General features: G+C 39.2%; 7 protein-coding genes across 8 annotated transcripts; 6 read left to right on the top strand and 1 right to left on the bottom strand.

Annotated features, from left to right (window-relative positions):
• Window positions 1-5,974: 5,974 nt before the first annotated feature.
• mterf1 (mitochondrial transcription termination factor 1) lies at window positions 5,975-7,980 on the top strand. Of its 2 annotated transcripts, none has more exons than XM_074613844.1 (2): window positions 5,975-6,126; window positions 6,672-7,980. In XM_074613844.1, the coding sequence occupies exon 2, from the start codon at window positions 6,721-6,723 to the stop codon at window positions 7,879-7,881; it is 1,161 nt and encodes a 386-aa protein (XP_074469945.1). In that variant the 5' UTR covers window positions 5,975-6,126; window positions 6,672-6,720; the 3' UTR covers window positions 7,882-7,980. The 2 variants fall into 2 exon arrangements, with proteins under 2 accessions (XP_074469945.1, XP_074469944.1); XM_074613843.1 differs by having other exon boundaries at window positions 5,986-6,140.
• A 457-nt stretch (window positions 7,981-8,437) lies between these two features.
• On the top strand, window positions 8,438-16,437 carry dus3l (dihydrouridine synthase 3-like (S. cerevisiae)). The gene is made up of 16 exons (XM_074613663.1): window positions 8,438-8,691; window positions 9,821-9,927; window positions 11,190-11,463; window positions 11,564-11,915; window positions 12,354-12,430; window positions 12,526-12,615; window positions 12,734-12,775; window positions 13,502-13,654; window positions 13,822-13,938; window positions 14,400-14,465; window positions 14,668-14,778; window positions 14,952-15,048; window positions 15,226-15,301; window positions 15,633-15,821; window positions 15,931-16,059; window positions 16,162-16,437. Exons 2-16 carry the CDS (start codon window positions 9,830-9,832, stop codon window positions 16,232-16,234), a joined length of 1,944 nt encoding a protein of 647 aa, XP_074469764.1. The 5' UTR covers window positions 8,438-8,691; window positions 9,821-9,829; the 3' UTR covers window positions 16,235-16,437.
• A 1,057-nt stretch (window positions 16,438-17,494) lies between these two features.
• On the top strand, window positions 17,495-22,097 carry LOC141755014 (zona pellucida sperm-binding protein 4-like). Its single transcript, XM_074614556.1, has 12 exons — window positions 17,495-17,702; window positions 18,595-18,963; window positions 19,047-19,156; window positions 19,283-19,451; window positions 19,624-19,746; window positions 19,832-20,004; window positions 20,891-20,988; window positions 21,081-21,229; window positions 21,373-21,550; window positions 21,632-21,767; window positions 21,867-21,941; window positions 22,021-22,097. The coding sequence occupies exons 1-12, from the start codon at window positions 17,528-17,530 to the stop codon at window positions 22,027-22,029; spliced, it is 1,764 nt and encodes a 587-aa protein (XP_074470657.1). The 5' UTR covers window positions 17,495-17,527; the 3' UTR covers window positions 22,030-22,097.
• A 2,250-nt stretch (window positions 22,098-24,347) lies between these two features.
• On the top strand, window positions 24,348-32,270 carry cndp2 (carnosine dipeptidase 2). The gene is made up of 12 exons (XM_074614557.1): window positions 24,348-24,517; window positions 25,651-25,728; window positions 26,341-26,484; window positions 26,660-26,822; window positions 28,217-28,305; window positions 29,539-29,739; window positions 29,897-29,981; window positions 30,131-30,291; window positions 30,411-30,575; window positions 30,912-31,056; window positions 31,511-31,658; window positions 32,058-32,270. Exons 2-12 carry the CDS (start codon window positions 25,669-25,671, stop codon window positions 32,122-32,124), a joined length of 1,428 nt encoding a protein of 475 aa, XP_074470658.1. The 5' UTR covers window positions 24,348-24,517; window positions 25,651-25,668; the 3' UTR covers window positions 32,125-32,270.
• Window positions 32,271-32,420: 150 nt separating this feature from the next.
• Window positions 32,421-49,187, top strand: recql4 (RecQ helicase-like 4). The gene is made up of 28 exons (XM_074614558.1): window positions 32,421-34,718; window positions 35,290-35,323; window positions 35,724-35,839; window positions 36,547-36,693; window positions 36,834-36,991; window positions 37,718-38,831; window positions 38,903-38,994; window positions 39,084-39,183; window positions 39,350-39,533; window positions 39,848-39,951; window positions 40,611-40,797; window positions 40,887-40,979; window positions 41,074-41,210; window positions 41,331-41,414; window positions 41,715-41,903; window positions 42,254-42,436; window positions 42,599-42,794; window positions 43,020-43,213; window positions 43,583-43,666; window positions 44,232-44,378; window positions 44,511-44,630; window positions 44,834-45,101; window positions 45,255-45,384; window positions 45,565-45,725; window positions 45,960-46,137; window positions 47,048-47,201; window positions 47,286-47,394; window positions 48,847-49,187. Exons 1-28 carry the CDS (start codon window positions 34,635-34,637, stop codon window positions 48,966-48,968), a joined length of 4,869 nt encoding a protein of 1,622 aa, XP_074470659.1. The 5' UTR covers window positions 32,421-34,634; the 3' UTR covers window positions 48,969-49,187.
• Window positions 49,188-53,228: 4,041 nt separating this feature from the next.
• slc39a4 (solute carrier family 39 member 4) lies at window positions 53,229-61,601 on the bottom strand. The gene is made up of 12 exons (XM_074612622.1): window positions 61,246-61,601; window positions 59,698-60,048; window positions 57,823-58,027; window positions 57,522-57,691; window positions 57,163-57,331; window positions 56,331-56,503; window positions 55,987-56,160; window positions 55,720-55,824; window positions 55,522-55,576; window positions 55,201-55,353; window positions 54,911-55,098; window positions 53,229-54,816 (listed from the first exon to the last, which is right to left on the bottom strand). Exons 1-12 carry the CDS (start codon window positions 61,444-61,446, stop codon window positions 54,688-54,690), a joined length of 2,073 nt encoding a protein of 690 aa, XP_074468723.1. The 5' UTR covers window positions 61,447-61,601; the 3' UTR covers window positions 53,229-54,687.
• A 17,496-nt stretch (window positions 61,602-79,097) lies between these two features.
• LOC141754685 (CD59 glycoprotein-like) lies at window positions 79,098-81,051 on the top strand. Its single transcript, XM_074613930.1, has 3 exons — window positions 79,098-79,258; window positions 80,041-80,148; window positions 80,766-81,051. The coding sequence occupies exons 1-3, from the start codon at window positions 79,201-79,203 to the stop codon at window positions 80,930-80,932; spliced, it is 333 nt and encodes a 110-aa protein (XP_074470031.1). The 5' UTR covers window positions 79,098-79,200; the 3' UTR covers window positions 80,933-81,051.
• Window positions 81,052-103,244: the final 22,193 nt, after the last annotated feature.

Below are 103,244 nucleotides of genomic sequence, written 5' to 3'. Positions count from 1 at the left end.
TTGCATGGGGTGGGAGTCATTCTCCATCATGGATGACAGCTTAGCCATCATCCTCCTCTCTCCCACCATAAAAGTACTCTATTACAAGGAAAAGTCCTGCATCCATACGTATTAGCAACACAATGTACTTAAAGTATCTAAAGTAAAAGTATTCATTATGTAAAATGGCAATATTCAGTGTTATATTTAGGCTATCAGGGTTTCTGTCCATTTGTGATGTCACAAATAAACAATATTTAGACCATTTCACAGTTTTAAACTATGATGACGTAGAGTAGGTAGCTCCACAGGCCACGCCCCCTGGCATTCCACTAGTGTTGCCTTCATGGGCTGTCATAAAATATCGTAATTACTCCAAATAAAAACGTTCAGCAAGGTATTTAGATCTTTTACTTAAGTAAAAGTACCAGTACCACGACATAAAAGTACTCTATTACAAGGAAAAGTCCTGCATCCTTACGTATTAGCAACACAATGTATGGCTAGCCACAAATGGCAATATTCAGTGTTGTATTTAGGCTACCTCATATTACTGGATTACTATTACTGATGCGTTGACGTGTAAGCAGCATTTTAAAGTTCCATATTATGCTAATTTTCAGGTTCATACTTGTGTTTTGTGTTTCTACTTGAACATGTTTACATGCTGTAATGTTTAAAAAAAACTTTATATTCTTTATGCTGTCTGCCTGAATATACCTGTATTTACCCTCTGTCTGAAACGCTCCGTTTTAGCGCATTTTGACCACGGAATTGCAACAGAATTGCTTTGCTAGGCAACAGCTTGGGTCCATGTGTACTTCCTGTCAGCTGATGTTATTCACATACACTGCAACCAGGAAATAAACTGGGACACATTTAGAAGGTTTACATTTAAATCTGTGTAAAGTGTCTAAATATTGTATATTCGTGACATCACGAATGGACAGAAATCCTGACAGCTTGTTTCAAATGGAGAGTTTCTGAATACGGGCTGTGTGTATTTCCCTGTGGATTGAGTGTTTCGATACTTTCGCAGTATTTATAAACCTGCTTTATGATAAAAAAAACATGAAAATCTCACTTTTTTATAATATGGGACCTTTAATGTTTTCAAACTGGAGCTAATTTTAAGCACTTTTTATACTGTTTAGTAGTTTAATCTAACAATCCAGCATATTTTAAAAGCTCATCATATGTTTTTTTTATGTAAACTCTAAATTGTATAAAGTAACCCCTAACTATAGCTGACAAATAAATGTAGTGAATTGAATAATACAATTAGTAGCCTATAAAGTGGCATCAAAAGAGGTACATATATATGCCTCAAATTTTATTTAAGTACAGTACTTCAATGAATGCACTTCCACCATTGTAGCCTAATAATCGAACAGTTGTTGACAGTCCAAAACTTATTAGATAAACCACTATTATTCTGTTATATTTACTTTGTCTTTTGTGTGTATTGAAGAAAATCTGAATTTGTACAAGCAAATACAGACATGACAGAATCCTTTAATGTCTTGATATACAGTTATTTTTTTCATAATCATTAATGATATCGTCAACATATCTGCTGATTTTAATAATGTCATAAATTTCACATAAATTTTATATGCAGTCTGAATCCTGCTTAAAACGTCTGCTCAGTTTCTATGGTAACGGGAGGAAAGGTTTGCCAGCGCTGTCCTAGCTGAGATGTTTCTTTTTTAACACTATAGATATTTTCATTTCAAAGCTGTGTTTTTTTAAATTTATTTATAATAAAGACTTCAGCCATCAACTCACATTTTACAGCATGGCACTTGATTGGGCTATTCTGAGCACATTTCAAACAACAGTGCCGTATACTTTGAAAAGGAAACAGTTGAGCTTCCTTGGCTGAATGGGACAGCAGCGGGTAACATGAGAGACTGGCATCAGTTTCTAGGACAGATGGAGAAAGGACACAATGTCCAGTATTTAACTTACAGACAGACACTGTGTGGAATTGATCGTTAGTCTATACAAATAGTGTATACATCATTATAACAGTTTACAATAGGCTATCTGTTATGCAGACATGTTCAGGATACAGCTTACAGACTACAGAATTGTCATTTTGGTTCACTACATTCATACATTCTTCTAAATGAATTGCTCAACAAATTGGAGATGTATTGGTGTTGACAATACCTGTGATATTTAAAAATGAATATTGATAGCATCTTAATAATACACGTATGATAATATTGTGTTTCTTTATGGTTACAGACTCTCCATCCACCTCCCTACACTAGTATTTTGAGTGTAATTAATTTGCCAAAAAAAGAGACAAAATGTACAATAAACAAAATTAAAGAAGAATTTGACTGATAATAAAAAAATGAATCAATTTTTCTAAATTCTTTTGGCCGTGATAATTGTGTAGTGAAAATCTGATATTGTGACAGCCCTATCTGGAACCAGTGATAACCAGGGCTGTAGTTGGGATTTTAGAGGTACTGAGGGCATTTTTACTATTTTCTGCCTCCTTTGTTTGATTTGTCTTTGGTTGTATTTGTTTTGTGTTAAGTACAAAACTATACAAATAAATCAATTGTATACAAATAAACTTTGTGATTAGTTTATTAGTGTCTAAATTCACCCAAAGTAACCTTACCCTGCATTAAGTTTTTGGAGAGATACTTGAGAAAACAGACAAATTAAAGAGCTTGAGTCAAAAATATATACAGCTTGTGAAAATGTAGGTATATTCATAGAATGTAAAGTCGTTAAAAACCTCCAAATTCACAGAAACAACACAATGTTTGCCCTCAACTAAACAAAGGTTCATGTAAAAACACCTTTAAATTAAGGCACCTGTAGGCCAAAGTCCTGTCACTTTGTGTTTCAATATAAAAACATGCAACTTTCTCATAGATAACCTGCTGGATTCATATAAGTTTCCAAAACGTAAAAGTTTCCTAGAAACATTTCAAACATACCGGCAGCAGCAGCAGCAGGAGAGGATGCTCTGTGTCTTCTGCTGACGGGAGCCGAGCAGCTTATAGTCTGGCAGATTTTGAATTCCACCCATCTTCTTTTAGACATTCTTACCAATTGGATCCCACCTGTGAACGCTCGCTAGTTGTGCGACAGCGTCTAAAGGAACCACTGAGCATTTGAAAGTTTTCGACAGTTTCTGAATTATTGATTCACTGAAGGAGTATAGTGTGTCAGCAGTTACCCGAGCAACTTTACACCAAGTAGACCACAAGAAATGGATCCAAACAGAAATCCATTTACAACAGCTAACATATTCATGAGTGAAGTTGCACATTAATTCACTAAACATTTCCAAGATGTTCAGAGGGAGTGGAACATGGAATTAGACATGCAAAAGTGAATGTAAAGACAGCAGGAGAAAATGATTATTAGCTAAGATTATAAGGACATTTTTATAAGAGCATGGCTGAGGGGAAGAAGAGCCACTCAGTTGCTAGTTTACTAGGTATGCCTATCTCAAACTAATCCAGTCTAAACAACAGCCATAGAACAATAGAAATGGAGAGAACAAAATAATAGAACCATGTCTAATCGGCTGATAGATGATCAAACCTGCTAATAGGTGCAGTAGGCCCCTTCTGACCCATATCTATGAGGCTTAACCACTGATAACACCCATTTAATGACCTGATAACAGTCAAATCAGTCTCTGCAATATTATATACTATAGAATAGTATGTTGCTGTTGTATTGTGCTATTTCAATGATAATGAAAATGAAATAAATCAACTTGGAGATGAGAAAAAAGCCCTCTATCAGGATAAACCTATGGCCATTAGCATTTCTGTTCTTTTCTGCTATTTGGTGTACAAGTTTGGCAAAATTTAGTTTTTTGTGTGTTTCCTGAAGATATTTAGTTTTAAAGCAGTGTCTAATCCCATGTGGCATGAGCCAAATGTCTTTATTTTCAGCTGGGTGTAGCCTACATAATAAACTAGCGACTGAGTGTAATATATGGCTTTATTATGCAAAAGATGTAACATATAGGAAATGTCTCAGTGTGGGAGCAATTTCAAATTGTCTTCCATTTTTCTCATCATTTGTCTTACATTAAAAATGATTGAAACGAGGCAGAAATATAAGATTGGCATCACATAACACATTATGCAAATACAGGCAGAAGTGCTTTGGACAAGTGCGAGAAAAGTGGAACTGTGTCTGGTAATGACAAATAAACCGTGTTGATGACTGAGACAAAATAAAACTGAGACTCTGTCGGGGATGAAGCTGTTTTCACTCAAACACCACGCTCACTTCAATCTTAGAGCGGCGGGGTGAAAGCTCATTTGCATAATGAAGATATCAGTTTCTGTATTAAAATATGCATGAGTGGTGGGACTCATCAGTAAAGAGAGGCAGTGGGTCAGTAAGGGGTTTTCAGTGCTATAAGCTGTGAGCCACAACACATGGCAAACGCTCTCTTGTATCTCGTGGGCATACAAGAACGTCAGCTGTATGTCTGGCATGAATTAACTATTAATGCCTGTAACTCACAGTCCAATAAGTATTTTTATGATGACACTGAAAACATTGAGCTTGCAAAGCAGCATAATACAGCTATGAAATGACTTGAAAATGCCATTTCACTCTGATGGCTATGTAAGTGACTGAATACTTATTTACAGTCACAATTTGTGCACAGAAGCAATGTGATTATTCAGGGTCGTCTCCATTGAGAAGGTCAAGCCCTTTATAGTATTTCTGTGAATTTTAGAGTTTTAACAACCTAACGAGGAGTTCAAATTCTAGATGTGCACACAAATGATATGGCGATTTTTGATGGATGATTCCAGCAAATATTATAAAATTAAATTAAAAAATGAAAGAATGTAGTCTATCTTCACCAGAACATCCTTGCAGTGTGGAGAAGGCCTTGAACATTTATGCCATCAATCATGGAGATTCAATTATTTATTATTAATAAATTTGTATATATATATATATATATATATATATATATATATTATAAATTAATTAAAATGTATTATTTTATTATTATTATTATTATTTTTATTATTTTTATTTTTATTATTATTATTATTATTATTATTATTATTATTATTATTATTATTATTTCTTTTCTTAATTTTATTTCAATTTTGAATGCTGAAGTTTTTTTCTCTAGTGCACTTAGTGTGTTCGTCTCTAAGCTCAACTACTTAAAAATTGGTTTATAAACTATTGTAATTACGAACTGAAAATTGCATATATGAAAACAACCTGGTCAAAAAGGGAAACAATTAAGTATAAAAAGAAAAGAAAAAAATAGTTATTTGAATTGATAAAATGAGGGGGAAATAATCATAATAAAATCGAAAATCCTGCTTACTGCAACCATTACTGGGTTGTACTCTTCCCCAGTACTATAACATTATTGTGACCACTGTGAAAAGTAACCCATCAATCCAAATAGTATCTTATTTCGAATTATTTCTGATTATATCATTCATTTATGGTTATTTTATATTCTTATGAGTGTATTCTATGACAGGTAGAAATGTGTAACCCCTAAATGAAAGTATTTTGCTTCCATCTAGTGGTTGAAAGTGAGCAGAAAATCCATTTCAACTCCAAAACGCTAGATGCTCCATAGAATCGGCAAGCACCCAACTGGACTATGCACGCTCTGTAATAAACCGGAAACTGTTAAGCATGCTCTTATAGAGTGCAATAAATATGACAAAGAAAGAAGGGAATTGCTATCAGGAGTAAATGATGGAAATATTACAATCTGCTAGGAAAGACATCTAAGAAAGTACACAATCTTCTGATTAATTACTTAAGGGCAAAAGGAATAATGGAGAGAATTTAGTTATTAGTATTATTATTATTATGTTATTTTAGTTATTATTATTATTATTATTATTATTATTATTTATTTATTTTTTTTAAAAATTCTGCCAATCCACTGCTCCACACTTCAGTCCAGTAGGTGGCGGTAATGCGCCTATAAGCTGGTTTGCCAATCGCCAATAAACACCCAAGAAGAAGAAGAAGAATCTCGCGAGAGTTCTTTCAAAGTTACTCGTGTCCGGTTAGATGTTGACACAGAGCTGTGAAAAACAGTGAAAGAAGCCTCAGCAGCATCATGAACTGTTGTTGTCCGAGAGACACCAAACGGTAAGAAACACATGGTAAGTGTTTATTATTTATATTTCTACAAGAAGACTATAGCTTGAGACAATAAATTGTACGTGTGGTGAGAGTTGTAACGTTATCAGTTAAGACTTTGGTCAGGTCATTTGGGGACAAACTACATCTACTCAAGTGCTGTATTTTGGTACAATTTTGGGGTACTGTACTTCTTGACTACTTTCAATTTATGCTTCTTTATTTCTTGCACATTTATCTGACAGATGTAGTCAGGGAATGAAATTAGCACCAGACAGGTTTTCCTTATATTAAGAAATATTATTTTTAAAAACAATTCTAAAGCCTAAATTAAATATATGGTAACACTTTTTAAAGGTCCACAACTGCAACATTGGGTCATGGCTAGTTAAATGATAATGTCAAAGATATATCCTCATCATTACCTATTAGTTAGCTGTTACAAACGTTATGCTGGTTTGCACTGTTTATGACCCAGGGAGCTTTGATAACTTGTGTATTGTTTCTTTGACTATGTAGATTCATATTCAGCTATATGTTTATTTTTCTTTTAGGTCCACTAAAACCACCAGGGATGTCACAGTGTAGCCCTCCTCATTAAACATGGCAGCAGTAGCTGGAGTGAGGGCTCTCCTCAGCCTCCATCGATCGGTGGTGTTGCAGCGCAGCGTTAGGCTCATTCCAGTACAGTTGATGTCAACCTGCCTTCCCAGGGCGCTTTGCAGTGCTCCTACAAAAAGTAATGAGCCAAAGCCACCAGTGACCCCAGAGAATGAGTCTCTGCTGGATAATCTCAATCTCCTGGGAGTTGATGTGAAGAAGGCACGTCAGCGTCAGCCTGGGGTGCTTCGTAAGGCTATCACTAATGAGCAAGGTCTCGCTCAGTTTCTTCAAGGTAAAGGTGCCAGCCGCAAAGTAATCGCCGGCATCATATCCCGTTATCCCCGCGCCATCACCCGCTCAATTGAACACTTGGAACAGCGCTGGCAGCTGTGGAGAAACATCTTCAATACTGATGAGGAAATTGTGAGCATCCTGGATCGCTCACCTGAGTCCTTCTTCCGGTCCAGTGATAATGAGAGTTTGGAGAAGAACATAGCTTATCTGACCTCGCTGGGACTGAACACCAAAGACCTCCATCGGCTGCTGACCACGGCGCCGCGGACATTCTCCAACAGTTTAGAGCTCAACAGGCAGATGGTGGAGTTTCTGGAAGACATCTGTGCCGAGCTCGGTGGGAAGAATCCAGAGCAGTTTGCCAAAGCCGTCATATCCAGAAACCTTTACATTCTCATCCGAAGCACTAAGAGAGTCAGGACAAACATCGATATCCTGAGAACTTCTCTTAAGTTGAGCGATTCAGAACTGCTTTCTCTTCTTCAAGGCCCTGGAGCAGAAATACTCGACCTCTCCAATGAATATCTGAAAAATAATTTTAACAGTCTCCAGCAGAAGATGGTTTCAGTAGGCTGTCGGAAAACTGACATAAAAAAACTAATAATCAACTATCCAATGGTTCTGTACATTGGGCCGGACACGCTGAGCTCTAAACTGGACTGTCTGCTAAACGGAGGAATAACAATGAAGCAGATAGTGGAAAAGCCCAAAGTTTTAGACTACAGCACACAGAACATTACAGGGCGACTAAAGGAGCTGCAGAGAGTGGGATACGACTTCCAGATGAATGGCATCAACATCCTGGACTCGAGCCGAAAGCGGTTTGATGCAAAGATGGAAAGACTTAGTGCCTCACCAGACGACTGAATGTATTATGATGTCATATAATGTCAGATTCTGCTTTTACTTGAATCTTGCTTCTCATCAATCATGTTTTGTTCATTAAAACTAGAATATGATTTCTGACTACTTGGATGTCTCTTTTTGTAATATAATATTTAAATATATCAGCTAGGGCTACAGCGAACAATTATTTCATTATCGATTAATCTGACAAATATCTTTCTTGATTAATCAGGTCTCTTAAATAGTGAAAAAAACAACACAATCTCCTATACCCCGAGGTGCGTCTTCAAATTTCTTGTTTTGTCCAACCAATGATCCAAAAACACAAATATATTCAATTTACTTGACAACTCTCCATTTAATGTACATTTTGAACAGATAAAAATGTGGGATTAATTTGCGATGAATCGTGATTAACTATTTTAATTTGATTGACAGCCCTACTAGATGATGGGTTTTGGTGTCATTTTACAACTGAAACATGTCATGCATATTCAAGTTAATCTAATTATACGCGGAACAATTATACTCGGAACCAATGTCAGTCGGCCAGTAGTACACCACGGACTTCACAAAACGGTTGCACCACCCTTTCCTCATGCCGTTGGACTGCTGCAGGTTGTTGCTGTCAGACAGAAGTATAATCCAAGTTTACTATACTCGTTTAGTGTCTACTTTTGACTTTTAATCGCTATAAATTATCGTTTCGCTCGTAAACCAGCGGTTACAGCTGACAGCGGAAACAGACGATAGGTTAGCGGTTAGCTTGTTAGCAGAGCATGCTACAGCACCGTTAGCTGTTTATGTTGGCAGCTTTAATAACAACAACCGGTAAGTAAGTCTGCTCTAATCTGAATTCAGTTTAATAAGACACACAACACATGTTATATATATGTATTTATATTTATATATATATTTATATATTTTTAGATATTTATATTTATTTATATATATGTATATCAATATATTAATATATATATTTATTTATATATATATTCATATATTTATTTATATATATATATATTTGTTTATATATATATTCATATATATATTTATTTATATATATATATATGTGTATATATATATATATATATATATAAATATATACACACATATATATATATATGTATATTTATATATGTATATTTATATATATATATGTGTATATATTTATTTATATATATATATATGTGTATATATATGTATATTTATATATATACATATATATATATGTGTGTATATATATATATTTATATATATATATGTATATTTATATATGTATATTTATATATATATATGTATATTTATATATGTATATTTATATATATATATATATTTATATATATATATGTATATTTATATATGTATATTTATATATATATGTATATTTATATATATATATGTATATTTATATATATATATATATTTATATATATATGTGTATATATATATATATATATATATTTATATATATATGTGTATATATATATATGTTTATATATATTTATATATATATGTGTATATATATATATATTTATATATATATATATGTGTATATATATATATATGTGTATATATATATATATTTATATATATATGTGTATATGTGTATATATATATATATTTATATATATATGTGTATATATATATAAATATATATACACATATATATATATGTGTATATATATGTATATATATATACATATATATATATGTGTATTTATATATCTATATAGAGATATATATATATGGAAGTTAAATGGATTAGCAAACGTAAAAACTGTCAACTCATATGAAGTAACCAAAAGCTGGGTTACAGTTCAATATGCAGTAACGTTACAGAGGTTTTCTTTGTGTGTAAGACATAACGTAGTTAGGGGCCAGGAGGGATGATTGTTAGCTCTTCTGTTAAGCAAGTTAGATTCAAAGTGATCGGCTGATGTATATCGACATGTTTCAGGAAAATAAAATGGATGTGGAGAAAGCCTGTGAAGGTGTGATGGCGGAGGAAACTGTTGAGAAGAGGAGGGATGTAGCTGTGAAGGGTCAAGCTGCCCTCAAACCACAGTAAGTTAACTAGCTGTCTGTTTAATACATGAGAGAGAAAACTAGTGAAAACCACTGCAAGAATGTGCAAAGTGCTGTCAAAAGTGCATGTTTGGTGGAAGAATCTAGATTCAGACAGCTGATGGGTTCCCAGATGGCAGAGTGCCAGTCAACTGTTTGTGTCCTCTGGTATTCCTACATGTGAGGCACTTTTAAGACATTTGATGTATGATTGTATTTGTCGTTTGGATGAGTCAGAGAACAGCATCATAGAAGCTTTAACCAGCCTGAGCAAGAGCTGCACTCGGTACTCATCCAGGCTCAGAATACACTGGCAAGATAGCCTACATATGAATTGAATGATGAACTGCTGTGGTCTTATCTTGTATGTTTTTTGTTTCTTTTTCTTTTCTTTTATTGCTATGGACCCTCCTGTGTGTCTGAAATAAAGTTTGTATTGAATTGAAACCATAAAGCTGCCAAAACTCTGAGCATCATGTCTTCTTGTCTGCTTGGAGAGTTCGGCTTGTGGCCTTCATCAGGGTTCATCCTTCCTGTTCAGGATCTTCAGACTTTTCCCTTCTCCGTGCATCTTGGAAGTAGTTGAAGTTGTGCCAGAAATCCCCTCTCTGCATCATGTCTAGTCTGTCAGCTCCCTCTTCATCATTTCATCATGACAGTCCATTATAACGCTTGTATCGCTGCCGACACCGCACCAGTCTGCTTCTTGTTCTCGTGCTCCATCGTGTCTCCATTGTTTTACCCAGAGACTCCTTTCTCTTGGGGCTTTAGGGCAGCTTTTGTCCGATGGAGCCAACAGAACTACACAGTCAGCAAAAAAGGCTTAGCAGCAGCTATAGTGAATGCACTTGATTCTTGCACAAAGTATGGACTTTCTTAGCTCTCGCTCCAGTTTTACGAGGACTGGCTGGTCCACATCAAAAGGCCCTCTTAAGTAATTCATGTGGTGATAGAGCAGCGAACAAATGTGACAAAATATTTTCCCCTGTATTTACCATTAATGCCGGCCTTAACTGTCTCCAGTCTCACATCTCATTGGTACAGTAGTAAAAAAATTGCTTTAGCAACTCCTTTGCTAAAGTAATACGTCACATTACATATAAATTAATGGTACACATACATTGTAATGGATGAATTTGCAGGGCGTTGATGTTGCACTATTCGACACAGTGGTCGTTCCACTCAAATTTAACATATTGTCAGGTTGTTACATCTTCAAACTGACAGGTCGATTACATTTCATCTTCTTCTTGAATTTGCAGATTCCTAACCACCAAAGAAAAATTTCATGGGTTTGTAGACTCCGAGTGGAAGGGCGTAAAAGGAGAAAAGGCCAGTGATAATGACAAAGCTGAGGAGGCAAAGGAGGCCACCGTAGAGGAACCTGACATAAAAAAGCCCAAAATAGAGGACTCCGAGGAGAGGAATAAAGGCGGTAAACCAGACGGTAAACGTATCCGGGGACAGAATAAGTCGAGGCCACACAAAAAGCCCAGCACCTATGATGAAAAACGACTGTGTCTCTCAGTCATTCAGGTGTGAATCTTTAACCAACCATTCAAAAATACCACACAAAGTACTTTTCAATCCCTACGTCAACTTATAGCTATTGTCATGACTTTTCCCACCCATGCAGGACAACAGGGAGTGCCCCTACGGAGACAAATGCCTCTTTCATCACAGCGTGTCCGAGTACTTTGCCTCTAAGCCCGCTGACATCGGGGAGAGCTGCTACCTCTACGACACATTTGGAAAGTGTGCTTATGGTCTCTCCTGCCGCTTCGCCAAGGCGCACACTACACCTGACTTCAAAACCATGGAGAACGCAGAGCTGATTAAGGCCAACGAGGGCAGGACCGCCGTGAAGAACAGCCTGAGTAAAGACCTCCAGAACCGTCTGAGGAAGCGTTCGGTGGCCTTCGACAAGTCAGCAGAGTACCTCGAAACACTTCCAAACAACAAAGATAAAAGAGAACAGCAGAGCAATGGTAAGACGACTAAAGAGGTTTTGGATACATGACAGATTTACTTGAGTAATACACACTTATACATCATCTATTGGCAGTGCACATTTCCCTCAGGAATATCAATATTCTGCCAGTGTTTTTGCTCCTTATTGAGCATGAAGCCGTCAGTCGTTCTTGTCTTATAAGTGGTTTGAAATTATTATACCGACACTGACAGAAGTGCAGTAATCAGCAGTGACAAGGAAGTGTGTCTTAAGTGAGTCTCTGTGGCACTTATTGAAGCGTTCATTTAATCAGCTCACCTCCTTTTAGTTGGGAAACATGCATGCCATTCTTTATCATTTGAGTTGAACAGGTGTAGATTTAAATCTGGTCTTATTCACTGAATACACACCGGACAGATTACATAAATAAAATTTGATTTGATTGATTTATAATTCAGTCTTTTGACACACTCAGGTGATACTGGTGCAGCTAAAGTAACAGCAGATCCAGCAGGAGGGGAGCAGCGTACGTCTACTGAAGCTGAAACAAAGGTACAAACTTCTACTCAGAGCAGTATCTCTTATATAGGTGTATACATATAGTGTGTTGCTTGTATTTTTACATGTTTCTTTGTGACAAACTACAGGCCAGCCCAGATAAACAGCCTCCAGTGAAGACTGTTGGCCCACTCACTGATGAAGACGTCATCAAGTTGCGCCCGTGTGAGAAGAAACAGGTATATCTCTCTCAGGCAGCCACCTTTCCGCCAAAATTATATAACTTTCTTAAAGTACTTTGGTGACTAATTTAAAATAACACACGAATATCATAAAATCCCCTGTTCTGTGTTTAAGGTGGACTTTCAAGACAAGCTCTACCTCGCTCCTCTAACAACAGTAAGTACGACCAGACTGACTTGAGTACTACTAAGGTTTGATGTGTTATTGATGTAGTTAAAGAGGACCTATTATGCTTATTTTCAGGTGCATACTTGTATTTTTGGTTTCTACTAGAACATGTTTACATGCTGTAAGGTTAAAAAAACGCTTTATTTTTCTCATACCAGCTGTGCTGCAGCACCTCGTTCACCCTCTGTGTCTCCTGGAAAGCCCAGTCTGCTCTGATTGGTCAGCTGGCCCACTCCGTTGTGATTGGTCAACCGAGCCAAACTCTTTGGACTCCGCTCCAGCTCCGCTCTAACTAGCTTTGTTTGAGGGCCTGCCAACCTAGCTGCTAGGCACGTATTATACAGATGTGTTACTTGGTGACATCACCACGTTACAGAAAAAAAGTCAAGACTTAAAGCAAGGTGTTTCAGGCACTTCAGGAGCAGTGTTTCTGTGGAGGAGAGGAACTCCCTTTGGCGTGGACTTTGGGCTTTGTAACTTTGCAGACCTTTTACATGCACAAAAAAACTATAACACACTAAAGGAAAGGGAAAAAGCTCAAAAGCAAAATAGGTCCTCTTTAAATGCTGCCCAACAAATCAGATTTTCTGTCATTCGAATCAACAGTTTATAAAAGATTTCACTCTAAAGAAGCAGTAACATACCAAGTTATATCAAATGCTGGCCCATGAATAAGGTTTTGACCTGACTAAATGATTCCTCCTCTCTCCTTAGTGTGGAAATCTGCCTTTCCGTCGTGTGTGCAAGCGCTTTGGAGCCGACATCACCTGTGGGGAGATGGCCATGTGCACAAACCTGCTGCAGGGGCAGCAGTCGGAGTGGGCGCTCCTGAAACGGCACGAAAGTGAAGATATTTTTGGCGTACAGGTGATGTCATCGTAGATTATTGAGACTCCTCATAACCGCTCAGAGTTGTTGAGTTACATGTTGTTGTTGTTGTTGTTGTTGTTGTTGTTGTTGTTGTTGTTGTTATAAACACGGCTTGTGTGAGAGTGAAGATGGCCTCAGTTCTGAAGTCCTAATTGTGTCTTCAGGTTGAGGGCTGCTTCCCCGACACCATGACGAGATGCGCAGAGCTCATCAACGACAACGCCGATGTCGACTTTGTGGACATCAACTCCGGATGCCCCATTGACCTCGTCTACAAGAAGGTAAACCCTCTATCAAACCAAGTAGCCCATTCAGATTAAAGGAAAGTTCCACTGGGCTTTTCAATCCTTTATGTTTCCCTCCCTGCAGTGTAAATTATAGTGAGATTTCTTTAAATCAGTATTTCCAAACCTGGGGTTAAATTTGGACCCACCTTAAAGCTTAAAACCAGCACCCTCTTTTTAACCCAAAATCAAAGATTCTAAGTATTCCTTCTTGGGTGACGTCACAGACAAAAAAAAAACATGTTTTCTTACAGTGGTTGAGACAGATTTAATATACAAAAAAACACAAGCATGCAGGTAAATACAATTCAGTTAAAGTGAACAAACATGGCACCATGATGAGTGAGAGCTTTACAATCAGACAGATTTTTGTGTTTTATGATAGAGTGTATAAAGCAATATTAAACATCAATATGACGCTCACTGACAGGTTGTGTTTGTTTGCTTCCCCTCATCAGGGCGGAGGCTGCGGCTTGATGACACGCACCAGAAAGTTTGAACAGATCATCAAGGGAATGAACTATGTAAGTTGTTTTTTACCAAATGTATCTGAATGTGATGTCTTGTTGAATTTTGTTTTTGAGGAGAAAATACTACTGTTTCTCATCATTAAATATGTACATATTGGTTTGAATGTGTTAAATTAGTTTTTAATTTTCCATCCAGGAAAATGTTTTACGCAAAATTTAAAGAATGAATGAGAACACAGTTCTTTTCTTCCTGAAGGTCCTTGATGTCCCTTTAACAGTCAAGATCCGCACTGGTGTTCAGGAGAAGAGCAACATGGCACACAAACTCATCCCAGAGATGAAGAAGTGGGGTGTCTCTCTGGTCACAGTAAGTTTTGTGTAAAAGAAGCATAAATAAATATGAAAACGAGGCACAGGTCTGAGCAGTGTGAAAAGGTATAATATTTTTTCCTCCTCCTTTGTCATGTTTATACCCGCAAATAAATGTGAGTCGGTTTCAAAGTGTGATGACACAGCGCTTAAGCTGTCGTTTTCTTCCAGTTGCATGGCCGGTCCAGGGAGCAGCGCTACACTAAGCTGGCTGACTGGGACTATATCAACACCTGCTCCAAGCTGGCTAGTCCTGTCCCACTTTTTGGTACGTGTTTTTGTTTCACATGTCTAAGATTGTAGCTGCATACATTTCAGATGAAGGCCAAATATTACAAAAACAACCTCCTCTGAGGGGACAAGAACTGTGTTTATAATGCACAAGATGTAGATGAGTGAATAATTGTTGGAGATGGACTAAGGCGAGCTGTGTTTATTGTCCCAGGTAACGGAGACATCCTGTCCTACGAAGATGCCATGAAAGCGAGAGAGACTGGAGTTTCTGGTATTATGATCGCAAGGTAAACTTGTTCTTGTAGAACGCAAATTATAAGTATGAACCTGAAAATGAGCAATGATGTGTGTCCCCTTTAAGGCTGACACAAACAATTTGCTGCATTACAGCCTTTTTGTGATTGTAATGATTCAGTTGTTGTTGTTTTATGTGGGGTGTCTGATATTTTGCCGACCCTCTGGTTACTTGCTATGATCCATCATTATCAGTGAAATTCTTGTGCTTTCTTACTTTCACAGTAGTAAACCCACATAGAATCTCAACCAGAGGAATTACTGCGCATTACTGAGCCCAGTTATCTTTGTGGTGAACTTGATTTGGCATGTTTGTCTCTCCAGGGGTGCCCTCATTAAGCCCTGGATCTTCACTGAAATAAAGGAGAGCAGACACTGGGACATCTCGTCCAACGAGCGACTGGACGTCCTCAGGGATTTCAGCAACTTCGGCCTGGAGCACTGGGGCTCCGACACCCGAGGCGTGGAGAAGACCCGCACCTTCATGCTGGAGTGGCTCTCCTTCATGTGCAGGTGAGATGCTGCACCTCAGTATATTGTATTTCTTCTACTGTGAACAAGCATTATTCACGGCTTGCCATTTGATCCAGAAACACAATACAGTACTATCTGTGTCTCTCAGATATATTCCAGTGGGCCTGTTGGAGCGGGTGCCTCAGAAGATCAACGAAAGACCTCCGTACTACCTGGGCAGAAACTACCTGGAGTCACTGATGGCCAGTCAACATGTGGGGGACTGGGTCAGGATTAGGTGAGCATCAAGAATCACCATTCAAAACCAAGCTACACAAGATGAACTGTTACATTGATGTATTTACTGATTATAATTTCTTACTTTTCCCCCTCTCTCTAGTGAAATGCTACTCGGACCCGTACCAACGAATTTCAACTTCCTGCCCAAACATAAAGCCAACGCCTACAAATGATTTTCTCTTTGTCTGAACATCCAGTCCTTTTGATTTGTTTGTTTGCTTTTATTGGCTCTAGAGAAAATGATTTAAAGAAAGATAATCTATTGTTTTAAATAATAAAGACTATTGAGTAGTCTGTTTATTTGACCTGTGGTGCCGTAGCAGAATACATGTTTGTGTACTTGAAATATATGCAATAAAGTCTTTTGCCACACTAAGATATTTGTCTTTATTTTATCCTGCTTGTAATTATTTTAAATTATTATCAGCCATTATGGAGTATCTTTATAATGGACACAGTGTGAAAGATCTTCATGTTTTTATGCAGATGTTTAGTTTCTATAATGGAAACAGGAAAGAAAAAATAGAAGAATTTACTCATTTTGTTGTAATATACAATTAAGACTGAGTTGATGGGAATAATTTAATGAGATCTGATATACACTGAGTTACCAGTTTATTTTGAACAACTGTACAAAGTGTTTTTGGAGCTGGGGAGTAGGTAGTGACATATTTGTATATGTCTATAGTAATGTTTTGTTTAATTATAAAAACAAAACATAACAAGAAACAAACATGTTTGGACCCAGGAAATGAAAAGTTTGAAATCTAGATTTAAATTTTTAAAATGTATTATTCTAAAAATATTAATAAAACAATAATTTCTTGATAACAAAGAAAAAAAGTTTGCATCATGCTGCAGAATAACCACATATGTATCTCACTTTCCTCTTGCTGTTGTCACTGAAGCTCTGTGCTGTCAATAAAGCTTTTTGAATCAGTTAAAAAAAAACATATATATATTATTCACAATTTTTTTCATTATTTTTATTTGTATTTATTTTTTATATTATTTATTATTATTATTATTATTATTTTTATTATTCACAATTTTTTTTTATTCACAATTCATGAGTGACAAATAAATTCCAGGTAATTCCTTATTGGTCAAATGTTACAAGTGTTAAAAATGTGTTTGCACATACCGTATGCCAATAGATTTTAAGTCTAACTTGTATTTTATACGACCACACTTTAATCCCCAAAATTGATGTCCAAGATATAATAAAATTTAGGTCAATTAATTAATTTTAAAAGAGCTGTATCTTCTTAGAAACATGAAATAAGCCCTCTCTTTTTTTTCAAATAGGCGGTTTTCATTCACACAGGTGAGACTTGAGTGCCAATTAGCAGCCACCCGGTGCAACCAATTAAGCTGAGAGCAGTAGGCCTACTAGTAGCAGTTGCAGGAGGTCTGCATCTTTATCCGGTGTGTTCAGCAGCTGCAGGGGGCTTTCACGTGGATCCATGGCTGGGCTTAGGGTTGAGCTGCTGGTGCTGGTGTTGGTGGTGCTGACTGGGACTCTGCTGCTGAATCCAGTACGGGGATGGGAGCCGATTGATGCAACACAACTGGAGAATTTGTACGAGATGGGACACTGGGTTAAACCACAAGGCCCTACATCTATACTTACATCCACAGGTAAAACTATGACTATGGTGGTGTGTTCACTGTCAGTAGGTTGTTGCAAATGTTTTCATTAATATTTATGTAGCAAGAAGCTGCCCCACCAGGTTAATAAGCCTGGCCCTGTATGTTAGTTGATTTTAAAGCCACACTACATGTAACTTTTGATGGAAAAAATGCCTTTTCTTCCTGTTAAAAGTTAACTCATTAAGACAACAAAATGCACCCTTTCTAAACTAAGATGTACACTTGAGATTTAGCTGCTATACAGCCTTACTTGGTCTGGTGTGACCAGTAATGTTGGCAAACTTTAAAGGATATTGATGTGTAACTCATTTGCTGACTTTATGACTTGTGCTATGGTTACACACTACATTTTAACATTTACCATTAATAAATGTTACGAAGTCTGGCTTTTACCTACCCGATAGACATTTTTTGTAACAAACTATATAATTAAAACGTATTGGCTCTTTAATCACTGTCCGGTCAGGCTGTCTAACCAACTGCATGCAGTTGAACAGTTGCAATAAACTCTAATTCAGTCATTTAACATAAGATAAAAACAATGGATGAGAGTATTTCCATAATATCTAAAAACATTTGTAGAATTTCCTTTGCAACACAGCTCCAGATAGAAATGTGTTATGGCAAGCTTTAGTTATAATGGAGAAGACTTTTGACCATGTTTTCTAAAATGTTTAATTTTATTTGAGCTCAGGGACACAAACTCTTCAGTCAGACTTTGTTAATGAGTCCACACTAGCAACTGCATATTCATAAAGCAATGGTTTGAGACAAAACTTCTAGATGGGCTGTCCACATAATTTCCCATCAAAGCTTTTTGACTGCAGTCATCTGTGACGTTGGTAACGACTACCCCTCTCTCTCTCTCCCTCTCCTCCAGACGACAACAGTGACTTAGACGGTGAATATGCAGCTGCTGAGGAGGCACTTGTTGAAGGTGCCGCAAACGGTGAAAATGTCGACCCTTTTGCTGACCGTGGATTCCAGGTGGAGTTTGTAGATGGCCCTCCAAGTACCTGGGACAGCGGCGCTGATGGTGGATTTCAGGAGTTTGTAGATGGCCCGCCGAGTACCTGGGACAGCGATGCTGATGGTGGATTTCACATGGGGTTTGTAGATGCCCCTGCCCCTCCAAGGAGCTGGACCACCAGTACCAGTCCTAGTTCTTCTGGGTTAGATGTGGTTTGTACAGACTTTGGCTTCCAGATTACTCTGCTGACGGGTTCACTGAGTGACGTTAAAGTTTTGGGTATGTATTTGGACTTCTCTGCCTATTTTAAATCTTGCTGAACACCTGATGTCAACTTACCAGGATTTATTTCTCCTCTCCAGGCTCAAAGGAAGTGCTGTCTGTCATAGACGCTCCAGACTATTGTGGCTATGAAGTGAACTCTTTCCAGGACAACCTGACTGTACCCTTCACTGGCTGCAATGTGAAACATGTAAGTTGCTGAGAAGTAATTGCTTTGGCTCTCGTGTGTATTTATCTTAAGATGGATGTAGTTATACTCAATGTAGTTTTTGTGTGAATTCAGTTCATGTCTTAACCATTTTTAAAATGATTACAGACTGATGGCTACAGCCTGCAGTTGTTGTATGTCGATGACTTTGGTCAGACACAAGTTACCACCGCATCTTGTGACGAAAGTCTAAAGTTTGACCCCGACCTGTTCCCTCGCTCCAGTGGCCAACCCAAACCCACAACAAAACAGTGCAACAAACCAGCGCCACCAGCAGGTGATTGCAAATTGAGCTAAAAACAACTGTATCTAATGCATCACTTGTGGGATGGACAAGGATTTTACAACTGCTATAAGAGGAAAGGACATGTGTAGGCTATTTGATTTGTTCTGACTTCAGGGATTTTTGTTTTGATGGCTGGCAGACAATTTTAAAAATGTAATTGTAGTTTCAGATTGTGCTGTCGCCTCAGGGGAGCGGGTGCCTTGTGGTCAGTCAGGAATATCCTCCTCAGACTGTGAGAAGTTGGGATGCTGTGTGGATTCTTCTGCCTGTTACTACCCGCTGGATGGTAAGGCTTCTGTTTAGAGAGATGTGGTATTAAAATCTTCAATTATTACTTCTCTAATTGAAACCTTTTTTTTCCCACTCTATAGAGTGCACTGCAGATCAACACTTTGTTTTCGCCATTCGCCACGACTCTGCATCCATCCCCGTGGATCCCACCAAACTCGTTATTCCTGGGAATCCAAATTGTAAACCAGTCATTGTCAATGACAAGGTCGCCATCTTTAAGTTCAAACTGACAGAATGTGGAGCTCGTAATTATGTAAGTCGTCCCCTTTTGCTTGACTCTTTTGACAATGCACTTTGTTACTTTAAAAACAACTCCACTGCATTAAGATATGATACATTGCCTGATAAAGTTGATGGCAGACTCATGGTTGACTTGGTATCGATTGCTACTGCTTGTTAAGCAGGCAGATACAGCAGAATTTAAAGCAGCAGTAGGTAGAATTCAACTTAAGAAGTTATCTTTATAAAAGTTATTATATCCAGACTGTAGAAGTAAACTTGCAAGTATTCTTGCAGTAAATCTGCAAGATTTCAGAGCTGAACTGAAGCCTTGCCATCTCTGAACAGCTGTCAATCTCTCGTGAACTCCAGTCAAACTAGGTAGCGCTGATCAAACATGAATCAATATTATGTTACTGTAATGCCTATTTCTCCCCTCAAATGTTTTCAGAAACATCTTGTAGTGCACTGTTTAGCTGTGAAATGATAAAGCTGGAGCAAACTCATTTTACAGCTAAACAGTACACTACAAGATGTTTCTGAAAACATTTGACCCCTGACAGCTGCCTCTGTTGAATGAACAGCCAATAGGAACGCTCTCTGAAATGACCTGTGATTGGCCAAAGGCTCTCGTTTGTTTTTTTAAATGCCTGAAAACCGAGCCATGAGGAGGTGCAGAAGTCTAGTTACAATATGCTGAAAGATGATGCCAAAAGATATTCTGCCTTCTGCAGGTTTGCGTCTTTCAGGGGCATAGATTAAGTAGTCCGTGCTTGTGATCTTGTTTCTTCTGCATGCATAGCCTCCTAAAGAATGAATTGTTCATGCTGGCATTTTTTTACTTTGCCTCAGGCAGTACAGTTTAGATGCAGTACAACCTGGTAGACCTGAAGCCTGATTAATTAACTTTTTCTTGACAGATGGTTGGCGAGACGAAGATCTACCTGGCTGAAGTGCAGACTGTCATCAAAGCTCTGAATCTTAAGTTTGGCATAATTACAAGATGTGATCCCCTCAGGTTAGTGGGTTTTACAGTACATTTTTACTCCAAAGTTATCAGGGCCTAATTATAATTCTGATTCTGATTTTTAAAAAAAAAATTATTTATAGGTTCATGGTTGAATGCCGCTACAGCCAAACGGGCGCTGCTCAGCAGTCATTGGCCAGTGTTGGCTACATGGTCAAGACTCCGAGTTCTACCTTGCCATCTTTGATCATCTCCAACGGCTTATATGGTGTTCAGTTGAGAATTGCTGAAGGTATTCATGCATTATTTTCCAAACCACATGCAAGAAGTACAGTCTTGATAAACATGGCTGGAGTTAAATTGTACATAAGCAGCTCTCACATGGTAATTTGTCAATTTCAATGCGTTTGATCCTTGTTTCTTTAACCCCAACAGATCAGACGTATTCCAGCTACTTGCCCACTAACAGTCAGCCCTTGCGACTGCTCCTCGGCAATCCGGTTTATCTTGAGCTGCGCCTGAAGTCTCCTAAACCAGATGCAGTAATTCTTGTCAACTACTGTCTAGCTTACCCTCGCTCTGCAAAGAATGCTCTGGTGCTTATTTATGAAGGGTAAGCATGACCGTCTGAACCCACTTCATGTGTATTGAGGTTGAATAATGGCCTTGTTCTAACAGTAACTTGCGTCTGTAGGTGTGCCAATCCTCATGATCCGAAAGTGTCCGTCCTTAAAGTCAGTGACCTTCCCAAAAATCGTCACCAGAGGCGCTTCATGGTCCAGGCCTTCCAGTTCATGGATCAAAAGACAAACAAGTACCTGGATGAAGAGGTGAGTCCAAGTATTCAGGAAGGCATTGTGCTGCTAATGTAAAAGTGAAAATAAGGCAACTTGTTACTCAAGACTGTATAAATACGTTCTTTCTTGCAGATCTATTTCATGTGCTCGACAGAAGTTTGTAGGCCAGCAGAAAAGACTTGTGCAGAACGGTGCTTTGACGGAAAGGTGAGTCTCTAAACCCTGAAAATGTGTTACCAACTCTGTTTAATGTCTGATCAATTTTTATTTATTTTTTTTCATTCAGGCACCATAAGGGTTTGAAGCTGAAGACATTAAGAAAATGGTTGAACTGAAACTTAAATAAAATATTTTATAATACAACATTGCAGTCTGTTTTATTTTAGATTGTGGATGTGATTGTGCATTACTGCTGGCGTAAAGTATTTGCGTGGGATCAATATTGGATTCATGTGCAACTTTTTCATGAGGCAAACTTGACTTCAGTAGTGAGCATGAATGTTGTAGACCACACTGATTACTTAATGAGTTTGTTTTGTGACTCTAGATTTGTATTGACCTCAAGATAAAAAAAATATTTCCCCAACAGTTGAGTTGTTTTACCCAGGTTTGATGAGCAGAGCTATTTCTACACTATATTACAGAGGAAGGCAACAATAGCTTTAGTGAAGTGTACCTAGTGGCAACTGAGATGTCCAGTACACCATAAGACCACCAGCTCCAGGCTATGGAAAGTATTACTGGAAATAGTTTATTACTTCAAAGCAAAAAGTAGATTTTCATACAAACGGGAGTAATGAAGACGGAGTTGCGAATTTCAGAAAATGGCAAGGTATTGGGAGGATGTATGTGAAGAGTTGGAAGTGATAGTGGGGTATTTTAAGTTTCTGTTAGTGGTGAGGAAGAAGGCATTCACAAGGATAGTGTGCAAAGAAGACCTCATCACTCCAGGACAGTGACTGGATAATGTTGGAGAGATGGCTGTATGATAGGAAATGTCTCGCGATCTGAGAATTCAACAATTGAGTTTAATGAAAAATTGGAAGTATTCTAAAACTCACCTCAAACACACTACTAAAACCTTCTATATCTCACTGATGCATCTATGGTGTTTCTTCTCCTGTAACAATGTAAAGCAATACAATGTCGGTAGAATAAAAAGCACTTCTAACAGGATATGTTAAATAATTTTCTTCTGGGGAATGCATGAATGTGCTGAAAAATGAAAGCTGTGCCTAAGACCATGAAATCCCCAAAATCAACTGAGGAAATGAGAGATTTTGGGCAGGACTGTTTTGGTTTCCGTTTGGTACAAAATTATCCTGAAGTTTTGAAATGACCCAGAAAGTTTGCCAGTTCAAAATGAAACCAGTTTGTTAGAAGTTACTGAAGTCGAATGGAATGCTGTTTTGACATGCAAGATGAGATGTGGTGTGTTTAACTTCAGGGTTTTTGTTACCAATGTTGGATGTAATGATTACACCAACTTCTTTTTGGGCTTATTTCTCACTGAAACCTGTCCTGCAGAAAGTATTCGTGGGCTTTTACTGTTGTGCCACCATGAACTTTCAACTCACAATCCATGGCTTTATGGTTTAACATATACAACACCTTATTGTTTACACCATCTACTGTAGCATAAGTGACTTTTTTTGTGGGTTTTCATTTGAATTTCTCGTGCATTAGTCTGAAATAGTTTTGTTTACATTTGTGCTGTTTTATCAGATTATCAATCATCCATAAAGCTATGCACTTTGAATTGCACTAACCTGTGACGGTCTGAGAGCTTGTGTCAGATTACATGTCAGACTCTGGCTGCCCTGCTGCATTTCTGTCTGGTGCTACAAATATAGTTGGTTTGATTAGAACAGTAAAAAATAAACAGCAAAACAATCATTAGTTTCCAGTGGTGGAATACACAATTTTAAACGTAAAAATTCTAAATGTGTCCCAGTTTATTTCCTGGTTGCAGTGTATGTGAATGTCATCAGCTGACAGGAAGTAAACATGGATCTAAACTGCTGCATAGCAACACAATTCTGTAGCAATTCCATTGAAATAGATATATAGTAACTTTATTAATCCTGAGGGAAATTCAAGTTTCCAGCATCACAGTTCCATAGTGCAAAACATGTTAGCAAAAAGGCAGGAAAAAAGTTAGTATTGCAAAGGACAAATTGCAAAAAAAAAATATACCAGATATAAAAATACAAGGAGATGAAGAAAACTGTTAAAACTGAATATAGTGCAGGGTAACAGCTGTGATACAGGACTATTAAAAAAGTGAAATGCACTAAAACAGAGCGTTTCAGACAGATATACAGGCATATTCAGGCCGCCAGAATGAGGAAAATAAAGTTTTTTTTTTTTAACGTTACAGCGTGTAAACATGTTCTAGTAGAAACCCAAAATAAAAAAAGTATGACCCTGAATGTGAGTACCATATGGGACCTTTAAATAAAATATCAGAGTATTTCATCTCTCACCACTGTTGCATCAGAGCTCTTCTCATTTGTAAATGTAGGTGGATTTATCAGAGAGGGTCGCTCTCCTCTCTATACTGTCTCTGGACCATATGGCTGGATGGACCATGACGAAGCATCTGCCGCTTACCCACAATTCTTTGCGCCGTGAAAACAATCAAACTAACAGCCTCCCTGCACTTTGTGTCTCTCTACTGAAAGTCTCTCTGGCTGCTGTCTTATTTAGTGCGTAGAATAAAACATAATCGACCTTCAACTACGTGTCAACGTCAGCAGGAAACACAGGACGTGTCTTGTCAGGTGAGAAGAGTCACATGTGGACAGAGCTGCTACTTTTAGAGCTGTTTAGTTAGCAGGTTAGCTAATAGCACTCAGTCTGACCTGACAGCAGCTCTGTCTTCACTGTTATCTGTTAAAGCTTCATGTGTGTCTGTTATATACAGGCAAATTTATACTATTTAGTTTCATTTTAATAGCCAGCTCAGTATGGCATCAAAAGTTATGATTTTGTTAGTTATGTGAGTTATAAAGAGCAATTTCCAGTATTTATTGTTTATTTATTGTGCAATTTCCAGTATTGTTTATTTATTGTGCAATTTACAGTATTATTTATTGTGTGCATTGTTCCAGTATTTATTGGTTATTTATTTTGCACAATTTACACTACACATAACAAAAAAATAAAAGTAATATACAGTGCAGGAAGAGGCAAAAAAAAACACGGCTTATCTGAAGCCTCCACCTAGAGACAAGATTAATATAAAGAAATAATATGAATACATAATAGTGATAACAAACAATTTTATATATATATATATATATATATATATATATATATATATAATAATAATAATAAAAAATCTATTTTTGACAGTCCGATTAATTTAATTAAATAAATTAAATTAAATGATTACATTAAACAATTGATTACCATTTTATTGAATTTTTATACAAACATTGTAATATTTTGGTCAACAAATAAAATGACTCCTATATGTAAAACAATAATAACAATAAAATAAAACGCACAGTAAATATATCAAAAAAGAAAAGTGTGTTGCGTGGAAGTGTATGGTTAGTGTTTGTGAGGAGGATATTGATTTAAATATCTATAAAGACTTCTGGGCAATGGTAACCAAAAAGCTTAAAGGGAAGTGAGCTTTCTGCTATTTTATGATTTAACTTTCCACTTTGTGCCGGCTTTTCTATTATTAAAGACTACAAGATACTCAAAGTAAACAGGGTGACACCAACTCACCAACTCAAACTTCCTGATCTGAAACATGTTCTTCTGGCACTGCATGCGTGACAGAGGAGCTACAAATACAACAGTAGTCAGCAGGTTTGCAGGAGGGCGTGGTTTTTTAACTCCCATAAGACAGCAAAGGGGCTGGAGAAAGACTCTCACTCCACTCTGCCTGTTCAACCCTCAGCTCCTGTCGCTGGCTAAGATGGCTCATCTCACAGAGCTGTTCAAGTATGTCGAAGACAACCAGGACCTGTACGTGAAGGTAAGCTCATCCTGAGAGACGTTTTGATAGTTCAATGTAACTTTACTCCCTGTATGATCTCTTGCTGTTATGGTCAACTAATCATTGTGGTGATTAGATTGCAGTCAAATGTCTGTCTTCATCCTGAAGACTGAGCAGCATTGCAACTCATTCTATCTGTGTCTGTGCCAAATGTCATGGATGTTGAGCGACTGGACCACATGAAATCACATGTGATGTGACATTTTAACTTTAGTTGTTGTAAAACTTTGTAGAGCCCAAACATGCTAAGACACATTCACACTGACACCATTTTACACATTTGAATGAAGCTTCAAAGAGGACCTGTTATGCTTTAGTGCTTTTTCCCTTTCCTTTAGTGTATTATATAGTTTTTTTGTGCATGTAAAAGGTCTGCAAAATTACAAAGACCAAAGTCTACGAACATTAAAGCATGTAAACATGTCCTAGTAGAAACCCAAAATACAAGTATGCACCTGAAAATTAGCATAATAGGTCCCCTTTAACAAAATAAGAGCCTTAAGCATCTCAAACTTAGACATGCCGTATCAAACACCTATCATGTTTACATAGACAACTTTAAAATGTACATGAATTTTTCTTGTTTCCTAGCGCCTGGCAGACTGGGTGGAAGTCCAGAGTGTGTCTGCTTGGCCAGAGAAACGCGGGGAGATCAAGAAGATGATGGAGATGGCAGCCAAGGACATTGAGAAGCTGGGGGGAACAGTGGAGATGGTGGACATCGGCCTACAGAAGGTGTGTAAGAATAGGATGTTCCCTGTTAATGTTTGGACTTCATCATTAGTAATGCATTGGTTTTTCCTTGCTTTCCCCATGTTTACTGTTTTGCTTTGATTCAATGGTTTTAATTTAGCAGAATGGGCCTTCTTTGTAACCTTTACTAACGTGTAGTTTTTGTTTGTGCATGCAGCTTCCCTCTGGAGAGGAGATCCCTCTGCCGCCTATCATCCTGGGTAGTTTGGGGTCAGACCCGAGCAAGAAGACGGTGTGTATCTACGGCCACCTTGATGTCCAGCCAGCCAGCATTGACGATGGCTGGGATACAGAGCCCTTCACTCTGGTGGAGAAAGACGGTGAGAGCATAAGTGTTATGGTTTCTTCTTGGTACACAATTACCCTGAAGCTGTTTCGATGTGATCTGGAAAGTTTGTCAGTTAAAAACAAAACAATCTTATTGGTTATTGAAGTAGACTGAAATGCCGTTCTGGCATGTGAGACGGGATGAATTTATCTTCAGGGTTTCTGTTTCCAGTCTTCAATGTATTATCGGATCACCTTTCAGCTTGGCAAACTTATAGTATCACATCTCACTGAAATAAATGTCAAAACATGTCCTGCAGAGAAGGCCTGATGGCAGACACAGTTAACAGAACAGTTAAATGTAGTTTAACTGAGCCATGACCAGGCTGCAGAATAAAATTAAAACTGGTAATTTGCACATAACAATAACATCAAACTCCCTCTTTGGTGAGCAGATAAGTTGTTTTTACTCCCTGTTACTTAAATGTAGTGTCTTGTTTAAATGCTCTTTGAGCTTTTATCAGCTTTGTACTTGTGATCATATCACAGTTTGCTGCATATTTCCAAAGTCCAGCCCGGTTACCACACGTTATAGGGTAGAGGCATGCACTTAATCATGTCTTATCTGCAAGCCTCACGTGTCAAGTTGAACAAGTGCTGTTGTATTTAACAAGAATACATTCAGCTTTACAGAAGGCAAAAGTGCTCGAGGGAAGCATTTTATTTAGTTAATGTATTATATGACGGCAGATAAACTTATTTTCCATACTTATCATTGTCATCGTCTGCTATTCACCAGCTCAGCAGCTGACACAGCATTCCTGAAGTTGTTGCTATGCATCATTAAAACATACTCAATAATGCAAATGCTGTAATAATTTGTAAAAATAGTATATATAATAATAGTATAATAATTTGTGTGTGAACCCCGTGTAATGTATCCGCTCTAATGATCAGCTTCCTTATCTGCTGCTGTTCTATAGATAAAGCAGTGCAGATTAGGTTTGTCATCTACTATGATTCATTAATAAGCCACACATATTAGCAGTTTATGTGGATGACACATGGATTGATCAGCTCATTTTCTTTTTTACTTCTTCCCTTTTTTATTTACCCAACTGGTCTCATGTACTTTCTGGTGATAGTCAGCTGACAAAAAGAGCCACATCCACTTCCTCCTGTCTAGTTTCTGTCTGCTCAGCTCTGTTCTTGCTTAGGTCGTGTTTTACTATCACGTTGTTTAGTTTTCCTTCCACTTTTCATCGTGTGGAAGAGTTCCTTATCTTTGAAACAAGTGAATGAATGAATGAATGAATTTATTCTTTTTGTGTCATGCATATAACTAAGACACCACAAATTATACATACAAGCCTAAAAACTTCAGAATAACTTGAAAGATGGTACAATCAAATAGAAACCCAGGGCTTTAAATTTGTTCTCTTTGCAGGGAAGCTCTATGGAAGAGGTTCTACTGATGACAAGGGTCCAGTGTTGGCCTGGTTTAACTGCATTGAGGCCTACCAGAAGATCAAGCAGGTAAAGTTCCCACCACAGTTTCATTTTCTAATTTATAGTTTCTGTATTTTGGGCACCGTGATTAGGGACAAAAAGTCATCAATCCTCCAAGTTAGTCCAGCAGCTCCTTGCTGCTCACCCACACTCACACAAACCAAGCTTTCTTTATCCTTTGTCCTGAGACAAAACACTTCTGGAAATTATCCCAAAAATAAGTACAAAGTGTCAGTGATGTAGGACCAGACTTCTGTAACAAGACATGGTGTAGTCGCAGTTAATGTGCAGCCAGCCAGTATCACTGATCATGGTGTTACAGAGTGTTTCACTGTGAACATAATAAGAACAAACCAATATTGGTTTTGGTTTGGTTTGGTTATGTTCCATCCAAAAATAACCCGCAGCTGTTTATTCATGACGTGATAAATTGGGTGTGGTTGAACGGTGATGGGAAACATCAACAACGTTGGAATGTTCTTTGAATGGCGAAGTGGAAATATTCGTTGGTGTGGTGACTGGAAACATCGTTTGGTATTTATAGAAGGTGAATAGAGTGATAATCCTAGGTTAAATCTGTCTATGACGTACATTTTCATAGAATTTTTCTTTCATTTTCAAAGCTGCTCTTTGAAGAAATTGGATTGTTTTACAAATCAGATCAGGTTTTTTGGTTTCCATAACCAACTGCTAGAGATGCTGGTTATGGTGGACAGTATGAAAACACTACAGCTGAGCAATATTATGCTGAAAGCAGTATATTTTTGTTTTTCTGAAGGGTAAAAAAGTTTTGCTTTTGGCGTTGTGACGAGGAGTGATTTTCAAAAATGATTCTGCATCCTTCTGAGAAATTAATTATCTCTGTGTTAAAGTACAGAGCTGACTCTGTAATTGCCTGCTGATCATTTTAGAGCCGTTAGCAGGAGACGTGGTCAAAGGTCTCTGGATGAAATCGGTAATCAGGTCTTATCCAGCCATCACTTAATGATTAAACCAAGTCACGCAGGTGGCGTGTTGATTTGAATTATCTTTACTTTTCCCTCAAACAGTGAGGAAAATATCCCAATGACATACTTTAAGATATTCTGAATATTAATTAAGGAGCTTCAGTCAACACACCCAGAATCCTTTCTATGTTAAACATTAAAGTTATTTTCCAAATGAAAAGGTCTGATGGTTTTTTGCAACACGGTGAGGCCTGATAATGATGTATATGGAAGTTTTAACAGAGTTTTTTTCTCATTATCTCTCTTCATGCAGGAGCTTCCCATCAACATCAAATTCTGCTTCGAGGGGATGGAGGAGTCCGGATCCGAGGGCCTGGATGAACTGGTGTTTGCACGAAAAGACACCTTCTTAAAAGACGTGGACTACGTCTGCATCTCTGACAACTATTGGCTCGGCAAGACCAAACCCTGCATCACCTACGGCCTGAGAGGAATCTGCTACTTCTTCCTTGAGGTGAATTGTAGTTCTGTTTAAATGTTTTATTAAACTGTGTCAAAAACAAGTCTAGTCCCACTCTAATGCAGCTTTTCAGCATAACACAATCCAGGTTTTTGTGAAATTGTATTTTGGTGAAACCCATTCAAATGAATGTTTATTTTTTAATTTAAAGGTGCATTGCAGTGACAAGGACCTACACTCAGGGGTGTTTGGTGGCTCTGTTCATGAAGCCATGACCGACCTGATTGCACTTATGGGCAAGTGAAGCTGATAATTGAACTAGAATCTTATAAAACTAATTTGCAGTTTTAGAGGAAAACACTGGTAATAAATATTAATTTTCTTTGACCTGTGCTTTAGACATCTTAGGAGAATTTAAATCTTCTGTCTGTTTCTTTCTACTCAGGCACCCTCTTAGACAAGAAAGGGAAGATTTTGATTCCTGGGATGAACGACGACGTGGCCGCTGTGACCGATGAGGAGAGAAAGCTGTATGAGAAAATAGAGTTTGACTTAGAAGAGTACTGCAAAGACGTTGGAGTCGAAAAGCTTCTGCATGACTCCAAGGCAAGGCATTGATTTCTGTTTCTCTCAACTCAAAGATGTAAAATAAGCTGCAGAACTCTGGGTTACTGCATAGTAATTTATCATAATTTAAGCGTACTGTTCTTTTTTTTTTCCTGTAGGAGAAAATCCTGATGCACCGCTGGAGATATCCATCTCTTTCTCTTCATGGCATCGAGGGCGCTTTCTCTGAAACAGGAGCCAAGACTGTTATCCCCCGCAAGGTCATCGGCAAGTTCTCCATCCGCCTCGTCCCCGACATGGACCCCAAAGTTGTGGAGAAGCAGGTAGACCCTGAAATATCTAAACACTGATTCTAATACTGTAGTCTGGTAGTGTTCATGTAACTAGAACACAATAAAATTAAAGTCTTTGCCAGTGGAATTTAAAACTTGATGACTTTGCCAACCACTCAAGTCCCTTAGTGGTAGTGTGTCACATTTATTTTTAAATGAATGTTGCTTTTACAACTGAAATTTTACAAGTGAAGCAGATTTACAGAGTAACCTAAGCCCGGCCTACCAAAGTGGATCTATTCTTCTTCACAACAAATCAGTGATTGATGATGAAGACAAATGATGTGACAAATTGTCTCAACAATACTTTTCTTTTTCATCATCAAGGTTATCGATTATCTGCAGAAGAAGTTTGCTGAACTGGAAAGCCCCAACAAGCTGAAAGTGTACATGGGCCACGGAGCCGCCAAGGCCTGGGTCTCTGACTTCAACCACCCGCACTACATGGCTGGTCGAAAGGCCATGAAGAGAGGTACAGAGGCTGAGTGGTGCAAGACCGATAGAAATACATATAGTTAAAGGATCAGTTCAGTCAAACGCACATACTCTTACTCAACCCCCACTGTTATCTAGCCATCTTGATAGTTTTAGTTTTGTATACCAGAGTATTGAAATAGTCACTTGTTTGTGGGGCTCAAAGCACTGAAAGACAAAGGTAGTTTGCCTTTCCAGAAACAATGTCCTGGTTACTCAGAGTAATCCACAGACGTCACTGTCAAAATAGTTTCCATTTGTTTCTATTGAAGCTAGAAAACAGTGATAACAAAAGCCTGTCTCACAACCTCAAACCACAAATACAACTGATGTCAAGATACCACAAAGGGTTAAGTGGGAAATGTGTTTGTAATTTGGGTGAAATGAAAATAAGTTTCACTCATATTGACTGTTCCTCCCATGTTCTCCTCCTCCTCTTCGCTGTGCCATAGTCTTCGGTGTGGAGCCTGACCTGACCCGTGAGGGTGGAAGCATCCCCGTCACCCTGACCTTCCAGGAGGCCACAGGACGTAATGTCATGCTGCTCCCTGTTGGATCCTCTGATGATGGAGCTCACTCCCAGAATGAAAAACTCAACAGGTATGTCTCAGCGCAAAACTTAATTTTCCTTATTTTCATTTCTACCTGAATCACTGCGGTTGAGAAGAGAGGGAGAATTTCCAGGGACTGAAGATTTCAAAAGGTTTCTCAAAGGAGTTTAAAATCTGTCACTAGAATAATCACTGTGGACAAATTTAGATGTGGCCAAAGCACAGATTGTTTTAAGGCTGTTAAGTACTGTCTTTCACATCCACATTTTGTTTTACGTCATCTTGAATTTAGTGATTGTTCAAGTACCAATTTAATTCTTTCACCCAATAGTTATAATGAATATGAGATGCAACAATGTGAATTCTTTATGAATGATCTTTTCGATGGATTTTGTCAACTATTCACCAATTAAACAACCTCATCACTGTTTTATCTTTCCAATTTCAGAACCAACTACATTAAGGGGACCCAGATGCTCGGTGCATACTTCCACGAGGTTTCCCTGCTGGAATGAAAGGATGTCTCAATATAATGACGAAATGTAAAATATGTGCATCCTCACTATCAGAGCCATAGCCTTTGTGGTATGATTTACCTTCCACAGTCAGCAGTTTTATACACACACTCCCCCCCCGATAATAAAAGTGTTTTTCTTTGTTACTATTTGTTGTCTTTTTTTCTGGAATGCATTAATAGGTTTTGCTGTTACTGTAATGCACTGCATCACTTATCTACTTACGATAATGTCCCAAAATAATGTTTATTTTCTGTTAGCATAAAACCACCAGTACAACCAGTCCTGTGCAAAAGGAATCCCCAGTTACTATGTTGTACAGTATGTAGCAGTCAGCTCTACAGATTTTTTTGCACAGGCCAAAGCTAGTTGAAAATTGATGATGAATTTATCATAACTTAACAAAACAGGATACACATTTTGGATAATTCCACAGGCACCAAGTAAGTAAATAAACAAAGTAATGCACACTGCAATGGACACTCATGAGATAGTCAGTGACTACCTGTAGGTGTAAGGATCTTGACATTCCTAAGGAGTGTGGCGGTCAGTTACAGACTAGAAACAACGGACCTTATTCTCAGACTGAATTGTGCAGAGCAACACTTTGTTTCACACTATACAAACACTCAATGTAATAACTGCAGGGAGTAAAAACTGCATTTAGTGATTGATTTAATTTAAAATTGTTTTATTTACATACCAGTAGCAGAACAATAACCTCAGGGACATCAAACTTGGAAAATATATTTTTCATTACACTGAGTCTTTAAAAACCTCAAAAGTGATGTCACTTTCCAGTATAACAATATAGAGTAAGTACTCAGATCCTTTACTTAAGTAAAAGTAGCAATACAGTGTTGAAATACTATGTTACAAGTAAAAGTCTTGCATTCAAAATGTTGGCATCAAAGTATACCTAAAGTACCAAAAGTAAAAGTACTCATTTTAAAGAATAGCTGATTTCAGAATAATATATGTTACCTTATTGGTTTATAATTATTGATGCATTAATGTGTAAGCATCACTTTAAAGGTGCAGCTGGTAAAGGTTGGGCTAAATTTTACTACTTTATATATTCTATCTGATGGGTAGATAAAGTCTTATCTTAACCTATAATAACATGTCATCAGCATTTATTTGTTGATTATATGTTGTTTTTATTAATCAAAATCTGCAAAGTAACTTTAATTATCCCAAAAAATGTAGAGGAGTAAAAAGTACCCTACAATATTTCCCTAATTCTAGTGCAGTAATTTAAAGTATCAGAAAATGGAAATACTTAAAGGTCCCATACCATGCTCATTTTCAGGTTCAGACTTGTATTTTGTGTTTCGATTAGAACATGTTTACATGCTGTAATGTTAAAAAAAACCTGTATTTTCCTCATACGGTCTGCCTGAATATGCCTGTATTTACCCTCTGTCTAAAATGCTCCGTTTTAGTGCATTTCAACGGAATTGCGTTGCTAGGCAACAGCTTAGGTCCATGTGTACTTCCTGTCAGTTGACATTCACATACACTGCAACCAGGAATAAACTGGGACACATTTAGAATGTTTACGTTTAAAATTGTGTCAAGGGTCTAAGTATCGTATATTTGTGACATCACGAATTGGCAGAAATCCTGACAGCTTGTTTCAAATGCAGAGTTTCTGAATATGGGCTGTGTGTATTTCCCTGTGAATTGAGTGTTTCGAAACTTTCACAGTATTTACGTATATAGGATTCAAGCCTGCTTTATAATAAAAAAAAACATGAAAATCTCACTTTTTTATAATATGGGACCTTTAAGTGAAGTACAAATACCTCAAAATTGTATTTTCAGTACAGTACTTGAGTAAATGTACTTAGCTACTATCTATGATATTAACTCTGGGGGTATATATAGTGAGTGACATCATAAAGACATGATGCTATTTCATTATATTCAAACTGGGAGTTATGAGTGCCTGTCCCTTTAAGAAGGAGGCGGAAGTGAATGGAGCCTGGCGGAAGTGGTGCCTGGCAACCGGGCAACCCTCCTCTGAGTGTAAACCCTCAACTGATATATCAGAAATTCATGAGATTCACAAATATTACACAGACTTATCTTTATTATTATTATTTTTATGATTTTAAAATCTCAATCGTCTTCATCCTCTGATCGCTAATAAAGTTTTTCACCATGATAGTCCGTGTAAAAACAGAAAACTATGTTTAGTGAGACCGGGGGATACAAGAAAGAACCTGGCAACACAAGCTGTCATTTTTCCGGCGCGGGAAAAATCGTAAACAAACACAGAGAGGAAGAAAGCCCTTTAGTGCTGTCTTCTAATATGATAGTTAGCTATCTACACGTGTGTGTTATCGTCTGCTTGAGTTACTATACGTTTTATTAGAAGAAGAAGAAGCTAAAGTAACTCACGGTTACAAAAAACCCCAAAGTTTTCGCTGAAAAACGTTAAAAATAACGTTTGTTTGAATTAAAGTGAGTTAAATCTGACCGGTATCGACCTGTAAACGGTACTAATGGATCGATACAACGAGGTGAAAGTGGAGCTGAAGAGCTGGGAGCAGAGCTTTGTTAAAGACCATCAGAGGAAACCAAACAAGGTAAATTAAACTAAACATTAGCAGAGAGTTAGCAAACTAATGGCAACCCATTTATTCCCTTTATAATATATTTTCTATGCACGTTTTTATTATACTTTGTATAATTTAAAAAAATAATAATTACAAATTAAAAATTAAATAATTATTGTTATGGTTTCATTATGGCTCAGTTGGTCCACAGGACCACTTACTGCTTCAGACTGTGTTGTTGTGCAGTTTGTTTCCCATTTTCTCCACAATATTTGACATTAAAGTGCTAAACATTAGCTGAGAGTAAGCAAACCCATTTATTCCCTTTTATGATAAGATGTTTTATATGTATGTATAAGCCTGTGGCTTCTTGACCTCTCCTGGCACAGTTCTTGTTTTTTTTTCATTGACTGGATTTTGTGCAGTTTTATATATATGTGCAAATAAATAGATGAATAAATAAATAAATAAATATTTTCTATGCATGCTTTTATTATTGTTATGGTTTCATTATGGCTCTGTTGGTCCACAGGACAGACTGTGTTGCTTGTTTCCCATTTTTTCACAATATTTGTCTATTAAAGTGCTCTTTTATTTCCAGGAGGATATTGATGAAGCTCCAGAGGAGACCAGGAGTGAGTACAATCCATAACTTGGATATACAAGTATACAAGTGTATATACAAGTATACAATCTGCATCTATCTGCAACTACCTCTCCTAACCACTGGTGCACTTTAAACTTACTTTACACTACATCCCATATACCATTTTATAGACTGCACATATTACATCTATTTATTGTACACTACATCTTTTTATTGACGGACAGTACACGCTATGTCCATTCACTATGTATATTCTGTATTTCTATTTATTGTTTTATAATCTTTTTGTATACCTATACCTCTGTATCTGCGCTTTGCTGCTTTGACACCTGAATTTCCCCCCGGGGATTAATAAAGGTTCATCTTATCTTATATCTATTCCATCTCTAGACATAAGTATATTATATTATTGTGTGTCTTTATTCCAGAGCTGTATAAAGAGTACCGCAGTTTGAAACAAGCCAAAGAAAACAGCAGCAGTAATGCAGCCAGCGGACACGCTGAACAGGCCAGATCCACAGCCGGGGTCAACACAGCCCAGAAGGTATTCAAGAATATGTGTTTGTGACTGTGGGCGTTTGCGCTTCCTGTCCGGGGCTTCCTGTCCGGGGCTTCCTGTCCGGGGCTTCCTGTCTTTTGTCCTTCCTCTGTGCCTCTGTTTTTTTGTTTTTTTAAGTCCAGCTGTTTTTATGGCAGCTTTTGGCTTTCTCACACTCCTCTGTCCCCAAACCTTCCCTGGTGTTGCTGCTACTACCAACTACTGCTCCTCAACCAAACTTGCTTTTGTAGTACTCACTACATTATATCATTGCTCCTTTAACAGTGCCCACAACCCTCCTCGTCTCTGACTACAAGTCCCACCTCTGCCTCAAGAAGATGCAGTTTGTTCAGGTTTAGCCTTGTGTGCTGTCTTTGGACTCCTCTGTACATATTAAGCTACGTCATGTTTCAGTTGAAATGGTACATTTATTCAATACTTCAGAAAACTTGCCCGATATCACTTCAGCTATTCGCTTATTTTGATTTTATTTGCATAAATAAGTTATAAAAATACAGCATATTTTGTGAGTGGAATCTGTGCTTTTACTTTACATGATTTCTTTCTCAAATGACACTTTTGTGATCAGTTAGTTGCATTACCCTCTACCAAAGGTTGCCTCTTGTAAGCTATGCATACACTTCAGAGAGATTTTTTTATAGTTGTACTAAGACAATTTGTTTCCTCTATCTGCTTATCGTTGATCTACGTAGGAGGCGGACTGTTGGGGTGCCCATCTGAACCGCAGTTCACAGCCTGTATCTTCTCCCAGACTGACAGCCGAGGAAAGAGACAGTCTGCAGGCTTCTGCTCAGTACTATGGCCTAAAGCTTAAAAACAACCTGGCGACACTCCGTAAGGTGAGGCACGCTTTAAAAAAACTGACCACACCACATTGTGGTAAGAGAGAGAAAGAGCTGTACACTTAAAAACTTGGCCTTCTAAAGCGACAGAGTCGTCACAATAACAATGATTTCTTTGGTTCCTTCTGATAATCCAGGAGAGACCTGTCTCAATGAAGAAGTCTGTCGTTCCCGGCCGGATGCCTCTAAACTCCTTTAAAGATGGACAAACTAGACAGACAAACAGCCCTGTTGCTGCCGCTGCCACCAGCAAGATCACTTCCACTGACCCTGAATCCAGCCCTTTCACACCAAGGTAATTAAACGCAAGTCTGTATTGTAATTTATAGTGTTTAGTATATTAAAGGTCATAAAATATATTCCAAGGTGACGTCTTCAAATGTCTTGTTTTGTCTGACCAGCAGTCCAAAACCCAAAGACATCCAGTTTATAATAATACAAAAGATGGAGAAGCATAAAATCCTCATATTGCAGAACTATATCAGAGTATTTTTGTGTATTTTTGCTTCACGAGTGACTGAAACGTTTAATTAGTTATCAAAATAGTAGATTTTTTTTTTTCCGTCGATCGATTAATCCAATAATTGTTTCAACAGCTTGTGATGTTATTTGCAGTAGAGCACACAGACACTGATTTATCAGTGTTTTTGATTTTTCAGCAATCATTTTCTAAAACTGAGATACCCTGTCTTTGTTTTGATTTGCTTTTAGTGCTGTTGTTACATCTTAGCCACCACTGTGATGAAACAATTGCACCTTTGCAACCTGTGGTAATTTAGAAAATGAATTATCCAATATTGTATTATTAATGTCTTTTAATCTTTTTTAATAACTTGCGCAGCCAAACAATGTACCTCATATTTAATTGCATTTCATGCTCTTTATTAACACTACCAATAGTTGTGCTGCTGCTATCTTAAGTTTCAAAGCCATTAACAATCTTTAGTTTGACTAGAATGAGCAGTAATGGCCCTCAAATGTTTTGTGTGAACTTTCCTTGTAATTGTGTCCTTTTTTACAGAAGATGTAAGCCTGGCCTCGGGTCCCTGGCTTCAAAGACACCCCAGAAAGTGGAGACTGAAGAGCCGTTTGAACCATTCAAACCTGTCATGGAGTCTTGTGAAGAACCTGAAAGTGCTGCTGGTAGTTGTGGTAGTACTAGTATTATAAGTAGTAAGAGTAGCATTAGTAAAGTTTCACAAAATCAAAATATCTCTCGTCCAGCTTCCTCTCCAGCCAGATCTTCTTCCTTGTTGTCGTCGTTATCTTCTTCACCTAGTGTAGGAACTTCAAGAGGAAAGTTAAATGAGAGTATAGGAGCTTCAGGAGAAAGTAAAACAGAAAATGGTGAAACTTTAGGAACTCCACTTAAGGGTGTTGATGAGGCAGGTGATGGGACTTTGATTAGCTTTAGAGGAAGCCCTCAGGTTCTTGGAGGTTTCAGAGGAGGGATGGGAGGTAGAAGCAGCGGAGTTAAGTCCTCTCCTGCCAGCAGACTGAGTTTTGTTGACAAGAAGTGGCTAGAGAGGTGTCAGGTGTTTGGAGAGATGGAGGCTGAGGTGAAGCCTGGAGCAGGCAACCAGGAGATAGATCTAGAGATAGGAGGAAAGAGAGAAAGGGAACGAGAAGGACAAGGAGATGAAAAAGTTGGAAAAGAAGAAATAGATGCGGAGGGAGAAAGAATAGACAAGGAAATAGACTTGGGAAGAGATGAAGGCTTTAAGAGCATTACAAGTGACACTACGGTCAGCGATAGTGCGCCGAAACCTTCTCTACAACACACTGAAAAAAGCAGAGGAGGGGAAGGAAAAGCGAAAAAGAAGGGAGGTGAGGAGATTGAAAGAGGGCTGACGCCACCGTTAACGCCAGAAGACGACAACGAGACTAGTCAGAAATCCAAAGGTACAAAGAAGAGAGGGAGGAAAAGGCAGAGAGAGGGAGAGAACACGGAGGGAGAGACGACAGAGGAGGGAGGAGTGAAGAAGAGACGTAGGAACGTAAAAAAGAAAGAGGAGCGCTCCGATGTGAAGGACAGCTCAGCTCAAACAGGAGGGAAGAAAAGGAGAGCCAAGAAAAAGGGAGACGAAGATGGAGAGGCAGAAGAAGAAGAGAAAGAAAGCAAAGAACCTAAAAAGGTAAGTTAGATAATTGTATTCATTTCCACATAATGTGCAAATTAGTTAAACACAGTATTATTCCTGTCAAGGAACCTCAGGAGAACTTGTTAGGAGAAATAGAGGAGGACGTTGCAGCCAGGAGAGCGCATCGCATGAATCGCACTCAGCCCGTCAGAGCCAGGTGAGACCAAACACGTCCTGCTGCAAAACACGTGTTGAAACATCTCTATCATTTGTATTCTGTGTACAAACAATTCTTTATTTGTACAGCGGCGTGAAAGGCGCAGAGGGTAACTTTGTGAAGATAAATCTGAAGAAGAAATCTCACGTCAAAGGATACGCACTCAGAGGGGCTGGTCTCCGCAAACAGGTACGTAAAACCTGTTTACAATATCCCTCTGAAGAATGGATGTATTTGTGTGCCTTTGTCAAGGAAATCTAAACCACGCATCCAGTTTCACACGACTTAATAGAGTCATAGTGTATCCAGAGTTACAAAAATGTGTTGTCATAAATGTACTGTGTGTGTGTTTCAGATGTACATGCAGAAGTTCCAGCTGAAAGGCGAACGTTTCGGGGGAGGCGCAGGATTCTTTGGCAGAGGAGGGAGGGGTGGATTCAGAGGGGGGGGTGGATTCAGAGGGGGGTTCAATCGGCAGGGTGACACCTGCTTCAAGTGCGGAGGGACCGGACACTGGGCCATGAACTGCAAGGGACCAGGTAATATACAAAGAAAATAAAGAATTTGCTTTTTTGACTAAAATAACCCGAATGAGACCGACTCAAATACATTTCAGTATAAAGTTTTCCTGAATTATATTTGTTCATTACTGAGGCTTCATCTCTTCAATGCCATTCTTTGTTATGGTGTTTGGTAATTATCAACTAAACTATACCGATGCATTATCAGGTCATTAAATGCACATAACTGGCTGTGACTGCTTTCTTTAAATGGACAGCCTATTTGCCTGAACTCCTCTGGTTTAGTGATGATAGATTATTGATGTATTGATGAACAACTCTGCTTTTTGCAGCCCCTCCGCCTCCTGCTGCTGAGGACCAGCCTGCTGTGGAGGAGCCGTTTGAGCTGCCCACTCTGGAGGAGGTTGCCAGGGCAACAGGCACACTGGGTACGCCTGTTGAACTTTTACTGTTATTGATTGTGCTGCTTTCTACCACAACTAACCAGTTTTTTGTGACAGTCCAGTTCCAAAAAAAATATTTTTTTACCTGCCGTATAAATAATATAATGTTGCTTTTCAGGTTTGTCTGTCTGTTTAAGTAAATACGCGTGCAGGCCCCCCAATAATTAGTGACAACAGTATTTATTGCATCTTGAATCAACCACATAATATTCACACAAGCAATTTTGTAAGATTGCATCAACATTTTGCATGAAAACAAAGTAACTTTGGCTGGTTTATTTTAAGTCTATTTTGTCTTAAAATTACCAAATTAAACAATATGTCAACACAATTTATCTACAGTGAACCGTGTCCGCTACAGCTAACAAGTACACTGGACAGTTAGAGACGGAGCACATGGAGAATTCACTTTTACCTAACATCCTAAATCATCATACATGGATTCATTAATGAAATTTTAGTAGTACAATATTTTTTTTTCCATGAGGTACAGTTGCAATTTAGTAGGGCTGCCCTCTCTTAGTTGATTAATCAACTAATCAGTCGTTTTGTTCTTAGTCGACTAAGATTTCTTTAGTCCATTAGTCATTTTTTATGTTTTTTTGTTTTTTTCAGGTATTTTTGTGTTTGTTTGTTGTGTGTATAAATCCAGATGTGTTTGTTTGTTCCAGTGGCGTCTCCCAGTATCACAGAGGAGCAGCCGCACCAGGACAAGGAGGTGGACGGTAAACAGAAAGACGAGGTGTTGCTTAACGTGATCCGTCCTGATTATGAGCGTCCTGATGCTCCACCACCAATGGAACCACTTTATCATCTCAAAGATGACGGGAAAGTCCAGGGTAAACACTTTTCACTGTATAATGAAATACAACAGGATATACTGTAGATGTAGTACATGTTTTATTCGTGGTAATATGTGTGTGTTTAGAAACATCTCCTGAGGTGTACGAAGCTCTGCGAGAACTCGGCTATCAGTCATTTAGACCAGGACAAGAGGAAGCCATCATGAGGATCATGTCAGGTATGCACACTACACACATATACAAACATACTGTATGTACATCTATAATCTCTGTGTTCATGTTTGTCTCTCTTTCTCTCACTTTTTCCTGCAGGTCTCTCTACCCTCGTCGTGTTGTCAACGGGGATGGGTAAATCGTTGTGCTATCAGCTCCCAGCCTATCTGTATGCTAAACGGTCAAAAAGCATCACTTTGGTCATTTCACCTCTCGTCTCACTGATGGACGACCAGGTAAGAGAAATCATCCAACATTTTGTCATCGCTGATCATAATTGAAGGGTACTCCTCTCACTTTGAACAGTGATGCAGTTAACACATTATGTTGTGAATATCTCGTGTGTGTGTGTGTAGCTGTCTGGCCTGCCAGCCAATCTGAAGGCAGCCTGTATCCACTCCAACATGACGATGAAACAGAGAGAAGCTGCGATAGAAAAGGTAACAGACACAAGAGACTTCAGAGTTGGAGGAAACACTACAGTTGTAGGTTTTAAACTCCAACATCTTCCTACGCGTCTCAAAGAGTAAAAAACAAAACCTACATCTAACACTTTTCAAAACTCTTCTCCCGCTCATTTGTCTATAGATTTAATATAAAAATCACAACACATAGTTCCCTTTTCTCTGTAAACTGTATAGAGGTGTGTTGATTGTACAGTAAGGCAGTTTAAACCAAAGAGAAATCTACACCATCATATGTTCAGTACTTTTTTCAGCCCATAATGTGTGTTTCTCCAGGTGAAGTCGGGCCAGGTGTGTGTGCTGCTCCTCTCTCCGGAGGCTCTGGTTGGTGGAGGCGGTTCAGGCTCGGGGTGTCTGCCCTCGGCCCAGGAGCTCCCTCCTGTGGCCTTCGCCTGTATAGACGAAGCTCACTGCGTCTCAGAGTGGTCGCACAACTTCAGGCCCTGCTACCTGAGACTCTGTAAGGTGGGTTAATGATGGCGTTTGTATCTTGGACTGCTTTAAGTTGGGGAAAAAAAACGTCTGAACATTAGAAGAGAATGCACAGAATTTTATTGTTATAAATATTATAGCATTATGATAGTACAAGTGATATAGATACTGCTGTTGTTTAAAGGTGATATGGTCAGCAAACAAACCAACAATAATGAATCTACAGATACTTTAAGAAGACGTGTGAACAACCCAATTTCAACACATTTAAAACTACCACACTTTACAGTATGTGAGCATTTCAAAGTGTATTTAGTGTAAAGACAGTAAAGGATTGCCGCAACAGTCACAAAAGAAACTATATGATGTGTGTGTGTTTGTAGGTACTGAGGGAGCGTTTGGGGGTGCAGTGCTTGCTGGGACTCACAGCCACGGCCACACTGTCCACCGCTCTGGACATCGCACGCCATCTGGACATCACCGATCGAGACGGCATCGCAGTCCGATCTGCAGCGGTGCCTACGAACCTGCATCTGTCTGTGTCCATGGATAGAGATAAAGACCAGGTGTGATGAGTCGTGTGTTTCTCTAGTGGGTTTAAATATTCCTGCTCAGTGGAGAAAAGTATTCTCCAGACCTCTGCACATCGGCCCCCACGTGTCTGTCTAGAAACATTTGCAACTTTCTGTTAATATTTCTCTCTGTCTCTCTTCTGTTTATCTATTCAGGCTTTAGTGTCCTTGTTGAAAGGCGATCGTTTTGGTTGCCTGGACTCCGTCATCGTTTACTGCACCAGGAGAGAGGAGACGACTCGCGTGGGGGCGCTGCTCAGGACCTGCCTGCAGGGCGTGCTGGTGAAAGAAAACAAACACATCAACAGTCAGACACAACACAACCCTGCAGGACAGAGAAAGAAAGAGCTGGGTAAGTCATTCATATTTTTGATCCACCAAAGTGGAGAGAATCATGTTGGGCGTAGGGATGAAATGTAAAATGACTCCATCCGACATGTCAGATTTAAAACTAGAACATGGTACGGAAAGCTGTTGTTACATCCCTCAAAAAAGATTTACTCCTTTTGATATTTTAAACGTTTCTCTCTTTGACTCGATGTCTCTGTCTGTTATTACCCTGTGTGTCTACATTTAGCAAGGAAGAAGATTCGCAAACCGCTGAAATGGCAGGCGGAGTCGTACCACGCCGGCTTGTCAGCGTCAGAGCGCCGCCGCGTCCAGAACAACTTCATGTGCGGGGAGCTCAGAATCGTGGTGGCCACTGTGGCGTTTGGCATGGGCCTCGATAAATCTGACGTCCGCGGCATCATCCACTACAACATGCCGAAAGTGGGTAGCGGTCTAATTTATGTAAAGCAAAAAAAGCTCCTCAAACTTTGTAATCAAACTGAAACGTTGACACGTAATCTACAACTGTATATCAGGTTTGATGTCGTTTATGTGAACAAGAGCAAACCTAAAACATAGATGAAGAACTTAAGGTCCATTTAGCAGTTGTTCTGGAGCTTTCGATCCTATCACATAATCTTCATCTGCAGTCATGCTTTTTCCACTTGTCAAACATGTAAATACATACTAAAGGTACTTTGTCAGATAGATTCAAACCTAGATAGTACAACCAAAGAGCCGGAGTCTCATCTCTATCAGTATTCCCTTACTGGTGGTAACTGTTTTACTGTTTTTTTACTATTTCTCCAGAGCTTTGAGAGCTACGTTCAGGAGATTGGGAGAGCGGGAAGAGACGGAGACCCAGCACAGTGTCACCTCTTTCTGGACTCTGAGGTAAGACTATGTTTGTGTCTGAAATTCCACACTAACATGCTATTTAGTACGCTAAAACAGTTTGTTTTAGTGTGTCTGAAACCTTAGTATGAAACCAATAGTACGTGAATTGCATATTATTTCTGGCAAAATATTACAGTATTTAAACGCTGGACACTCTGGCTGCATATATATCCCACAATGCAGTTCGGTAGTAATGACAACGTTCATAACAGACGTTGGCGGACAGCTCTGTAACGTCAATAACGCTTCAATATTTGTGTAAGTATAAGATTTCACCTTGCTAGGTGTAACATATTTTTGAAATCAGTTCAGACTTTGATTTTCAAAAAACATCGTTTTGGTCACATGGGGTTGGCACAGGTTGCCATAGTTACACGTCTCCAACCATTAAAAAAAGAGGCTCTCAGGAAGTGACGACGTAAATTACAGCTCAGTGCATCCGAAAAATTACATACTGCTGTTTATTAACACAAAAGTATATTTAACGATACACAGTATATCTGAAGCATGAATACATTTTGTATGTGTGTGTGTGTGTGTGTGTGTGTGTGTGTGTCTGTAGGGTGGGGACCTCTGGGAGCTCCGTCGTCATATCTACGCGGACACAGTGGACTACTACACCGTAAAGAAACTGGTCCAGAAAGTTTTCCCACCGTGCAAATGTAAACAGATACACCAGAAACAACAGGAACAACAGGAACTTGTAAAGGTAACTCTACCTCTCTGTGTGTGTGTGTGTGTGTGTGTGTGTGTGTGTGTGTGTGGTCTAAATGCTTTTCAAGAAATAGCTTTGAGATCATGGTACTGAAGCAAAACAAAACTAAACTGTCTGTGTGTGAAGGATATTGAAGATGCGGAGCTGCTGGAAATGATGGATGCGTGTGATCAGGAGAGGAGCCTGAACCCTCCCGCTCAGCAGGACGTAGTTCATACAGACCCACCAGCACCGTCTACTGCACAGGTAATTAAAAAAGAAAATGATATTTAATATCTTTCTACTCTTTCTTCTTCACTCTTTAACCTAATGAAAGACCGTTAAAATGCAGTTTACACTGAAGCAAATAGGAAATTGAAGATGTATCTGTATTTATCTGAAGTTATCTATATAAGAAACCAGAATTTTGGACAAAATGACGAATGATGTGACTTTGTTTTCACTGCAAGGAGTCGTCACATACCGATGCAGCGGAACAACCCCTCCAAGAAGATAGGGATCAAGGAAAGGAGGACAAGAAAGAGGAGCAGGCAGCTAAACACGAGGAAGCTGACAGTTCGATGACGCACAAGGACGTGGAGGAGAAAGGAGCCGGCGATTGGCTGAAGGACCAGGAAGAGGAGAGCAGAGATTGGCCCAGAGAGCGGGTGTGTCACACGCACGAAAGAGCGATTCCCATCCAAGAAACTGTCGAAGCTCTGGACATCACAGAGGAGGGTACGTGGAAACACACACAAGGTCATGTACGGAAGTAAAATGTGGTGGCTGTGATGCTCCAACTGCAATGAATCTTGTAAAACAGTAACAGGAGAAACACAAGTAGATCGAAACCTAACTGTTGAAAATTCCCTTTCTCTTTGTGTATTTCAGGTGTAGAAACGCTGCTCTGCTATCTGGAGCTGCATCCTCAGCGCTTTGTGGAACTCCTCCACCCCACGCTGTCCGTGTGTAAAGTCAGCTGCTACAGTGGACCGAGACAGCTCCAGAAAATCACTAAACTGTATGAAATGTTTCTCATTCTTTAGGATGCTCTAATACAGGGGACTGAGAAAGACACACAGTCTGCACCATGTGTGCATGAATGTGTGTTTGTTTGTATAAAGATATCCGCAGACATGTTGTCTTTTGAAATGGCAATGGAATATCACACTTATTTGACTTTATTTACTTTGTTCCACAGTTGCCCTCCGATTGCCGTGGTGTTGGCCAGAAGGCGGATGGCGGGCGAGCGGGTGGAGACGTGCGATCAGCTGGAGTTTGATGTCGTCGAGGTTGCGGACACTATGGGATGGCAGCTTCCTCTTGTGAAGAGAGGACTCAGACAGCTGCAGTATAGCAGTGGTACGTGTGCGCACTAATAAAACATGTTAAAACGCGCATAGCTCGGAGCAGCTCAAACTCTTTTACTGACCTCTCTTGAAAATCTATATTTTTGTGTTAAATGTGCGTTTGGGTTTGTCAGGGTCTATACGTTTCTGTTGTCTTTTTTTTTAAACTGACGCTGGCACAAAATGTGAACAAAGTACAAATTTATGAAATTGACTCAACAATTAATCATGAATATTGTTTTTTCAGTTGGCGGACGTAGCGGTGTCCACGTGGAGTTATCCTCCTTATCGTTCTACTTCCGTTCCTTCGGCGACCTCAGCGACGAGGAGATGGACAGAGTTTGTCAGTTCCTCCATAATCGAGTGCAGAACCAGGAGAGAACGCAGCTCTACCAGCTGACCGCCTGCTTCAACGCCTTCAAAAGGTGTACACACACACACACACACACACACACACACACACACACACACACAGTATAGCCTAACAGCTCCAGCTAAAGGTGTCATAAAAACCTATTTTTTCACAGCCTTGAAATGTTTTTTTAGACTGCTGCAAGATAAATAGTTTTCCTCCTTCTTCCTGTGTTGTTCTCCGATGATTTCAACTGACCACATCAACAAATACCAGAAGTAAATGGGAATAAAATCTGAATTTGTGATCAAAGCTGCAACATTTAATCGATTAGTTGTCAACTATTAAATTAATCTGCAACTAGATTGATAAACGGTTAATCATTTTGAGTAATTTTTTTAAGAAAAAGAAGAAAAAACTCTGATTCCAGCTTCTCAAATGTGAATATTTTCTGGTTTCTTTACTCTTCTACAACAGTTAACTGAAAATCTTTGAATTATGGACAAAACAAGACATTTAAGGACGTCATCTTGGGTTTTGGGAAACACTGATCGCCATTTTTCAACCATTTCCTGACATTTTATACCCCAAAGAACTAATCGTTTAATCGAGAAAATGATCAACATATTAATTGACAATGAAAATAATCATTAGTTGCAGCCCTATTTGTGATTGACATTGCCTAAAGCAATATGATTTTGTAAACCCAATCTGTCTGTCACTTAATTCATGATGAATTCATGTGAGAGATTATTTGTGAGGGTTGCGAACGGGTACTACTCGTTTATAAACTTTTTTAAAAAGCCAGCAGAGACACTATAGTCCTGCAAAATGTCTAAAGCATTCAAAGACTTTATAAAATGCTAATATGGCCTGTTTCTGTCTGTTCCTTATCATGTGCGACTGTTTGTGTGTTGTCCTCTGTCTGTCTGTACGCTTGTCTACATTACCTCGTGTCTGTGTGTAACTTTGTGTGTGCGTAGTGTTGCGTTCCAGAGCGCGTCGTCCTGCCTCGAAGATTTGAACGAGAGCCGCAGTCTCCAGCTGAAAGAACTTCTCTCCGAGTACTTCGACAAGAGGCGAGACCGAAGCCTCGCGCTCGCACCGGTGGTCGTCGAGGAGCTCGACAGATACAAGGTGAAACACGCGGTCAGGAGTTATCAGCTGAATTTGTGTCTCAAATGTGTCTGGATGTTGTAGTTGACTTGTGTGTGTTTGTAGTTGTTGGACTGGGAGAATCAGATCAGAGCGGACATCAGGAGTTTCCTTTCCAACCGAAGTGATGAGAAGTTTTCTGGAAGAGCTGTCGCTAGGATCTTGCACGGCATAAGTGAGTGACATCTGATGATGCTCCTACAAAATATTCAAATATATAAGTAAGGTGATCACAGACGCCACTATGAAGTTATATATAACAGCACATAAACCATGTAGCTTTATCATAATGAAACAAGTCCACTTAAACAATCCAGTGGCAAAGTTATCCAGTGAAAATGACCAAAAGGACTCTGAACCTCTAGAGGGTGTTCTAGGATCAGTGAATATGTTGAGAGCTCGACGGTGTTTAACCTCACAACAGGCAGATTTATTTTATTTCTCTCTAATTCGATCAGACTGATGTCGTCTTCTTGGAAGTACTGTTATCTCACGCAGGTCACATGATCTCCATAAACCTTTATCTCTGCTGTCCAGCAAACCTGTAGCTTTTACTCCAGCTTTGTTGTCACTATTGCCCAAGTCTTCTCTCTTCTTACTCTTAATTACAAATTGAACAACAGGGGTGAGGTTACACCGGTGGCCCTAGTGAGTGTGCAAGTTTGCAAGGGTCCTAATTTAATATGTTAAAAAAATTAGAAGATCTTAATATATATAATATATTAATCTATAATATCTAATAAATTGTACTGACAGAAGCCCCAAACCAGATTTCACCACCATTCAGGAGACGCAAATTAGGGGTCATGTTGTCTCTTTGTCTTGATGGACTATATAAACACAAGAGACAATGATGGAATAAGTCCAGGATTTTATCATTCTATTCCAGACAAAGTCTGATATGTTGTGTGTTTTTAAAAAAATTGATTACGATATTTAATTGCACATTTTTTATCTGTTCAAAATGTATCTTAAAGGGAGATTTTTTTAAGTATTTAATGCTTTTATCAACATGGAAGTGGACAAACATGCTTGATTATTATTATTGGAAATCAATTAGCAACACAAAACAATGACACATATTGTCCAGAAACCCTCACAGGTACTGCATTTAGCATAGAAAACATACTCAAATCATAACATGGCAAACTGAAGCCCAACAGGCAACAACAGCTGTCAGTGTGTCAGTGTGCTGACTTGACTATGACTTGCCCCAAACTGCATGTGATTATCATAAAGTGGGCATGTCTGTAAAGGGGAGACTCGTGGGTACCCATAGAACCCATTTTCATTCACATATCTTGAGGTCAGAGGTCAATGGACCCCTTTGAAAATGGCCATGCCAGTTTTTCCTCGCCAAAATTTTGCGCAGGTTTGGAGCGTTATTTAGCCTCATTTCTGACAAACTTAAGTTTTCTAGTTCCATATGATAACCCGCTACAACATCCGAAATTGTGTTAATGCGTTAAAGAAATTAGTCCTGTTAAAACAAATCTGCTTTAACGTGTTATTATTGCATTAACAGCCCTAAAAAAATATCTATTAGAATGTCAATAAACTGATATAAAGTTATCAGCTGTGGATCGACATGTGCTTCATTTAAGGTGAAAAACAATCTCTGTTTCAGGCAGTCCTTGTTTTCCCGCTCAAACCTACGGCAGAGACAGACGCTACTGGAGGAAATACATCCAGTTTGATTTCAACCAGCTCATCAGACTGGCCACGCAGGAGATCATTCGCTTCAAGTGAGCAACCGAATGTGCACGCACAGAGAACGGCATGTACGCACACACAGGACTGCACACATGCACCATTCACTTACTCGTTGCTCTTGAGCTCTGGTTTCGATGGATTTGTCCGGAAACACCAGTTTGTGTTCCTCATATCACTTGTATTGCATCATGTTGTTATTTAATCTGTGAAGTTTTTCTTTGTAGACTAATTAAATAAAATATTTCTATTTTTCTACCTTGGTCTTGCATTGTTCATTTATTTAAAATACCTCAGGAATATCTTCTTAGAAAACAATACAGATTTGTGTCGCATAAATGAAAAGCTCTTATCTTGTTTTAGTGGGTTTGATTGGAACATGGACTCAAACCTGAGAGAAAATAAAAGTCCTGACCCAGAAACGAACTGATACGAGGAAGTAAAACTACAAAAACAAAGACGGATTCCTCTTGTACCATCCCACTGGAGCAATGTCACTGACGCTTGTCTGTCATATTGATTAGCTGTTGCTTTTAAAAAGCTGTGTAATGATTAGCTACTGCCTGGAAGTCATCTGTGTGTGGGATCTTCCTCAATTAACCTCACCTTTGTTAAATATTTACTCAACTTCAGCAACACTTGTGAATTATAAATATTTTATACAACGGGGTTTAATGATGTCCCGTTACAGAAAAGAGCAGCAGTGGAATATAAGTGAGAAAATCATTTTACTTCAGTTACATGAAGCAGTATTCTGCACTTCGCTTTCTTGCCGAGAGCCGGATGAGAAGATCAATACGACTCTCATGTCTGAGAGTGGAATCGATCTTCTCATCTAACTCTCAGCAAGAAAGCGAAGAAGAGTATTTCCTAAAATGTCAAACTATCCTGGAGAACAGGACAATTCTGAACGTTTTGAAGGGGAGAGAAATGTCAAACATAAAGCCTGCTTGAATCAGTTTTTCTCGTTCAAATGAATCCAGCTAAAAGCTAAAACATGCTGTTTTGAATAAGGCAAATTAAAGCTATGTTAAAGCTCTTCTTTCTTCACTGTTTTAACAGTGGACTCTGGCTTTTACATATCTGCTATGATTCTGACAACATACAATAAAATAGGGAGAAATCTGCCTTATGAACATATACTGTATATGTATATAAACTGGGGAGTCTAACAGCTCTAAACTCTGACAGCAGACTGAACTGTAAAAATCAAAACTCAACTCAGACAAACTTTTAGGGTCATTTTATCACCATCCATTAAAGCAGCAGTGGGTAGAAGTGGAGCAAATGTGATTTGTAAAAAGTTATTTTTATAAAACGGTCACTACATCCTGACAGTAGTGCATGAGACAGGTAATCTGAAAAAAATCATGTGCCTCTGTGTCCTCCGGTGCTCCTAATGGCATCTGCAAGATTTCACAGACCGGAGGGAAACAACCAATCAGAGCCTAGCCTTGTCAATCACTCGCGAACTCCAATCAAACGGTCAAACTAGGCAGCGCTGATCAAATATGAATCAATATTCTGTTACTATAATGACTATTTCTCACCTCAGATGTTTTCAGAAACATCTTGTAGTGAACTGTTTAGCTGTAAAATTAGAAAGTTTGTGACTCGGCAGCCATGCTGAGATCAGTTGAGGAAATACCAAGCACCGCCCACCAGCCGGAGCACAGCCAATAGGAACGCTCTCTCTCTCTGAAATGACCTGTGATTGGTCAAAGTCTCCCGTCACGGGCTAGATTTTTTTAAAGCCTGAAAACAGAGCCATGAGGAGGTGAAGAAGTGTAGTTTTCTCTCAGAACACTTGAATTACAATGTGCTGAAAAGTTGTTGTGGAAATTTTGCCCAACACCTTACCAGGTGTTAATGTATTGTACATACTGTAGCTCTGTGGGAGAGCAGAAACTGAGCCTAAAGTCAGCCTTTTCTGGGAAAGGTTAGGTAAACGCCAGTGATGCACAATCAACAGCCACACCTTGGAAATTTTAACAAGACTGTCACTTTGGCAGCTGCAGAGTGTCTTAGAAAAACAATGTGAAAATGGGTTTGGAATAGAAGCGCCGGTCTCACCAGATATTTTGAATTGTCAAAGAAGGAAGAACACAGATGTTATTGTTAACAGTAACAATGGCTCTATTAATCTATTCCAGCAAAGTCATGAAGGCGTGACAGTAAGCTATTTGGAATTTTGCCATTACTGACTTTTCATTGTTTACATATTTGCATTTGTGTTTTTCCAACTGAAACATGTCAACATGTCTTCTTCAGTGATACAGAATGAAAGACTTTATTGTATTTTGTCATTAGAAAAGAGTAAGTGTCTACGTCCTTGCTAGCAGCAAGGCTATTAAATGAAGGCTGGGACTCGGTCTTTGGCTCCATGGGAGCTACGAAGTATGACACGAAATTGGGGTCGTATCTAGAAGGTAGCCCGCAAATTGCGAATCTTGCAAAAATTTGCATGAAACTTGTGAGACTCGCTGCTCGATGACCAATCCATACCATACCATACGAAACCCGCGTGATACAGGAAACTGACTCTCAGTGTGCCATCTCCTTTCTGAACTATCTCTGGCCTAATCTTAATATTCAAGGTCAATTCCTAACCTTAACCATCTCGCGAGAGTTTCTCAATTTGCGTGTAACCTTCTAACCATGACCCATAGTTGGAGGGTTACAGCAGGCGGCGCTAGAAATAAAGGGATGGTGTCCGCTCAGGTGCTCTTTGGGTGCTCTTGGCCTTTTTGGGTACGTTCAAATGGATGGAGGCCGATATAAATAGCACGTTTTTAAATAGAAAGCATCTGTTTATGGTCTTCTATTTAATATCTTTTAAATAATTGCAGAATTGTAATTCTCACCCATTAAGTAGGCTACTATGACACTCTCACTGCGGATGCCTCGGTGACACAAATCAATCATCCCAGTGCCGGACTCGGGCTTTCTGAGTGGCAGGGGCAAAAAAAAATAAAAAGGGCACCTGCAGCTGCACGCGGTGGGGCACCCGTGCACGGAAAGATTTCTAGCATGTAGGGCCGCCTATATGTCACTGCATCATGCTATCTTGATTTTAAGGCCACCCTAGAGGGCACTTCATCATGTTTTCTTCATTTAAGGGCACTCTAGAGGGCAGTTTATCATGTTTGATCTACCACAGGGACTTTGAATGCCAGGTAGTGAGCCTTTAGGTAAGTGCAGACCAGATTTTGCTGCGCATGTGTTGTACCAATGATATGACTCAATATGACCGTGACATCTTCTATTTTTAGCCTCTGTGAGGCCGTACTTTGATCTAAATGCTTGATTAGCACATTAGCATGCAAACATTTGCAAATTAGCAGTAAAACGAATCACAGCAGAATACCATCAGTTTTGCAGGTAGTATTTGGTCATAAACCAGAGCAGTGGTCTTTTGTTGGCAGGATACAGTGATGTAAGACCTCCATGTCATTGACAGTGAGCTCAAATTCAAGAACTCCATAAACCTAGAATATGACCAGTATAACCGCAGCCATATTATCTTGCTTCCTCCCTACATGCTGTTGCTCAGCTGACCATTCAAACACTTACAGTAACACTAACGTCTTCTTACCATCACCTCCCCTTAACAACTTCACTGAAATACTCACTTTTGATGCAGCTATATATCACCGCACCATAAACTTCTTTATGAAGTTGTAAAACGACCCATTAAGCCAAAAGACGCATTATGCGGTATGATTCATGAGAAGCTCAAAGGTCCAGTTTTAGAGGTAATTTAAGTGTTTTATCGGCAGAGTAAGTTACACGACTCCAGGGGCTCGTAAAACCTCTGAAAACGTACAGAAGAAGTTCAGAAATATGGATTGCTTTTGTTAGAAAGCTGACTTCAGGGATTTATCCATTTTCCCCTGTCAGCAGCTACGTGCTGTAATCTGCAATTACAGCACATGCTTAAAGGATCAGTGTAGGACCTAAATGTTGTCATTAAATGGCTCATTTTGTCTGAGAGAACTTGTCATGCTGGTAGTTACACACACAGCATATACTGTACATATTATGTCTCCGTCTTTGTGCGATGAGTTGTCAGCGGACTCTGTCCCTAATGAAGACCTTTAGCTAACCTGCGAGTCGAGGAGATTAGACGGGACAGATAAAGAGAAAGTCCAGTTTCCACCACACCTCTTAAGAGAGTAGATTACATTCAACACATCTGTCTTCAGACTTAAACGCACAATCTGTGATCAAAGTGTAAACTCACTGCTAAAGAGAGTTTCAAAATGATTGACAGGTCTCACAAAAAAATTGTACATGATGGGTTTTCAAGAGTTTTAATTTTCCAAACAAGGCAGAATACAAAATATACCGCATAACATACTGTATATAACAACATATTAACACATTTTCATACATTTTCCTTCATAATTGGTGTGGAGGGAGTTCAGCAAATACTATACACTCAAACCGTATAGCTTCTTCTTAAAATGTATACATTAGTGTATGTCTCATCAACAGACATTTTTAATAAAAAACAAAAAAATAACTGTACAAAAATGTATTACATGTAATATATGTAAATACATTAGGAAATTCAAAGGGAAAACAACACGTGTACTCTGAATTTTTATGTCATTTTCACAACAAAAAATCACAAGTTTCATTTTAAAAACGTCCACCTGAGATTCCAGTTAAAGTACTCGTAGCTACATCTGATGCAGTCCACTGCAGAAGTCCTGTAATAAATCCTACCGTTTTTGTTATTTTCAGCTCTTCTGGTTGTAGTTTGTGGTGTTTGTGAATTGGAAGTTGCCCCACCACCATGAATGAACCTATAATAAGATGGCAACCTACTGTCTTGATTAAAATATATAGGAAAGTTCACAGGGACACTGTGTCTGTCCAATATTTCTGCTCAAGGTGTTTGTGAACAACATTCAAAATGTGGTCCAATAACCACGTCTCTGGTCGAGGGCTTTCGGAGTTTTGTTTTTCGGAGGGCTTTCATTTGAGCCCAGCACAGCTAATTTTATTTGTCAGACTGAATTAGTTCCACGTCTTACAGGTGGTTCGTGCGAACAAGGACCATGTTGCTACTTAACCCTTTTTATTTATGAGTCTGAGGCCATGGTTCTCTGCCGGAAAGCGGTGGACTGCAGCCTCCATGTGGGGAGTGAGTCACTGAGTTCAAGTATCTCAGGGTCTTGTTCACGAGTGAGGGTAAAATGGAGCGGGAGATGGACAGGCAGTTCGGTGTGGTGTCTGCAGTTAAGTTGGGCGCTGTATTGGACCGGTGAAGAGGGAGCTGAATCCCATCTACATTCCAACCCTCACCTATGGACATGAGCTTTGGGTAGTGACCGAAAGAATGAGATCTTGGATACAAGCGGTCGAAATGAGTTTCCTTCTTAGGGTGGCTCCTGGACGCCTCCCTTTGGAGGTTTTCCGGGCATGTCCAACTGGTAAGAGGCCCCAGGGTAAACCCAGAACACGCTGGAGAGGTCTCTTCTGGCCTGGGAACACCTCGGGGTCCCCCAGGAAGAGCTGGAAAACATTGCTGGGGAGTTGGACGTCCGGAATGCCCTAAGTCTGCTGCCCCATGACCCAGCCCCGGATAAATGGAAGAAAACGGATGGATGGATGGATAGATAGATGGGTGGATGGATTTATGAGTAATACCTAAACACCCAGTCATGTAACTGTGAATGTCGTTCAAAGATTTTACAATCTACATAAATTATACCAGAAGTAATATTAACCCACTCAACAGACCAACGTTTTAAAAGCTGATTCTCTCCTCATAAAGTGACAGCAACAACAGAACAGCCCACCCAGTCAGAAGGCCGATGTTCTGCAGCAGAAACATCAGCCAGGGTCTCTTGTTGCTGATGTGGACCATGGTGGGGAGCTGGAGGGAGGAAGAGGAGGGATGGAAGTTAAAGATCAACACTTTATACAGTATGTATTGTCCGGCAAATAGTTCTGTCAAGACAAACACTCACCATGTCAGCCAGCCCCACGTACAGGAAGAGTCCTGCAGTAACGGCGGCAATCCACTGTTTGGTAGCGACGTCGGTGGCTACAGCCAGAGCGATGTACATGCCGACGAACGAGGTCATGGCGCTGCCGACGTTTAGGAGCAACGCCTTGCGGACAGACATGCCGCTGTGGAGCAAAATGGCGAAATCACCTGGAGAGAATCAAGGGCAAGAAGGGTGGTGTTAAGAAATCTTTAGTGATCAAACCAGATGCTGTCTTTGTGTGTGTGTGTGTGTGTGTGTGTGTTCTTTACCCAGTTCATGTGGTAGTTCATGGCAGAGTACAGCTAGTGATGTGGCCAGACCAGACCTCCATGACAGGGAGAAAGCTGCGCCCATCGCTAAGCCGTCTGCGAAGTTGTGGATCCCGTCGCCGATGGTTATCATGTAAGGCAGCAGGCGCTGTTCTATCGAGGCAGATAAAGTAATAGTTAGTAGTTGACCCGACTCCGGATAAGCGGTTGAAGATGGATGGATGGATAGTGGTTGAGTAGCCACGATGATTATCACTATTATCACTATTATTCGATGATAGCGTGCTTGTTTTGGCGTTGTTTGGAAATAACTTTACTCACCTCTGGTGCGCTCTACCGGCTTTGAAAGGGATTTCGCATCCTCTTCATGGCCAACCTGAAATATACATGTTACATTTAACATTCAGTAACAAGTCCTATTGACATACAAAATGTGCAGGTGAATCACATCCACTTTACATAAAGCAGTAGCTGCATTTTGATTTGTGTTCCAAGTGTTAATATATGCATGTTTCTCACCAGGTCTGCTTTTAATACTGAGTGTGACTTGTCTCTTTGTTTCCTCTCCTGTTGATACATCTCTAAAACCCTCCCATGGTCACAGTGGTGAGGCTCCGATTCTTCCTAAAGAGACAAACATAATGAGTAAACTTAGCTTGAGGGTTGAGGCAAAAGAAAAGATCTTGAGTAAAAAGAAGGATTTGAGAACAGGGCGGTATGTTGGGCAGGAATAAGATTGTAAAATTTCATTTATATTCTTATCTGCTTAATTGTTTTTTCTCTTACCCCATGATGATGTTGATGGTGGTGATGATTATCTTTATATGCGACCAGAGAGAAGATGGTTTCCATCAGATAAAAGTAGTAAATCCCGGCAATTAGCACCAACATCTTGTAAATGTAGACTGGAGTTTCTTCCTCATGAGAGTGCCCGTCTGAGTGCGCATGTAAACCTAGAAACTGGACAAACAGACCACAAGAAGAAGAAGAAGTCAAAATGAGAACATGCTGCATGAAAGTCACCATGGTTGTACGATATAATGTCCTCAAACTCAGGAAGTCTTTCAGCTCTCTAGTGTCAAAAAATAAATAAATCTTGTTGCAGCTTTAGAAGTGTTAAAATCCCTCACCGTGGGTATCAGGTGCAGTAAAGCATCTCCAGTCAGTGAACCTACAGCCAGGCTGATGCAAAACTGGATACTATACTGGAACACGCTGGTGCAGGAGGTGCACAGCAGCACCACAATGCCAAACATGGACGTCAGTGTTATCAGCGTATTGGCAATGGTTGCATAGATGTATCCTACAAACGAAAGAGAGAATAGTAAAAGCAGGGTGGAGGTCAGTTATCAACATGTCAAGAACAAGTAGCAACTGGCAATGCTGAGAAATGAAGCCAATGCAGAAATGCGAATGGCAGTTCATCGAATGGCCACTTGAGGCTCTAAAAGGGAGTCAAACCTCATAGACCCCCATGTTAAAATGCCCAACTTTACAGCAGAAATAAACATGTTTACAGCCTGGTACAAAACTGCTTTTGGTCTCTACAGCTAATTTCTGCATTCATGACAACTGTACGGGGGTGAATTTTTTTATAACTCACCCTTTTAAATTATTTCAATAACGACTGAAAAAATCTGTGCTTGTTTTTTCGATGAGTGAAATTCTAACGTTAGTATTATTTTATTTATATGTTAGTATTTCCCACTTTGAGCTTAGTTTTCGCTCTTCAGAAACCTATGAGTGACGTCTTGGAGTGTAAGTCCATATTCTATACAGCCTATGGTCAAGAAGTCATAGACTTTATCTAAGAAAAATGAATGCAAAGTGAGCCTCTATTAACGTAATCTGGTCATTCTGCATGATAAAAGTGAACAAAACTTCATGACTTAGAAGCTTGTTGATCAGAATTATTTATCCAAGATCTCATGCTCGCTCGATCACAACCTGACGCATACTTACTCTCAACCGTGGTGAGCCCGTCTGGTTTCATCGGGTCTGTGATGTGTGCACACGCTCCGCTCAGGATCTGCTGGACGAGTGCAGGGCTGAGCCGAGCCAGGCCAGAGGAGGCAGATCTATTGTCTGCCAGATCATAGATCACGACCAGGTCTTCAGCAGAGAAACAGACCTGGGAGAATGGAAAAGTGTCCGTTAAGACTGGGCTGCAATAGTAAACTCTAACATTAGCTCTATGTGTTCACCACGATGGACTTTACCCTGCATTTTTCTGTAATGATGAATGAAATTTGTTTTCGCACTTGTCTGGATATACTGGTGTGAAAAGGTTTTTATTCTGTGTGTTGGTACAGTATATGTACCTGATCCCAGGTGGTGTTTCTTTCATGCCCCTCGAGACGTTCATGGTTTCTCTTCCTCCTCCGTCTTAAACCACTATGATCGTGATCAGCGTGGTCGTGGTCGTGGTCATGGTCATTATCATGATCGTCTTCAGGTCCGAGGTTCAGACTCCTCATGAGAGCCTCCAAAGCTACACAACACAGATACAACCATCCTTACGTTACTAGAAAGAAGATAACCATTTGAATGATGAATCTCTATCTATGCATGCATCCGTGTCTCTGTGTTTCTGTGTTTTCTGTGTTTCTGAAGGACATTTACCCCCGACGGTGAAGTTCTCCGACCCCAGACGCTCCGTGATGTAGTCCAGGAAGAAGATCTCCTCAGGCAGGGACCGGCTAATGAAGCAGTGACCTAGCAGAGCGTGATACAGGACGCGGCCCAAAACTGCACCCACTTCCTGTCTCTGGTGGACTGGTGATGATGCGTTGACCTCTGTCATGACGTCACTGGCTGTTACACAGTGCTGGTTACCATGGTGATAAGGGAGGGGAAGGACAAATAGATTACGTATGGATATAATCAGAAGAGTTGTACTCACAGACTCAATTTAAAGCTTTATGTGATTTTTTATAACGTTTAACTACATAAAGCAGAAAAAAAGAAATATAAACAATTTAGAGCTAATTTATATTTCTTGAACTTTTTTTTTTTGGGTATAATTTCTGACATTACATTTTGTGTCTCACGATACAGCAGTATGAAATGTTATTTTCATCATGATGATGGCTGCTGTAGTGATGTGGCCGAGTACAGGACAAAGCCAAGTAAGTATGATAGGATATGTTGTGATACTTACTGCTATAATCACAGTACAGTAACCCACACCCTCAAATGAATAACATAACTCAAGTCAAACACAAAGATTGAACTGTGTCTGGGAACAAGGAAGATCACAAGCTGGCTGCCTGGTTGCCAAAAAGTAAATGATAGTGCCAATTTTATGCCCTGTTTGTATAATATAAATCACTTGTGACCTTTTACTGCCAAACAATGTCCTCAGCTGACATCCCACACCTGAGTCAAGCAATTTAACAAATGAGTAATGTTTCCTTCAAAAATAGTTCAACTTGAGGAAGCTCTGGTGAGGTAAAACTTCAGTATTTGACAGGAGAAAAAAAATCAAAGAGTTTTTGTGTTTCAGTAATATTTTGTTTTTCTTCTTTGCTGTCTTAGTAATGATCTTGTGAGAACCCTTACCAAAAATAAGTTTATTCAAGTGTGCTAATAGTATACTTCTATTTAACTTAAAATAAGAGAGTATACTTTCAGTTTACTTTTTATGTACTTATCAGAGATATACTTAACAAAAGTATACTTAAGTATACTTGGCTTATACTTACAAGTATACAGAAAAGTCTAAGTATACTTGGCTCATATTGACAAGTGTACAGAAATGTCTAAGTATACTTGGCTTATACTTACAAGTGTACAGAAATGTCTAAGTAAACTTGGCTTATACCAACAAGTATACAGAAATGTCTAAGTATACTTGGCTTATACCAACAAGTGTACAGAAATGTCTAAGTATACTTGGCTTATACCAACAAGTATACAGAAATGTCTAAGTATACTTGGCTTATACCAACAAGTGTACAGAAAAGTCTAAGTATACTTGTTTTATACTGACAAGTGTACAGAAAAGTCTAAGTATACTTGGCTCATACTGACAAGTGTACAGAAAAGTCTAAGTATACTTGGTTTATACCAACAAGTGTACAGAAATGTTTAAGTATACTTGGCTTATATTTACAAGTATACAAAAAAGTCTAAGTATACTTGGCTCATACTGACAAGTGTACAGAAATGTTTAAGTATACTTGGCTTATACTTACAAGTATAAAGAAATGTCTAGGTATACTTGGTTTATACCAACAAGTGTACAGAAATGTTTAAGTATACTTGGCTTATACTTACAAGTATACAAAAAAGTCTAAGTATACTTGGCTCATACTGACAAGTGTACAGAAAAGTCTAAGTATTCTTGGCTTATAGGCCTACTTGTACTTAATCTTCTGATTGAGATATACTTAAGAAAAGTATAATTAAGTATTCTTGTCTTTTAGGCCTACAGATTAAGTACTTCTTTAGGTTTGGTCTACTAACAAATACTTTGTTGTATAGTGTTATGTTTACCTCTCCGTCTGAGGGCTCATAGTGGTCGTGAAGCTCCTGAAGCACCACCTTTAACCCATGAAAGTCTATGTGCTCGTGTTCGTGGTGCGGCTCCCTCTCCTCGTGCCGGTGCTCGTGGTGATCCTCATGTGTGATTTTATGTAGGAAATGTTCGGTCTCCTCTCCCCATCTCCCCTGCCTCGCCGCGGTGCAGACCAGGCCGGGAGATGAGAGGTACAGGATGCATCCGGCAGCAAGATCAGTGAACTGAGACACACTGACGGTTACATTTTCTCTGCCTTTTCCAGCTTCATTCTCTCCGTGGGTGGAGTGATTGCCGATCAACTGGTGAACGGCCTCTGTTAGATTACACTACACACAGAGAACAACATACAGATCTATGTAAGTGAAAATGTAGTTAGTAATTCAGTGATTTTCAGAGCAGAGCTTTTATAAAACAACACAGAAAGCTCCTACAATCTGTGGTATAATAACCTTGAACATCAGCTGCTTTTATTGCCTTTTATAAGAAGCAACTTCAGATAACAAGCAGTAAGTACACTGTAAAAAAAAAGAGTGTAAAATAACAAAAAATTTCCGGCAGCAGGGGCGCCAGAAAATGTTTGTTAAAAAAACGAAAAATACTGTCCGTTAATTAACATAAATAAACTGTAAAAAAAACAGTAATTACCTTTATATAATTAGCCTTTATTACTGTAGTATTACAAGAATTTTTTTACTTTTAACATATATTTATTGTTAGAATAGTCATACACCGTAAATCTAAGTCCATTTACATATAAATCACAAATGAAACATGTAAACATGTAAAAAATCTGTATTTGTACAAGAAATATTTTTAGAATTGCATGAAATCCTTTTCTTCTAACATAAATTAATTGCTAAAATAGAGTCATAAACCTCTAAAAAACAGAATAATTATCTTTAAAAATGATCAAGAAAAGCTTAAATACAGATAATTACGATTGTGATTACAAAAAATACTGTAAATCTAAGACCATTAACATATAAATCACAAATAAGTAAAATGTCTTGAAAAAAACTAAATTTTGTTTTTGTTTTTTTACAGTGTAGGCTGCCTCAGGGTTGGCCCCATCTCTTATCCTTGTTGGCTGCTTTTTCCCCTTTGCTCCAGGAAATTGATCAGTGGAGCTGAGACATTAAGTTTGTAATCCAAGCTATTGTCTTTTTGCCCACTATATTTAGTTGTTTGACAGCAGATACTTAACACTCATGCACCGTCCATTCATACAGATTACAGCTGACATGTAAGAAGTTCATGTAAGACTTCACTCTCATTCACACTGATAAAAAAATTCTTCAATCTTGTAGTCCATCATATGATAAAGTGTAAAATTATGAGCATTTTATTGTTTCAGTAAATAGGCTTTTTACATTAAAAATCAGTTTAAGGAGTCCCTATTAAGAAATCCACTTTAACAGCAGTTACAGTTAATAACTGTTGGACCTTGACCTCACTCCGCTGCACCTGCAGTCAGCCACCTGGCGCTCTCTAACCTGGCTGCGAGTTAAGCCTAATAAACTTACATTTTCACACGACACTCCGCCGCACTGCACACGTTTCTCCAGGGTATTAAAGAGGGAGTCGAGGGACTCCCCGGTCAGATGCTGCTGTCCAGGAGCCACGACGCTGAGCACAGCCTTGTAGGCTTCCTCCACAGAGGGAGACACCGAAGCAGAACTGAACAAACCCCAACTGGCAAGAATCAGCAGCGTGGAGAAAATCATCTTAAAACTTTCTTTAAAAGCTCTACTTTTAAAAGAATGGATTAATTTAAAAAGAAAAAAGAAACTCGGCTGATAGAGGCTGATACAGTACCAAGGTATTTCTAAAGACAAATTGAGCTGTGTAGAGCTCAGCTCACAGCTGTTATCAGTTTTAAACCACTGCACTTTCACTGGACCTGGATTGTGATTGGCTGACACGTGGCTCGTGCTGCTCTTTACTTGTTTATTAAACCCTATGTCACCTGCCTACAGCACACCTTGGAGGCATGCGGGATCAGATTTGAACATCAAGATTGATTTGCTTGGCATCGTTTTGCACTAAAGCTCTTCAAGGAAAAAAAACAAAACAGCTCATTTGCTTTGTTAAAGTTTCAATATTAAAGGATATCTTACACACAAAGCTTTTATATTGATGGCCATATTAAAGACGTGTCGTATAATTGGCTTCTGCACAAATGTATTAATAACATAACTAATAATGTTTTGAAGGAATAAGTTAACATTTTGCTATGATGGTTGTTTCTTACAGTAGTTTATTCTTCAGTCGGTAGTCCTTGTATGTTAAATATGTAGGTATAATGAGGGTTAAAGAGGTGTATTTGGGGCTCCTACCATACAAATTTATTATGCTATCAGGTTATTAAACTCAGACAGTGGTCATTTCAGGTGAGATTTGTATTGACAGTTCCCTTACATGATAAATCATGTTTTCTCTTTATCTATTTAATTGCTATTTATTATATTTTATTAACTTATCTGCTGTCCTTTACCGACCTCTGTTTGTCAGTTTTACTGACCTGTGATTGACATAACATTTTGGATGTTTGTCTGGATGTTGTCTGTGTGAGTTTGTGGGGTAAGCTGTGAACTGAATTGCCCTTCTTGGGATCAATAGAGTTGTCTAAATCTGAATCTGAATCCTCTTTGCGTCACCTTTAGCACACTGGGTTACCCTTTAATGACATTTTTCAACGTGCAGGTTAGCCCGATATAGACTTCAACACGTGGTTAATGTTACGTTTGTTGCGTAAGTTACATGACATCATCAAAAGGAGTGACATAGAGGAAGTTCAGGATGGACTTCCTGGTGAGAAATAGTATCTACCATATCACAGCTTTTACCATCCAAAGAAACCAGAAAAATTGCATGTCATCTTTGTTTCAGTCGGTAGTCCTTGTATGTTAAATATGTAGGTAGAATGAGGGTTAAAGAGGTGTATTTGGGGCTCCTACCATATGAATTAAATTGCCAAACTCCACTGTGGTTCAGGTCGACGTGCACAAACCCTAAAGATTTACCAAAACCTGTTTCATAATTACATCAACTCCAAATTCAATGTTTTCATGTTAGACCAACACGTTCTCACTCCCAACTCAGCAAATATGGCAGCTTATAGTCAGAACCTCTTTCACCAGACTCTCCCAAACTTATGCTGATCTTGGCCAAATTCCTACAATCTGGAAGATGTCAACCATTATACCTATTCCCAAATAAAAAAAACCCCCAAAGAACAAAGTGTATAAACATCTAGAGCAGGGGTCTACAACCTGCGGCTCCAGAGCCACATGCAGCTCTTTAGCTCCTCTCCAGTGGCTCCCCGAGGATTTTTGAAAATAATTATTGGAAATGAATAACCATTTTTTTGTTTACATTTTCATTTTTATTCATCATTGTTGTAGGTCGATGGAGTATTAGGGCCACATTGAAGAAAAAAAAAAAATCGTAGATTTCAAGAATAAAGTCATAATATTACGAAAATAAAGTCAAAGGTTTACTTTAAAAAGTCGTAGTATTATTAGAATAAAATCATAATATTATAAAGTACTGATTTTATGTGTTATTTTTCTTTTTTTCTTGTAAAGTTATGACTTTATTCTCGTTATATTACGACTTTTTTCTCATAAAGTTACGACTTTATTCTCGTAATATTATGACTTTATTCTCGAAATCTCCGTGTTTTTTATTTCGTCAATGTGACCCTAATACTAATACCCTAATTTTACATGTGTACTTTGGCCCTCGCTGCATTAGACTTACAGTAGACTATAAGCTGTGACTAAGCTGTATACTGTTTTGCGGCTCCAGACAGATTTTTTTAAAAAAAATGTTTTGCCTAAAATGGCTCTTTTTATAGTAAAGGTTGCTGACCTCTGATCTAGAGAAACCTGGAGCTCATGCAAGACTTTTATTTGCAGACTTTTCCTCTCCTTTTAACAAAATGCAGCATCACATCTTGATTGAGAGACTTGCCTCTCATTTTAATCTTCCAGACCAGCTTCTCTTGCTGATTTTAAATTCTCTTACTGTGAGGGTCAAGCAAGTTTTCGTGAATGGACAAATGTCCAAGATGTCCAAATCAAACACAGGTTCCCCTCAGGGTTGTGTGATGTCACCCTTCCTATTTGTCATGACAGCTGCAGGTCTTCTCAGGTGAACAGACTTCTTGTTAAATTTTCTGATGACACTTTCCTGTTATCTTTATTTTAAGGCTCAGAGTCTGATCATGGTCCTGCATTACCTGAGTTTATGAAATGATGCGATGATAATTATCATGACCTCAATGTTTCCAAAACAAAAGAAATGATCATTGACTTCAGACACAAGACTGAAAACAAAGCTGGTGTCATACACGGCGAAGATGTTCAGATTGTGGAGGCGTATAAATATCTTGGAACTGTGTTGGAATGTAAACTTAAGTTTCATATTAATGAATCTATCCTCAAACGAGGTCAACAGAGAATCTATTTGTTGAGGAAGCTGAACTCTTTTAATGTCAGCGAGACAGTGGTCATCTCAGGTGAGATTTTTATTGACAGTTCCCTTACATGATAAATCATGTAACAATGTCTATTTATTATCTATTTGTTTTCTCTTTATCTATTTAATTGCTATTTATTATATTTTATTAACTTAGCTGCTGTCCTTTACCGACCTCTGTTTGTCAGTTTTACTGATCTGTGATTGACATAACATTTTGGATGTTTGTCTGGATGTTGTCTGTGTGAGTTTGTGGGGTAAGCTGTGAACTGAATCGCCCTTCTTGGGATCAATAAAGTTGTCTGAATCTGAATCTGAGTCCTCTTTGCGTCACTTTTAGCACACTGGGTACCCCTTTAATGTCATTTTTAAACATGCAGGGTAGCCCGATAGACTTCAACACGTGGTTAACGTTACGTTTGTTGCGTAAGTTACATGACATCATCAAGAGAAGTGACATAGAGGAAGTTCACGATGGACTTTGACTGCTCAGCCAAGCCAACGTTGCCAGATGGGAAATGTTAAACTATTGTATGGGAAACTTCAAATTATCTTATTTTAAGGAAAATTATTGTACGCGAGTCACAACCACGGAAAAAAAGGCGTAAATGTGTAATTTTACAAAACATGTCTTTAAACATTTTGACACACCTAAAAATCTACCCACATTGTTTTTTTTATTTTATTTTTTTTATGCTTGGATTGGGGTATGTGTCCACAAGTCCATCAGTAAATCTTTGTAATAGCCTACTATTAAGGTGGAGAGGAGACCAACTGAGGTTGATCTGAGGGACTGTTAGGGTTGGTAGTGGGAGAGGAGGTCAGAGAGGTGGTGGGGTGGTGCCAGTTGGTGCAGGGCTTTGTAGGTGAGGGTCAGGATTTTGTAGTTGATCCGGTGAGAAACAGGGAGCCAGTGGAGGTCTTTTAGGACTGTGGTGATGTGGTGCCATGATTTGGTGTGAGTTAAGACTCAGGCAGCTGCGTTCTGGACTAGTTGGAGTCTATTGATGGAGGTAGTGCTTATGCCGTACAGGAGAGAGTTGCAGTAGTCGAGGCGGAAGGAGATGAAGACGTGGATAAGCCTCTCGGCAGCAGGTCGTGCAAAAGAGGGTCTGATTTTAGCAATAAATTGCAAGACAAGACCTGTCCGTAGTTTAGGCCATAAGCTAAGCTAATTAAATATACAGTATAACTGGGCTTACTGGTGCATTCAAGCATAGACTGTATATAAGAAGTGGCGCTAAATAAGACATTTTTAGGCGACAAAAATGTTACAATTTACTTTCATGAACTGAAAACACACTGTGAAAGGGTTAAAGTTCAACGATGAGAACACGGACAACACGGCCGTGGTAGCGAAACCACACACAACCTGCCACAACAGAGACAGAGGAAAGGGCCCTGATTAGGGAGTTGGAGTCAGGCCTGAGTTCTGCATCCACAACACTACACATGATACTGTATTCACCTGCACTATCAGAGCATCCACCAACACATAAATCATCATAACCTGACATTAAAACACACCACAGTTTTTAAAAACTGGATATCTGATTTCAAATGTACAAACCACTTTACATTTCCTTGTAAGATGATGACTTCCTGATAAAGGATCTAAACATTGCTTCACTGCTTTTTACTGGCAAGGATTCCAAGGAAAGTTACTTTCTCAAAGAACTCTCCGAGAAGTGGACTGAAATGTCAGCTATGAAAACTTAAGGACGGAGTTTAAGGAGTTTGTAGCTTATTGCCTCATATGAGGATTTAAGTACTGGGTCAACGGCATGGAGAAATCACAAGTCATGGGGCACTGGTTGCAGGGCAGTCTAATAGACTTCAATGTGTGGCTAACGTTGCGTTACTACTGTAAGTTAAGTAGCCTACGTTACTACTTGGTTGGGTTTAGGCACAAAACAACTTGGTTAGGTTTAGGAAAAAAGTCATGGCTTGGGTTAAAATAAGTTTGTTACGTTACTTACGTTACGTAAGTTAAGTACATTATGTATGTGACGTACGTTTGGCAAAAGGTGGGGCTTAGCAGGAAATAGTCCATAACTCAAGTCGTATTTGAGCAATCCTGATTAAACTCAGTGGAGACAGACTGAACTAAGTACTGAACATCAAGTTTCGTTGAAGTCCGATAAAGAGGGAGCAAAAGGCAGGGACTTTGAGGGTGAAATAATTGAAATGCTGAATACACTGTAATGATGACACAAGTGTGTGTTTGGACTCCTTCTTTAGACAGAATTAAACCATCTGAAGTGACTTGGCTTTGAACCTTTGATTGACGCTTGCGGCTATATTATTTATTACACGGCTTTGTTGAATATTGTTGAATACTGGCTCGCCGGACATTGTTGTGAAATAAACCCCGACAGGGCGATGCAACAACAACAACAACAACAACAGTGACCCGCTAGCTGTACATTAAAATCAATAATTTGACACAAAAATGGTCATCTAGAGTCCGACATCAGAACTGCACCCATATCAACGGTCTGTTACAGATAGCAACGGACTGTTATACAGAGCAACGGACTGTTATACATAGCAACGGTCTGTTACACATTGCAACGGACTGTTATACAGAGCAACGGACTGTTATACATAGCAACGGTCTGTTACACATAGCAACGGACTGTTATACAGAGCAACGGACTGTTATACATAGCAACGGTCTGTTACACATAGCAACGGACTGTTATACAGAGCAACGGACTGTTACACAGAGCAACGGACTGTTATACATAGCAACGGTCTGTTACACATTGCAACGGACTGTTATACAGAGCAACCGACTGTTATACATAGCAATTGTCTGTTACACATAGCAACGGACTGTTATACAGAGCAACGGACTGTTATACATAGCAACAGACTATTATACATAGCAACGGACTGTTATAAATAGCAACGGTCTGTTATACATAGCAACGGACTGTTATACATAGCAACAGACTATTATACATAGCAACGGACTGTTATAAATAGCAACGGTCTGTTATACATAGCAACGGACTGTTATACATAGCAACGGTCTGTTATACATAGTAACGGTCTGCTATAAAGAAATAACAGACCGTAGAACGCTGTGATTGACCAATCAGAATCGAGTATTCAACAAATCCGTTTAATAATATCCCTTAGATGTCTGTCATGTTTTTACATCATAATGTTATGTGAGTGCTGCACCATAGCAGCTCAACATGTCCACACACAAGATGAACCTGACCTCAACAAAATTAATATGTTTCACTGAATAAATGAGGTTAAGACACAATGACAGAAAAAAAATCAGGACATGAAGAAAAGAAAAAAAACACACCACAAGAAGAGTATTGAAATAATGTGTCAAGTGTTATTCAAGATAAAATACAGAGATAAAAGATCAATTTTGTATCCAGCAGTTTAATTTATAAAGCTTACTGTTTTCTTTTTTTTTTGCATTATCTTTACAGCAAACATTGATCTGTTCTTGATAACACACTCTCTGTCTGTACATGAATATACACATGAATAATACACCGATGCCTCTGATGACGAGATTTAAAACACCTGTGTGTGTGTTTGCATGTTACTGTATTAACCACTAGGTGGTGCAGCTGCTCTGTGTAATCTGTCTGCTATTGTTGAATGTGATCAAATACTACCCATAACTTCATTATTGTATGAAATCAAGAAGCTGGTTTAATAATGAGTTAATTGCAGGAGAAAGTTGTTTCTTTAGTTTTGTAGTCATTTAACGGTTTGACCAAAATGACAAGCAACAGTACCACTTCTAGTCAGACAATTGTCAACATTTGTTTTGTACATACTGTATGTCTAAACATGAGTGACCCGCCAGTGTATTCAACAAATGTATAAATCCACAGCTGTTACAGTATTGTTTTGTTTGTACTTGGTTATCTGGTGTGATGAGAGTCAAAGATTCTGACTTTCTCTTCTGTTGCTTCGAGTCTAAATCGAAATCACGTCAACGGTCGCTCGCCGTCGGCCTCAGAAACCACTGAAGGGAGGGATATTGAGTTGATTGGCTGCACATCACTTCACACACATGAACAGACAGCAACACACACACACAAGCTCCCTTATGGCATGGGACCCCGGACATCTGCCCCTGCTGCACACCCGACACAGACACACACACACACAACACACACACAACACATACGCACACACACAGGCATGTTGACCTCGGCACCGCTAATCTTTGAGACAAAACACACACTGTCCAGTGACCTGCTTTTACAGCCCCCCATCGTCATGTCACTCTCTGTTACATTGTCTGTCATGCAAACCTGTAGATGTTCTCAACACACACACATTCATCAAGTCCAATACTGTATCCCCCTATGACACACGCACACACACACACACACACACACACACACACACACACACACACACACACACACACACACACACACACACACACACACACACACACACGCACACACACACACACACACACACACGCACATACACATTCAATTTATATGCCTTATATAAAATGTTCATGAAATTAAGTCCACACTTCTTACCAACTATTGACTATAATACACTTTTCCCATCTCTCAAGAGGTTTGCAATATATCCTTTCAAAATAAAGTTTACCAACTCTCTAATAAATGGATAAAAAAATGCTCCTAAATCGATTGATGTTCAAGAAATCAATCCACCAGCTCTGAAAATAAACCTTTTCCCCAACAAAATAATAAGGTAATATAATGGTTTCTGTACCACGGAGGAAAATGTGGCTCAAAGGAAAGCTTCAGTTCAAAACACATCTTTTGCACCTCCTTCCAGAAGACAGAAACAACATGAAAGCACCAGAAAAGTTGAACTGTTGATTTCAGGTTCCACATTATTTTTGTTTTCTTTTACTTAATTACTTCTCAGAAATACTGTATTGTGTAAGTGTGTGGTCCTGGTTTGGAGAATACTATTCAAGAAAAGATTCATACTCTTCCAGTCACCACTTGGAGCGGTGATGAAGCAAACATGAAGCATCTTGTACAAATATGTGAAAAATGTCTGAATAATATGTTAAAAATATCCCAAAAATATGTGAAAGATATTAGTAAAATATGTGAAAATCATTGGGAAAAATGTCCAAACAATATGTGAGAAATGTCGAGAAAGTATGTATAAAATATCTGAAAAATATCCCAAAAATATTAGTAAAAAATGTGAAAGAAATAGTGAAAAATATCTGAAAAATATGTGACAAATGTCTGAAAAATATATTTAAAATATCCGAAAGGTATTTGAAAATTATTAGTGAAATATTTGAAAACAATTGTGAAAATATCATAAATATGTCAGAAAATAGTAATAGTAAAATATGTTAAAAAAAATTTAGAAAAATGTCCAAAAAAATGTGAAAAAAATTGAGAAAAATATCAGAAAAATATGTTAAAAATATACCAAAAATATGTGACAAATATTAGTAAAATATGTGAAAAACATTGGGATAAATTTTCAAAAAATATGTGAGAAATGTCTAGAAAATGTGTAAAATATCTGAAAAATATCCCAAAAATATTAGTAAAAAATGTAAAGAAATTAGTGAAAAATATCTGAAAAATATGTTTAAATATCCGAAGAATTTCCTCTTACAGTATACACCACATGCACATGCACAAACGCTCTCTCTCTCCCCCACTGTCTCGTACACACTCGCTGCCTGCCCTCAGCCCTACTTTCTTTCTGAGGCTGATGTTTCCATTACAGAAATAAAAGCATGACGACTAATCCGGTTATATGTTCCCTGGACGACACCCACACCCACATGTACACACGCGCACAAACACACACACACACATGCACAAACCTGCTGAAACACAAGAAAGTACAAAGACACACACATGTTGCAAGTGGACAAATACACATAGAGACACGCAAACAGAACTGCACACACACACACACACACACAGGGGGCATGTGATTGAAGCAAGACCCCCTGTTGTGAGAAAAGTCAAACAGAGCTTTCTGGAGCTCTGGAAATAAATACCAAACATTGGTAATCCACACATGCACGCACACACACACGCACACACACTGATAATCTCCCAAGACAATTCCCTACAGAGCGGCACATTCTTCCTATATGGAGGGAAAAGATCCGGAGAAATGAGGGACAAGAAAGAAGGATCTTTCCCAGATCTAATCCTGACCTCCACCTCTCTTTTCTCCCCTTTTAATTCATAAATAACACCATTTATAGTTCATTTAGTCGTTCAGATTTAGGATTTAGAGGTAGGCGGTAGAATAGAAGTCACAGTGTGGACGGATTCAATCCCATCGTGGCTACATCATACTGGTCCTGACGCACTGAGCAGCAGGGCGGCCACTTTCCCCTTTTGTAAGCTTAGTTATCCATAAAGTTGGGAGACTCAGATTTGAAAAGGAGTGGTCAAAATCAAAGCAGCGCAGATTTTTAGTCCCTGGTACTGTATGTGTAAAGCACCAAAAACATCATAGTTCCCATGATACAACTTGTCTGCGTCCCTCCTATTTATGCGATGTCACAAACCTAAATATTACAATAACAAAAAGGAGAAATAAATCCAGTGTGTTCCTTCAAATAGATAATGTTATAATGTGTGGAAAAGTTAAAGGGACTGTTTGTAAGAATCAGACATGATGTTAACAGCAACACCTGTGGCCGTTATGTCAAGCAACGGACTGTTAGCATCGGGGTCGTGCTTTTGCTCGCTCTAAATAGACATGAACGAGCATTGCTCAAAACAGTGAGGCAGTGAGAGTGGATGTGTTTGTTGGACCCATCCACCTTCCCTCCCACCCACCTTCAGTGTTTATATTGACGCGGATCGGTTTACATTGTAGTTAGCGGAAAGCTTGGTGCGTCTCATACCGACACTGACGGGTGCCTTAAGCATCGATATAACGCTGACGGCTGTGACAAAGCATCAGTATTTAATGCCCTGGAAATAAGAACTGGCTGGGATGCCACGGGTCGGAATCAAACCCGGGCCGCTGCTAAGGACCTTACATGGGGTGCGCGCTCTACCGGTTGAGCTAGAGGTCGCCCCGAAGTTTACACAGTGTTGTTTTCAGCTACAGTGTAATAACTTGACTTGAATCAGCAATTGTGGTAGTCCTGGAAATCCTCACATGTCATCTTTGGAAAAGAGCAAGATAACTTTTTTTTCATCATGGAAAGATCCCTTTTGTTAATATGATACTTCACCTTCTCGTGAGATTGTTTTTGTCAACTACTGTTTCCCCAAGGTCATGACCGAAAGAACTAGATCACGGGTACAAACGGCCGAAATGGGTTTTCTCAGGAGGGTGGCTGGTGTCTCCCTTAGAGATAGGGTGAGAAGCTCAGTCATCCGTGAGGGACTCGGAGTAGAGCCGCTGCTCCTTTGCGTCGAAAGGAGCCAGTTGAGTTGGTTCGGGCATCTAGTACGGATGCTCCCTGGGCGCCTCCCTTGGGAGGCGTTCCAGGCACGACTAGCTGGGAGGAGACCACGGGGAAGACCCAGGACAAGGTGGAGAGATTATATCTCCACACTGGCCTGGGAACGCCTCGGGATCCCCCAGTCAGAGCTGGTTAATGTGGCCCGGGAAAGGGAAGTTGACCCCGGATAAGCGGTTGAAGATGAGATAAGAGAGTGTTTTCCCAACTTTCAATCTCAATACGATCATGAAGTCCTTGAAGTGTTCAGCGGATTGAAAATTTAAACATGACAGCTCCGTCTCTACTGACGAAGCCTCTGTGATCGAAAGCTGCAGAAACAGCTTCTAACGGACGTTAGTTATGTTGTTGCTGTTTCCTAGATCAAGAATGAGCTTTCACTCTCAACTATAACTTTGACAAGTTTTAGGCTAAAATCCAGAGATGGCGGTGGGATGAAGGGAGCGATGGAGGAGAATTTGCCTCACATACATGTAGAATAAGAAGAATTAGAGAAGAGGTGAAGTGGGACAGCGAAGGGATGAGAGAGTTATCGAGGTTTCTGTCCGCAAGAAAAATGAAGATGGAGGGAGGAGAGGATGAGAGAGAGAGAGAGAGAAGAGAGAGAGAAAGGGAGCTATGTCCTACATGCATGGACACTCAGGTCATAGATAATTATACTACCTATGGTGTTTTCTCTCTCTGCTCCATACATTTATTAATTTACTGTGTTAACCCTCACATGCCTGAGCACAAGATAATAAAAACACTCTCTCACACACACACATATTATTATCCATTCACGTACATGTATGTGAAGTTTAATTGGTATTTCGGTGCTCTTTAGCGTTCATTGATTGAGTTAATTACGTCGTTAATGAGGACACTATTTCTTCCTATATCTAATTAAAGGGTAGGTACGCCGCTTAATTGTCAGTGTCCTGAAAATGACCGGGCAAGTTGGAAACTGTGGTCCTGTGGGATCCGAATGTACGAGAGTACGTGTCCTTTACTTTTTCTGTGTCACACAGGCCGGTGTATGCACGCTGACGGAGGACATCACATGTCGCATAACCTTGGGAGTACATAGAGAGAGGGAAATGCTGCTATACAATAAATCTGTGATGGTACGTTGCACCACATGGATATCACACACATCGCTGAGACTGATGGCATTTGGTTGCAGTATTATTATTATTATTATTATTTAAATTGATTTTCCTCAACGGCCAGATGATACATCATGTCTATGCTATTATGAATTGTTACCATCATCATCATCCACACATTCTTATATTTAAAAGATTCATCATTAGCTGACTCATCGTGAGCTTTTCACAGTTTGATGTCAAGAGAGCTGTAATGATTTGTTAGAGCTGGGCTTTGCTACTCTAAATGTCTGTCCTGAGGGGAGAAGTTCAACTATCCATACAGACGATGGAGAGGATAAAATTGACACAAGCCTTTGAAACGGTTTCTTGTGGAAAATGTGAGACAGCTAAGATCTTACTGGCGACTGATTATGTGATTTTTCCAGGTGTTGTCACCTGTCAAGAGACTATCAAACCAATAATGGAAGATGTTATAATAATGTATCAAATCATTCGTAGTGATGAACCTTTAGAGAATTATCACCTGAATCTGCAGCTCCCCTTGACTTTACGGAGCTATATGCTGAGCTTCAGCTCATTGTTTAACTATCCGGCCCTCAACGTTACCGTATCGGCTCACTCTCACCGCTCTCATAGCGTCATTTTCGGTCGAGAGCAGACAACTGTTTTTAGCGAAAAAGCCCTAAAAGCCTGCTGTACACTACCTGATCAGCACCAAACAGTAGACACAGTTAGTGACTATCTGGTGAACATTGTTGGAGGGAGTGGAGCATTTAGCAGCTAAAGAGACAGATATTTCCCTCAGAAGTGGGTAGAGACCAAAAACAGAGCTAAAAGAAAATGAATATTGGACTTACATTCATCAGGTGGACACAGGCATGACTCCAAATGATGTTAGACCGTATATATAGATGGACTACTCGTCTCTACTTCCTCCCACTGTACAAAAGTGAAGCCACAGGAACAGGAACTTGTTTCTGCTGCCCTCAAGTGGCCAGAAAAAAAATGTTTGCAGGGTTAATAACTGAGTCTTCTGGGAAATTATAGGTTTTGCACACAACCCAAACAGAATTGTTCCTGAGTATTGCAATAGTTGCTGATCAATACTTTTTCATCCTACCTTTGTCTTGTTTGTGCTGCTGCATCATTTGTCCAAAAAATGCTGTAGATAAATAACAAATTATAAATGTTCACTGCTTGCTTTATATAAGCTCAACAGGATGAGCTCTAACATGTGTGTTTCAATCCCTGGATGAGGTGAGTAACTTTGCACAGTTGGAGCATGATTAGCATAATATTCATATAGTTTTGCAAATCCAGGATTTTTTATGGACGCTCTTTTCATTCAGGTTTTGATGCCCTCTGAGTGAATACTTGTGCAGAGTTGTGTGTCTATACTTGCGTATAGATGGTGTCTTAATTCATGGTAAGTAGGCAGACACACACACACACACAAACATGTTGGTCAAATGTTAATGATTTATTAATTCACGGGTTTAAATCTTGCGCTGTTGAAATTTTTCATCCTTGCACATGGACAAAATAGTGATTGAGAGAGAGAGAGAGAGAGAGAGAGAATAACAAGAGATGGAGGAGGGGAGGAACAGGACAAATGGTAATGAAGGAGAGAGAGAGGGAATTAAAAAAATCAGTACTTAAAAATAATAACCATGTCATGGCCTGATTGGTTTGGTTTTCCCATATTTAACTCAGTGGACTGGGAAATGAGAGGAAGACAGAGAGGAATGGTGGCAGATTGAAAGAAAGAAAGAAATGAAACAAAAGACAGTGAATGAATAGAGTAAAAGAGAGGAAAGAAATGGGGATGGGGGAAAGAAAAAAAAGAAGAAAAGGAAGAGAATGTGGATCGTTCAACATAAAATCACAAATTGTTGTTTTTCACTCCTGGTCATGTGGATTAATCAAACTAGATATAGTACATTGTATAAATAAGAGTGGTTGGTAGGTATTTTTATTTTTATTTTTATTTTTTTAACTTTTGACAGAGCCAGGCTAGCTGTTTCTCCCTGTTTCCAGTCTTTATGCTAAGCTAGGCTAACCACAACCTGACTCCAGCTCCATACTAAACACACAAGATTTGCACTCCTACGATTTAGCATGCACTCCCAGGTTGGAAGTCGCTAGGGCGCCACCTTCTAGGGCACAATTGCCCTAAAATTAAAAAATTTAAGAATTTAAAATTTTTAAAAAATTTAAGAATTTAAAATTTTTAAAAAATGTAAGAATTTAAAATTTTTAAAAAATGTAAGAATTTAAAATTTTTAAAAAATTTAAGAATTTAAAATTTTTAAAAAATTTAAGAATTTTATTTTTTTTTTAATTTAAGAATTTAAAATTTTTTAAAAATTTAAGAATTTAAATTTTTTTAAAAATTTAAGAATTTAAATTTTTTTAAAAATTCAAGAATTTAAATTTTTTTAAAAATGTAAGAATTTTTTTTTTTTTTTAAATTTAAGAATTTTATTTTTTTTTAAATTTAAGAATTTTATTTTTTTTTTAAATTTAAGAATTTTAATTATTTTTTAAATTTAAGAATTTTATTTTTTTTACATTTCAGGATCCTTGACAAACTTCATGGTGGCTAAGGAGTTCTGAGTCTTTTGATAAGAAGACTGAAGTTTTACTTTACGCGCTGCCACCTCTGAAGAAAAAAAAGTTGTAATCACATAATGCCACAGAGAGAAAACGGTTTCAACAGTTTTCTTAACATGTAAATAAGTATCTCATCTAGCTTGTAGTAAATATGTCGGCTGAGGTGTGAGCACCGCAGAGGCACAAAGAAAAACTCCACAGCAGAAAGAAATGAAAGCTGGTTTGCCTCATTACACCAGCCTTTAGCCTCGGCTTCAGAAAAGAAGTAATGAGCAGCAGGACAGCCAGTCATTAGTTTAAATAGCTGCAATGGCGAAGCAAAGTCATGTTGCTTTCAGATGGCGACATTTAAACCTCTGTGAGAAAATGTTGAGCCCCCCCCCCCAGGGAAAATGATTCACAATTATACTTCAAACTCCTCTGAATTAAACATGACACCGGCCGCATTCCCTAATAAAATCATTCTCTTTAATTGATTGTTATTACTCCTAGGTCGGTAAAGACACAACTTTTAAGGTTTTATTGCGACAAGCTTTGTTACAGGTTATAATTTAATCTTATCTATTATTCACAATGAAATCATCTCTCTTCCTCTATGAGCGCCGAGGCTTCAACAAGCTGCGGGTCCATAAAGAAAAGTGGAAAAACTGTAACATGAACTTTGATTTCATGCTTCTAGTGCATGAGTGTGTCTGAACTCTGATTTCACGCCTCCAGGAGGCTCTGAAGCTTACAATGATCTGCACAGAGAGAGATAGAGAGAGAGAGGGGGGAGAAAGAAGACTTAATATGAATTCAGGATTATAAAACTCATAACACCCGGAGGGGAGTTTCGCTCCTGATTGAATGTTTATTGACATAAAATCTGTGTCGCTGCTGACAGCGGTGGGAGTCATTTTACAGAGTGAGGATTTCATAATAAAAAACAGCTCTCCTGGCGGTTTTCATTGTTAACAGAAAAACACAGACTTGTTTCTGTGAGATTTGGGGACCTGGCTTGTAATTAAACAAGTAAATTTGGCTCTAATTAAACAAGAAACTCTAAATTCAAGAACCTTTTCCTTTGTGTGTTCAGTCTTCGATGCTGTTACTATCACTGATTTGAGTTTCAGGTGTAGGGTGACCAGGTGTCCCACTTTACGAGGGACTGCTCAGCATTTTTCATCCCACATTGTCATCGGCTCTAGTTTTCAAAAGTCAAACCACTGCAGGACAGGACGGACGCTTTTCTAAAATCTGGCTTTTATCCAATGGATGTGAAGAAAGCAGAGAAGGCTGTCATCACGGGGCTGCTGTTTCCTGTTAATAAAACTGAGCACATGTGGGTCAAGTGCAGGTTAACATTTCACTGTCTTTGCTACACTATATGCCCAAAGTCACAAGCTATGCAGATTTAGATGGAATATGATGGAAACTACCACAGATAAAAGGAAGAGCAGCTACAACAAAGACTGTGAAACTACTGGTGAGTATTTATAAGCCGATGGAAGGCGATTTTCAGAGTTTTTTGTAAAATTTGCCGGTTATTTTTTGATTTCACACGGGGGGTAATACACAGTTCATATGAGTCTTCAAGAGATGTGCCGATCTATGGATGCATTGGGGCAAAGCATAGAGATGTTACAAGATAAAGGACAGAATAAAATGTTTATTATTTAAGTTAGATAGACATTATATCTCAGCCTTGGTAACGTGTCCCACATTGTACCACACAAACATACTCTTTGTCCCACATTTGGTTTGTTGGGATCTGGTCACCATAGTTTCAGGTTTTGCATTATTTTATATTTTTCTTTTTGTCAACAAAGACTAAAAAACGAGTTAGTCTTTCAGTTCCTTCTGACTATCCTGTCTGTAGCTGTCCATTTGTTTCTACTGAAGATGTAAATCTTATCATAATATCAGCCCATTTGCACGAAAAGGCGCATGAATGCCACGATAATTTGCACGGCATTTAGTGTGCAATACGAACGCCTTCCTTGCTTTTTGTCAATATGTACGCCATGTAGTCTGTACTGAGTCCAATAAACGCATGTAAACATGCTACGCTCAGAACTAATGACGTAGAATAAAAAGCGAGAAAGACATATTATGGTGGGCGGGTGGGGCGATGTATGGGTCCAACAAACACACACATTTTAAGCAGGTGTTTTGTTTTGTAAGTTACGTCAGTGACGTCTGACGCATGTTGTTTATTGACGTTTGTAACGTGTTGTATCTTGTAACGTACTTATGTTACGTTATTTCCGTACGTATTTTTACCTAGTTTATGTACTTATTTTAAGCCCAACCATGACGTTTTTCCTTAACTGAGTGGTTTTGTTGCCTAAACCTAACTGTGGACGTTTCCATAGTTTTATTGCGTGGCGTACAAATGACACACGAAATGTCTCTGTAATGTCGTGCTATTTATACGCCTTCCCGTGAGACCGGGTTAGATAATATATAGTGTTATTCTAAAAAGCCTCAGTAGTTTCCTGAAACAGCTGGACATTGTAGTTTTAAGCAAACATTACTCAAACTGAAGTAAATAGTTATTTGGGACTATTTTCAGCAGCGGATTAATACACATTTGGCGCTCTAGTGTGTTTATACGGCAGCAGGATGGTGTTTGTGCGCTCAAACAGTTTGTTGGATCACAGTGCACATACCAGGTTGTTGTTTTTGTAATGTTATATAGCTTTGAGCTTCTTCAGTACTTCAGTTTGCTGTCTGTCACTGCTCTGTTTGTTTTCTTCCTCCAGAAGGTGTCTGTTATAAATTCAGTAAAGTAGAAGCACTGATTCATTTCCGCCTCTCTCTCTCAGCAGAAATGTGCTGACTCCCCTCCTTCTTCGTCGGACAGAGATATTACACATATCTGACTTTAAGGGGCAGCAATAACAGTTTATCAGCTCGCAGCACACTTCAGGCAGAGTGAATGTGTTATGAACTGCTTCAACGTGTTACCAACAACCTCCCATTAAACCTTCATTTACAACTGATTAAAGAAACACACAGGTGAACACTTTATGTTGCACCTTGTAAACAGAGGCTCCACTCCACACTGTTTATTGTCTTCTCTTTATTTATTGATAATCATCTGTTACGTCCTCTTTGCTTTGCCGACCTCTCGCCTGTCTCACTTTTCCTCTCTTTCTTTTCCTTCTTTACATTTCTGCCTCTGCTCCTTCCTTGTTTTTCCCCGTCATTACCAAATCTTGTGTTAACCAGCAGATCACTGTGTTTTCCCACAAGCTGAATTACCGTAATTGTGTGATACGTAATCGGTAACTCCCCTGCCTACCCTCACTTTCAACGGATGACTACTGCGTCCATTTAGAAATATAATACATCATTTTTTCATAAGGAAGAAGACATGAAAACAATTTATTAAAACAATCTATTCATTATTTCTCTGTCTTACACAAACAGTGCACTGTATTGGCCAATATTGTAGAATCCAGACATACTGTAGACTCTGAACCCAAACAAATGGGTTGTTTGCTTTGGTAACTTTGGTGTTGTTACAAAACGCCTCTTCTTCATGAGCTCAAAGTCATTTTCTTCACATTCACAGGTGAGTGTTTGATGACTGCAGGGCTAAAAGTTTGTTAATAATATTCATCCGTACTTCCAAATTAACGTTTTTTATATCGGTTATATCATAATTTCTGTCTGTTTGTCTCATTCTCTTAAGACATTTAAAGTCATGTTTTATTAGTTATTGACTCCCTGCATGTGTTATTCCTTTTTTTTTATTTCCACAAAGTTACTTCCCGGCCTTTAATCCAGCTGTGACACTATTATACAAGAGTTTTTCTTGTTTTATTTTGATTTTCCAGACGTGACAATCAGTGCTTTCAGTCATGATGAGGAGCTCTGTGGTGTTTTTCCTGGCTGTCAGCTGTGCCATGTTTGGATTTGGTAAGAAAAAAACAGGGGTTGAAGAAGGAATCAGTGTTGCTTTCATTAATGCACATTCTTTTTTGTTTTTGTTTTTGTTTGCTCCTGAAAAGCGCAGCCAAGTGGGGCTAAGTCAGACAGATTATATGTTTCACAAAGAGAAAACACATCAGCCTGAGGGAACGTTTTGGCAGATCAGTGTGCAGTGTGCATGTTCTGCTCTTGTGTCGTGTGATAAATATTCATTAATATTCATTCATAATATTGTCTATGATGTTGCAGGACGAGCAGTTTGCTTTGTCCACAGATGTGTTGTTGCTTTTTACTTTAGTTTATTGACAAGATTCTTATATAGGCTACAATATTCATGACTTTTTTTTTATCAACGATAGAATGATAAAGTCCTGGACCATATTATTGAGATTTTAACCTATAACGTATTATAATTTAAGCACAGGGAAGTAACACATACAGCTATTTTGACTGTGCCTTCTCCAGTGTGCAATAGTCATTCAGCTTCAAGGGTTTAATCCATTTAACTTTTCACTTCCATCAACAAAAAACAAAATATACATATACTCACACAACTATAGGCCTACAGATTATACAAGCAAACGCCTCCAATATCTGACATTAAGAAAGAGTTTGACATTTTGTGAAATATACTTGTATTCGTTTACTTGGCAACAGTTCAATCTTCTTATCTCATGAACATGACTTTGCATGGAAGATGAGTTCACGTTCACAAACACTGACTGTGTTACATCAGACTGAATCAATTGAACTCCGTCTCGTCTCTCCAGGCTTCTCGCTGCAGTGTTACATCTGCCCTGATGGCTCCTGCAACGGCACTGAATTCAAACAGGAGTGTAACCAAGGTGTAGACAGCTGCCTCAAACTCACCAGTGGTGGTAAGTATTGTTAAATGTTCTATATATGATATCCAGAGCATTAATATAGCAGCAAACCACTGTTTGCTATGTAAAGATATAGAGGAGTAATGTCTACCTGAGCAGAGAATGAAGTCACTGCAAGCTGCTTGGCTGTTACGTGCTAGATATGTTATGAATATCGAATATAGCACCTTTAAGGAGTTAAAAACTACAAAATCCAACAATTTTTAAACACATCATGAAATGTCATTTTGACAACATAAATGTCCGATGCCAATGTTGATTAAATATGTATTATTAATAAATTCTGCAAAGTGATATCAGCACTTTTGACAAAAAAGCGTGCCAACTATTTACAAACAGCTTTATAAGACAAAAAAAAAAGAAATCTTAACACGAGGTCCACTTGCTGCAGCTCTCCACCACATCCTCATCAGTGGACAGAGTTTACTCAGTTGTCATGGAAGTTGCAATAATAATAAAGACAGTATGTTTGCAGGTACTAAATGCACTGGACCTCATTGAGCCTTCTTAAACTTTTTGGTTTTATTTTATATCTTCAGTGTCGTGGTTATTTTCTCACATTTGAAGGAAACTGCTTCTGAATATGTATTTTATTAATCTGTCTCCCTTAGAAAAGATCTACACTGGCTGTATTATGTACGAAGACTGTGACTTCATGACTCTGGCCCAAAGATATCCCTTCTCTCAGATCAAGTATGAGTGCTGTCAGTCAAACCTCTGCAATGGCCCCAAAAAATCTGTGTTTAAGAGATTAATGGATTTCATATTTAATAAATGAACAAAAAAAACAGTCTCAAGTCCTGATTTCAGTATGTAGATTCTCACATGTAGCGCGTAATTGTTTTATCACTGCTGAACATTGTTAAACACTCAACAATAAAGTCTTACAGAAACACATGTCCATGAAGTGGTAACAAAATCATCTGTCTTTCTAGAGGAAGTGTTAAGCTGATGCTGAGGTCAGCAAAGCAACAGTGAAACATGTTTGACTGATCTGATGCCAGGAGACACACAGACCTGAAGGCTTTACAAATTATACACCCTTTATAAAGGAGGCTTTATTAGAAAGTTGAAATTATCTTAATGCACTTAAGAAAATATGACTTTTCTCGACTCAAAAATAGATAAAAATCCCTCAATAAGATGGATTTTTTTTTACAATGTACCTTTGACATGAAGTTATATATTCTCCTTGAATTAATACCTTGGGGAGACGGGACAGGTCATCACCATGATGCTCTTTGTGGCTCAGTGGGCTGAAACACACACCATGTCCATTCAGTGCCACGTGTGTGATGGCTGGATTCAAACCTATGATTACAAAAGCTCTCAATAAGAGCGCTGAACCTGCTGAAGCACAACAGCAGCCTGGAAACAGTCTGAAGAAGATCGTCAAAGTCCACGACTGTACGAGTTTCTGCTGCTGCCCTTGAATAATAATTAAGATCGCATTGAGTTTTTTAAACAAGCTGCTGTATTCCCAGACAGCCGATTACAGAATAATGTGCTGTTCCTGCAGCGGCGAGTCAGTGCAATGTCTTCATTTGTTGACTTTAATCAAAAGAAGGACAACATATGTTACCTGAAACAATCTGTGTGTGTGTGTGTGTGTTATTATATCCTCACATGTCCTCACAAGTCACAAAATAAGAGTACATGAGGACATTTATTCTGACCAAAAAACAGATCTTTAAAGTGGGAAAGTCAAGGTTTATAGGTAATCATTCCTCGCCAATGTGCGTCAAAGCAAGTGATGCTATTTCATGCAAAATATATGTGTGTGTATGTGTGTGTGTCTGCATGCTACAACCCCGTCCAGGTGGCTAGATAATTAAAAACATTTCTCACACTTGATTTTACATCGAAATCTCAATGATAACATCTGGCCGAGCAACGGAGGAAAAGACCAGGTGTGTGTGTGTGTGTGTGTGTGTGTGTGTGTGTGTGTGTGACTGAGAAAGAGAGACTAAAGTGTGTTGGGTGGAATCAGTGATCTTTTGGTTATGTGATTAGAATATATATGTATATAAATATGGGTCAAACAAACACAGGACTTTCACCCAGGAGCCCGCTGTTTGAGTCCCATGTGAAACCAAGTCAATGTTGACTTAGTTTAGTATGGTTTTGATATGTAACTTATACTTACCTTATGCAACAGACGTTTTTATTTCAACCCAAACCAAGATCTTTTCCAAAAGCTAACCAAGTGTTTTTGTTGCGTAATTAAAACTAAAAACTAAGTAAACCTACGTTGGAAGTTTTCTTTGAAAAGAGACTGGAGAAACTAGCAGAAACTAGCAGAAACGGTACATTTCCTGTGAACACAGAAGTTTATTTTGAAAAGACAGCATGCATGTAACGAGCGGAAACTGACATTCCCAGAAAAATTTAAGTTTCAGAGACTTTGTTTTTCCTGCATTCTGGTGATTTTTAAAGAATGAAAATAAAATGATAAGCACACTACAACGGCATTTTTTATGTTAAATAGGCCTACTTTTGATTTTACTTTTAATTCCAAGGAAAGAAAACTGAATAATTTGCCTCTCTGGTGTGAATCTGCATGAATCTCTGAAACAGGTCGAGATAAGGAAAAGGAAAAAAAGGTGTGAAAATGTGTCATAAATGGGAGAAAGACGGGAGAATTGTGACCCTGGGAGGAAACCTGGGAGCGGGCAATGAAAAATGGGAGTCTCCTGGGAAAATTGGAAGGGTTGGAAAGTATGTTGAAGCGTTAGGGCCACTGACCAAGTGTCAGTATTTGACGAGCTGAATGAGAATGTGTTGACATGGTACCTTTAAATTCAAATAGTGTTTTGAGCTCTCCAGGCCGCTTTAACTAAGACCCAAAAACCACAGTCTGGCCACCAGAAGGAAGAAGAATAAAATGGGAAATGTGTCGATAAACAACAGTTTTGTGGTTATAAGTTAGTTGGCTGGTTGTTGGTTCATCTGCTTGTCAGAGGTACAAGTGTCTGTGATCAAACCCCCTCTGTAAAGATTGAAGAATATATTTCAGAGGCGATGATGGAACAGGAAAGAACTGATGTCTCAGCCTGTCTGATCAGCCCGTAAGACTGACAGGGAGGAAAGCTTCCCGCTTCAGAGTCGAGTGCATTTCACAGACAAACCAGCAGCGTGACACCGAAGGAAAAAAACAACAGCTGACACGCTGTAAAGCCTTTGTTCAAGCACTGAAATATACACACACAGAGCTGCTGGATTTGAAGCCTAAAGCAGCACATGAGTGTTTTTTAGCTGAGATCCATAATCAGACAGAGTATCAGCTGCTTTTTGAAAGGTAGAAGCCTGTTTTTAATTAACAGCAGATGTTTTTTGGGGGGGGGCGTTGAAACAAGAAGGTGTCTCAGCGAATAATTGAAGTTTAACATTTTTGAAGAAGTGTTCTTGTTCAGACTGTGTGACGCCTCAGGAGCTTTTCTGTTTCCTCTCCACACCTCTGCCCTCCTCTTATTCTTTCACTCTTTTTGGATTTCAACAGTTATGAAGACATAAGACTGCTTTTTAAATATCAAAGACTTCTAATATTCAGTATCATGAGATTGTTGATGTTTTGTTTGCTGCCATGTGCGGTGGCTTGTGAAAAAGAAATGACAGTCCTCCCACTGCTGACTGTTTTTGTGATTAATGAAACCAATTAAACTGAACTGTGTGGCAGCACTTCCTCTAAAAATATATATATTAATATATTCTGTATTTATTTCATATACTGTCTAAAACGTTGTATGTGTTTGGTCTTGTTCAATATGTCATCATGTTTTTTTTTTTATATTTTTGTGTTTTTTAAAAAAAATATGTCATCATTAATCTAATCCATTATTTGAATATAATTTACAGAGAACATTTCACAGAAAAATTATCCATATTTTAAAAGTTTAAAATGCATGTTGCTTCCTAATGAGTTATGTTGCATAACAAAATGTATTGTTATTCACTTTCTTGCAGAGAGTCAGATGAGATTAGCGCTCTGGTGACGGACATTACAGTAAATGTGGAGCTGGAGCTAGAAGTTGATTAGTTTAGCTTTGCATAAAGACTGGATGCAAGGGGAAACAACTAGCTTGGTCCACTGCAAAGTTCAGAAATATGGCTACTAAGCAGATGTTCAGAATGAAAACAGTCTTACTGCAAGGTGATACGTTGGTGTGTTGTTTCCAATGAATACGATCCAGGTAGGCTGATTTGTGTGACTGATCTATGAAGAAACACTGCACAACAGTTTATTATACTCAGAAACATAATAATATGCAGAGTACAGCAGAGACTCTGGCCATGGAGACCAAAGCTACGGTCCCTTTAAACGTCCGCCTAATAAGTGCCGTACAAAACTACAACACAACAATTTCTATTCTATTGTCATATTCTACATATTCTAAATGGCCTGTGTTGAACAACAAAATATTATAATAAGCGTTTTCAGTCCAAAATGGCGGAAGCGGCTGTTGTCAAAAAAACACCGGAGTTTCCTCTCTTGGCTTCTATATTTACTCTTTGGTGGCAGATTGCGAGCAGCCCCTCCTCTTTCAATCAGAGCACTCCTGGAAACCGAAACACCTGATGCATCTAGGAACAGCAGCCTGAGGAGCAGGAGGAAGAGAAGTTCCTCCAGTTTCTCCTCAACAAGCTCCTAATGTGGCCTCTCATCACCCTCCCACCCACAACAAGCTGCAGGCCTGCTGGAGAAAGACTCTGTTCAACTGTCAGTGGGATAAAAACTGTCATCATCAGAGGGCATCATATCAGACTGAACTATGTGTCCCTGCTCTCCAACACCAAGCCATCATCAAAAGTAAGACACTTTTCTGTTTAGTACTAGTGGCCTATTGCAATATTATTGTTTATTTGGTATAGTTTGGTATGTTATGCTGATGTTGCTGCAGCTGTGTGTTTGAATATGAGGCCGCTGTGCCACCAGGCTATGGTAAAGTGTATTTTTCAACCTTAAAGGTCCCATATCGTGTTCATTTTCAGGTTCATACTTGTATTTTGGGTTTCTACTAGAACATGTTTACATACTTTAATGTTTAAAAAAACTTTTATTTTCCTCATGCTGTCTGCTTGAATATACCTGCATTTACCATCTGTCTGAAACGCTCCGTTTTAGTACATTTCAATGGAATGGCAACATAATTGTGTTGCTAGGCAACAGCTTGGGTCCATGTTTACTTCCTGTCAGCTGATGACATTCACATACACTGCAACCAGGAATAAACTGGGACACATTAAGAATGTTTACGTTTAAAATTGTGTAAAGGGTCTAAATATTGTATATTTGTGACATCACAAATGAACAGAAATCCTGACAGCTTGTTTCAAATGCAGAGTTTCTGAATACGGGCTATGTGTATTTCCCTGTGGATTGCGCGTTTCGATACTTTCACAGTATTTATATAGGACGTATCTCACTTTTTTATGATATGGGACCTTTAATGCAGGTGCTGTATACTTGATTAATGATGTTGTTCTGTCAGCTGTGTGTGTGAATATGTGGCAGCTGTGCCAGGCTATGTGATGATGTTAATGTTTGTCTTGTTGGATCAGAATCAGCTTTATTGACCAGGTAGGCCTAAATGTAGGCTACTAGGACTTTGACTCTGGTTGTTTTGCTCTCAGTGTAGCTTGCTTTATATACTGTACATGATGTAGGTGGATATGCACAGTATGCATGCATACAGTACATATCAGGTGCCTCTGATGATGATGATGATGATGTCTAAGGATTGTATGATTAAACTGTGTTGCATTCAGGCAAGTATAGTTGTAATGGCCTATTTTGGTTAAAGATATAATATGTAAAACAATGTATAAATCAGGGATCTGCAACCTGCGGCTCTGGAAAGGTAAAAAGTTGGTCTGAACTTGGCCTAAGATCTTCAACGCTCACTAATTAACAGGTTAAATCTCTTTTATTCAAACCGCACAACAACAAGAAAATAAAAAATGACAAGTTGAGAAGAAGAAGCATATTTCACAAAACGTCAAACTATTCCATTAATTAAAACCAGCAAATTCAATCTGACTTTTCTTGTTACACCTTTCGCTCTTAAAATGTCGCTATTGTGGCATGTATATTGATAATTTAGGATTGTTGTGCTTTATTTTCTTGCACAGCTTCACTGAGAAAAGCAGCCTGGTTACAAACTCATATCTTCTAGTTACATTAGATTGTACAGTGGTTCTGCCTGCTGTCAACAGGCTGTAAAGCTGTTGCTGGTAACACAAGGCAGGTTCTCTACCTGTACGGATCTTTAACGAGCTTCACCGTTCCTCTAAACAGTCTCGTACGACTGGTTTGTAACTGTGTCTTTCTGATAATCAACTGGTTTTATTTCCTCTCCCTGTTGCTTGTTGCACTGTTGCACAGCGGACTATCGCCATGGAAACCAGACCTGTGGAGGGCTTTGTATAATTTTTCTGTATTTTTTTTTATATATAATCTCCTCTAATCCTGGACCAATTAGTTTCAGACCAGGACAGAGAGGAGGAACGTCTCCCTCCTTCTCTCTCTCTCTCTCTCTCTCTCTCTCTCTCTCTCTCTCTCTCTCTCTCTCTCTCTCTCTCTCTCTCTCTCTCTCTCTCTCTCTTCCTCCCTTGACGATTTACTTTTTGTCTTCCTCGTTCCTCCAAATCTGTCCCTCTCTCTCTCTCCGTGTCCGTCTAAATCTGTTTTCATTTCTCTCTCCATATTTTTTTGCTTTAGGCGCAACAACTGCTGCACATAGACACGCACACATGAACACTCATACACCAGATCATCCCACATTAATTTAGCTTCCTATTAATCCAATTAGCTCTGAGAAATTGTTGATTTCGCTTCATCTGTTGTCTTGTCCCTCTTTTTATTCGTGTCCTCTTTTTAGTCCATTCTTGGTTTCTCCGGAAAAGCCCGGTATACAACTACAGTAGATTCCCTAAAATATTTTGTTATGATCAACAATTTATTTGCCACTGAAGCAAACTGTACACATAAATATGAATCCTTACATTTAACAAACACTGTGTGCATGTATACCAGAAGTACTCATTCAGTACAATAACACTTACACAACAGTTTCCTGGATAATATAACAATACTGTAAGTGTAGTTATATTGTGACCATTTTATTGTAGCTTTGATCTTCTCTGAAAAATCTTGTTTTTCTTTTCAAACAATTTACCATGCTGAATGGAACAAAATACTACAGTACCCATAAGCCTCAGCAGCCACGTCCAGTGAACCAACTTATATAACCTTAAGTCAGTTTCAACTTAAAGGTCTTATTGATAACATTTTTATATAAACAAAATATAAAAAAAATAAAAAAAATACAACCACAGAGCCTTTAAAAAGGTGCTGAAAAGAAGCATGGCTTTTCCTGAAAAAAATTATGATTGTGAATTAATCATTTAAAAACTTTGGTGGGTCCAAAATGAATGTTTTGTTTATCTCCGTGGAAGATATCTGACGTTTGGTTGCCACTTCTAACAAGGTTTTTGAGCCAATAGTAAAACGGCATTGGTATCACGTGTTATCTCTCTGTTGTCAGTTAGTGTAGAAAAAAATGGATAAATGGCTGAGTGCCTGGCAACGACTTGTTGTGAAGTAAATGCAATGGAAACGGTGGGAGAGAGAATGCGTCATCTAGTGGTTGAATGTTATAAATGTTATCGATAGCACCTTTTAATAAAAATGTGTGAAACTTCTCAGTTCCCTGTACAGTACGATACGCCACGCGAAACTCTCTGGAGTCAACTAACAAGTTTTATATGTAAAGCCAGCTCAGTGTTTTTCTGCCTGCATGAATCTCACCTCACTGTTCAAAGTTCAGGGTTTGTTGTGTGTTTGTCTGTATGTTCAGCATGTGTTTGTGTGTGTGTGTGTGTGTGAGCCCCAGAGGTATAATCTATTCCCCTTGTCCTCCCGCTGTGCTCCTCTCGCCCCCAGATCTGAGCCCCCCGACCGGGACAATGCGTGTGTGTGTTGTGTCCTCCCAGTGTGTGCATGTTGCAGATACCCAGGAGACAAATACCCCATGGGATCTCTGACACACACATGCCTGAGGGTCCCCAAGAGAGCGAAAAAAGCGAAAGACAAAGAGACGGATGAATGGATAAAAAATAAATAAAAATAGTTTCCAAAAATCCACGCATCTCGATGTGTTGGTGAAAACCACGCACACAGGTTCATTTCTGTGGTTTTTGTTAGTATTACCGTTGTATTCGTAATAGTAGAAGTGGAAGAAAAATAAGTACTGTATGTCCCTGTGTTGAGGGACACTGAGCACAGTTTAACACGTGACTTTACAGCAGGAAAAAGACTTGAATGAATCAACAGCTCAGCCCACATCCCTCCTCTATTAGCCTCACGCTGAGTGTTACTTTTCAACAACGGCAAGAATCATTGTGGGTGTCCCCGTACATATTATACATCTGCACAGTGCCTGAAGTGGAAAGAAATAAGTGCCACTACTCTCACATATTCACATATTGACGTGTGTATTAGCCGGTATCAGCAATCTCTTGCGACTTATTCCTATTTATTTATTATTTCTTTAAGCAGGTTATACAGTGTGAGTCATAATCAGCTGTGGTTTTATTGCTATTGGGCTATGCATCTTCTATAGTAGGCCTATAATACTCCAAAAGTATTCCCACTTGGACATTATAGTGTTAAGGTGGTGTGTTTGTATATTTCCCCATAGTGTTAATAGTTAAAGTGCTTTCATGTGTTATTTGTAGCCTATAGTCGGGTATCCTTCAGGTTTTAGGAGCGTCCCTGTCAGGATGCTCCTACGTATTATACAGACACATATTCTGAATTTCTACAGTGAATAAAAGGTACCAGGAGATATTGGGTTTGGGAGTCCTCCCCCAAGAAAATTTAAAGTTATTTTAACTTTAAACTATGAAATTTCACATCATTGTGGACCATTAATATTACTAGTTAAATGATTATTTTATCATTTATCACAACCTTTCGTCTGAACATTTAATTGTTCTGGAGATATTTGCCCTAAAACAGCAGATTCAGAAAACTTTTAAATAATATTTCACTACTTATAATTGTTCACAAATTAAAAAAAAAAACTTATGACGAACAGTTCACTATTTATTTTACAGAAAGGACGTAAACATTGTATTGATAAATTACTGCACCCTCTTTCTTACCCCCCTCCTCCATGGCGTGCCTAGGGTCGTCCAGATGTTCTCCACATTGTTTTTATATTCATACGGCGTGGCGCAAATACGCTGGCACTGCACCGTTATTAATCTCACAGAGATTTTGATGCCTGATATGACAGGAAAAGAGTATCTGCAGCTTGAGAAAAGTACTGGTGAGTAAGAATAATTCACAGTACGCTAATGAGTAGAATGTAGAAGTGGTGGTACTGCGTACCGGTGAGTACCGGCCCACCTCGAGCACAACATCTGCTGAAATTTAGATGTGTTTCCTAAGGAAGCTGATTAAAATAAAATAAAATAACCTTTACCACCCTCAAATCTGGATTTAACAGTGTTGTTGCATGTCATTTATATTTATTTGATTGTGTTGGGTAAGTAACAGTAAGCCTCAGACAAATTTCAACTCAACAAAAGACACATATACATTGTTTGTCCTGCTCTCTCTCCATCTATCTGTCTCTCTGTCTGTCACACACACACTGACAGATTTCCTCTTTGTCCTGGCGATATGTAATGACCACTCGAGCATGGAGGGCCAAAAGAGCCGAGGTCAAAGGTGAAAAGGGGCAGCGGCGTGCCGGTTCAGCAGCGTGAGTGTGTGTGCGCGCTTAGATGACTTTCCCTCACTGAGAACAACTCTTCAGAAACCAAACACACTTTACATCCACAGAGGACATCAGCTCGCCCGCCCACATATACCTGACAGCGTTATCAGCACTGAACTCAGATCAGCTCTCATGTTGAATCGTTGCAGGAGTCGTACCGACTGAACCGTGAGACGACACGTGTCATGTTTGTTGGTGAAACCGCAGCCAGACGCTGTCAGCACATGATCCCGAGGAGTCACTGTTGTTAAACCTCAGGAATAAAGAAGCACAGAGATGTGATGACATGTGCAATGTGGTCTTCAGAAAATATCGTCAACATGAGATGTTGCTGTAGATTAACTTCCTATACATGTTGCCTTAGAAACAATAATTTGGAGATGTCCATCTAACAAAGTATCACAGCCATACAGATACATTATAAAGTAAAGAAAAAAGAAAACTGATCACATAATAATCAAACACAATATATTTTCCAATTGAAAGAAGAAACAGCTCGACTATAAAAGTACAAATTCTTGTACATTTTTCCTCAACAACTGAACAAAATTGTTTCATTACATCACTTAAATATTTTTGCATACAAGGGAACAATAATTTAATTTAGACGTACTAAATTAAAATGTATTTACTACATGGTGTTCACAATAAACAATGTTTTTTGTCGACAAAATACTGCAGTTCACACTCCCATGCAAGTAGGTTTAGTAATACTACACGCACACACACGCATTTATTGAATCAAAGATACAATTTCTTTCAAACTTTGATACAATAATAAAACAAAGGCAGCGGTGAGTCAAGGTCTCTGAAGACATACGAGACTCTGGATTCCATCTTTAAATATAATTGTTTTTCAGTCGTACATGACAACAAAGGAAAAGACAGAGAGGTGATGTCCTAGAGTGGCACACACACACACACACACACACACACACACTCCCACCAGACTCTAGTCCCCATATGGGACCCTCTCTCCGGAGACAAAAAGCTATCAGGGAGGCGTGTATGTGTGTTTTTTATGATGTGAGTGTGTGTGTGAGCAGAAGAGAGGCCAGTGCACCAGTCTGGAAATAGGGGACACATTAATCTTATTTGTCATAACCTGTCCCTTGAGACGCTCGGACCCCCCCTGTCCCCGTACCCACCCAACCACACGCATACACACACACACGCACACACACACACACACACACACACACTGACCCCCTCCTGTGTGCTATCGGTATCTGCGACGGACAGAGAGAGTGAGGCTAATTACATGTGAGAGTTAAGACGGTGGAAACAAGACAAAGACCGTGCTGCCGCTCCTGCTGTGTGTGTGTGTGTGTGCGTGTGTGTGCGTGTGTGTGAGTGTGTGTGAGTGTGTGTCTGTGCATGGCCTTTGTTTGGGTTATAATATAATTCACTTTCTGTCCTCTGCTGTTACCATATCTCAGTAGTAACACAAATTACTCTTACCTCTCATTAGCCCACGTTGGTGTCCGAACTTTGTGTGTCCATCATTATGTGTGTGTGTGTGTGTGGGCAGGACAAAGGGACATTATGCAGGACTCTCAGTCTTTTTCTCTCCGTTTTGTCATGCTGCTGTCGGCAGAAAGACCCCGCGGTTCTTGTTGTGAAATCTGCAACAACCTCAGAAAAAAAGTAGAAATGATGGTTAGACATGATTCTGATGCACTATCAGTGAGACAAATCTGTAAAACCAAACTCAAAAACATAACATCTGGATACAAGTAGGCGAAAGCAACAACGTGCCCGCCTGAGAAAACTCTAGTTATTGTATCTCTACCAGATAAATGCACTGTGGGAGGTTTTCTACCAGTTGTAGTTGTGTATGGCCTTTTGTTTATTTAAGGGTTAGATTAAGGTTGAAATGTTAGATATCGCTAGCAGCTATGTTCCACCCGACACATACTGGAGCATCTTTTTAAAAGTTTACTTTTCATAATGGGTTTTAAAAAACTTTCTTTAGAGAGGTTTATTTTTTTTGCGCAAGTTCTTTAAAGTCCTCAAGATTTTCATTAAATCAAACTCTGTGTTCAATTAACGAAACATGGTGTGGCTTTTATTGTGAAGTAGTAACACCAAATGTGATGTATTTAACCGCGATCTAAAATATGTCTTCAAAACAAGACATGGTCACTGCAGGCGACCTGCTGTTATGTGGTAAACTACTGAAATCAGGTTTCATGACATTATGGAAAAAGTATCATTTACTACGTATCCTCATTCAACGGTTCGTATGATATCTTACCAAAAGTTATTCCTAATTTTTCGCACATTCTCCTATGAATGTCCAGTATCATGTCAACTTCTGTCCGTTACATACATACAGTCTTTTTTCCAAATAAACTTCCATCTTCGCAGGAAGCAACTTAGTTAGGTTTAGGCAACAAAATTACTTGGTTGGGTTCAGGAAAAGATCCTGGTTTGGGTTAAAATAACTACAGAAGTGGCGTTACTTAAGTACGGAAATTACGGGACAAATAAATCAACATTGGTTTCACACGGGATACGAACACCGGTCTCCTTAACACATTCTCACTCCCAACTCTTCAAATACCTCAGTGTACCCCCCTTGCATTACATTTGGATGGATCAGGGACGGCGTGTCAATATATGCTTGTTACATGAATAGTGTCCTTTCAAAAAAAACTTCCGTTTTCACATCAAGTTAGGTTTAGGCAACATAACCGCTTACAGTTAGGTTTAGGAAACGGTCGTGGTTGACGTTAACTTCACTGACATGTGACTCATATGACTACAGAGTGACTAACCTGACAAAATGAGTCACCAGTTGGGTCTTTAAAGAACTTTATTCTACAAGGTTCTTCTGTCGTATGGCATCAATTTAGAGCAATTTTTTGATTCCTTTATTTTTTTCTGTGTGTGACAGATAAACCCATGTGACTTGCTGTATACAAGCTGTCAGTCACAGCTAAAAAATGATTACACACCACATGAGCCAGACATGAAATCAGTCGATAATATGAGGCGAATGTGCAAGGCCCGAAGAAAGAGAGACAGCTAAAGAAATAGTGAAGACAGCTCTGGCTGAGTCAGCACTGAACAAACAGCGGTGACGACTGTGACCGACACAATGAAAACACCTTTACACCTAGTTTTTTAACCAGCGGAGGGATGTAGCTGAAAACACAACATGAAAAAAATAGTAATTTTCCAATGCTGAGGCCCACAAACAAAAAATCCATTCACCTCCAATGTGTTTTGGTAATCTCATACACAGATGTCTCAAAAATTAAACCAACGTGGAGGAAAAGAGGAATGCAATAAAACATGTTTGTTTCTTTAAACACAGCTGGCGCCGACATCTCTCTGATAAAAGTCTAAAATTGTCAAAAAAAAGTAAAAAAGAAGCAGTAACCGTCACCTCATGACATCTGTCTTTATCACTTCATGTTTGTCTTTCACTCTCTCTTTCTTCTCTCTCTCTTTACCTCTTTGTCCCCCTCTTTCTCCCCGCCATCTCTCCCCCTTTTCCTATTCCTCACCTCCCTTTTTCCTCCCTCTCCCTCTCTCTGTCGTCCTCCTCCCTCAGGCCAAACTGCAGCTATCAGATTTCTCTCTGCTTGGTTCTTTTCAATTAGACTTGCTTGTGTGTGTGTATATATGAATGTGTGTGTGACACCTTAGGAAAAGGCACCATGGTGAATTCTATTACGAAGCCGCTCATTTTCCAACACTCAAAACGCAGCAAGTGGGCGGACCCACTCTTCATCTCTTCTCTTCTCTTCTCTTCTCTTCTTTTCTCTGACTCACTCCATTAGGGCGGATGAGAGCATTAGTGGTGACAGCTGATTGTATTATAGGTGATATCATCGCATGTGCACATACGGACACATGCCGTCTTTCGTTCCCTTTTAAAAGCTTGTGGTTACAGAAATGATTTAGACTGAAAAGAACTGATTCATTTGTGTTTTTTTAATAGTTAATTTGATAAAGTTTTTTATTTTTATTTTACTGTTGCTGTGCCAAACGTGTTGGGTCCGGATAAACTTCTGTTCCTTATCATTTTATTCCACCGTTGGTTATTATTGTAACCATGGCGATAAAGGTCCCTTAACCTTATAGATTGTATATAAGAAGTGAACGTAGTCACCGTGACGTCACCCATTGGTTTGCAGACTGCTGTTTTGAGTCGTTTTGGCCGTCGCCATTTGTTTTTTGCAACCAGAAGTGACACAAGAGGGAGGAACTATGTACAACTGAATGCTGAATAAGACATTTTTAGCCGACCAAAATGTTAATATTAACTTTCAAGAACTAAAAACACACTGTGAAAGGGTTAAAGTTCTAAGACGAAAACATAGACAACACCCAGACCGGACAAAGCCGTGGTAGCGACCTGTCAATCACAAGGTATCCGCGCCGTAAAGTATACCCTGCTTTATGGTCTATTTGACTCTAAATGGGATCATAAATTACTAAATGAACATCATGCTGTATTGAAGAAGACTTGAGACTAGCGATTTAGACCATAAACTCATGTTTACAATGTTTACTGAGGGAATAAATCAAGTGAGAAGTAGGCTCATTTTCTCATAGACTTCTATACAATCAGACTTCTTTTTGCAACCAGAGGAGTCGCCCCCTGCTGGCTGTTAGAAAGAATGCAAGTTTAAGACACTTCAGCACTGGCTTCATTTTTTCAGACCGCGAGGTTGCCCACTGTTTCTTGTTCCCTAACCTTAACCACATATTCATTATTGTAACCATGGAAATGAAGGTCCCCTAACCTTAGCAAAGTATCATTTTAACCCTAGCCTTAACGAAATACTTATATTAATGCAAGTACTCCAACTATATCATCATTTAGTCAGTTATAGCTCGTCCTGCAGCCCAACAATAATCTCTCTTTAGGACGTACAAAACGATGCAAATGGAGGAAACTCATACATCTCCAGCCTGTGTTTCCTGGTGAGCCATCCATCATCGTCGACACTCGACATGAGTAAGACGGCCGCCCCCCGGTGCACCATGGGACGGGTAAAGGATTCAAACTTCAAACTTATCCTTTATGTACAGTTAACTTACAGTCCAGCACATTTTTATAATACACACACATACTGGGTAAAATATGCTTTTGAATGCCTTCATTTGAAATGTTTGGAGCAACACAATCTCGCTGTTGATGATGTTCAGAGTGTATGACACCCGAGCCAATTTATTGCAGACGAGATGTGTGTGTGTGTGTGTGTGTGTGTGTAGTCTATAAGACAGCCTGGGGGTTAATTAGAGAATAGTAAACAGAACACATGTGGCAGCTTAATATCCCCTCTGCCTTACAGCTTATTTCACACCCCACCCGCTCTGTTGCTCACTCCCTGTTGTGTGTGTATGCGTGTGCGTGTGTGTGTGTGTATGTATATGTGTATGGTCGGGGTCATGGGCGTTCCCCCGCCACCTATCCCAGAGGCACCACCCCTCCCTCTACACCCACACATCCACCCACACACAGCCGTGGTGGTGCTGGTGCAGGTGTGTGTGTGGTTTGGAGGTAATTTAAACCAGATGAGGTGGCGTCTTTCAGCCTGTGGCCCCGTCACTTCATCAATATCGAAGCGACGGAGGGACGGTGGAATGAGGAGATGGATGGATGGGTGGAGGAGAGAAAAACAGGGGGAAAGCTTTGTCTCACAAAAAAGGGCAACGGGAAGAGGACAAAAGATCTATCTATCTATCTATTTATCTATCTATGTAGCTTTGACCTTGCGATGCTCGTGTGTGATAGAAAGTTCTGGACAAAGAGGAAAATAGCTGGGAGATAGACAGAAAGACGGATAGATAGGACAGATTTTGTTTTTACTTCAGGGCAACAACATATTGGTACAAAGATGAAGAAATGAAACTTATATTGGCTTTGCACATCCTTTGATCGATTATTGATGGTTTCTTGCTGCTTTTCTGGTCTGCAAACTGAACAAAAGACAACCAATGTCCTTAATATTGTACTTTTTGGGGTATTTTTTATTATTAATGAAGACTTACTGGGGGGGAAAAAGTGCTATGAGCACACATTTTTGAGATAAATAAAATATGTAGATATGGATTGTACACTCAGTTGTAGAGGCTTAAAGGTTGAAGCTGGTGTTATTTTACAGTATATGTTTTTATTGTCAATATCTCATGAAAAGTTACTATATAGGGGCAAAATCAAACTTAAACGTTTTCACTCATTCAAATATTAATTTGGTCTATTGTGAATGAATTTTGGCTCTCAAAAGATTAAAACTACACTTCCCAACTATCCTTCCTTTTTTTGTTGCACTTTTCCCCACATCCATTCATTCCCACTGAAGTTGTAAATCTTTAAAATTGACAGAACGATGATTGAATGTAAAATCTCACTAGCCTTACTCAGGCTGCAACCACCGGGGCTGAAAAGTGAAGCCAATGCAGAAGTGCCTTAAACTTGCATTCTTTCTAATAGCCAGCAGGGGGCGACTCCTCTGGTTGCAAAAAGAAGTCTGATTGTATAGAAGTCTATGAGAAAATGACCCTACTTCTCACTTGATGTATTACCTCAGTAAACATTGTAAACATGAGTTTATGGTTTCAATCATTAGTTTCAAGTCTTCTTCAATACAGCATGATGTTCATTTAGTAAATTATGGTCCTATTTAGAGTCAAATAGACCATAAAGCAGGGTATGCTTTAGGGCGAGGCTACTTTGTGATTGAAAGGTCGCTACCACGGTGTTGTCCAGTCTGGGAGTTGTCCGTGTTTTCGTCATAGAACTTTAACCCTTTCACAGTGTGCTTTCACTTCATGAAAGTTAATTATAACCTTTTAAGTCATCCTAAAATTTCCTATTCAGTGTTTGGTTGTACTTAGCTCCACCCTCTCGTGTCACTTCTGGTAGCAAAAAGCCAAGATGGCAACGACCAAAATGCCAAACTTAAGGCTTCAAAACGGCAGTCCACAAACCAATGGGTGACGTCACGGTGACTACGTCCACTTCTTATAACAGTCTATGGTCTGACTACATATAGATTCAAAGTTTGGTTAAGTGAAACAACTTCCCTGACAACAAAAAGCCCCTGTGAGTGTGAACTGAGAGTCCTTCTTGTCGGCGCTGAAGGCAATTATATTCACTCATCCATCGCGCACTTACTCTCCCCTGCGTCTGTTCATTGTCAAACTACTGTCTGTTTATGATGCCTCTCATTTCCTAATTATAACCACAAATTTCATAGGAGGTCTGGTTGCCGCATTTAAGGCATTTATGCTTGACGACAGGGTGCATTCTCCCCCGAGCGTCGTAGCCTGAACTTCGGCAGTTCTTCCAGCGTGAACCAGCGACCGAGCAACAAAAGACCAATCTGTTAGACCAATAAATGAGCAGTCAGGTGTGTGTGTGTGTGTGTGTGTGTTCCCGAGCAGTAAATGAACACTCTCTCTATCTCTCATCTATCAAAGGCTTGACACCAGGAGCAGCTGTGAAAGCGCACACACACACACACACACACACACACACACACACACACACACACACCCACCCACACACACCCACACCCTCTCTACTACTTTAGCAATTTGGGATAATTAGCCTACTATACAATGTCCGCCTGTGGTCCCCAGGGGTCCTGTGGGCTGAGTGTGTGTGTGCGTGTGTGTGTGTGTTTTTGTGGGTGTCTGGTAAGGATCAGCTGTGTTAAGCGTCCCGTGACATCTAAACTACTAATTCATTGCTACATTAACGGCATTGATTAACATACGGCTGCAGACACGCTGACACAAACACACACAAACACACACACACACACACACACACACACACACACACACACACACACACACACACACACACACACGCACACATCTGGGGAACCCCTCGTCATGCCTTCAGCTGTTTCTCTGACAGCCTGCAACCAGGTTTTGTGGGTTGGTCTGTAAAAACACAAAAGAACACACAAACACACACACAAACGTTAAGAGGATTTTATCATCTACTTTTGGTACAAAATATTATTTCTACTTTTAGACGTAATGTGTCATTGACTCTGTTCAAAGCTGTAATGGTTTACGCGAAGCCATAGTGGTGTCAACTACACTGATTTTCCACAACGTTGCACAGCCAAACTTCTACTAAATTGAACTCTGACCCCAAATATGCTCCTCAGCGTACGTCCACTGATGGGATTTAACGGGAGGAGGAAGTTATGATTTTACTGTATAGTAGAATAGTGGAAAAGTTAATGTTGTAACAGGAGTTATGTAACTCTACGATTCCTTCTGGGACATGAGTTTGAAAATCTGAGAATATCTCAGAGAGGACGAGGAAACCCAGTTAGAAGATTAACATTGTGATTATTTACACTCAGATGTTCATAGCAGTATTTTTTTTTTTTTAAGTTGCAGCTGCACTGACATCTGTCATCACGTCTGTACAAACTGTTAAGTATATCAACTTCTTGTACACTAACTTTCATTATAGAATATATTACTGTAATACACATATATCATATAGTGTTAGTGGGATTCACAGAAACAGGCCAAATGTGCCAGTAATCGAGCCTGTTCAAGTTTAAAGGAACAGTGGGAAACATTTCGGGGATCTATTGGCAGAAATGGAATATAATATTTATACACAAAACACAAGGTGTTCACCGAGGAGACCGGAGTTTGCATCCCGTGTGAAACCAACAACGTAGTTGTCTTTCTGTTCATAGTTATTTTAACCCAAAACATGATGTTTTTCCCTAAACTGTTTTTTTGCCTAAACCTAAAGAAGCCTTTTTGTTTGTGTTGAAAAAGTGTCATTTTTACTTTCACTTTTACAACGTAGTAGGCCCCTAATGACCCACATCTATGGTGCTTATAGCGGCTGATAACGCCTATTTAATGGCCTGATAACAGTCGATCGGGTGGGATCCTCCTCATGGAGTCTTCCATGTTGCTCCGCCATGTTTCTCATGTTTCTACAGTAGCCCAGAACAGACACTGACTCTAGAGAGAGCCTTTACGTTACCTAAAGGCCACCGTAGTTCTCCGACACGCTTGTGAAACTGCCGTCTGACTTCTGTTGCTTCTAAAGTCGTGTTATTATGGTATGGATAGCCTCTAAGTAAGGTGAACGCCGTTACCAGGGTTTTGCACTCAGCGGCTCACTTTATCGCAGTCTTGCAATCTGCAACCACACCACTAGATGCCGCCAAATCCTACACAATATACATTTTAAAAATGATGATAAAATATACACTCAATTAAATTAAAGTATTGTAGCCCACTTAAGTACTAAGTAGTGGTAAATGTATTTAGTTACATACAACATGTACAGTGGATGAGAAGGGAAGTTTAGAGGCACACTCTGTTCTCAATGGAGACACTTCAGTTTTCCTGAAAATGTTGTTGTGGCTGCAGACAAAGCAGCCAATCGTGATTGGAGAGTAGAAGAGAGCAAAAAACATCTGTGTGTGTTTCGTCTCAGAGCCAGTGACCAGGGAACACACACACACACACACACACACACACACACACACACACACACACACACACACACACACACAGTTTATGTATGTATGAATGTGTGTGTGTGTGTGTGTGTGTGTGTGTGCAAGACGGAAAGATAATGATGTATAACTGTCTCTCTCACTGCTGCTATTGAGCCTCAGTGTCCTACTGTGACAAGAGCCAGGTGTTAGAGAGAGAGAGAGAGAGAGACAGACAGAGAGAGAGAGAGACAGAGAGAGGGAGAGAGAGAGACAGAGCGAGAGAGAGAAGCAAATCAATAACATCTTGATTGGAGATGATTACACTCCTCATTCCCTCTCTTCCTGTGTATATGTCTAAGTGTTTGCATGATATTTTTTGTCATCATGATTTCCTCTTGTCTGCTCCTTCTTCACAACCTGTCCAATCACACACACACACACACACACACCTACACACACACACACGACACATATGCAGCTCTCGCTCTTTCATTGTACAAAGAGGGAAGCACAAGACTCTTTGAATTGTACGTATAGACGTACGTAAACACATATTGACACAAAAGTGGTCGCTTCTCCTTTTTAAATTGGCCAAATTCAGCTTGACATTCATCGCTTGTTGTGTTTCTCTGGATATTATTATTCAAGGTTTCAATTAGGGTTTATTCCATTTTGCATAATCTTGGTCTGTCAGAGGACGCCACACTTCATACCATCATAGAGTCAAATTGGTTCAGTAATGGATTTGAATATTTTTAGCCAGGTTCAGGTTGTCCTTTGTCTCTGAGATCATTCACAGCAGACACAGACTTTTTTGGGGAAATAATGATCTAAGTTGAATCTCAGGTATGGAGCCAGTGTCATCCCACAAGACTTAAAAGAACAGGTTCACATTTTTCACATACCCATATGTATATTGAAGCAGCTTGTGTTTGCTGTAATCATTCCTCTTGTTTATACTGTCCATTAAAATATCTCTTCCTAATGCTCCTCCAATGTAAAAGGCCCAGACACACCAACCCAACATCAAAGAACTAGTGGCGACGAAGGCCACCAGCTGAGTCACCTCACATTGCCTTTGTCTTGGCCGACAATTTGGAACACACTGCAAAGGCTACAGCTGACGGCCTGTTAGCACGAACGTTCTGCGCCTGCGTGAGAGGGAATAACTCTCCACACCAGCAGGCGGCAGTAGTCTGTATTCGTCATTCAAAAAGGGAAACGGGAAGACCTAGGACACTGGACATACAAGCTGTTATGTTATACATACATATCCGTGTATTATCAGATATGATAAGAGATGAAGATGGAAAATGAGAAGAGCCTTCTGTGTTTTTCCTCTTGACTTCACTCGTTTACTTGCTTTCCTCACGTCCATTTCTCTTCTCGTGCACTGATTTGTTTAAACTCAACAGCCAATGATGAGCTCTGTTGGCGATTGTTTAGAAAATACCTGAAACAGACGTTCTTCCTCCTCACCATCCAGAATTGTTTTCATCAGACGTTCATCTGCGCCATCTGTTGCTATAAGCAGCCATCGTGAAAGCGTTAACGTTTCTTTTCTTGGATTTGTCCATTTTGTGCTTGCTGAGGATTTGTCTACAGCAGCCACAACGGCGTCGGAAAGCAAAAAGGAACTCCAGTGATGACGAGAGCGCGAGTATTTACACATGAATAATTGTGCACATGCTGAGTAGGAAAGCACGCTGATTACTGAATCATCTGCAAACATAAGGAATTTAATTTGAGTATCTAACAGAGGGAGAGCAGTAGAGATTTTTGTCAATTCCTTCAACAGGATTTGAATAATACTTCCAACATGTTTTACACCTCTCTGTTTTCGGGGGAAGTAATCTGTTCCATATTGTCACGTTTTACGTTGTTCAAGAGCTTTTTTTGAAATCGTAAGAGCAGGAACATGCTGCTGTTTGGTGGGTGGACATGTGTATCGATCAGGGTGTGATCTTTCTCTCTGGCGCTCTCTGACCTCATTGCTCTGCCCACATCCTATTGAGAAGAAGAGAGAATTGAGAGAGAGAGGACCATTGTGGCTTTCATTGACCCAGCCATAAAACAACTATTTGCATTTCCTTTCTCTACTTTCTTTCTCCTCTAACTGCCTGTTTATTACTGCAGTTCCATCTCTCTGTCTCTGCTTATCTTTTCTCTCTCTCTCTCTCGCTCTCTCTCAGAGACAAGCTGAGACAGGGAGGAAAAAAAATCAGACAATGATGGAGGTAAAGATGGAGCGAGGGAGGTAAACACAGACGGAAAAAATAAGAGATAGGAAAGACATGTCTGTGATCTCTGTGTGAAGCTGATCCCTGCTTGGCCCAATTCTTTATCTCTGCACCTCTCCGTCCCTTTCGCCTCAGTTTGTTTATTTCATATTCTGTCATACATCCTGCTATATGCTGATTAATTTTTACTTCTGTACTTAAATTTAGGTTATGACCCCATTGGATTTTTTTCTTATCAGGATTTTCTCCAACTTTATCTCTTTTCTTTGTCATCTTTTTCATCCTCTCCGCAGGCAGTGATCCCTCTGCTGACATGTGCCTCTGCACCCCACATCTACTGTCATGTTGGGTTACAGATTAAAGAGAGAAGGGTGAAATGATAAGCAATTAGGATGCGTATTTGATCAGGTATTAGCACAGTGTTTCCATTCAACAGTTTGACCCCAGGTTGCCCTGCAGGTGTAAAACTTTTGGCTGCTGTGGCTCCACTTAATTCCTATTTTTAAAAATGCAGTACAGAGCTGCAAACGAGCAAACTGTGGAGCGGCACGGAAACATAAACAACAACCAGTTGCCTCAATTACGATACCCACACTCACAGCGAGGCAAACAGAGTTGTTTTGAGCTTAAAAATTGGTCATTTCCCCCTATTTCAGTGACATTTTGGAGGTGAACTTTAACACGGTGCTATTGGCTGGAAGCTACGTTTGAACTTTAAGCATGCAGGTAAGAGATTGTTGTTGTTGAGTGATGAAATAAGATAGAAATCGATTAAAAAGAGGCTTGTCAATCTCTTCTACCACTGCGATCCGAGACTCCTTTCCAAAGAAACACTTTGGAAATAATTCCTCTTCAACATACATTCAATTATTGACAATTTAGCAAAAGAAAGAACTTCACAAACTACATGTATTCTGTTATTGTATAACCAGGTCATTCAGTCAGAAATATCTGATGTATTCTAACTGTATGTCAGAAATAGATGCAAGCACTAGAGGGTGCTTGGCTGAAAACGACCACATGAGAGCTGAGAGAGTGAACGAAACCAGTAAAGTTGCGTGCCAAACAGCTACAATGAGCTGAAACTCACTATGAAGCTCCTTTCTCCATTGCTGTTGTTCTCTCTCTCTGTTGTTTCTGAGTTTCTTGTTGTTTGTCGGGCAGAACCTCACAACACTTTGCAGGGTTTCACACTGCTGATCAGGACTAGACACAAAAAAGAGAAGTAAGAGAAAGTCATTGACTGAATATAAAGATGGATGATGCATCTCCACTTCTACCCACTGTACAAAAGTGAAGCCAAAATCTCCCAGATATGGCAGCTGCCATCTTGAGATTTTGATGTCATTTGGGGCCAGAGTCTGCGCAGCCCGCCCACACACCTGCCCGAGCCAATCACGAGCTGAGCACGGCCGCAGTTCACTAGCGTGATCCACCTAGCTGCTACGGTAGCAACTTGGTAGCAAGAAACAACAACTAACTAAATAATATCTAACTACATTTAGGATCCAATTGACGTAACAGTCATGGAAAGTTAAAGTTACATCTCCTCTCTCGTACAATTCCCGGGACTCTGGCTCCGCGACTACTTCACTCAGAGTATCTGT

The sequence above is a fragment of the Sebastes fasciatus genome, chromosome 17 (assembly GCF_043250625.1).
Source record: "Sebastes fasciatus isolate fSebFas1 chromosome 17, fSebFas1.pri, whole genome shotgun sequence".
In the NCBI taxonomy this organism is placed as follows: domain Eukaryota; kingdom Metazoa; phylum Chordata; class Actinopteri; order Perciformes; family Sebastidae; genus Sebastes; species Sebastes fasciatus.
This window is presented reverse-complemented; position numbering and strand designations above follow the sequence as displayed.

What these genes read in the sequence shown, in the direction of transcription:
- mterf1 (XM_074613844.1), top strand. Translation starts at nt 6,721, where the DNA reads ATGGCAGCAGTAGCTGGAGTGAGGGCTCTCCTCAGCCTCCATCGATCG.
- dus3l (XM_074613663.1), top strand. Translation starts at nt 9,830, where the DNA reads ATGGATGTGGAGAAAGCCTGTGAAGGTGTGATGGCGGAGGAAACTGTT. An exon ending in CTACTGAAGCTGAAACAAAG is followed by an intron (nt 12,431 to 12,525) that starts GTACAAACTTCT and finishes GACAAACTACAG; the next exon opens with GCCAGCCCAGATAAACAGCC. An exon ending in TTGACCTCGTCTACAAGAAG is followed by an intron (nt 13,939 to 14,399) that starts GTAAACCCTCTA and finishes TCCCCTCATCAG; the next exon opens with GGCGGAGGCTGCGGCTTGAT.
- LOC141755014 (XM_074614556.1), top strand. Translation starts at nt 17,528, where the DNA reads ATGGCTGGGCTTAGGGTTGAGCTGCTGGTGCTGGTGTTGGTGGTGCTG. An exon ending in CAAACCAGCGCCACCAGCAG is followed by an intron (nt 19,452 to 19,623) that starts GTGATTGCAAAT and finishes ATGTAATTGTAG; the next exon opens with TTTCAGATTGTGCTGTCGCC. An exon ending in CTGTTACTACCCGCTGGATG is followed by an intron (nt 19,747 to 19,831) that starts GTAAGGCTTCTG and finishes CCCACTCTATAG; the next exon opens with AGTGCACTGCAGATCAACAC.
- cndp2 (XM_074614557.1), top strand. Translation starts at nt 25,669, where the DNA reads ATGGCTCATCTCACAGAGCTGTTCAAGTATGTCGAAGACAACCAGGAC. An exon ending in TGGACATCGGCCTACAGAAG is followed by an intron (nt 26,485 to 26,659) that starts GTGTGTAAGAAT and finishes TTGTGCATGCAG; the next exon opens with CTTCCCTCTGGAGAGGAGAT. An exon ending in TCTGCTACTTCTTCCTTGAG is followed by an intron (nt 29,740 to 29,896) that starts GTGAATTGTAGT and finishes TTTAATTTAAAG; the next exon opens with GTGCATTGCAGTGACAAGGA.
- recql4 (XM_074614558.1), top strand. Translation starts at nt 34,635, where the DNA reads ATGGATCGATACAACGAGGTGAAAGTGGAGCTGAAGAGCTGGGAGCAG. An exon ending in AGATGACGGGAAAGTCCAGG is followed by an intron (nt 40,798 to 40,886) that starts GTAAACACTTTT and finishes GTGTGTGTTTAG; the next exon opens with AAACATCTCCTGAGGTGTAC. An exon ending in ACCTCTTTCTGGACTCTGAG is followed by an intron (nt 43,667 to 44,231) that starts GTAAGACTATGT and finishes GTGTGTCTGTAG; the next exon opens with GGTGGGGACCTCTGGGAGCT.
- slc39a4 (XM_074612622.1), bottom strand. Translation starts at nt 61,446, where the DNA reads ATGATTTTCTCCACGCTGCTGATTCTTGCCAGTTGGGGTTTGTTCAGT. An exon ending in ACCATCAACATCATCATGGG is followed by an intron (nt 55,825 to 55,986) that starts GTAAGAGAAAAA and finishes TTGTCTCTTTAG; the next exon opens with GAAGAATCGGAGCCTCACCA. An exon ending in CAGTATTAAAAGCAGACCTG is followed by an intron (nt 55,577 to 55,719) that starts GTGAGAAACATG and finishes TGTATATTTCAG; the next exon opens with GTTGGCCATGAAGAGGATGC.
- LOC141754685 (XM_074613930.1), top strand. Translation starts at nt 79,201, where the DNA reads ATGATGAGGAGCTCTGTGGTGTTTTTCCTGGCTGTCAGCTGTGCCATG. An exon ending in CTGTGCCATGTTTGGATTTG is followed by an intron (nt 79,259 to 80,040) that starts GTAAGAAAAAAA and finishes TCGTCTCTCCAG; the next exon opens with GCTTCTCGCTGCAGTGTTAC. An exon ending in CCTCAAACTCACCAGTGGTG is followed by an intron (nt 80,149 to 80,765) that starts GTAAGTATTGTT and finishes TGTCTCCCTTAG; the next exon opens with AAAAGATCTACACTGGCTGT.